We start from the raw sequence: 144,179 nt of genomic DNA on the forward strand, positions 1-144,179 counted from the left end.
TGCTGTGATTGAGGTCGTTAGGTAGCTTACTGCTGTGAATGAGGTCGTTAGGCACTAGTTTACTTCTGTGAATGAGGTCGTTAGGTAGCTTACTACTGTGAATGAGGTTGTTAGGTAGCTTACTACTGTGATTGAGGTCGTTAGGCAGCTTACTACTGTGAATGAAGTTGTTAGGTAGCTTACTGCTGTGATTGAGGTTGTTAGGTAGCTTACTGTGATTGAGGTCGTTAGGTAGCTTACTGCTGTGAATGAGGTTGTTAGGTAGCTTACTGTGATTGAGGTCGTTAGGTAGCTTACTGCTGTGAATGAGGTTGTTAGGTAGCTTACTGCTGTGAATGAGGTTGTTAGGTAGCTTACTGTGATTGAGGTCGTTAGGTAGCTTACTGCTGTGAATGAGGTTGTTAGGTAGCTTACTGCTGTGAATGAGGTCGTTAGGTAGCTTACCACCGTGAATGAGGTCATTAGGTAGCTTACTACTGTGAATGAGGTTGTTAGGCACTAGTTTACTACTGTGAATGAGGTCATTAGGTAGCTTACTATAAGTCCAAGTCAAGTGACTCGAGTCCACACTTCTGGAAACCAAGGCTGTTGAGTCTGCCGATAAGAATGTGGTGATTGACAGAGTCAAAAGCCTTGCCCAGATCGATGAATACAGCTGCACATTATTGTCTCTTATCGATGGCGGTTATGATATTGTTTAGGACCTTGAGCGTGGCTGAGGTGCACTCATGACCAGCTCGGAAACCAGATTGCATAGCGGAGAAAATACGGTGGGCTTCGAAATGGTCGGTGATCTGTTTGTTAACTTGGCTTTCAAAGACCTTAGAAAGGCAGGGTAGGATAGGTATAGGTCTGTAGCAGTTTGGGTCTAGAGTGTCTCCCCCTTTGAAGAGGGGGATGACCGCGGCAGCTTTCCAATCTTTGGGGATCTCAGACGATACGAAAGAGAGGTTGAACAGGCTGGTAATAGGGTTTGCAACAATTTCGGTGGTTAATTTTAGAAAGAGAGGGTCCAGATTGTCTAGCCCGGCTGATTTGTAGGGGACCAGATTTTGCAGCTCTTTCAGAACATCAGCTATCTGGATTTGGGTGAAGGAGAAATGGGGGAGGCTTGGGCAAGTAGCTGTGGGGGGTGCCGGGCTGTTGACTGGGGTAGGGGTAGCCAGGTGGAAAGCATGGCCAGCCATAGAAACATGCTTTTTGAAATTATCGCGGATTTATTGGTGGTGACAGTGTTTCCTAGCCTCAGTGCAATGGGCAGCTGGGAGGAGGTGCTCTTATTCTCCATGGACTTTACAGTGTCCCCAAACTTTTTGAAGTTTGTGCTACAGGATGCAAATTTCTGTTTGAAAAAGCTGGTCTGCTTTCCTAACTGCCTGTGTATATTGGTTCCTAACTTCCCTGAAAAGTTGCATATCGCGGGGGCTATTCGATGCTAATGCAGTACGCCACAGGATGTTTTTGTGCTGGTCAAGGGCAGTCAGGTCTGGAGTGAACCAAGGGCTATATCTGTTCCTGGTTCTACACTTTTTGAACGGGGCATGCTTATTTAATATGGTGAGGAAAGCACTTTTAAAGAATAACCAGGCGTCCTCTACTGATGGAATGAGGTCAACATCCTTCCAGGATACCCAGGCCAGGTCGATTAGAAAAGCCTGTGTCTACTACTATCGTCCAGTGTGTACTACTATTGTCCAGTGTGTACTACTATAGTCCAGTGTGTACTACTATAGCCCAGTGTGTACTACTATAGTCCAGTGTGTACTACTATAGCCCAGTGTGTAGTACTATAGCCCAGTGTGTACTACTATTGTCCAGTGTGTACTACTATAGCCCAGTGTGTACTACTATAGCCCAGTGTGTACTACTATAGTCCAGTGTCTACTACTATAGTCCAGTGTGTACTACTATAGCCCAGTGTCTACTACTATAGTCCAGTGTGTACTACTATTGTCCAGTGTGTACTACTATATTCCAGTGTGTAGTACTATAGCCCAGTGTGTACTACTATTGTCCAGTGTGTACTACTATTGTCCAGTGTCTACTACTATAGTCCAGTGTGTACTACTATAGCCCAGTGTGTACTACTATAGTCCAGTGTCTACTACTATAGTCCAGTGTGTACTACTATAGTCCAGTGTCTACTACTATAGTCCAGTGTGTACTACTATAGCCCAGTGTGTACTACTATAGCCCAGTGTCTACTACTATAGTCCAGTGTGTACTACTATAGCCCACTGTGTACTACTATAGCCCAGTGTGTACTACTATATCCCAGTGTGTACTACTATAGTCCAGTGTTTACTACTATAGCCCAGTGTGTACTACTATATCCCAGTGTGTACTACTATAGTCCAGTGTTTACTACTATGGTCCAGTGTGTACTACTATAGTCCAGCGTGTACTACTATAGTCCAATGTGTACTACTATAATCCAGTGTGTACTACTATAGTCCAATGTACTACTTTAGTCCAATGTACTACTTTAGTCCAATGTACTACTATAGCCCAGTGTCTACTACTATAGCCCAGTGTCTACTACTGTAGTTCAGTGTGTACTACTATAGCCCAGTGTGTACTACTATTGTCCAGTGTGTAGTACTATAGCGCAGTGTGTACTACTATAGCCCAGGGGGTACCGGTACAGAGTCGATGTGGAGGCTATATACAGGGGGTACTGGTACCGAGTGAATGTGGAGGCTATATACAGGGGGTACCGGTACAGAGTCAATGTGGAGGCTATATACAAGGGGTACCGGTACAGAGTGAATGTGGAGGCTATATACAGGGGGTACCGGTACAGAGTCTATGTGCAGGGGCACTGGCTAGTCTGGGCTCCCGAGTGGCGCAGAGGTCTAAGGCACTGCATCTCAGTGCAAGAGGCAGCACTACAGTCCATGGTTCATATCCAGGCTGTATCACATCCGACCATGATTGGGAGTCCCATAGGGCGGCGCACAATTGACCCAGCATCGTCCGTGTTTGGATGGGATAGGTTGTCATTGTAAATAAGAATTTGTTCTCAACTGACTTGCCTAGTTAAGTAAAAAATATTTGAGGTAATATGTAGGTGGAGTTAAAGTGACTATGCATATATATCATTAGCCCTTTGATTTTATTGTGACTCGATGACAATAACTTTATCTCAGCCATTGCCTAGTTGCACCAGCAGTGAAAGGGGACAGAGAATTATAATTTAGGGCTATTCTCAGTGCCTCCTCATCTTCCTCTCCTGACCTTACAGACATCAAAGCTCTTCCCAGCTTCCCCTGGAGTTGGGTGTGATACTTTAGAAGCAGATCATTGAATTGGACCAATTTAGTCTTCAGCTTTGGTGAATCATGAGTTATCAACTCCTTACACCTCCTCTCTGTGTGTCTGCAGCGCTCAGGGTCTCTCTCTACCTTGTACTGCAGGTTTTCAGTCATCTCCAGCCCACAGGCTAATGCACAGTCAAACTGTCAGAGGAACAGTTCAGATGGCACAGTCAAATTGTCAAAGGAACAGTCTTTTCTTCACTGGGCCCCAGCAGCTTGGGGAGAGACTTACAGATATCAGCTATGTCTTTGTAACCTGTTACCTCTCTCTCTGCCTCAAAATCGTTGAAGTACACGCAGAAGAAATAGAATTGGTAGAAATTAAGACATTTATCATTTTCAGGGGTTTCAGTCACTTCTGCGCAACGAAAGATCCTGCCCTTCACAACTTCAACGAGTGTTCTCCCATTCACAAAGTATTTGTCTGAAAGGCGAGGAAGACCTGAGCTCCGTTACAGCCATGACCACGTGTGTGGCTGTTTGTTACTGAATCACTTCAGGAAGAGTAACCTCTAACAGGGTAAGAGTCAACTGAAGCCTTTTGGTGGTTCGCCTATAGTGAAGAGTGACACGGCCATATATGTCCTTTGGACGGTGTGAATACACTGCAGCTCCTCCCACCTCCAGACAGAAAGCTGGCTCTGATTGGCTGATTCAGCCCCAGAGCTGTGAACCTATCTGTTTCTATTATGTGGGCCTTTGACAGAGACACTAGCGAGGACAAATAAGTATTCAGACCCTTTACTCAGTACTTTGTTAAAGCACCTTTGGCAGCGATTCCAGCCTCTAGTCTTCTTGGGTTTGATGCTACAAGCTTGGCACACCTGTATTTGGGGAGTTTCTCCCATTTTTCTCTGCAGATCCTTTCAAGCTCTATCAGGTTGGATGGGGAGCGTCGCTGCACAGCTATTTTCAGGTCTCTCCAGAGATATTCGATCGGGTTCAAGTCCGGGCTCTTGCTGGGCCACTCAAGGACATTCAGAGACTTGTCCCGAATCCACTCCTGCATTGTCTTGGCTGTGTGCTTAGGGTCGTTGTCCTGTTGGAAGGTGAACCTTCGCCCCAGTCTGAAGTCCTGACCGCTCTGGAGCAGGTTTTCATCAAGGATCTGTCTTTTGTCCTCAATCCTGACTAGTCTCCCAGTCCCTGCCTATGAAAAACATCCCCACAACATGATGCTGCCACCACCATGCTTCACCGTAGGGATGGTGCCAGGTTCCTCCAGACGTGACGCTTGGCATTCAGGCCAAAGTTTCAATCTTGATTTCATCAGACCAGATAATCTCGTTTCTCATGCTCTGAAAGTCTTTAGGTTCCTTTTGGAAAACTCCAAGTGGGCTGTCATGTGCCTTTTACTGAGGAGTGTATTCCGTCTGGCCACTCTACCATAATGTCCTGATTGGTGGAGTGCTGCAGAGATGATTGTCCTTCTGGAAGGTTCTCACATCTCCGGAATGGAACTTTGGAGCTCTGTCAGAGTAACCATCGGGTTCTTGGTCACCTCCCTGACCAAGGCCCTTCTCCCCCGATTGCTCAGTTTGGCCTGGCGGCCAGCTCTAGGAAGACTCTTGGTGGTTCTAATCTTCTTCCATTTAAGAATGATAGAGGCCACTGTGTTCCTGGGGACCTTCAATGCTGCAGACATTTTTTGGAACCCTTCCCCAGATCTGTGCCTCGACACAATCCTGTCTCGGAACTCTATGGACAATTCCTTCATGGCTTGGTTTTTGCTCTGACATGTACTGTCAACTGTAGGACCTTATATAGACAGGTGTGATTTCCAAATCATGTCCAATCAATTGAATTTTCCACAGGTGAAATCCAATCAAATTGTAGAAAGATCTCAAGGAGGATCATTTGAAACATGATACACCTGAGCTCAATTTCGAGTCTCATAGCAAATGGTCTGAATACTTATTTCAATGAGGTATTTCTGTTTTTATCTTTTTAATATATTTAAAAACCTGTTTTCGCTTTGTCATTATGAGGTATTGTGATGTCATTATGGGGTATTGTGATGTCAGGAATTGTGATGTCATTATGAGGTATTGTGTGTAGATTGATGAGGGGGAAAAAAATTATTGAATCGATTTTAGATTAAGGCTGTGACGTAACAAAATGTGGAGAAAGGGTTCTGAATACTTTCCGATTGCACTGTATGTTCTTCAGTTCAGAGATCTCTTGCTCCAGCTCACAGATTATCTTCCTCAGTTCAGAGATCTCTTGCTCCAGCTCACAGATTATGTTCTTCAGTTCAGAGATCTCTTGCTCCAGCTCACAGATTATCTTCCTCAGTTCAGAGATCTCTTGCTCCAGCTCACAGATTATGTTCCTCAGTTCAGAAAACCTCTCATCAGAATATTCTTCTTCATCTTTAACTTTTGTCATTTTAATGTTCATGTTTGAGGACACTCAGACGTTATAGCATCACCATTGTGATGTAATTTGAAAACTTTTAGTCAGACAGATTTTCTCTCTGACTTCTCACTCACCTCATGCTCATGACTTCAGGATCTTCCTCAGGCTCGATCTCTCTCTCTCTCTCTTTCTCTCTCTTTCTTTTACCTTACTTACTAAACTTGTGATCACAAACTTCAGGTAATTCAATTAGAACTGTTTCAGTGTCATCCTCCTTTTGGCATTTTTTGGAACTGGTGTACTGCTATTTAACTTTCAGGTTTATGTTAATCACTTAAAAGGGAAGTTCAGCATTTAGATGGTTCCTCACTGTAAAAAGTAGTGTATTGGCCAGGAGAAACTTTAATCCATGTTTTATGGTTCTTTAATTAAACAACCACTACAAACTTCAGATGAACTTTAGCCACTGTTATCTAAAAATCAATGGGAGTGATAGGGGCAACTCAATCATTTGGTTTGATGTTACCAGGGCCAGCTCTAGCCTTTTGAGGGCCCTAAGCGAGATTTGGACATTGGGGCGTAGAGAAAATGTTGCAGTTTTAAAGCAAGCTTTCTGGAATTCTACACATTTTGCATGGGGTGCAGAGAAAACGTAGCAATATTATAACAAATTTCCTGCAATTATACTCATTTTGCCATGGGGCAGAAAGAAAGAAAAAAATATCAGTTTTACAGCTAATTTCCTGCAATTCTAGCTATTTTGCCATAGCGTGGAGAGACATTTCTGCAGTTTTAAAGCAAATTTTCTGCAATTCTAACCATTTAGTAATGACTTATATGATATCTGAGTGAGAATGACTAACAAAGTCAATGGGGGCCACCTGGAGGTCAGGGTCCCTGGTCCCGGTCAATATACAAGTTTAAAAATCCCAAAATTGTTAGCCGACATGGCTTATTATTTTTTTTTTTGGGGGGGGCGGAACCGTTCCTGGATGTTACAGTAAAGATGATTTCAGCACTCATACTGAACTTCCCCTTTAAGAAGGGTAGGGCAGACAACAGGTATGCTGTTGTTCAGACAGGTATAGTGCCAGAGAAAAAAAAAGAAAAAAAAGAAAAAAAGGGTAAAGAAAAAAATAATTAAAAAATAAATGAAAATAAAAAAAATAAAAAATAAAAATACTAAAAATATTATAGTGCCAGAGATGGTAGGCCTATAGACAAAAACTATGTGAGCAGATTTTGATAAGTAACACATGCAACATGGAGCAGATTGCTTATTGTAGTACAACGGAACCATCTGGTGGCTAAAAGCTGAACTATTGAAAAATGATGTATGAAAGCTACTTACTATGCTAGGCTATCATCATCATCATCATCACTTTCATCATATTTTTTGACTGTGTACTTCAGTATCCAGCTCAATGAGAAAAACTATTATTGTGCAAGGTCAATGTACAGGAATGTGCGAGATCATTAGTGTGGCAGTGTAGGTGGCAACGTTGGCATTCATCATACAGCAATAGGAGGAATATATATGAGGGTCTATTTATTCAATGTACGCTTGGGTGGTGGGGGGATAACTAACACCACAGACCGGTGCATCACAGATGAGTGGAACATCTCTGGGTGCACCATGCCAACACAGACCAGTAGAACATCTTTGGGTGCACCATGCCAACACAGACCAGTAGAACATCTTTGGGTGCACCATGCCACCACAGACCAGTAGAACATCTTTGGGTGCACCATGCCACCACGGACCAGTAGAACATCCAAAGGCTGCTGACGCGAAGAGCATTAAGAACAAGAAAGACGTGGCCAACTCAAAGCAGACGAACCTGGACCAGAATGCGAACCAGAATGCTAAGCAGAACCAGACCAGACAAGACAAACAGAAAGGGACAGATGATCAGCAGAACCAGGATTCGAAGCAAACCACCGCTGGTAATAAGATGGTGTTTGGCTCTCAGAAGAAATCAGAGGTAATGTAGCTGCTTGACATTACAAAATACACTGAGGGTACAAAACATGCTCTTTCCATGACATAGACTGACCAGGTGAATCCATGTGAAAGCTATGATCCCTTATTGACTTCACTTGTTAAATCCACTTCAAGCCTTGAGACATGGATTGTGTATGTGTGCCATTCAGAGGGTGAATGGGCAAGACAAAATATTGAAGTGCCTTTGAACGGGGTATAGTAGTAGGTGCCAGGCGCATTGGTTTTGACTGTGTCAAGAACTGCAACGCTGCTGGACATTTTAACACCTTGTAGAGTCCATGCCCCAACAAATTGAGGCTGTTCTAAGGGCAAAAGGGGGTGCACAATATAAGGTATTCCTAATGCTTTGTACACTGGGCCAATCCTATGGGACTCCAGGCTGGTTGTGGCACAACCCGGAATATGAACCCAGGTCTGCGACGCAGTGCCTTAGACCGCTGCGCCACTCAGGGGAACCAGGTTTTCTTTTTCAATCAAATATATTTGTGTTGCTATGATACGGGCTAGTATTTATTTCCATAAGGTAACCCTAACTTAATATAGCCCCTATTATAAACCTGTATTATGGCAACATTTGCCACCATGTGTGCTAATTAACTAAATAAAATAAAAAAACTGCTTAGACTAGGTTATTATGGCTGATGTAGTTTGTTTTGTCTAAGGGTGTGGGGGGAGCTTGTTACCTTCCCTGACTTGGTGTGTGTTTGAGGTCATCTACATCCGGGCCTTCCCTGTGGCTCAGTTGGTAGAGCATGGTGTTTGCAACGCCAGGGTTGTGGGTTCGATTCCCACGGGGGGCCAGTACAAAACAAATGCATGAAATGAAATGTATGCATTCACTACTGTAAGTCGCTCTGGATAAGAGCGTCTGCTAAATGACTAAAATGTAATGTAAATGTAAACATTTTTGGGTGCACCATGCAAACAGAAAGAGTGCATCCTTCCCAACAACAGAGCAGACTTCGGTGATTGGACGAGACGAGAAAAAAAAATCACCCGGCTTGGGCACAAAGAACTGTGCGGTACTAATTATTGAGTAAAAATGGCGCTGTCGTCTGCAGGAGGAACAAAGAAGAAAGTTTGCTACTATTATGATGGTAAGATTTGATGTTATGTAGCTCAGTGTTTCTCCGGAGTATTATTTGTTGAATCGGCGAGGATTCGGTGGTCGAAAGGACTATGTCTCCTCTGGAGAGAAGTGCCGTAGGCGAGTTAGCAGCTAGCTAGCTAACTACCGAGTGGTTAGCTAACTATCATTAGCTAGCTAGTTACCTGGTTAGGAAGAAGACTTTAGTTAGCTTGCCAAAGCAACTTGAGAGTCGTTTTTAATTATTTTGTAATGTTGCAATCAGATGAATTGCCAATATCTAGCTAACTAGGAAGTTGGATATACTAATTTGTGGCAACTTGGTTAGCTAACGTTAGCTCGCTAGCTAAGTTAACTAACGTTAGTAGGCTTATAACCAACTGACTAGGTTTGCAAAACGAGCTAACGTTAGATAGCTAGATAAATGGTTAGTGTTACTAATAAGTATCCTTGAATAACCTCTTGATAATTAACTACATTTGTTTTTAGTAAAGTGTGGTTGTCAGTTAAACGTAGCTAGCGGTGTTTGATAGTCAACTTTGTGGGTAGTAGTGAATTGTGCGGGATGGGGGTGTTGAGCAAGTAATGCGCTGTGTCTGTGGTATGAAGATTTACACTTTACAGACGCTGATCATTTGATTCGTAATTAAAACTATTATAGATAAGTTGTTTCGTGCTTTGCAGTTATCTAGGCTGTATGCTTGATAGTGCTACCCCGCGATCAAAACGGCAGGATGCCTAGCAGTTAAGAGCGTTGGGCCAGTAACCGGATGGTCGCTGGTTCGAATCCCAGAACCAACGAGATGAAAAATATGCCGATGTTTCCTTGAGCAAGGCACTTAATCCTAATTGCTCCTGTAAATCGTTCTGGATAAGAGGGTCTGATAAATGACTAAAATGTAAAGCCCACAGCTACACTACATCAGGGTTAGGGGAAGGACATATGGTTTGTTGTTTCACTAGTTTGTCTAAAACTCTTTTGTTTCTTTTCCCCAGGCGACGTGGGTAATTATTACTATGGTCAGGGTCATCCCATGAAACCCCACAGGATCCGTATGACCCACAACCTGCTGCTCAACTATGGACTGTACAGGAAGATGGAGATATACGTGAGTACAACAGCCACAGTGGGCTTATATATATATATATATATATATGAGATTTTTCTTCGATAGATTAGTTCGATATTTATGGTATAAATAAATTTATTCAACAGCACTGTTGAATAATCGTTTCAGATTGGCTATAAATGGCATTGTAAATTGGCCCATTTATAGCCAGATAACGGGACAGTTGGAAAAGCTATCAAGGACGTCTTGCAATCATGATGCAGTATGCGCATACAAATGCAGACAGTACTTGCTACAAAGGTACAGAAAGCTAAACCAACAACCACATGAACTGAAATTAGATGCATAGTAAACGCAGGTCCAACAAGGGGGGGGGAACATAGCTAGCATTTATTTGTTTTTGCAGAGACACGTTTTTTTGGGGCTGTTATTCTGGCTGCAGAGGTTGCTTGTGTAGCCGTAACTAGTTTACTGAGCATGGCAGCTGCATGTAAAGAACGAACGATTAGGTCACGTCTGTAAATATCGAACAACAAACGACAACCCAAATATGAATGAACTTTTTAAAAATGGATGTCAACTCCCCCCAAAAAAATGTCTCTCTGTCGGTAAATGTGTGATTTCATATTGATTTATTTGGCAACTGTGGTATCAGCGAGATAAACACCTCCATTCTGTAACATTACATTACCTGGGTAAATTAACTCCACGAAGGGACTCGACTCCTCTTCATAACGCCACGTCTTCCATTATTTCCAAGGTGATGTACAGAATGTGGGCGTTTTTTATCACTTAGATATTGTATAGAACTGAAGCTGATAGGACTGGACTCATTCTTCAACACAGAACATGACTTTTCAACACGTCTGAAGTAACATTCTGTATAGTTGAGCTGTCCTCTAGACTTTTTTTAATAAAAGTCGAAATGGATAGTTGTGGACTACAAGTTTTCTGACCGTCCATATGTTTGGTTATTGAAAAATATATTATCAAAACTGAAATTAGGCAAATGTTTTAGCAACAAGGTAATGGAATGTTTTTTTGTATACATATTGCATCTTTTGCAAAACACTTTTCTTGACCTCTAGAGACCCCACAAGGCCAATGGAGAGGAGATGACCAAGTACCACAGTGACGACTACATCAAATTCCTGCGTTCCATCCGGTCAGACAACATGTCAGAACACAGCAAGCAGATGCAGAGATGTGAGTAACAGCCAGTATTTTCCCCTAGCGTTGCTCAGAAGGGGGGCATTGTTAAAGGGATATTTCACCCCCCCCCCCCGAAACCATAGATTAGCATACCTTGTAATACCTTATTTTGTCATGTTTTCATATGGGCTAATGTTGAGCTGAGTCTTGTCTATACTCCACACTCGCATCTGTTATGTAGGTTACAGCTTTATGCATTGGAACAAACCTGCAGGTCTCAATCAAACATATGAAATGAATGACTTTCATCCTTGCTGCTCTGAAAACAGTTAATGTGGGAGAGGACTGCCCAGTGTTTGACGGCCTGTTTGAGTTCTGTCAGCTCTCAACGGGAGGCTCTGTCGGTAAGTCTAGTCTCTTTCTCCGTCTGCCTTACTGTACCACTGACTTCGCTTGCCTATCTACCTCTCTCACTTCCTATATTGACTGTCTCGCTCTTCCCTCCTCCCTGTGTGTGTGTGTGTGTGTGTGTGTAGCGGGGGCAGTGAAGCTAAACAAGCAGCAGATGGACATCGCCATCAACTGGGCCGGAGGACTCCATCACGCCAAGAAGTCTGAGGCCTCTGGGTTCTGCTACGTCAACGACATAGTCCTCGCCATCCTGGAGCTGCTCAAGTAAGAGCCCTGTGTGTGGTCACTCCCCCGTCACCCCGGCGGGTCACCCCGGCGGGCCCCGCCAACTCCCGTCACCCCGGCGGGCCCGTCTTTCTCCTCCTCTTTCACTTCTGAGGAAAGACAGTAGAGGTCGACCGATTTATCATTTTTCAACTCCGATACCGATTTATTGGAGGACCATAAAAAGCCGATACCTATAAATCGGACGACTTTTTTTATTTTTTATATATATGTTTTTAATAATGACAATTACAACAATACTGAATGAACACTTATTTTAACTTAATATAATAAATAAATAACATCAATTTAGCCTCAAATAAATAATGAAACATGTTCAATTTGGTTTAAATAATGCAAAAACACAGTGTTGGAGAAGAAAGTAAAAGTGCAATATGTCCCATGTAAAAACAGCTAACGTTTAAGTTACTTGCTCAGAACATGAGAATATATGAAAGCTGGTGGTTCCTTTTAACATGAGTCTTCAATATTCCCAGGTAAGACGTTTTAGGTTGTAGTTATTATAGGAATTATGACGCGTCGACTATTTCTCTCTATACCATTTGTATTTCATACACCTTTGACTATTTGATGTTCTTATAGGCACTTTAGTATTGCCAGCCTAATCTCGGGAGTTGTTAGGCTTGAAGTCATAAACGGCGCTGTGAATCAAGCATTGCTAAGAGCTGCTGGGAGTAAAGTGCTGTTTGAATGAATGCTTACGAGCCTGCTGCCGCCTACCACCGCTCAGACTGCTCTAACAAATCATAGACTTAATTATAATAAACACACAGAAATACGAGCCTTAGGTCATTAATATGGTCAAATCAGGAAACTATCATTTCGAAAACTAAACGTTTATTCTTTGAGTAAAATACGGAACCGCTCTGTATTTTATCTAACGGGTGGCAACCCTAAGTTTAAATATTGCTGTTACATTGCACAACCTTCAATGTTATGTCATAATTAAGTAAAATTCAGGCAAATTAATTACAGTTTTTGTTAGGATGAAATGGTCTTCACACAGTTCACAGCGAGCCAGGCGACCCAAACTGCTGCATATACCCTGACTCTGCTTGCACAGAGCGCAAGAGAAGTGACACAATTTCCCTAGTTAATATTGCCTACTAACATGCATTTCTTTTAACTAAATATGCAGGTTTAAAAATATATACTTCTGTGTATTGATTTTAAGAAAGGCATTGATGTTTATGGTTCGGTACATTTGTGCAACGATTCTGCTTTTTTCGTGAACGTGCTTTTGTTAAATCATCCCCCGTTTGGCGATGTAGGATGTGATTCAATGATAAATTAACAGGCATCGCATTGATTATATGCAATGCAGGACAAACTAGTTAACCTAGTAATATCATCACTAGTTAACTAGTGATTATGTTAAGATAAGTTTAATGCTAGCTTCCAACTTACCTTGGCTCCTTGCTGCACTCGCATAACAGGTGTTCAGCCTGCCACGCAGTCTCCTCGGAGTGCAATATAATCGGCATCCAAAAAGGCCGATTACCGATTGTGATAAAAACTTGTAATCGGCCCTAATTAATCGGTCAGCCTCTAAAAGACAGAACAGAATGGTGACGTGTCCTTGGCTTGTCATGGTGTGTGTTTCTTGTTGAAATGAGTAGTCCCCAGGCTCTGATGAGAAACCTAGATATGAGTGTATTCATTTAGTTGTATTGTATGTCCTGTCAGGTAATATGAATCTAATGTAGATATTGTATGTAATGAGTTGCCTCGTCTGTCCTATCAGATACCACCAGAGGGTGTTGTACGTAGACATCGACATTCACCATGGAGACGGAGTGGAAGAAGCTTTCTTCACCACAGACCGGGTCATGACTGTCTCCTTCCACAAGTATGGAGAATACTTCCCTGGCACCGGAGACCTGAGGGTGAGTGTGTGTGTGTGCTCTGGGAGAATACTTCCCTGGCACCGGAGACCTGAGGGTGAGTGTGTGTGTGTGCTCTGGGAGAATACTTCCCTGGCACCGGAGACCTGAGGGTGAGTGTGTGTGTGTGCTCTGGGAGAATACTTCCCTGGCACCGGAGACCTGAGGGTGAGTGTGTGTGTGTGCTCTGGGAGAATACTTCCCTGGCACCGGAGACCTGAGGGTGAGTGTGTGTGTGTGCTCTGGGAGAATACTTCCCTGGCACCGGAGACCTGAGGGTGAGTGTGTGTGTGTGCTCTGGGAGAATACTTCCCTGGCACCGGAGACCTGAGGGTGAGTGTGTGTGGTGTGCTCTGGGAGAATACTTCCCTGGCACCGGAGACCTGAGGGTGAGTGTGTGTGGTGTGCTCTGGGAGAATACTTCCCTGGCACCGGAGACCTGAGGGTGAGTGTGTGTGGTGTGCTCTGGGAGAATACTTCCCTGGCACCGGAGACCTGAGGGTGAGTGTGTGTGGTGTGCTCTGGGAGAATACTTCCCTGGCACCGGAGACCTGAGGGTGAGTGTGTGTGTGTGCTCTGGGAGAATACTTCCCTGGCACCGGAGACCTGAGGGTGAGTCTGTGTGGAAGAAGGGGAGAGCAAAAAAAATAGGGGGGGATTCAGAAATAAGCAAAGTACATTTCATTGTGTGTGTTCTGATGTGTATGACTACACTCCCCTTTCAGTGTGTGTGTGACTACACTCCCCTTTCGGTGTGTGTGTGTGTGTGTGTGACTACACTCCCCCTTTCGGTGTGTGTGTGTGTGTGTGACTACACTCCCCCTTTCGGTGTGTGTGTGTGACTACACTCCCCTTTCGGTTTGTGTGTGTGTGACTACACTCCCCCTTTCGGTGTGTGTGTGTGTGTGACTACACTCCCCCTTTCGGTGTGTGTGTGTGTGTGTGTGTGACTACACTCCCCCTTTCGGTGTGTGTGTGTGACTACACTCCCCTTTCGGTGTGTGTGTGTGACTACACTCCCCCTTTCGGTGTGTGTGTGTGTGACTACACTCCCCCTTTCGGTGTGTGTGTGTGTGACTACACTCCCCCTTTCGGTGTGTGTGTGTGTGTGACTACACTCCCCCTTTCGGTGTGTGTGTGTGACTACACTCCCCCTTTCAGTGTGTGTGTGTTGGATTGTCAACCTACATTTGAGCAATTTTGTATTTCAGTATGTACAATGACGTGTGTGTGTGTGTGTGTGTGTGTGTGTGTGTGTGTGTGTGTGTGTGTGTTTAGGACATTGGAGCAGGGAAGGGGAAGTACTATGCTGTAAACTACCCTCTCAGAGACGGCATCGACGACGAGTCTTATGAAGCCATCTTCAAACCTGTAAGTCTCCTGCTTCTTTTCACTGCAAGTCATTCAGTGTTTTGGTTCTTTACAGGGGGGGGTCAAATGGATTTTACCTTTTTTTTTGTGTTTCTCACTTTTTATACATTTCTCTTTTTTATTTTTTGTGTGTGTGTTGCTAGGTGATGGCTAAAGTGATGGAGATGTTTCAGCCCAGCGCTGTAGTGTTACAGTGTGGAGCGGACTCTCTCTCTGGAGACAGACTGGGCTGCTTTAACCTGACCATCAAAGGTAACACACGCTGAAGGAGGGCTGCTTTTTAGAGGACTGTTTGTTGGTCAGCCAAATGCCGGAGCTAAGCACAGGCAACGTCTTAGAGGAAAACCTGGTTGTCTGCTGGGAGACATTGTACAGTGCATTAGGAAAGTATTCAGACCCGTTCACTTTTTCCACATTTTGTTACGTTACAGCTTTATTCTAAAATGGATTCAATTATTCCCCCCCCCCCCCCCCCCCCCCCAATCTACACACGATACCCCATGATGACATTTAACATTTACATTTAAGTCATTTAGCAGACGCTCTTATAATATCCAGTAGAACAACCACTTTACAATAGTGCATCTAAATCTTTTAAAGGGGGGGGGGGTTAGAAGGATTACTTTATCCTATCCCAGGTATTCCTTAAAGAGGTGGGGTTTCAGGTGTCTCCGGAAGGTGGTGATTGACTCCGCTGTCCTGGCATCGTGAGGGAGCTTGTTCCACCATTGGGGTGCCAGAGCAGCGAACAGTTTTGACTGGGCTGAGCGGGAACTGTGCTTCCTCAGAGGTAGGGAGGCGAGCAGGCCAGAGGTGGATGAACGCAGTGCCCTTGTTTGGGTGTAGGGCCTGATCAGAGCCTGAAGGTACGGAGGTGCCGTTCCCCTCACAGCTCCGTAGGCAAGCAGCATGGTCTTGTAGCGGATGCGAGCTTCAACTGGAAGCCAGTGGAGAGAGCGGAGGAGCGGGGTGACGTGAGAGAACTTGGGAAGGTTGAACACCAGACGGGCTGCGGCGTTCTGGATGAGTTGTAGGGGTTTGATGGCACAGGCAGGGAGCCCAGCCAACAGCGAGTTGCAGTAATCCAGACGGGAGATTACAAGTGCCTGGATTAGGACCTGCACCGCTTCCTGTGTGAGGCAGGGTCGTACTCTGCGAATGTTGTAGAGCATGACCAAACGAAAACAGGTTTTTATAAAAATTCTGCAAATGTATTAAAAATAAAAAACGGGTACCTTATTTCCTGAATGCGCTTTACCTTTCAGCAGGACAGTAACCTACAACACAAAGCCAAATATACACTGGAGTTACTTACCAAGACGACATTGAATGTTCCTGACTGGCTTAGTTACAGTTTTGACTGAAATCGGCTTGAAAGTCTATGGCTTAAATGGCTGTCTAGTAATGATCAACAATCAACTTGACAGAGCTTGAAGACTTAAAAAAAAAAAAAATATGTGCAGAAATTGTACAATCCAGGTGTGGAAAGCTCTTAGAGATTTACCCAGAATGACTGACAGCTGTAATCACTGCCAAAGGTGATTATAACATGTATTGACTGGGGTGGGAATACTTATGTAAATGAGATTTCATTTTCAGTACATTTGCAAACATGTTTTCACTTTGTTATGGGGTGTGTGTGTGTGTGTGTGTGTGGGGGGGTGGGGGGGGATGAGAAACGCAACAAAATGTGGACTAAGTCAAGGGGGTATGAATAATTTCTTAAGACGCTGTGTTTCAGGTCATGCTAAGTGTGTTGAGTACATGAAGAGTTTCAACCTGCCTCTGCTGATGTTGGGAGGTGGTGGTTATACCATCCGTAACGTGGCCCGCTGCTGGACCTACGAGACCGCCGTGGCTCTGGACAGCACCATACCTAACGGTACACACACACAGCACTATACAGAACTGTACCTAATGCTATAGACAAACAGTAAATAACAATCTATGTACTCTGACCTGAGAAGTAATTGTTACATGTTGTGAATTGTCCCGTGTGGTTCAGTTGGTAGAGCATGGTTTTGCAACGCCAAGGTTGTGGGTTCGATTCCCATGGGGGGCCAGTACGATAATTTTTTTTTTAATGAAATGTATGCATTCACTACTGTAAGTCGCTCTGGATAAGAGCATCTGCTAAATGACTAAAATGTAAATGTATGTAAATGTGAATTGACAAAGTCGTACAGAAAGATATATTTTGTTTTACTTGAAACAGTAGGTCAGACTTTGTTTAGTATGACGTTACACTTCTTGGTTTGACTTCTCGTCGTATTAAAGATCTTTGTTCATGTATTACTTTGATTTAACCTTTTTTTTTTTTTTTTTTTTACAACAACCTGACCATCTCTCTCGTCCTATCAGAGCTGCCATACAACGACTACTTTGAGTACTTTGGCCCTGACTTCAAGCTCCACATCAGTCCGTCTAACATGACCAACCAGAACACCAATGATTACCTGGAGAAGATCAAGTAAGTTACAAAGATATATATATATATATATATATATTACACAAGCCTTAGGCCATGAATATGGTCAATATATATACAGACAGACATACTGTGGTACACACACTAACGTCTCTCTCCCTCCCCAGACAGAGGTTGTTTGAGAACCTGCGTATGCTGCCTCACGCCCCGGGGGTCCAGATGCAGGCCATCCCTGAAGACGCTCCACACCCGGACTCTGGAGACGAGGAGGACGAGGACCCTGACAAACGCATCTCCAGTAAGTATTGTTTGTCGGGGGCCCATGATAAGAGGATGGTATTGTTTCAGTCAGGGGCTGATAAAGAATTTTGTTAAACTTTAATGAATCTACTCAGTCTGCAACCCAGAGTTTGTAAAGTTCTGGTTTAAATGAAACAGACAGAATTCACAGCTTACAATAGTCAAATCAATGTTTATTCACGAGAGCACTCTGAAGTTCATAATACAAAGACATCCATTTTATAGTTCACTCCTTACTTACGCACATACATCCACACGAACAGTAGATATCCTACGCACATACATACACACGAACAACAGATATCCTACGCACATACATACACACGAACAACAGATATCCTACGCACATACATACACACGAACAGTAGATATCCTACGCACATACATACACACGAACAGTAGATATCCTACGCACATACATACACACGAACAGTAGATATCCTACGCACATACATACACACGAACAGTAGATATCCTACGCACATACATACACACGAACAGTAGATATCCTACGCACATACATACACACGAACAGTAGATATCCTACGCACATACATACACACGAACAGTAGATATCCTACGCACATACATACACACGAACAGTAGATATCCTACGCACATACATACACACGAACAGTAGATATCCTACGCACATACATACACACGAACAGTAGGTGGGATGTATCCCCTCTCCAGAGTTGTCACCACTGTTTGTCACTACCCAGCGCTATCCGTTCCATTCCCCCGAGATTAAAGGAACCTTGAAAATGACTCCCTGTCCTATCATAAGTTTCTCAGAGTTCTAGCCATGTCGGGTCAAACACAGTTGAATTGTTCTCTGTATTTTCTTAGACACACACACATTTCTATCCCTCACAGGTCTCTTCTGAACCTTGTTGGACTTACGTTTAGTACTTTAATTATTCATTATACATGCTACATAAACAACTAATTACTAATTAGTTACGTTTCAGGGTGGAATTCTTTAATCATTACCTTTAAACATATCAGGGGCCCATGATAAAAGGATGGTATTGTGTTTCAGTCAGGGGCCCATGATAAGAGGATGGTATTGTGTTTCAGTCAGGGGCCCATGATGAGAGCATGGTATTGTGTTTCAGTCAGGGGCCCATGATGAGAGCATGGTGTTGTGTTTCAGTCAGGGGCCCATGATGAGAGCATGGTGTTGTGTTTCAGTCAGGGGCCCATGATGAGAGCATGGTGTTGTGTTTCAGTCAGGGGCCCATGATGAGAGCATGGTATTGTGTTTCAGTCAGGGGCCCATGATGAGAGCATGGTGTTGTGTTTCAGTCAGGGGCCCATGATGAGAGCATGGTGTTGTGTTTCAGTCAGGGGCCCATGATGAGAGCATGGTGTTGTGTTTCAGTCAGGGGCCCATGATGAGAGCATGGTATTGTGTTTCAGTCAGGGGCCCATGATGAGAGCATGGTGTTGTGTTTCAGTCAGGGCCCATGATAAGAGGATAGCCTGTGAAGAGGAGTTCTCTGACTCTGAGGATGAGGGACAGGGAGGAGGGGGAAGGAGGAACGCTGCCAACCACAAGAAGACAAAACGAGTCAAGACTGAGGAGGAGAAAGACGAGACAGAAGAGAAGAAAGGTAAAGTAAACCTCACACACCTCCGTGACTGGCCCAGGACACTGGGCGTAACGCCTCCGTGACTGGCCCAGGACACTGGGCGTAACGCCTCCGTGACTGGCCCGGGACACTGGGCGTAACGCCTCCGTGACTGGCCCGGGACACTGGGCGTAACACCTCCGTGACTGGCCCGGGACACTGGGCGTAACGCCTCCGTGACTGGCCCGGGACACTGGGCGTAACGCCTCCGTGACTGGCCCGGGACACTGGGCGTAACGCCTCCGTGACTGGCCCGGGACACTGGGCGTAACACCTCCGTGACTGGCCTGGGACACTGGGCGTAACGCCTCCGTGACTGGCCCGGTCAACATCCTTTTTGTTTTCCCCAGAAGTGAAAGAGGAGGATAAAGACGCAGAAGAGAAGATGGATACAACCGGGTGAGTAGTGACCACATCAAATATAACATCTAGGAATAGAATGTCGTGTGTATCCAGTCTTGTGTATCCAGTCTTGTGTATCCAGTCTTGTGTACCCAGTCTTAGCCCAGTCTTGTGTATCCAGGCTTAGCCCAGTCTTGTGTATCCAGTCTTAGCCCAGTCTTGTGTATCCAGTCTTGTGTATCCAGTCTTAGCCCAGTCTTGTGTATCCAGTCTTAGCCCAGTCTTGTGTATCCAGTCTTGTGTATCCAGTCTTAGCCCAGTCTTGTGTGTATCCAGTCTTAGCCCAGTCTTGTGTATCCAGTCTTAGCCCAGTCGTGTGTACCCAGTCTTGTGTATCCAGTCTTAGCCCAGTCTTGTGTATCCAGTCTTAGCCCAGTCTTGTGTATCCAGTCTTAGCCCAGTCTTGTGTATCCAGTCTTAGCCCAGTCTTGTGTATCCAGTCTTAGCCCAGTCTTGTGTATCCAGTCTTAGCCCAGTCGTGTGTACCCAGTCTTAGCCCAGTCTTGTGTATCCAGGCTTAGCCCAGTCTTGTGTATCCAGTCTTAGCCCAGTCTTGTGTATCCAGTCTTAGCCCAGTCGTGTGTGTATCCAGTCTTAGCCCAGTCGTGTGTATCCAGTCTTAGCCCAGTCTTGTGTATCCAGTCTTAGCCCAGTCTTGTGTATCCAGTCTTAGCCCAGTCTTGTGTATCCAGGCTTAGCCCAGTCTTGTGTATCCAGTCTTAGCCCAGTCTTGTGTATCCAGGCTTAGCCCAGTCTTGTGTATCCAGTCTTAGCCCAGTCTTGTGTATCCAGTCTTAGCCCAGTCTTGTGTATCCAGTCTTAGCCCAGTCGTGTGTGTGTATCCAGTCTTAGCCCAGTCGTGTGTGTATCCAGTCGTGTGTACCCAGTCTTGTCCCAGTCTTGTGTATCCAGTCTTAGCCCAGTCTTGTGTATCCAGTCTTAGCCCAGTCTTGTGTATCCAGTCTTAGCCCAGTCTTGTGTATCCAGTCTTAGCCCAGTCTTGTGTATCCAGTCTTAGCCCAGTCTTGTGTGTGTCCAGTCTTAGCCCAGTCTTGTGTGTCCAGTCTTAGCCCAGTCTTGTGTATCCAGTCTTAGCCCAGTCTTGTGTATCCAGTCTTAGCCCAGTCTTGTGTATCCAGTCTTATCCCAGTCTTGTGTATTCAGTCTTAGCCCAGTCTTGTGTATCCAGTCTTAGCCCAGTCGTGTGTACCCAGTCTTGTGTATCCAGTCTTAGCCCAGTCTTGTGTATCCAGTCTTAGCCCAGTCTTGTGTATCCAGTCTTAGCCCAGTCTTGTGTATTCAGTCTTAGCCCAGTCTTGTGTATCCAGTCTTAGCCCAGTCTTGTGTATCCAGTCTTAGCCCAGTCTTGTGTATCCAGTCTTAGCCCAGTCTTGTGTATCCAGTCTTAGCCCAGTTGTGTGTGTATCCAGTCTTAGCCCAGTCTTGTGTATTCAGTCTTAGCCCAGTCTTGTGTATCCAGTCTTAGCCCAGTCGTGTGTATCCAGTCTTAGCCCAGTCTTGTGTATCCAGTCTTAGCCCAGTCTTGTGTGTCCAGTCTTAGCCCAGTCTTGTGTATCCAGTCTTAGCCCAGTCGTGTGTATCCAGTCTTAGCCCAGTCTTGTGTGTCCAGTCTTAGCCCAGTCGTGTGTGTATCCAGTCTTGTGTGTCCAGTCTTAGCCCAGTCGTGTGTGTATCCAGTCTTGTGTGTATCCAGTCTTAGCCCAGTCTTGTGTATCCAGTCTTAGCCCAGTCTTGTGTATCCAGTCTTAGCCCAGTCTTGTGTGTGTATCCAGTCTTGTGTGTGTCCAGTCTTAGCCCAGTCGTGTGTGTATCCAGTCTTAGCCCAGTCTTGTGTATCCAGTCTTAGCCCAGTCGTGTGTGTATCCAGTCTTAGCCCAGTCTTGTGTATCCAGTCTTAGCCCAGTCTTGTGTATCCAGTCTTAGCCCAGTCTTGTGTGTATCCAGCCCATTCAACTGTTTCTTCATTTCACCACCAGGCCAAAAGAAGAAACTAAGACGTGTTGAAGCATCAGATATGCATGGGTTACCAGGTGCACGCAGCAGCAGCAGCAGCAGCAGCAGCAGCAGCAATGGACTGTCAATTATTCTCTTAATGCTGTTTTAGTATTTCCTCATATGCGGGAAAATCTTTTGGGCTTTGTCAGTGTTGAAATGCAACGTGTTTTAAAAAATATTTTTTACTCACATCTCTACCACATTCCTTTTTTTCCCCCTGAACCACGTGTTCCTGTCGTGGCACCTCAACACCACCTGAGAATCTGAAGCAGTAGGGACGTGTTCCTGTCGTGGAGCCTGCTTCAGATTCTCAGGTGGTGTTGAGGGGAAAGGGGGGTACCTAGTTGTACGAAAGGTTGCTGGATCGAATCCCCGAGCTGACAAGGTAAAAATCTGTCATTCTGCCCCCTGAGCACGGCAGTTAACCCATTGTTCCCCGGGCATCGAAGACATCGATTAAGGCAGCCCCCACCCTTCATTCAGAGGGGTTTGGGTTAAATGTGGAAGACACATTTCAGTTGAATACATTCAGTTGTACAACTGACTAGGTATCTCCCTTTCCCCTCAACATCACCTGAGAATGTGAAGCAGTAGGGACGTGTTTCTGTTACGGAGCTTCAACATCACCTCTAGTCTAAAAAGAGGGTGGTCAGGATTCAATCCAAGGCACGTTTATAGTGCACTGTTCTCTAGCGGTCTTTTTAAATGCTATTTACACTGGAGCTGATACTGTGAATGTGATCTCTCGGCCACTCTAGGGGAAAACATGTCTTTACAAAAGCTGCATTGTCTGATGCGCTGCTTTTTTTTTAACGCACCTTGGATTGAATCCCGGCCTCAGTTCCTCCATCTTCACTGACCTGAGGTAACATGACAAGTGAAAGCCAGTCCCCCTGATAAGACACCTGTCATTTCACCTATCCATCTGGACTGATCCAAGAACTCCAAGAGTTGTAAAGGAATCCACTTTCCACTGCAGACATTCATTCCCCTTTTGAACAATAGTCATTCACAAGTCCTCAGCCCTATTCTGCCATTAAGTTATTTTTGAATCATGGAGCAACATACACTGAGTGTACAAAACATTTTTAAAGCTGCTATATGTAACTCTTTGGGTGACCTGACCCAATTGAAATGTGTGTGTTTATAGATCTGTCATTCTTAATTGAAAGGAAGTAGATCTGTTTTGTCTTATTTCTATGCTTCCTTTTTTAATATATATATATTTTTTAAAGCACCATTTGTTTTTATAAATCAGCTTCAAACAGCTGACAATACAATTGTTTTTTTGTTATGGAAAAAAACGGTACAATATACATGTTTTTTCAAACTGAAATTAGGCAAACTATTCAAATTTTAGATTTTAGCAGCCAGGAAATGGTGGAGTGATTTCTGCATAGTGCAGCTTTTTTTAAGAACACTTTCCTAATATTGAGTTTCACCCACTGTCCTTTTGTCCTCAGAACAGCCTCAATTCATCAGGGCATGGACTCTACAAGGTGTTCGAAAGTGTTCCACAGGGATGCTGGTCCATGTTGACTCCAATGCTTCCCACACTTGTCAAGTTGGTTGGATGTGCTTTGTTTTGGTGGATGTTTCTTGATACATATAGGAAACAACCGCGCTGCAGTTCATGACTCAAACCGGTGCACCTGCTACCGTACCCCGTTCAAAGGCACTTGGATTGTGTGTGTGTGTGTGTGTGTGTGTGTGTGTGTGTGTGTGTGTGTGTGTGTGTGTGTGTGTGTGTGTGTGTGTGTGTGTGTGTGTGTGTGTGTGTGTGTGTGTGTGTGTGTGTGTGTGTGTGTGTGTGTGCTCCATTGAGGGTGAATGGGCAAGACAAAAGATTTTGTCTCGGTTTGAAAATCCTTCTCCCCTTCATCTATGCGGATTTAACAAGTGCCATCTTTTTTTATTTACTCTTTAACTAGGCAAGTCAGTTAAGAACAAATTCTTATTTACAATGACGGCCAAACCCTGACGACGCTGGGACAATTGTGCGCTGCCCAATCGCAGCCGAATCTGATACAGCCAGGAATCGAACCGGGGACTGTAGTGATGCCTCTTTCACTGAAATGCAGTGCCTAGCGCCATTTGGGAATCCAAATAAGGGATATGTTTCAGCTGTTTTCACCTGGTCAGTCTGTCATGATGTTTTGTATTCTATACATTCTGCTTTACTCTGTTCCCTGGGTTGGTTTCTCTCAGGACTGTACGCTCCACACTCCTGATCCTTACCGCGTTTTATATTTCTAAAAGGAAATGTTTTTTTTTTTTAAGTCATCGGGTATGTTGAACGTTCAAGGGTGAGGTTTCCCCTAAGTACAGCTCCAAGATCCGCTGTAGACGTTTTAGTAAGGAAAATACAGAACTGACCCAAGTGATCAGCGTGTCGGGGAAACTTCACCCTACACCTTTGGGAACAGGCTCATGTTTTAAGCCCTTGGTATTTTCTACTGTAATAGGTGAGAATATGTTGTTTTGGTTGTGATTACAAACGTGTGTAACTTGTTTTATAATGAAAAAATAATTGATTTTTGTGCTTGGTTGTTTTTCTTATTACATTTGAAATCTATTTTACAAGAACTTGTAAAGGCAATCATTTGGTTGTGTGTAGAGATTTGATTTCCAGGCTTCCTTCAGATTATGGCTATCCAAGTCTAGTGGGGGAACTGACTCCTCACTTGTTAGTTTACTACAGCGCATGTATTTACTGTCAATTTCACACTAGCTTGGTTTCCATCCAATTGGTGACCAGATTCTCATGCAACTATTCTGAAACCCGCTTAAAAACAATATGCGCACTTCCCCATAAATCTTGCGTGACGTCAGTGCACAACTTCAGAAGTTCAAATTCCCATGTACTGAATAAAAATAAATTGGTTTCGTCGTGAATCTGCCCACATTCTCTCTAAACAGGCTACCTACTGCTGAAGTCGGAAGTTTACATACACCTTAGCCAAATACATTTAAACAGTTTTTCACAATTCCTGACATTATAATCCTAGTAACAATTCCCTGTCTTAGGTCAATTAGATTCACCACTTTATTTTAAGAATGTGAAATGTCAGAATAATTGTTTCTTTCATCACATTCCCAGTGGGTCAGAAGTTTATATATAATCAATTAGTATTTGGTAGCATTGCCTTTAAATTGTTTAACTTGGGTCAAATGTTTCGGGTAGCCTTCCCCGAAAACCGTAGTCTGGCTATTTTATGACGGTTTTGGAGCAGTGGCTTCTTCCCTGCTGAGCGGCCTTTCAGGTTATGTTGATATAGGACTTGTTTTACTGTGGATATAGATACTTTTGTACCTGTTTCCTCCAGCATCTTCACAAGGTCCTTTGCTGTTGTTCTGGGATTGATTTGCACTTTTCGCACCAAAGTACATTCCTCTCTAGGAGACAGAACGCATCTCCTTCCTGAGCGGTATGACGGCTGCGTGGTCCCATGGTGTTTATATAGATGAATGTGGTACCTTCAGGCGTTTGGAAATTTCTCCCAAGGATGAACCAGACTTGTGGTCTACAATTATTTTTTATGATGTCTTGGGAAAATCAAAAGAAATCTGCCATGTCAAGCAGCCTATCAGAAGCTTCTAAAGCCATGACATTTTCTGGAATTTTCCAAGCTGTTTAAAGGAACAGTCAAATTAGTGTATGTGAACTTCTGAACCACTGGAATTGTGATACAGTGAATTAATCTGTGTGGGAAAATACTTGTGTCATGCAAAGTAGACTTACCAAAACTATAGTTTTTTTCCCACAAGAAATGTGTGGAGTGGTTGATAAACGAGTTTTAATGACTCACATACCTAAGTGTTTAAACTTCTCACTTCAACTGTACGTGAGATTACTATTATGGACAAGAGAATGTCAAACAGCAAGCATCGATAACATCATCAGAACAAGACCCTGGAAATTTATCGGAAAGGTGCATCGGTCTCATCGCTGCCCTGTCAAGGTCATAGGTTACATATTAAGTACAAGCTGGGAAAGCAGTTAGTGGGAGGACAACTTGATCAATATTCACCCATAAAGGTGTTTCCACTGCCATTTCTTACATAATTCTTAAAACGGATCCCACATTTGTCCAACTTCACGTGGATGGAAACCTGGTTTAATCGCCATTTCCCTGTAGCTCAGTTGGTAGAGCATGTTTGCAACACCAGGGTTGTGGGTTCGATTCCCACGGGGGGCCAGCACAGAAAAAAATGTATGATATGTATGAAATGTATGCATTCACTACTGTAAGTCGCTCTGGATAAGAGCATCTGCTAAATGACTAAAATGTAAAATGTAAAAATGTTTTGGGTACCGGTACAGAGTCAATGTGGATCCCTTTACATGTAATCAGATTCCACATTACACAGACAAACTAATCAATTTAGCTCAAAATCCATTTTATTTGTTAAATCAGTTTTAAATACACTGGAATAGTGGTGAGGGCAAAACCAAGGGTACATTTATTAGTGATGTCAGGATTATGATGACCAGCCAAAATAATTCTCAAAAGGCCTAAAGTCTCCTCTTCCTCACCACCACTAGGGGTGCATCTCAATTGTCTTCAGTGGCTTCTCTCCATCACAGATTTAAAACCACTGAACCAGTAACAAGCAATTCCTGGTAGTCATTCACCACCATTATTTCTGTTCTCAGATCAGGAGAGGAGGCTACTATAGAATATTGAGATGCGCCCCTGGTGTCATCAGTTTAAAAAAAAAAAAAAAAGAGAGAGTATCGCTGCTGGTCTTCTGTTTACGCCTCCAGCTCGAAGTCAAAGTATTGGGGGTCAAAGTGATGGATCCTGGTATAGCCGTCCTCTCCCCCACTGGAATAGCTAAAGAGGCAGAAACAGGTTTGTTTTCCAGAGACACTGGTCACAGTTAGCTGGTTTTAGTGTGACATTGCATGATTGAGTTCCAAAATGGACCCCAAAAACTGTAACTTGCATACAACGAGAGCTGAGAATGATCACCATTTAGGTAACGATAACCAAGTAAATATAGATTTGTCTATCATTAAGTATTATATGGCAAATAATTTCCATCACAATGCTTGCTTAGCAAGTACCACCCCCCCCCCCCCCGTTTCAGCTCATACCAAAGCTCCAACCCAGAACCTCTGCCCTGGAAACACACGACCGTCCCCACGAAGCGTCTTACCAAAAAGCTAGCTATTCAGCAGCGCTAGTGGGGACTCTTAGGTTGAGGACTGTGTTACACATCCCATCTGCTACACTTAGATGGATAATCAAGTTTCTATTCTTTAGTGCCTTTTGGACCTTACCTCTTGCCGTCCGGGTGGAACGCCACACAGTTAATGGGTCCGAAGTGACCCTTGACCCTGCCAAACTCCTCTTCGTAAGCTGCGTGGAAGAACCTGGCCTCGAACTTGCCGATCCTGGTGGAGGTGGTGGTGACCTCCATGGCCTCTTGACCTCCTCCCATCACCACCTACAATACACACAGGGGTTAAAGGTCAGCTCTGGGAATAAAGAGGTGCTGCAGAAATGTTCTCTGGGATAAGTGGTTGTCTTACGTGGTCCATGATGGGGGAGATGGCAGCAGAGTTGACAGGTCTCTCTGTCTTGAAGGACTTGATGTGATCTAGAGTTGTAGAGTCAAACAGCTGTGGGGCAGACAGAGACAGACCGGGAGAGAGAGACAGGCAGAGAGGCAGACAGAGAGAGACAGGCAGGCAGACCGGGAGAGAGAGACAGACAAGTCAGCCAGACAGTACTTATAGGCAGTCAGCTGTTGAACTCAACTAGTTAAGAAGCCCCAGTCCATCACTCTTCCTCTTGTCTTTAAACCTCCTCCTGTCTAACCCTCCACCTCTCATCCATCAACATCTCTCCACTCATCCCTGGATACCTTAGAGGAACAGTCTTTAGATGCTGTGATGACCATGGTCAGATCAACAGAGGTCTGGATGTCGTTGATCTGTTTGTTGTGTTCCTTCACCTTCTTCAGCACCTCTCCAGACTGCAACACACGTCAGAGACAATACTGTCAGTATAATGATGTACTACATTACCTACTTCTCTCCCGTCTTCAATAAATGCGTCAAATCAAACTATTCGTCACATGCGCCGAATACCGTGAAATTCTTACTTACAAGCCCTTAACCAACAGCGCAGTTCAAGAAGAGGTGAAAAAATAGTTACCAAATAAAGTAGCACAATAAAACAACAATAGCAGGGCTCTATACAGGGTGTTACGGTACAGAGTCAATGTGGAGGCTATATACAGGGGGTACCGGTACAGAGTCAATGTGGAGGCTATATACAGGGTGTTACGGTACAGAGTCAATGTGGAGGCTATATACAGGGGGTACCGGTACAGAGTCAATGTGGAGGCTATATACAGGGTGTTACGGTACAGAGTCAATGTGGAGGCTCTATACAGGGGGTACCGGTACAGAGTCAATATGGAGGCTATATACAGGGGGTACCGGTACAGAGTCAATGTGGAGGCTATATACAGGGGTTACCGGTACAGAGTCAATGTGGAGGCTATATACAGGGGGTACCAGTACAGAGTCAATGTGGAGGCTATATAGAGGGGGTACCGGTACCGAGTCAATGTGGAGGCTATATACAGGGGGTACCGGTACAGAGTCAATGTGGAGGCTATATACAGGGTGTTCCGGTACAGAGTCAATGTGGAGGCTCTATACAGGGTGTTATGGTACAGAGTCAATATGGAGGCTATATACAGGGGGTACCGGTACAGAGTCAATGTGGAGGCTATATACAGGGTGTTACGGTACAGAGTCAATGTGGAGGCTCTATACAGGGTGTTACGGTACAGAGTCAATATGGAGGCTATATACAGGGGGTACCGGTACAGAGTCAATGTGGAGGCTATATACAGGGTGTTCCGGTACAGAGTCAATGTGGAGGCTCTATACAGGGGGTACCGGTACAGAGTCAATGTGGAGGCTATATACAGGGTGTACTGGTACAGAGTCAATGTGGAGGCTATATACAGGGTGTTACGGTACAGAGTCAATGTGGAGGCTATATACAGGGGGTACCGGTACAGAGTCAATGTGGAGGCTATATACAGGGGGTACTGGTACAGAGACAAAATGAAGCCGGGGGGGGGGGGGGGGGGGGGGGGGGTCAACGTAAATAATCCGGTGGCCATTTGATTAATTGTTCAGCAGTCTTATGGCTTGGGGGTAGATGCTGTTAAGGAGCCTTTTGTCCCAGACTTGGCGCTCTGGTACCGCTTGGCATGCGGTAGCAGAGAAAACAGTCTGACTTGGGTGACTGGAGTCTCTGACAATCAGTACACATCCTGGTAATCTGTCTAGCCCCACGGCTTTGTGAATATTGACCTGTTTAAAGGTCTTGCTCACATCGACTACTGAGAGCGTTACCACACAGTCATCCAGAACAGCTGGTGCTCTCATGCATGCTTCAGTGTTGTGTGTCAGTGTGTGCACCTTGGCGCTGAACTGGTTGATCTCCCCGTTCTCATGACCAGCGATAACAAACTCTCCCAGAGGCCCCCACACAGCACTGGTGATCTTAGACTCAGCGCAGGGCACCGTCAGGTACGGCTGGTTGTCCTCTACAGAGAGAGTGAGAGACATGGACAGAGAGAGAGAGGGACAGAGAGAGAGAGGTAGGGAGACAGTGGGAAAGATAGGGAAAAACATCCTCAGACAACTGATGGCTGTGAAACCAGATATATACATTCTGATCTAAAGGACACCCCAGAAAGCCTAGTGGAAGGCAAGGGAAAGTTATCACAATGTTGCATTCACCTTTACCTGCAAACAGCAGTTTCTATCCTGTTTTAATACTAATCTGAAGTGTACACTACTTACCGATCTGCTGGGGGTCCCGTAGGTCGAAGTAGTTGAGGAAACACTGGTAGCCCATCTGCTTGTCTGTAGAGAACATGATGATGTTGCCACTGAAGTCAAAGCCACAGGTCCTCACAGCCGAGCTGGTGTTCAACATGGCTAGTTGTTTACCTGGGAGAGAGGAGGGGTCATATCACACACACACACAGTTGCATCACAAACCAGGAAGTTGTTCAACAAACCTCAGTCTTATACATCCACACGCTAACACACATACAGGTATCCCATCCAAGCACTAAAAGGACTTTCTCTTTTGTTTTCTCTCAAACACACACTTACGTACCAGTCTCACAGTCCCATAGCCTACAGCTGTTGTCTGCCGATCCTGTCAGCACGTTCTTGGTGTCCCCTGAGAACATAGTTAAGGACAACCAACAATCCTATTGCCTACCCCTTTGTAAATTCATGTTGCCCATAACAAGGAACCTAAACAAAATCCCTTACACTCAATGGGGCTCGCGCAGCGGTCTAAGGCACTACATCTCAATGCTAGAGGCGTCACTACAGACCCTGGTTCAATTCCAGGCTGTATCACAACTGGCCTTGATTGGGAGTCCCATAGGGCGGCGCACAATTGGCCCAGCGTTGGCCGGGTTTGGCCGGGGTGGGCTGTCATTGTAAATACGAATTTATTTTTAACTGACTTGTCTAGTAATAATAATAAAGGTTAAATAACAAGAAATTACAATTCTAGAAACATCATATAAACCCTAAACAAAACACCAACACTCAATGACCCTACTAGAAACATCATATACACCCTAAACAAAACACCAACACTCAATGACCCTACTAGAAACATAACACGTAGAATCACCTGGACCTTTATTTAAAGCTTTTTCATCAAACTGTCCCTTTTCGTTTGATGGTCCAGCACCATTCTCTGACAAATGTTTTAATTTTTTTGTGTGAAATTCTCATTTTTGGAAAGGGCTTCAAATAAAAGTTTAAGATCAAGGTCATTTGACATGATAGCCCAGACCACTTGGCCATAATAATGGTAAATTGCACCATGGTGTGCATGGCTGTTAGAGGTCTTCAGTAAAGGATACAGTCACAGTCCACACACCACAAAGCTCCAGTGTGTCCATTGTAAGTTCCAAGCCTCTCTCCGTTCACAGAGTACCACACGTTCGCTACCTGTGAATAAAACGCGCACACAATGTGAATTGTTCAACTTACTGGTGGATGAGTGATATATTTTCTACATACATGCCATTGTTCTGTGTTGTGTATAATTTCTCACCGTGTCTTTGGCCACAGAGAAGATCAGGTCTCCCTCTCTGTTGTATTTGATCTGTGTGATAGACCTCTCGTGGCCCTGTAGCAAGATGGGTTTCTGCAGGACATAAGAATAAGGCATGTTAGTTAACTTCACAGCCAGTTTAATATTGTCAGCTTTTTTTTACTAGTACTAGCAGCTTGCTAACTAAACCAGTATTTAAGAGACGAGACAGACATGAAGACGAAGATAGATGTTTATAGCTAGCTAGCTAGTATCTAAATCTTCTAAACTATAGAGAATGGGAGTCCCTTGCTACCTAGCTATGTGCTAACGGGTGGCTCATTGACAGTATGGAGAGGCAATCAAACATATGGGACAACCAAATAACTTTAACTTATTAGCATTGTGCATAACATCGACAATGTTGGGGATGACTAACGTCATAAAATGATCAACCAAAAAGGCGCCACATTTTCGATGTACTTGCCAGCTTGTATTATTATTACTAACATCAGCTAGCTAGACTGACAACGCATCATCCTTTTTTATGCTAGCGTGATGGTGGCTATCTGGTTAGCATAAACCGCGGACATTCTAGACAATTTCACTTAAGTTCAGCACATATGGCTAATCAAATTTAAACAGTTCTAATATGATATACTCACCATCGCCGAAGCTTTACACTGATCGCTTTATCCGTTGTAATCGTTATACGTGCCAACACAAAAAAAAAACGAGAAATGATGAGGACTCGTGTTGTACGGCGCCGGGGCGAAGGCGGAAAAGGAGCGATAGTACTTCCGTGTCAAGCAGTGACCCCTGAACGTTCTAAAAGGCGCATTTTGCTCAGGCTGAAAGTGTCCAGTTTAGATATTCACTTGGAAAAACTATTAAGGATGTAAAGAAAAGCATTGGAAATACTCACAGGTCATTGAAATAGTTGTGCAGCGGTAGACTGCAGTGAATTGTACATTGTTGCAAAGTTAAAAGGTATCGGCTCAGTGGTCTTAGGCACTACATCTCAGTGTCACTACAGACCCTGGTTCGATTCCAGGCTGTATCACAACCGGCTGTGATTGGGAGTCCCATAGGACAGCGCACAATTGGCCCAGCGTCGTCCGGGTTTGGCCGTCATTGTAAATAAGAATTTGTTCTTAACTGACTTGCCGAGTTAAAAGGTTAATTAAATATTTTTTTAAAAAGTCAAAGGTCTCATAGTACTTGCAAGGGGGTAGAAATAAAAGACCAATGATCACAACATGTACATATTTTAATTAGCAACACATTGAGTATACAGGGTAAGAAAAATACATGAAATAAAAAAAACGGGGAAAAACCCAAAATAAGAGAAACCATCTTGGGTTCTTAATCAACACGGATGAATCTCTAAAACCCAGTGGCGCTCAAGAAAGTTAGTCATTCTTTATTATTTTTTTATGTAATAAAGAAAAAGTATTGCATTCCTCAAGCGGTAGCCCCCAGAGACAGACCAACGCTACAAACTAAAACATGGAAGACATGTGACGCTAACATGGATACACTCTACAGAAATGATTAATGTACTTTCATTGGAATAAAGCCATCCTTCTTCCAACATAACTCTGACGGTGAAAATAAACTCAAGAACAAAAAAACAAAACAGAATGTCTTCCTTTTTCAAAGAGTATGGGGAACACTGGTTACACCACAGTATATACACGCACGTTGTGTCAACACTACACAGTACAGAGAAAATAAGCAGTTGTTGTGTGACACGGTTTATATAGAAGGAAGAATTTCGCAATTAACCACTGAGGTTCAGGTTCAACATGTAGCAAACAGTCTCACAACAGAACGTTTTTTTTTTTTTGCAACAACAAAAAAATATGAGTTTCTATTGGAGAAATTCAGGTTGGTCCCTCCCTGTTATATTCTGTTTGCTAACATTTGGTTCCTAGTGAACACACCCCAGGCCAGTGCACATCTAAGTGAGTTGATACTACATTCAATTAAGTGCTTCTCAAATCAAACTGACACAGAACTAGATAACAATGCGAAGGTTGCATAGAAATATCTGGTTTAAACGTGTTTTATTTGACCTGATTAAACCAAACTGTCCAAGTTGAGTTACAATCTTGTTGAGATATGTGTTCTCAAAAAACACACACAGAATAGAGAATGTATCATTGGTAGCCACCTTTGTCAGTACATTTCAATATCCGTTTGTGGAATGTTTACATCTTAACCATAAATGATCATGTTCTCAAAAGACAGCCAGCATGAAAATGTTAAAAACAACATTTTACATTGGATCCAATGTTGTAGAATGAAATTGAAAAAGCAAGTAATACGAGTGTGGAATGGATACTTGCATATTGTGGGAATGAGGAACATCAAATTGATATAAAGAAGCAACCCAAAACCAAACGAAAGAACAAGGCAATTTTGTCTAATCTTGAGGTGTATTCATTTGTACAAACCGTTAACAAAACATTTTTGCAGCGGAAAACATTTAGCAATGAAAACTATTTTCTTATTGGACAAATTCAGCAAGGTCCCTCCTCGTTTCGCCTCCATTTGCTTCCGGTTGGTTCCTAGTGAATAAACCCCTGGTCTAAGAGCATTTTTTTGTGGATCCAACGATTCTGCAAGATTCATAAAGAATATCTACACCATCCCTTTAAGTGTTTTGATGCTCTGGACCTAAACAAGGATGTCTAAAATGGAATGAAAGTGACCTTTTGCAAGATATCCCCAAACTAGATATATACACTCTGCTCTCTGTACCGAGGTAAAGGTCAGGTGATTCCTACATGCGCGCTGATGCGTTAACCATGTTTTCAGTGTGCTCAACATAAAAATAAAAAAAAAATAAAAAGGGACAAATCCTAAAATTCAAGTCCAACATTTGCAGATTCACTGTATCTTAACCTCTTTATGACTGACACACACACACACGAAAAAGAGGGACCGATGGAGACAAGCACACACACAAAATACTCATCTGTGCCAACATCTTTACTGTAGATCACACTTTGCCTGTGTCCCAAATACCACCCTATTCCAACAGGGCTCTGGTCAAAAGTAGTGCACTATATAGGGAATAGGTTGCCATTTGGGATGAAGCCTTTCTTTAGCTAGCTTTGCCTCGCATAAAAGCTGTGATTTCCATGAACATTGTGTACTAGAGTTCTCAAAGGAAAATTAAAAAAGACCAAAACAAAAAACACGCAGGATGAAGAACCTTCAATAATCTTCCCTGACTGACACCACCATCATCATCCCCACCTTCAACTCTCCAGGAGGTACCAGAGTAGGTAGAAGCTGCTAACTGACTACAGATCCAGGGTCAGATTTTCTTGCACCGCCCTATTGGTTTTTAGATGGACGTAAGGTAATCTGCTGATCCTAGATCTGTGGTTAGGGGACAACTTTATCTAACTCTGGGGGAAAAATCATACAGACCCACACTCTTAACTCCCACATTAATAGTGGCTTGGCTTGCAGGCTGGTAATCGGTTGGTGAAGGGGAGACTGAGCGGTGTTGCCCAGGTAAGAGGTCTCATTCCTGGGCAGTGAGGGTGGCTGCACAGGCCTGGTTCTCAGTGTCCAACTCTGGGCCGCAGTGGCAGCCGTGGGAGCAGGGTATTGGGGAGCTAGGAGTGGTGGTGTCGGGGTCTGGGCTGGGCTCCTGGGAGTCTGTGGGGGGTAGGGAAGGGGATTCAGCCCCTGGGACGTTGTCCCCGGGGCCGGTGCTCAGACCCTGAACCTTCTTGCTGAGTTCGTTGCGTTCGTTCTGCAGCGCCCGGCAAAGCTTTTCCAACTTCCCTACCTTCCCCTGGAGGCTGTCGAACTCACGGTCCTGCAGAGTTTTCTACAGAAGACACACAGATACACAAACTTACACTGAGAACACCTGCTCTCCCCATGACATTTCACCTGGATTCACCTGGTCAGTCTATGATCCCTTATTGATGTCACTTGTTAAATCCACTTCAATCAGTGTAGATGAAAGGGAGGAGAGGTTAAAGAAGGATTTTTAAGCCTTGAGACAATTGAGACATGGATTGTGTACATGTGTAATTCAGAGGGTGAATGAGCAAAACAAAATATTTAAGTGCTGGGTTATGGTAGGTGCCAGGCGCACCGGTTTGTGTCAAGAACTACAACGCTGCTGGGATTTTGGCGCTCAACAGTTTCCTGTGTGTAACAAGAATGGTCCTAATGTTTCGTACACTCAAGTGTAAATCTTGCACTTTTCCCAACAAAAACACACCAATAGAAAAGCCCCATTCAGTGATTAAAATCCAGCCTACCTCCTCAGCCATGTTCAGCAGGGCCTTGTTGCTGCTCTCCCACCTGGAGCGATACATGGTGGTCTCCTTCTCCAGCTTCTTGATCTTCTTCGTCATCTACGGACACACAAAACAGGTCACATGACCGTGGACTACAACCAAGACAGACCATCTCTTCTGAGATCTCTGCTAACGTGTGACAGACACTCACCTTCTCCATCTCCTGTTTGAAGGTGGTGAACACCTCATTGCTCTTGGACAGAGTAGTCTGGAACTCCTCAAACTTCTCTGTGTATAAGGACAGCTGGATGGGCAGACAGGAGAGGATGGAAGGAAACGGGGAAAGAGAGGAAGGTCAGTTCACCACATTAACTTCCCAGCTGGTTGTTTACCAGAGCTAGATGCATCCACTCTGTCCCTAGAGCGTTCTAGATAGATACCTGTTGTTTGAGATGGACTTCCTGCTGCTTCATCAGCTCACACATCCTCTGAGACTCGACCGCTTCCTTCAACAGCTGGAGAGAAGAGGACACCAAAATAAAGAGTTGTGGGTTTGATTTAAGCAATAAGGCACGAGGGGGCGTTGCGTCGTGGCTAAGAAAAGCCCTTAGCCGTGGTATATTGGCCAGACACCACAACCCCCCCCCCCCCCCGAGGTGCCTTATTGCTATGATAAACTGGTTACCAACATAATTAGAGCAGTAAAAGTAAATGTCACAACCGTGGTATACTTTCAGCCAATCAGCATTCAGGGCTCGAACCACCTAGTTTCTAATCCCACATGATATAGTTATTGAGTTGGAACATGTTGATGAGTGTGTTCACCAAACAACCATATTCTACTATTACTCACAAAGTCCTTCTCTCTGTGATGGCGGTCCTCTGACTCCAGGAGAAGTTCCTGAGCCTGTTGTAGCTTAGCATCCACCAGCTGTTGCTGCAGGTCCTTATGCTTGAACACCTTGTCAATGTGCTGAGAGAGGACAGGGGGGGTTAATACTCACATGTCCAGAAAATTGTTACACCTTTAATGCAGTTGCGCCTCCTGCATGCTTTAGTTATGCAAGTAAAATGTCCACGTCCTTCCTGGCACAGAGCTGCAGCCCTCCTGTCTGCGTCCCACTCTAAACCACACTCCAACCATTCTCCCCATTCCAAAACACACCTCCTCTCGTAGTTCATACTGTTGGATGAGTTTCTTGAGCTTCTCTGCCAGCTCAGAGTTCTCCAGCCTCAGACTGGCATTCCTCTCATTATGCTGCTCCATCTGGGCCTGGATGTCATTCAGAGTCACCTGGGCACACACACACACACTAGAAGATGTTACATCATGATAGACAACCAGGAAGTGTTTAATCCTTGGGTGAAAGTCAGAAGTATTCCCTTGATTCTTGGCCTACTTCTCAACACTCATTGGAGAAGATGGTGGCAATAAATCAAGGAAAGACTAGAGATCCATCCTTTCTTTACACACACAACGCTAGTGGCTCACCTGGAAGTGTGATGTCACCACCTTCCTCTTCTCCTCCTCCACACGTGCACGCTGTGTCCCGTCCTCCTGCAAGAGCAAGTTAGGTTAAAAATGCAAAGCTCCATTGTTGTTCACTTCATAAATCATAAAATAAATAAAAAATTAAAAAAAACATTTTGGTTCACAAAGATATGGTCCTAGCAATCAGGGAACGATAAGACTCATCTAGTGTAGGTGCGTTGGAGAAGATCACTTTTGTCAAGTCGTTGAGCGTCATTGGTTACCGCCTTTCAAGGGGTGTTGCATTACGGGGATAAAATTGTCAGACTTGCGCCTATAATGTCGACTGCATGAACTTGACAAATATCACGGTGATCAAAAGTCATTAAGTTCAGTGCAGTCGACAGATGCTCTTCGCCAACTTCATCCTGCAGCCAATCCCCTGCATAGTGGGAGGCGCTACAGTCAACCAATCAATAGGCTGATTCTTCGCTGTTGACGTTGAGACTGGTGTTTTAAGGGTACTATTTAATGAAGCTGCCAGTTGATGACTTGTGAGGCCTCTGTTTCTCAAACTAGACACTAATGTACTTGTCCTCTTGCTCAATTGTGCACCGGGGCCTCCCCCTTTCTATTCTGATTAGAGCCAGTTTGCTCTGTTCTGTGAAGAGTGTAGTACACAGCGTTGTACGAGATCTTCAGTTTCTTGGCAATTTCTCGCATGGAATAGCCTTCCTTTCTCAGAACAAGAATAGACTGACGAGTTTCAGAAGAAAGGGCTTTGTTTCTGGACATTTTGAGCCTGTAATCGAACCCACAAATGCTGATGCTCCAGATACTCAACTAGTCTAAAGGTCAGTTTTATTGCTTCTTTAATCAGAACAACAGTTTTCAGCTGTGCTAACATAATTGCAAAAGGGTTTTCTAATGATCAATTAGCCTTTTAAAATGATAAACTTGGATTAGCTAACACAACGTGCCATTGGAACACAGGAGTGATGGTTGCTGATAATGGGCCTCTGTACGACTATGTAGATATTCCATTAAAAATGTACCGTTTCCAGCTACAATAGTAATTTACAACATGAACAATGTCTACATTGTTTTTCTGATCAATTTGATGTCATTTTAAAATGGACAAAAAATGCTTTTCTTTCAAAAACAAGGACTTTTCTAGGTGACCAAACTTTTGAACGGAAGTGTAAATTAATGTGATATTTAAGGCTCTTTATCACTAATTGATTATACAATTTACAAACATGATTCCAGTTTGAGAGTCTATGATTTGGGGGTTGAAGACAAGTTTATTTTGACATTATCAAGAAAATATTTTTTAAGCAATGGCAACACTGCCATGTTGATCTGAGCCTTTTTGTTGGAAAACCACATTGGTGTCCAACTTTCGGCTGTCGCAAACGCACCTCCGCGACTTGTCTGCAGTCGGTTGCTTTAGACTTACCGCTCAAAGGAGGCTTATGTGAGCTCTGCCCTCTCTGTCTGAACTATGACTTACGCCACACTGTGCTGGCCTGAATACCGACTTACGCCACACTGTGCTGGCCCGTCCTTTCCAGCCGTGTTAGCGCAATAATGGTGGCCAGCACATTCAAGCTCGCCTTAGCTCAGCCCGGTTTGGCGCAGTAGTGTGAGAAAGGTACAGCTTCATCATACTTTACCTCAGGGATCATTACCCAGATTCAGCCAAGGGGCGAATCGGAACATAATTTGTTATAATTTGTAGACTGCAAATTGAATGAAAGAAGCCCAAACAGATATTTGACTAAAACATATATTCATACCTTGCTTATATTTGTATACGATCAGATATCTCTCTATTATACGTGGAAATAATTTCAAACAGATTTCCAAAATTAGAAACTTTGCTGGTGTTTTATGTTAAACAACAAAATGAAAACACTTTTTTTCAGCTCAGAAAACTTTGGGGGCCCAAATAATATCACGCGCGGCCAAATTCGACCTGTGGGCCCCCAGTTGGGGAATCCTGCCAACCTTGAGTGTGCGGTTGTGTCTCTGCAGCTCCCTACAGAGTGACTCCAGTTTACTGCGTGCCAGGATGGCCTTGCTGTGTTCCTTCTTTAGGTGGTCTGTCTCCTGCACCAGCTGAGACTGTTTCTTCTGCAGGACACGCATTTGCTTCTGACTGTTGCGCTGCTCCTCCAGCTGCACGCACACACAGAAATTAGAGTTTAATGCGTAAAAAAACTATTCAAATGTTCAACTAATAATAAAAAAATAAAAAAATGTATTAAAACTCCAGTACACTTAAATGAAAAGCTATTGATAAAATGGCTACAATGAGACTAATGATGGAAGGCTAGAGGGGAAACAAACAAGGCTGCCAAGGGAAGCTGGGTGTGTCAGCCATGTCCTTGTCCAGTAAAGACCCTCCATCAGCCAGCCTCTCTCCCCCTCTGGGCTGCCTCCCCTCCATCAGCCAGCCTCTCTCCCCCTCTGGGCTGCCTCCCCTCCATCAGCCAGCCTCTCTCCCCCTCTGGGCTCCCTCCCATCCATCAGCCACACCCAGAAAAGGACTAAAAAACATATAGGCCTGTCACACATACACCAGATTGATCAGTTACATACACGGCTGCAATCGGTCACATAATCACACCTCACATGTTATGGACACACAGGACAGACCTGCACTGCATCACACATTCATGAATCAGCAATAAATCCAGGACTCAATCCCACATGGAAGGTCAGCCTACGTTGAGCCGACCCTGCCCATGATGACCAGACAGACACAGACAGACAAAGGAGACAAACTACTACTGGCTGATACACAGATGGAGGCTAACTACTACTGGCTGATACACAGATGGAGGCTAACTACTACTGGCTGATACACAGATGGAGGCCAGATATAAAAGGGCTGCTAGCATGCTAAAGTGAAACAAATAAAAAAAAGTTAATTTACTAAACCAACAGCCTTTGAGCCACACCAGACCCAGAGTCTTTATTAGAGTCACTACTTACCAGATCAGCATACTTCTTACAGAGGCCTGTCAGTTTCTCCTCTGGTGTACTCAGAGTATTCAGGGTCTGCATCAGCAGGGTGATCTCTTTACCTGCAACACACAGGGGGGGGGCATTCAGCGCAACACCACCTCATCACAACAGGGACCCAACAACACACGGGGGGGGGGGGGCATTCAGTGCAACACCACCTCATCACAACAGGGACCCAACACACAAGGGGAAGCTGTCCAGTCCTAAACCCCTAGCCACCACCTGTATGGCTAAACAAATCTTATGGATGACAGCTAGATGTATTAGTGACCAATACGGATGGGTAAGAGCTCCATACTGTTCTTCAGGACCAGGGTTGGAGGTCACCGACCAACACCCAGATCAACGACAAGCACCTAGGAATATGTCCTAGGGGTTGATTTCAGACAGAGCAACAGAACCAGTCCTTACCCAGACCCTTCACCTTCTTCTTCTCCTGAGTCTTTACTTTCTCCTTCTCCGCCCCGCCGGCGTTCACTTTGACATCCTCTGGCTTCACGTCCAGCTCCTTCTCATTGGCCAGGCCGTTGAGCACAGGGCCGTGTGATTGGCCGTTGGGCAGGTTAACCCCGTCCTCCCCGTTGTCCTCCAGGCAGTAGGTGTTGAGGATGTCCTCCAGCTGGCGGCTCAGCTCCTCAGCCATGTCACACTGAGACGATACCCCCTCCGCTACAGTAGAGACTGGGACGGGTACATGGTCTGCCATAGTAGAGACTGGGACGAAAGCAGGCTCTTCTACAGGTGGGACCGCGGGGAGAGCTGCAGACTCTGCTGTGTTGGGAACGGCAGACACTTCAGCCACTAGATACAGAAGTGAAGGAAAAATATGTTATTACAACACTAGCTAAGGTGTACCGGCTGTATGGAAGCGTTAACTCATCACCGTCACAATATATGGCTATGCTGCTGCCACCGTTGTGATACTTTGCGGTCCTGCCTATGTGCTTATGTGTACTAGGGTTGAAGGGTGGGAACCCAGTTACTAAGATTTACCACCCAAAACCACTCCCTTTACCCAGGATAAATAACAGAATTATTTAAAATGAATAGCATGGCGTGAAATGGAACTGTTAAAATGATATGCAATGTCTAAATCTGGCTTCTTTACGGCCTCAGCATGATGACTCATCAACATTCCGGGTGGGGACAGACAGCCCATCTCCGGGTGGGGACAGACAGCCCATCTCCGGGTGGGGACAGACAGCCCATCTCCAGGTGGAGTGAGTTTGAAATGCATATAGACCGATCATGGTAACGTTTTCTTCTTGTGACAGGTAGGCCTACATTTGCTGCTGCATAGCCTATGCTACAGCAATATAAAGAACGCAGTATTTTCACTTTCGGATGAAATACGTGCCCATATTAAACTGCTTCCTACTCAAACTCAGAAGCTAGGATATGCATATTATTAGTAGATTTGGATAGATAACACTCTGAAGTTTATAAAACTGTTTGAATGATGTCTGAGTATAACATATGGCATGCAAAAACCTGAGAAAAATCCAACCAGGAAGTGGAAATCTGATGCTTGTAGTCTTTCCAAGTCATTGCCTATCTAACACACAGTGACTTAGGAAGTGCAAAATGAAACCTAAGGCTTCCACTAGATGTCAACAGTCTTTAGAACCTAGTTTCAACCTTTTGCAGTGAACAGAGAGCGAACAAGAAGACCGGGAAGTTGGTGACCCAGAAAATGACATGAGTTCATTGGCGCACATTCACATGAGGTAGCTGTGTTCCATAACGTTTAAGACATTGGAATATTCTGGTTGGAATATTATTGATGTTTTACGTTAAAAAGGCCCTAAAGATTGATGCTTTACAACATTTGGCATGTTTCAACGAACGTAAATATAACTTTTTTTTACTTTTCGTCGTGAAATTTTCCACGCACTTCCTACATTTGGAGTAGCTTACTGAACGCGCAAACAAAAAGGAGGTATTTGGACATAAATTATGGACTTTATCAAACAAAACAACATTTATTGTGGACCTGGGATTCCTGGAAGTGCCTTCTGATGAAGATCAAAGTGAATATTTCTAATGCTATTTATGATTTTAGATGACTCCAAAATGGCGGGCATCTGTATTGCCTAGTGTATTTTTCTGAGCGCCGTACTCAGATTATTGCAAAGTGTGCTTTCCCCGTGAAGCTTTTTTGAAATCTGTCACAGCGGTTTCATAAAGGAGATGTTCATCTATAATTCTTTGAATAACAGTTTAATATTTTATCAACATTTATGAGTATTTTTGTAAATTGTTGTGCTGATTCACCTGCAGTATTGGAGGCAAAATATTTTCTGAACATCACACGCCAATGTAAAATGCTGTTTTTGGATATAAATATTAACTTGATCAAACAAAAAAAATGCATGTATTGTGTAACATGATGTCATAGCAGTGTCATCTGATGAAGATCGTCAAAGGTTAGTGCATCATTTTAGCTGGTTTTCTGGTTTTTGTGACATCTCCTTGCTTGGAAAATGGCTGTGGTTATTTTTGTATATGTACTGTCCTAACATAATCTAATGTTTTGCTTTCGTTGTAAAGCCTTTTTAAAATCGGGCAACGTGGTTCGATTCAGAAGAAGTGTATCTTTAAGATGGTGTAAAATAGTCGTATGTTTGAGAAATTGAAATTATTACATTTGTGGTTTTGAATTTGGCGCTCCGATTTTTCACTGGCTATTGTCAAAATCAATCCCGGTGTCGTATGAAGTTAAAGCAGCATTCAAAATAGATAACAGATTTTTGTTAATTAAGATATATATCCTAGCCTACCTCTTTCAGGTAATAAATTCAATGCAGTATTAGCCTTATATTTAGTTAATTAATGATGGGTTATGCAAAATAAGCTTACAACTTAGCCTTTAGCCCCTGTTTCTTGAGCAATACACACACCTATGCTCCACTGGCCTCTCCTTAAAAAAACTTCCTTAGCTCTTGGGGTCTCATGCAGGAAAAGCTAGACTAGAATAGCTTGCTGGAAATCATTGTTTGTCCCGTTTCTTCTACCAAAACACTATTCGAAGAGGGACGGAAGCTCGTTTGCTGAATGTTAAATACAGCAGCCAACAGAACTCAAAGGTAGTTTGAAAGAAGACCAAACGCGCAATGGTGGTAGGCTATAGCAATTATTAATTCAGACCCATAACCATTCAGATGGCGGTGGTAGGCTATAGCAATAATTTATTCAGACCCATAACCATTCAATATTCGTGAAGAGAAGTGAAAACCTCCTGCATCTAATTCTGGTCCTATATTATTCAAGGATGTCATTAGAATGATGAAGATAAGGACAACGAAACACTTTCATTTAACATTTGAAAGTGAGGAAGGAAGCAACAACAGATAGAGAAACAAGTAGACTAATTAACAGGGGAACTATTATGAAAGATATATACACACACCACTCGAGTCAGCCTACAAATTATACAAATAGGCCCCATTATATTTCAACATGAAAAACAAATTCGCTAGCCTACACTAGTAACTTTGGGTGGCGCAGAAATTGGCCCAGCGCCATCCGGGTTAGGGGATTTTTTTTTAAACCTTTATTTAAAAACTAGGCAAGTCAGTAAAGAACAAATTCTTATTTACAATGATGGCCTACCCCGGCCAAACCTGGACGACGCTGGGCCAATTGTGCACCGCCCTACGGGACTCCCAATCACAGCCGGATGTGATGCAGCCTGGATTCGAACGAGATACTTGCCGGTTTGAAAATAAGAATTTGTTCTTAACTTCTTAAAGTGTAGGGGGCAGTATTTTCAAGGCCGGATGAAAAACGTACCCAAATTAAACTGCCTCCTACTCAAACGCAGAAGCTAGAATATGCATATTATTAGTAGATTTGGATAGAAAACACTCTGAAGTTTCTAAAACTGTTTAAATAAAGTCTGTGAGTATAACAGAACTCATATGGCAGGCAAAAACCAGAGAAAAATCCAACCAGGAAGTGGGAGATCTGAGAATTGTAGTTGTTCTTTTGAATCCCTATCAAAACCCAGAACGTGACCCCTCTGTGGGGGTCATGTTGCACTTCCTAAGGCTTCCATTGGCTGTCAAAAGCCTTCAGAAGGTTTTTCCATCATTCTCCTGTAACCGGGCAGAGAATAGGAGCTCAGTCAATGAGTGGACTGCCTGGGACCAGTGAGTTGTTTACTGCGCAGGCACGTTTGGCGCGCCCCTCCTTTTTCTCCTGGAATGAATACGCTATCGTCCGGTTGGAATATTATCGCATTTTTACGTTAAAAATACCATAAAGATTGATTGTAAACAACGTTTGACATGCTTCTACTAACGGTAATGGAACATTTAGACTTTTCGTGTCTCGAATTGCGCTCGCGCATAATGCTTTTGGATAGTGACCTGGTATTTGGACATAAAAATGGATTATTTCGAACAAAAACAACATTTCTTGTGGAAGTAGCAGTCCTGGGAGTGCATTCTGACGAAGATCAGCAAAGGTAAGAGAATATTTATAATACTAATTCTGAGTTTAGGTGACCCCAGAACTTGGCGGGTGTCTATATAGTTTGCTTTGATGGCGAGCTATGTACTCAGGATATAGAAAAATGTGCTTTCGCCGAAAAGCTATTTTAAAATCTGACACAGCGGTTGCATCAAGGAGTACTGTATCTATAATTCTTCAAATAATTCTTATGTATTTTGTCAACGTTTATGACGAGTATTTTTGTAAATTGATGTGCTCATTCACCGGATGTTTTGGTGGGAATACATTTTCTGAACATCATGCGCCAATGTAAAATGCTGTTTTTGGATATAAATATGAACTTTATCGAACAAAACATACATGTATTGTGTAACATGATGTCCTAGGAGTGTCATCTGATGATGATCATCAAAGGTTAGTGCTTCATTTAGCTGTGTTTTGGGTTTTTGTGACATATCTCCTTGCTTGGAAAATGACTGTGTGGTTATTTTTGTCTATGTACTCTCCTAGCATAATCTAATGTTTTGCTTTCGCTGTAAAGCCTTTTTAAAATCGGACAATGTGGTTACATTAAGGAGAAGTGTATCTTTAAAATGGTGTAAAATAGTCGTATGTTTGAGAAATTGAAATTATGATATTTTTGCTGTTTTGTATTTCGCGCCATGCTATTTCACTGGCTGTTGAATAGTGTGGGACAGTCACGTCCCACCTTGCCCAGAAAAGTTAACTGACTTGCCTAGTTAAATAAAGGTTAAATAAAAAAAAAACTTGTGTAGGCTGCATGTGCTGCACAAAAAGCAGGGAGAGAACATGATTCATCACAGTTGAAGGATGTGCGTAATTCCAGTCCCTACAATACAGTTCACACACAAAAAGATGAACCTACTGAAGCTCAGAAGTTTCATTTATTTACCCAAGACAGCTCAGAGCTAGCCACATCAATGGGCTTTCATGTTTTTCTGTATTGGATAACGGCACAATCATTTGGCCTTTTTTTTTTTAGCTTGGGCTCATGAAATGTCTAATGTAGGGCTGATAAAATGTATTTAATGTATGGCTCATCATGCTCAGCTAACGTCAGGCTTGAACTTTCAATCAGAAAAGTGATTTATTCTCAGGACGGAACATTTGTAAAATAGCGTGAAAATATTCAACCCTAAAGTGTAAATAGGAATTAAGTGTCATGAGGGTTGTTGAAGGTTCCTTAGCTCAATAGACGTGGAGTTAAATTCATTATTTTAATACTGCAAAACTTTACACGATGTGGCTGAAAGATGTGATAGCTACTCAAAACTATAGTGACAAATAGTCAAACCTTGTCAAAATATGTTCACCATAAACATTGAAAATTTGTGCATGTGACTAGTGTTATTATTTCCATAACATCAGTGACAACACAGTGCCAACTTTACCTGAACTTTCAGCCCCATCAATCTGTGATGGTCTATCTGGCTCTTTAGGGCTGACGGTGTCTATAACGTCTTTTGGACTACTGGTCTCTGTAACGTCTTTTGCCGCTGTGCTTCCCTCAATCTCTCCAGTGCCAGGTGGTGGAGCCGCGTCACTGCCCTGCGTGGCCGACTCTTCCGTGTCCTGTTTCTTCATGATGAAATGCCTGAAACATATTATAAAAAAAATGTTAGTCGATCATTGTTTGTTTAAGTAAAACTCTAACTGTGCCGTGTCTGTTACAGATCCGAATATTCAAATATTCGCTGGCTATTATAAAACACATGTTGCACCTGCACTTGAGAAAAGCAAGAAACGGAACTGCCAAACGTCAATGGGGATGTGTCACTGAAGTCTAGTTAAACCTTTAAGTTAGCTAACTTTCGGTCAGTTGGTCACCAGTAATCACGCTTATACGAATGTAAAATGAATCTGAAATGGCGAACGACAGCGAACTAACGTTAACTAGCTAAGTTACCAGCATAGCAACGAATAAATGTGGACGAAGTTACATTTTCAAGACGGCCAAACTCTAGCTAGCTATATGCTAGCTAGTAGAAGAGTTTACAATTTTGGAAAGTCATCAACTCACTAGTTTTGTCTAGCAAGTGAACCAACACCCCTTCTATTAGCAACCAAACACAACTTAGCTACTAGAAAGTGAAACTAGTTTAACAAATAACAGTGCCGCTTAGAAGAGTTCGTAAGCTAGCTAAGTTCGCTAGTTAGCATTTTGCTTTCTAGCTTGGCTCTACGCTAGGGAACAACCCAAAGAAACACGAAACCTCATATGGCACAGTCATTATTCATACTTGGAATAAGCCTTAGGTACTTTATTAGAAAATAAATATTACGGTTTACCTTCTTCCAACTCAATAAATACACGTCTCTGTTGCCTGCTGCTTTTCCTCCTACCAACCGAGACAGGAAATACACAATGCACAACGGAAGTGCGTATATAAAATTTGCGGGAAAGTGGAATATGTCGTTCAAACGCCCGACTCAGAACTACAAAAACTTTTATTCACGGTTTCTATACTGAACAAAAATATAAACGCAAGATGCAACAATTTTAACAACTTTACTGAGTTACAGTTCATATAAGGAAATCAGTTAATTTAAATAAATGTATAAATCCCTTATCTATGGATTTCACATGACTGGGCAGAGGTGCAGCCATGGGTGGGCCAGGGAGGGCATAAGCCCACCCACTTGGGAGCCAGCCCAGACAATCTGAATGAGTTTTTCCCCACATAAAGGCTTTATTACAGACAGAAATACTCCTCCGTTTCATCAGCTGTCCAGGTGGCTGGTCTCAGATGATACCCCAGTTGAAGAAGCCAGATGTGGAGGTCCTGGGCTGGCGTGGTTTCACGTAGTCTGCGGTTGAGGCCGGTTGGACGTACTGTCAAATTCTCTAAAATGACATTAGAGGTGGCTTATCGTAGAGAAATTAACATTACATTCTCTCACAACAGCTATGGTGGACATTTGCACAGTCAGCATGCCAATTGCACTCTCCCTCAAAACTTGAGACATCTGTGGCATTGTGTTGTGTGACAAAACTGCACATTTTAGAGAGGCCTTTTGTCCCCAGTACAATGTGCACCCATGTAATGATCATGCTGTTTAATCCGCTTCATGACATGCCACACCTGTCAGGTGGATCGATTATTTTTAGCAAAGGAGAAACGCTCACTAACAGGGATGTAAACAAATTTGTGCACAAAATTTGAGAGAAGTAAGATTTTCATGCACATGGAACATTTCTGGGATATTTTATTTCAGCTCGTGAAACACGGGACCAAAACTTTACATGTTGCGTTTATATTTTTGTTCAGTAAAGTTTCTTCTCACACAAACAGCAGTAAAATGCATTCACGTTTTGGTATCTTTTTTTGTCATTCAAAACATGTTCAAGCAAAGGAAAAAAAATCAACAGACATTGAAAGGGTTGCAACATTTGTTTTAATATATATATTTGACAGTTTCCACTTGTATACATTTCCAATATTTGTTAATGCATTTTTTTTTGTTTATGTATTCCTGTTTGTGTCATGTTCCGTTGAAGTGTATCAGTTTCTCGTCACTCATTCATATCGTCGGTAAAGTCAAGTCAAGTCACAGTATAAGATGGGTAATCGTAAGCACAAAAAAAACAATTGTTTTAAAAATAAATACATTGCGAAAGATAAATGAGAGGATCAAAAGAGTATACATCAAGACTGGTCAGTTATGACATATGAAAAATACTTTACAAACATTTCGCATTGTAAACAATTGTAGAATAGATAGCATTATTTATTTGATAAAGCTGAGCACTAAAGGCGTGGCTTGGGATTTTCGAAGATATACACATTTACAGGATCTAGGACGGACGACAAGAAAAGTCCCATTTAAATGTTATCTTCATTCTTTTTCAAATCTTTGCCTAGGGGTAGGAGTTATTTCGGACCATAGGGCCTGACAGGCCTATAGGAAATAACTACAACCCAGTAGGCCCTCCCAAATGGCACCCTATTTCATATATAGTGCACTACTTTTGACCATGGCCAATAGGTTTCTGGTCAAAAGTTGTGGATTATATAGGGGCCTCAAACTCAACTCTGGCCCTTGAAGCCAGTTTCACTGCACTATTTCATTGTTCCCTTCTAATCAGGGACTGATTTAGACCTGGGACATCAGATGTGTGCAATTCATTATCAAGTATAAAAGAAAATACCCCTGCTATAGGGAATATAGTGCCATTTGGGACACCGTAATTTTAGTAAATAAATACTTTAACACCTTTTTTCCCCCTTCTTAAAACTGGTTAAGGGCTTGTAAGCATTTCACTGTAAGATCTACACCTGGTGTACTGGACGCATGTGACAAATAACATTTGATTTTCTCCTGGTCAGGAAAAACCTCCTGGCCCTCTACTATTGCCATATGAAGCATTTCAGCACTTTGCAGAAATCATTACACATGTGTATGATTCATTAAGCTCTGTTAATTGCACTGAAGAGAGAGGGGGAAGGAAGGAAGGAAAATTCTGTCCCAAATGACAAGTCTATTCCCTATGTAACACACTACTTTTCACCAGAGCCCCATGGACCCCTGTTCTAAAAGTAGTACATTAGATATGCACTTTGGGAAGCAGTCTTAAATGAATCCCTGGGGATGGCTGACTTCTAGAGAATATTCTATTGCAGCTCTGGTTGGTTGGTAGGTTGTTCATTCTCAGCCAAGGATGTAGCTTCTGATTCGCTGTGCTAAATCAAGACATAGCTCAAAGTTGTCTCTGGACAAGTGATTGGTTGATTGAGTGACTGGGTCTGGACAGCCAATAATAATTATATACCCTCCATATCCAAGTCAATATACATACAACGGCAAAGCACCACAAAGTAAAAAAAAAAAAAAAAGTCTCCATTTTGAATTAGCTGTTAGTTGTTTGTGGGTAGATGGGTTACTCATTGTGTGGCTGTTAGTTGTTTGTGGGTAGATGGGTCGTGCCAACATGGAAGTTCCAGTTGAGCAGACCGTTCAGCAGGGCACAACAGTTTGGAACATTAAGATAGAAATATTTCTATGTAGAACAAACATGCCTCTAAAATGTAGAATAATGAATCACGGTGGCTCCATTTGTGGCTTCTCCATCTGCAATGTTTGAAAATGTTTTGCTACTGAACATGGCCCTGCCTGCTATAACTGACCTGAACCTGGGCCCGGAGCTTTTCTAGAGCATGTTACCTAACTAAGGAAAAACTCAGGGACCTAATGTGCAGTGCAGTCTGTCTCAGCCTAAAATTACACTTGATGGCTCTGCCTTTTTCTAATCAAACCCATGTCTGGACTGGCGGTCCTGCAGTTGCATCAGCTTGAGGTCTGAACAGTGAAAACACATTCAAATGGAAGAAAAGAGCATCGTTATTCACTTAGACGGATCACCATGATAGAATAAAATAAGTTTTTTTTTTTTTGCCGATTAAATTATTCCTCTGTTCTGACCCAATCCCACAGTTTTTTTTGTGCAAAAAGCAGTAAAGAATGCCACTTGTTTAGAGAAACCACGGCAAGTCATGGAACTAGAAGATAAGGAAAATACAGCAACAGTATTGTGCACTACAAACGTACACATTCAAGAAAAAAAAAAGAAAAGATTATGATCACTAAATCAAGAGACATTTAAATCAACCTCAAGTCTTTAGTTGGTCAAGATTGGCACTTCAGTGAATAGGAGTGCATTTTCCTTTTTTAACAATTAGAAATATATATTTGATCCACTGATTTGTTTAATATCTTACTATTCTGGTAGTCTTTGTTGATAGACTGCACACAAAAGTAGACATGAAAAAAAAAACCAAAACAAATAAGCCTACTAATATATAAAATGCTGCTTCACATGTTAGTGATGTAGAGAAAGTTATTTAGCTAATGTTTCATTCTTTTCTAGATGTATTTAGTCTCAGATGTCTGTTTGGAGATCACTTGTTCTGTGGACAACCATTTCCCCTTTTAGAGAACCATGGTGCATACTGCTCTCTGTCAGATCAATGCCAAGCTTTGTCTCTTAACAAATTTGAATACATTTTGCATGTCAACCAAAGCACATGTCCCAAACCATTGCAGACCACAAATCATCCTCATCATTGCAGACCGCGAATCATCCTCATCATTGCAGACCGCGAATCATCCTCATCATTGCAGACCGCGAATCATCCTCATCACTACAGACCGCGAATCATCCTCATCACTACAGACCGCGAATCATCCTCATCACTACAGACCGCGAATCATCCTCATCACTACAGACCGCGAATCATCCTCATCACTACAGACCGCGAATCATCCTCATCACTACAGACCGCGAATCATCCTCATCACTACAGACCGCGAATCATCCTCATCACTACAGACCGCGAATCATCCTCATCACTACAGACCGCGAATCATCCTCATCACTACAGACCGCGAATCATCCTCATCACTACAGACCGCGAATGATCCTCATCATTGCAGACCACGAATCATCCTCATCATTGCAGACCATAACATATAATAGGGTAAGACATTGCATAAAGCCATGGCCCTCAACCTACCGAGACATCACATCAGGTAGGACAATATAACCATAAGGGAATGACTTGCTATATAAACAGGTGCAAAGGCAAGGGTCCTCTCATAGCTAGCATATGAAGTCACCCCCCCCAAAATGAGGAAATCCTGCTGCGTTACATATATCCTTCCAAAAAAGACACTTCAGACTTTGTGAAAAGTTTGAAATAAAACATACAGCTTTTAACCCCACATTGTCCACATTCACTTTTTTTTTGCTACCAAACAATCCAAAAATGCTACTATTCCGATGTTGTTTAGCTCAACCCAGTCGGTTCAAGGGGAAATGGGGGGATGCACAGAACAAGTTGCTACCAGACTCCGATGGGAACATAATCATTGAACATATGTCTCTTCCCTCACACAACTGCAGTCAGTGAAAAAGGTCACACACTACCAGACTTTGGATCCATAAGCTCCACTCAACCCATAGACACTGATCTGAGTTCAGCTTTAACGCCCCCCCCCCCCCAAATTTATATTTAAGGTTATGATTGAGGTTAAGCCGATCCTAGATCTGTGTCTAAGGGCATAACATCAAACCATCTTCAGTCAATGTAGCAGAGAAGGGAGAAAATAGGTTTCCCTAATATCAAGAATTACACCATGCACTTCCTCAAGAAAATAACAGAATCTCTGATATTCTTTAAAAGGGAGGTATGAAATGTTGCTGTGAATGTGATTGTTTCACTTTAATAATCCGTTGTGTCATTACCTTCCATCTCCAGTATTAATCTAATCTTTTCAAAAAGCATCGCACTGTGGGTGGGTGCATTATTTAATAAAACATGTTTTCTAAGTGCATAACTTCAAAAGTGCCTAAAAAAAGGAAGTGGCAAAAACGATGCAAGAAAACCTTGAATGAACATACTGCATCGAAAACCAAACCTGTGGAAATAAGAACACAGAAAGAAAAAGAAAACCCATGGATCATTCAAAAAAAATTAAATTAAAAAAGGGGATTATGGAAGTTGTATCTCCTTGTTGTGTAACACTCGTCCGTGTGTACAGTGTACTGTCTGCTGGTGTTGTATGCATGAAGTGTGTGTGCAAATACATCTTCTTTACTAGAATATCTGCGGTTAGGTTCGTCACGGTCTAAATTAAAAAGACGTATCCCTTGCCAAACCCTGGTTGTCGTTAGATCTATGTTTTCATCTCAAATGACACCCTGTCTGATATAGAGGCTCCCTAGGTGGCTCCTGTCAAAACGAGTGTACGAAGAGGAATACAGTGCCATTTAAAATGCACCCTATGAGAGGGACAGAGAATAACACACATCGATACCTAGTACTTATCCCCATGATACCTAGTACATATCCCCATCACAATGATACCTAGTACATATCCCCATCACAATGATACCTAGTACTTATCCCCATGATACCTAGAACTTCTCCCCATCACAATGATACCTAGTACTTATCCCCATGATACCTAGTACATATCCCCATCACAATGATACCTAGTACTTATCCCCATGATACCTAGTACATATCCCCATCACAATGATAGCTAGTACTTATCCCCATGATACCTAGTACATATCCCCATCACAATGATAGCTAGTACTTATCCCCATGATACCTAGTACATATCCCCATCACAATGATAGCTAGTACTTATCCCCATGATACCTAGTACATATCCCCATCACAATGATAGCTAGTACTTATCCCCATGATACCTAGTACATATCCCCATCACAATAATACCTAGTACATATCCCCATCACAATGATACCTAGTACTTATCCCCATGATACCTAGAACTTCTCCCCATCACAATGATACCTAGTACTTATCCCCATAATACCTAGTACATATCCCCATCACAATGATACCTAGTACTTATCCCCATGATACCTAGTACATATCCCCATCACCATAATACTGAGTACTTATCCCCATGATGACTAGTACTTATCCCCATGATGACTAGTACTTATCCCCATGATAGCTAGTACTTATCCCCATCACTTATCCCCACGATGCCTAGTACTTATCCCCACGATGCCTAGTACTTATCCCCACGATGCCTAGTACTTATCCCCACGATGCCTAGTACTTATCCCCACGATGCCTAGTACTTATCCCCACGATGCCTAGTACTTATCACCATCGCAACGATGCCTAGTACTTATCACCATCGCAATGATGCCTAGTACTTATCACCATCGCAACGATACCTAGTACTTATCACCATGATACATAGTACTTATCCCCATCACAATGACCCATGCAACGTTACAAGTTGTCATTTCCATTTCTTTCCAACACGGCAGAGTTGCAAAATTACGTTTACTTTTCTCAAATTCCCGTTTTACAGAAATCCTGGTTGGAGGATTCAACAGTAGAACGCAAAAACAACAACAGATATCAGATGTAACCCTACACACAATCACCACACTATTACCTCACCGCCAACTAGACAATAGATGGTATTACCTCACCATCAACTAGACAATAGATGGTATTACCTCACCATCAACTAGACAATAGATGGTATTACCTCACCACCAACTAGACAATAGATGGTATTACCTCACCATCAACTAGACAATAGATGGTATTACCTCACCATCAACTAGACAATAGATGGTATTACCTCACCATCAACTAGACAATAGATGGTATTACCTCACCATCAACTAGACAATAGATGGTATTACCTCACCATCAACTAGACAATAGATGGTATTACCTCACCATCAACTAGACAATAGATGGTATTACCTCACCATCAACTAGACAATAGATGGTATTACCTCACCATCAACTAGACAATAGATGGTATTACCTCACCATCAACTAGACAATAGATGGTATTACCTCACCACCACTAATATGTGATAACTGTCCCCTGAACTATACCATCTAATACATGATAAGCTCTGTCCCCTGTACTTTCTCTTCTCAATGGGACATTAAATTCTTATATATTGTTAGATTTTCTAAGACCTAAATTACGGCACTCTCTCCCGCTCCCCCTCTTCCTCCACTCCCCCTCCTCCTCCTCCTCCTCCTCCTCCTCTCTCCCGCCCCCCCTGCCTCTCTCCCACGCCTCTCTCAAACGAGAGGTGCGTACTACCAGGGTGCGTACTACCAGGGTGCGTACTACCAGGGTGCGTACTACCAGGGTGCGTACTACCAGGGTGCGTACTACCAGGGTGCGTACTACCAGGGTGCGTACTACCAGGGTGCGTACTACCAGGGTGCGTACTACCAGGTGTTTGGCAAAGGGATACTCCATGACAGTAGGTAAGGCAATAGAAACACCATGCAAATCCTACCACAGACACACCGGGGGGGGGGGGGGGGCAGCAACACCTCATCACATTCCAGGGCCTAGTACAACTCAGCCAGCACAAAGATATTTACACCAGGGCCAAGTCCCAAATGGCACACTATATATATTACACAGCTTTTGGCCAGAGCCCATAGGGTCAGAAGTAGTGCACTATATAGGGAATAGTGTGCCATATGGAACGCATACCAGGGGTCAGAGAAATCCAAAAGAAAAAAAACGAAAAAAGGCCAAATCCTAACCGGACATGCAAGTGAGTAACTTAAATATTTTTTGCATAAATCTGATGTTGCCATCTGACTAAGGTTTGACTGAGTTACGCGTGTTTTTCAAGTAAGGAATCATCCCTAATCCCTATATAAAAGAGCAACAATCCCTTGAAAGCCAAATGGAGATCTGACAGTGTCTGTCTGTCTATTTATATATAAAAATAATTTTTGGTTTGGATAATCACATATTCTCGTGCTGTGGCGAGCGTAGGCCCCGTCACCTCCCCCCAGCGGTGTGCTGTTTAAACAGTTAGAATCACTTCATAATTCAAACGTATCGTTATTAAGAACACGGCACACAACAAATATTATATTGCTAGTTATATCAAGCTCGGATCAAGCTAGTAACCTAGGTAACTTTATATATCTTTCAATATCCCCACACACCTATACTCCCTTCCCCCTCGCAGCCCCTTAGCCCAGACGTTTACCTGATTTTACGATTCAGATCCCCAAACATGCTCCTCCACAAGCACAAAACTAAAAGTAGCTAAAAGTTCAACAAAAGACATTGTAGAGAAAGGACTCAGTTAGTTCAAGAAGGGGAGAATCTTGGCTCTACACTTCAAACCATAGTTCTAGAATTCCTAAGAATCCCCAGAATTGCTTAGTGGAACCCTGTATGTCCTATATAGACAGAAACCAATATGAATGAGGGTTTTGGCCTCTGAGTTGAGAATATATCCAGATTGTTTTATTGTTAACAGTAAAGAGGCCATTCTTCTTTCTTGGGACACTTCAGTCTTCAGGTGGTGCATGTAGATACAGTACGTTTTAGAACAGGCCAGGGAGAAAAACAAGGCTGACAAAAGCTAAAACGAGGGGAAACAGATAAGGACGAGGAAGATAATTGTCGTAAAGGAAAAAGGGTAAAAATTAAATAACACACCTCTCCCACTGGTCAGGTTTGACCTATCAAACCCCTACATCCCAAAGAAGGACATCCCTATGGGCAGACAGGAAGCACTAATAACCAAACCAAATCAAACCACCGTTACGGTCAGAAGAATCAGGGTATCAACAGTACTGGCGGTGTATCTGTTATTTTATCTGTGCATTTCAAACCTGGACTGGACCAAACCTTGGCCTTGGTTGTGTGATCACTGATCAGGAAGAGCTTTGTTTTTAATCATCAGGTCAAGTGGGTTGAGTTCAGCTCTCCTATTGGCTCTACAGCCGAGACTTGGCATTCCGTTAGAAGTGTCTGATCTGTTAGGGTAGGTAAAGCCAGCTCAAAGATTGGGAATATAGGTTGGATAGTTAAACCTGTAAGCCTGTTAAACCTGTCACCTTCATCTGTTGGGGCTAAAACTAGCCAGGCTGGGTATAGAGGATCGGGCAATGGTTGGACATGGAGGGTGGAGGGGACTGATTATACCCCAAATTCCTCCATGGGGTGAGGATAAGGGGGTGGATCTTTATCTGAAACTCCTCCATGGGCTCCATGGCTATGAGTGACAGTTGTTTAAGATGAACCAGATGAGACGCAGAGGACAGGGAGGGCGTTATAGCTGAAAGCCCTCCATGGGTGCCTCCTGCTGGGGGAAGAGGAACTGCTGATTGGCCTGGTCCACCGGAGGAGCCAGGCTCTGGTCCTCCTCCTCCACTCCAAAGTAGTGCTCTATCAGATCAAAGGCCTTCTGGTAGATCTCTTGATTCTCATGACTCTGAAGGAACTCTATCTTATCCAGACCTGGAGATGGAGAGACATGATCTATTCATACACATGGTAGATTATGCAAGTGTGTGTCCTGTATGTATGTCCTGTGTGTGTGTCCGTCTGTGTGTGTCCTGTATGTAAACTCAGCAAACAAAAAAGAAAGAAACATTCCCTTTTTAGGACCCTGTCTTTCAAAGATAATTCGAAAAAATCCAAATAACTTCACAGATCTTCATTGTAAAGGGTTTAAACACTGTTTCCCATGCTTGTTCAATGACCCATGAACAATTGATGAACATGCACCTGTGGAACGGTCGTTAAGACACAGACTGTAGGCAATTAAGGTCACAGTTGTGAAAACTTAGGCTCCTAAAGAGGCCTTTCTACTGACTCTGAAAAACACCAAAAGAAAGATGCCCAGGGTCTCTGCTCATCTGTGTGAACGTGCCTTAGGCATGCTGCAAGGAGGCATGAGGACTGCAGATGTGGCCAGGGCAACAAATTGCAATGTCCGTACTGTGAGACGCCTAAGACAGCGCTACAGGGAGACAGGACAGACAGCTGATCATCCTCGCAGTGGCAGCCCACGTGTAACACCTGCACAGGCTCGGTACATCCGAACATCACACCTGCGGGACAGGTACAGGATGGCAACAACAACTGCCCGAGTTACACCAGGAACGCACAATCCCTCCATCAGTGCTCAGACTGTCCGCAATAGGCTGAGAGAGGCTGGACTGAGGGCTTGTAGGCCTGTTGTATGGCAGGTCCTCACCAGACATCACCGGCAACAATGTCGCCTATGGGCACAAACTCACCGTCGCAGGACCAGACAGGACTGGCAAAAAGTGCTCTTCACTGACGAGTCGACTCTTCCTAGAGCTGGCCGCCCGGACAAACCGAGCCGCCCGGACAAACTGAGCAATCGGGGAGAAAGGCCTTGGTCAGGGAGGTGACCAAGAACCCAATGGTTACTCTGACAGAGCTCCGGAGTTCCATTCCGGAGATGGGAGAACCTTCTACAAGGACAACCATCTCTGCAGCACTCCACCAATCAGGCCTTTATGGTAGAGTGGCCAGACGGAAGCCACTCCTCAGTAAAAGGCATGACAGCCCACTTGGAGTTTGCCAAAAGGCACCTAAATGACTTTCAGACCATTAGAAACAAGATTCTCTGGTCTGATGAAACCAAGACTGAACTCTGGCCTGAATGCCAAGCATCACGTCTGGAGGAAACCTGGCACCATTCCTACGGTGAAGCATGGTGGTGGCAGCATCATGCTGTGGGGATGTTTTTCAGCGGCAGGGACTGGGAGACTAGTCAGGATCGAGGGAAAGATGAACAAAGCAAAGAACAGAGAACCTTGATGAAAACCTGCACCAAAGTGCTCAGTACCTCAGACTAGGACAAAGGTTCACCTTCCAACAGGACGACCCTAAGCACACAGCCAAAACAACACAGGAGTGGCTTCGGGACAAGTCTCTGGATGTCCTTAAGTGGCCCAGCCAGAGCCTGGACTTGAACACGATCTAACATCTCTAGAGAGACCTGAAAATAGCTGTGCAGCATCGCTCCCCATCCAACCTGACAGAGCTTGAGAGGGTCTGCTGAGAAGAATGGGAGAAACTCCCCAAATCAGGTGTGCCATGCTTGTAGTGTAATATGCAAGAAGACTAAAGGCTGTAATCGCTGCCAAAGGTGCTTCAACAAAGTAGAGTGATCGGTCTGAATACTTATATAAATGTGATATTTCAGTAAAAAAATATATTTTATATAATTTGCAAAAATGTCTAAACTGTTTTTTTGCTTTGTCATTATGGGGTACTGTGTGTGTGTGTAGATTGAGGGGTAAAAAAGTCAAGGGGTCTGAATACTTTCCAAATGCACTGTACGTACTATAGGCCTCTAAGAGAGAGCAGTAGGGGTTGATGTTTGCATATACATACCATAGGCCTCCTCTATGAGAGAGCAGTAGGGGTTGATGCCGGTACCACTGGGTCCTGCATCCTGCTTGGCCTCTTGGTCTCCCAGTCTCAGAATGTTCTCCAGACCGTTCAGAGACACCTGGACTATCTTACTGTCCATCACTGTCAACAAGTCACACAGAGGCTTGATACAGCCCAGGTTCACCAGGTACCTAGAGAGAGAGGGGAATAGAAAGAAAATACAGATTTAAAAAACAAAGAGAGAGAGAAGGAGAGATGCATTGAACCTCAAAGAAAAATAGGGAAGAGAAAGTGTGTCGTCGAAGAAAGAGAAAGGGAGAAAGAGAGAGAAAGAGAAACCTAAGTAATAAATATGGAACGTGTTTGGTACAATCCAGACGCTTGCCAAATGCCGCGGCCTTGAGACAGGAGTGTTATTGTCTCGTGACATTCCAGGGAAAAAGAACTGCAAAGACACTCAATATGGACAAACAGCTCCCAACCAGGCCTCAGACACACGCAAGTTCACCAAATGTAGCTCCTGTCTGATATCACCGGCACAACGCAGGAATTTAAGGATGCACACCATGGAAAAACACCAATCCACCTCTTCTAGACCCCTCTCCCTTTCCTATTCCGACATGACAGGATTCTTGACCCCTCCCCCTTTTCTATTCCGACATGACAGGGTTCTTGACCCCTCCCCCTTTTCTATTCCGACATGACTAGGGTTCTTGACCCCTCCCTCTTTTCTATTCCGACATGACTAGGGTTCTTGACCCCTCCCATGGTCAATCTCTGATCTGAAAGGACAATAGGTGAAAGCAATAACAGGTAATACCAAAACAACAACTCCAGCCACCCCTTTCCTGGTTCTACCCTTCTATCTATACTATAATTACACCTGCTGTCCTGGTGAGAGGTACGGGTCATATCTCCTCTGTCCTGGTGAGAGGTGCGGGTCATAGCACACCTGTCCTGGTGAGAGGTACGGGTCATATCTCCTCTGTCCTGGTGAGAGGTACGGGTCATATCTCCTCTGTCCTGGTGAGAGGTACGGGTCATATCTCCTCTGTCCTGGTGAGAGGTACGGGTCATATCTCCTCTGTCCTGGTGAGAGGTACGGGTCATATCTCCTCTGTCCTGGTGAGAGGTACGGGTCATATCTCCTCTGTCCTGGTGAGAGGTACGGGTCATATCTCCTCTGTCCTGGTGAGAGGTACGGGTCATATCTCCTCTGTCCTGGTGAGAGGTGCGGGTCATATCTCCTCTGTCCTGGTGAGAGGTGCGGGTCATAGCACACCTGTCCTGGTGAGAGGTGCGGGTCATAGCACACCTGTCCTGGTGAGAGGTGCGGGTCATAGCCCACCTGTCCTGGTGAGAGGTGCGGGTCATAGCCCACCTGTCCTGGTGAGAGGTGCGGGTCATAGCCCACCTGTCCTGGTGAGAGGTGCGGGTCATAGCCCACCTGTCCTGGTGAGAGGTGCGGGTCATAGCCCACCTGTCCTGGTGAGAGGTGCGGGTCATAGCCCACCTGTCCTGGTGAGAGGTGCGGGTCATAGCCCACCTGTCCTGGTGAGAGGTGCGGGTCATAGCCCACCTGTCCTGGTGAGAGGTGCGGGTCATAGCCCACCTGTCCTGGTGAGAGGTGCGGGTCATAGCCCACCTGTCCTGGTGAGAGGTACGGGTCATAGCCCACCTGTCCTGGTGAGCGGTACGGGTCATAGCCCACCTGTCCTGGTGAGAGGTGCGGGTCATAGCCCACCTGTCCTGGTGAGAGGTGCGGGTCATAGCCCACCTGTCCTGGTGAGAGGTGCGGGTCATAGCTCACCTGTCCTGGTGAGAGGTGCGGGTCATAGCCCACCTGTCCTGGTGAGAAGTGCGGGTCATAGCCCACCTGTCCTGGTGAAAGGTGCGGGTCATAGCCCACCTGTCCTGGTGAAAGGTGCGGGTCATATCGCCTCTGTCCTGGTGAGAGGTGCGGGTCATATCTCCTATGTCCTGGTGAGAGGTGCGGGTCATATCTCCTCTGTCCTGGTGAGAGGTGCGGGTCATAGCCCACCTGTCCTGGTGAAAGGTGCGGGTCATAGCACACCTGTCCTGGTGAAAGGTGCGGGTCATATCGCCTCTGTCCTGGTGAGAGGTGCGGGTCATATCTCCTATGTCCTGGTGAGAGGTGCGGGTCATATCTCCTCTGTCCTGGTGAGAGGTGCGGGTCATAGCCCACCTGTCCTGGTGAGAGGTGCGGGTCATAGCCCACCTGTCCTGGTGAGAGGTGCGGGTCATAGCACACCTGTCCTGGTGAGAGGTGCGGGTCATAGCACACCTGTCCTGGTGAGAGGTGCGGGTCATAGCACACCTGTCCTGGTGAGAGGTGCGGGTCATAGCACACCTGTCCTGGTGAGAGGTGCAGGTCATAGCTCACCTGTCCTGGTGAGAGGTGCAGGTCATAGCCCACCTGTCCTGGTGAGAGGTGCAGGTCATAGCACACCTGTCCTGGTGAGAGGTGCAGGTCATAGCACACCTGTCCTGGTGAGAGGTGTGTCATATCTCATCTGTCCTGGTGAGGTGGGTGTGGCTTTATACCTGATCTGTTCAGGCATTCCTCCGGAGGTGGCGTTAGTGATGGCCCAGGCTGCTTCCTTCCTGGTTCTAAACTCTGCCTTCTGCAGGATGTCGATCAGCACAGGGAAGATGTTGGCATCAATCACCGTCTAGTAGAGGAGGAGGGGAGGAACACGAGGAGGGGGAGGAACACGAGGAGGGGGAGGAACACGAGGAGGGGGAGGAACACGAGGAGGGGGAGGAACAAGAGGAGGAGGAGGCACACGAGGAGGAGGAGGCACACGAGGTACACGAGGAGGAGGAGGTACACGAGGAGGAGGAGGTACACGAGGAGGAGGAGGTACACGAGGAGGAGGAGGCACACGAGGAGGAGGAGGCACACGAGGAGGGGGAGGCACACGAGGAGGGGGAGGAACACGAGGAGGGGGAGGAACACGAGGAGGGGGAGGAACACGAGGAGGGGGAGGAACACGAGGAGGGGGAGGAACACGAGGAGGGGGAGGAACACGAGGAGGGGGAGGAACACGAGGAGGGGGAGGAACACGAGAGGACGAAGAGAGAAAAGTAGTTGATAGAAAGATAAGAGATGTCTTACTAAACTGGAGAGCAGCACAAACCATTTCCTTTATTCAAACAAAAAAACTAAAGAAAATACCTAGTACCTGGGTCTTGAAGATCTCTTTGGATCTCTATAGTCTCTAAACTGTACCAGTCTGTGTTAAGCATCTGTAGAGAACTGTAGCTGTATGTGGACACCTGCTCGTTGGACATCTGTACAACATGTTGTCGCTAGCTAACGTGTGTCTGAGATGTCTCACGCTCTACACCACGCTGCTACAGCAGGAATACTCACGGTACACAACCATTTGCCTCGAATGTCTAATAGCGTTTGTGCGACTGCTCGGCGCCATGGAAAACCATTTCATGAAGCTCCCGACCAAACAGTTCTTGTGCAGACGCTGCTTCAAGCGGCAGTTTGGAACTCAGTAGTGAGTGTTGCAACCGAGGACAGAATTTTTTTTATACGCTACACGCTTCAGTGGTCCCATTCTGTGAGCTTGTGTGGCCTACCACCTCGCGACTAAGCCGTTGTTGCTCCTAGACGTTTCCACTTCACAATAACAGCACTTACAGTTGACCGGGGCAGCTCTAGCAGGGCAGAAATGTTATGAAATGACTTGTTGGAAAGGTGGCATCCTATGACTGCGACACGCTAAAAGTCACTGAACTTTGTGCTCGATTTTATACACCTGTAAAACAACGGGTGTGGCTGAAATAGCCGAATCCACTAATATGAAGGAGCATCCCCATACTTTTGCCAATGTCATGTACAACTATCATAAACATGTCTGTTTATTTGTATGGTACCGGTAGAGTCCGTATGTCTGTCTGTGTGTAAAGTCTGGACCACACCTGTATCTGAGCCCTGTTGCCAGCTGTGATGTTGGAGACGGTCCAGCAGGCTTCTTTCCGGATGGACTCTTTAGGACTACTCAGCAGGTGGAGCAGACAGGGCAGGGCTGAACAGTTCAACACCACCTGTGTCTGGATGTCATCTCCAGTAACGATGTTCCCCACTGCTCTCAGAGCAGGAGACGCCACTTTGTAGTCTGTGTGCCTGAGAGAGAGAACATTCAAAAAAAAAAAAGTTACTACGCTGAGGCCCCTGAAGTCTACGCACACACACACACACACACACACACACACACACACACACACACACACACACACCAGCAGCTCAACGAGGCGCCTGCAGACACACTTACATGAGCAGCTCTACGAGGCGCCTGCAGACACACTTACATGAGCAGCTCAAGGAGGCGCCTGCAGACACACATGAGCAGCTCTACGAGGCGCCTGCAGACACACTTACATGAGCAGCTCTACGAGGCGCCTGCAGACACACTTACATGAGCAGCTCAACGAGGCGCCTGCAGACACACTTACATGAGCAGCTCTACGAGGCGCCTGCAGACACCGGAGTCGATGACAGCCTGGATCTTCTCGTTGGGTCCATCAGAGAGGTAGGACAGAGCCCAGCAGGCGTCTGCTAACAGATCGGAATCACTGCTGAACAACAGTCTAGACAGGACTTGCAGACAGGGGGACACCTGGGGGACAGAGGACAGACAGGGGGACATTTAGTGTATTCTATCAGAGAGGTAGGAAAGAGCCCAGCAGGCTCCTGCCAACAGATCGGAATCACTGCGGAACAACAGTCTAGACAGGACCTGCTAACAGGGAGACACCTGGGGGACAGCCAGGCAGGGGGACAGCCAAGCAGGGGGACAGCCAGGCAGGGGGACAGCCAGGCAGGCAGGGGGACACCTGAGGGACCCAGACACCAGGGGCACAGACAGTGGGACTACCCTTTTGTAGGCCCAATTTCTACATTTGGTTGTGCATCAGCAGTCACTCAATTAGCCCATGGCAGCAATTTTTGGGAGGAGGATAGTCGACATGCTCTCTAGCGGCTAATCTAAACTTGTAGTAAGCGTGGTCAAACTACCAACCGCGGTGGGGCCAATTGATGCTCAGTTATATTAAAAACAGCAAACATTTGCCTCAACCCCATGGCAAAATGTGTAGAACTGCAGCTGACTTGCTTTAAAACAGAAACATTTTCTCTGCGCCCCATGGGAAATGGGCAGAACTGCAGGAAATTAACGTAATAACATTTTTAAAAAACATTGCTATCACGAGGGGGGGCCGCTAAAATGTTTTGCTCGCGGTGGGAGGGGGGGGGGGGGGGCTCCAGAGCACTCAGGACCTCAGACTGGGACACCTTCCAACAGGACAATGACCCTAAGCACACAGCCAAGACAACAGAGGAGTGGCTTCGGGACAAGTCTCTGGATGTCCTTGAGTGGCCCAGCCAGAGCCTGGACTTGAACCCGATCAAACATCTCTGGAGAGATCTGAAAATAGCTGTGAAGTGAAGCTCCCCATCCAACCTGACAGAGATTGAGAGGATCTGCAGAGAAGAATGGGAGAAACTCCCCAAATACAGGTGTGCCAAGCTTATAGCGTCATACCCAAGAAGACTTGAGGCTGTAATCGCTGCCAAAGGTGCTTCAACAAAGTACTGAGTAAAGAGACTGAATACTTATGTAAATGTGATATCAGTAAATTTTTTATATACATTTGCAAATCTGTTTTTGCTTTGTCATTTCGGAGTTTTGTGTAGATTGATGAGGGAAATAAACAATTGAATCAATTTCAGAATGAGGCTGTAACGTAACAAATTGTGGAAAAAGTCAAGGGGTCTGAATACTTTCCGAATGCACTGTATGTATTTATTCTGAGTACGTTAATGTTGTGTCAACAGGAAAATGCGACAGATCCTCTCCAACATGACATTTCTTAATTTGTTGATTAATATTTCTAAGTAATATCCTAAAAAAATAATTAAATGCCAGGATAATAACAAAGTATAAATGGCATGTTTCAAACAGGTTTAATTAAAAAGCATAGCCATGTAAACAAGTGTACAAACAGAATTGTGACCTCCCCTCACGCTCTAAAATCAGATATTCTCATGACATCACACCTCTGAAATCTGATCTTCTCATTCTGATATGACATCACACCTCTGAACTCTGATATCCTCATTCTGATATGACATCACGAGTTGCACTCAGATATTCCCTTTGTAAAATGCATAGGGATGCATTCTGTGCTAAGTCAATGATTTCGATAAGAGAAACCGATATTCGAACACGCCCTCTCTCCTTTAGCACTACTGATAGGGCTGAATACTCTGCCCTCTCTAACCCTGTAACATCCCATTACTGTAAGGGAAAGGTGACAAAGGAACCATCTAAGTGTATTGGGACACAGCCAAGAGCAGGTCCTTCACCTTGAGTGAATCTGAAGTAGTTTAAAAAAAAATGGCTTCCTGTCCTTCTATTAATGCCAATAGAGAAACAGAGTTGAAGAGAACGATAACACTTTAGCCGATTGACAGAGTGAGAGAAACTCCTGCCTCGTCACGTACCGTCCCCTGGTCACATGCTCAGTCTCTGAGTCACTGGGGCTTTTGTTTGTTCTGGCTGGCCAGAGTCACTAGCAGATAAAACCCATCAGCTAGCTAACAGACGGGCATAACACAGCATTACAGACAAGTTCCATTCAACCCAGACCGAGTCAAATGAGACCTCATCACCTACATCAGTGCACCACTTGTGATCAGGGACTATAGGCGTCCGGATGCCAAAAGACTGACTTCATCTAGCTAGCGGTTAAGGTTCAGATTCAGAACTCAATGAGCCACTTGCTTTCAACTCCAAGCTGTTAACCTACATATTTATTTGAGCTAGCTGTTACCGTTTAGATTCAAGGAGATGTGAATGTAGCAGCATACACACCAAATAGAGGTTAAATATTGCTTTTTTGTGTGTTGTTTAAAAAAAAGAAACAAGAGTGGTTGTGGTTATGGGAGCACACACCAAACAGAGGTATTCATATTACTAAGCAGACATACGAAATTGTTTTAAGATGGTGCTTACATACGGAATTGTTTTAAGATGGTGCTTACATACGAAATTGTTTTAAGATGGTGCTTACATGCGGAATTGTTTTAAGATGGTGCTTACATGCGGAATTGTTTTAAGATGGTGCTTACATGCGGAATTGTTTTAAGATGGTGCTTACATGCGGAATTGTTTTAAGATGGTGCTTACATGCGGAATTGTTTTAAGATGGTGCTTACATATGGAATTGTTTTAAGATGACCATACCATGGATCATTTAGCCATTTGATTTAGAATTTTAGGACCCCTTTAGACAAGTGCCGTGACACTTGTTTGGGGGGGGGGGGGGGTCGTAGTGCAAAACGGAAAACATCATCGTGTTCGTGACAATCTCCCCTTTCCACATAAGTTTGTAGTGGTTCGGACAGCGTCTCAGAGATCTGGGGCCTTATTAATACAGCGTCTCAGATACCTGGGGCCTTATTCATACAGCGTCTCAGATACCTGGGGCCTTATTCATACAGCGTCTCAGATACCTGGGGCCTTATTCATACAGCGTCTCAGATACCTGGGGCCTTATCCATACAGCGTCTCAGAGGACCAGTATTCAGAGTCGTCGAGTAGGAATGCTGATCTAGGATCAGGTCCCCCCCCCCGTCCATGTAATCTAAAAGGACCAGTATTCAGAGTCATAGAGTAGGAATGCTGATCTAGAATCAGGTCCCCCCCCCCCGTCCATGTAATCGTATTAATTACGATCGAAATGGCAACATTGATCTTAGAGAAGCACTCCTACCGTGAGACGTTAAATTAATATAGGGTTGGGTTTTACCTTCTCAAATACAGGTGGGGGGCTCTTCCCCCTGCACAGGTTAGACAGAGCCCACACTGCATTCCTGGTCATGGTCAGTCTGGTTGATTTAGTCAGAAGCCTGGAGAGGAACCGGGGAGAGGAACCGGGGAGAGGAACCATGAGCTCTCTTTTTATATGGAGTAGTAGATAACATCAGAGGACACAAGACATAAACAGTAGTGTGTGTTTGTGTGCTCTCACATTAATAGTGGTGGCAGGATGTTACAGTTGAGTACGTAGTCTCTGCACACTGGACTGTCCCCTGCTATGTTACCCAAAGCCCACACCGCCTGGGAGAGAGAACGCAGAGAGAGAAACTAGGTATAAATTATAGATGGTCTTGTAATACATTTTTTCCATGACTGTTTAGATCTACATGGGTCGGCCTTTACCTGTTCCTGAACATCTTCAAAGTCCGAGTTGAGTAGTTCTATAAAGATGGGTACTGCTCCTGCCTCGATTACTATGTTAGTCTGCATGGACGTACCTGATGCTATGTTGGTCAGGGCCCAGGCTGCCTCAAACTACACACAGACACACACACACACACACACTTTATTAATGACACATTGGTATTGATAATAAAACTTGATGATACAAAAAAACAAAAAAAACATACAATGACAGAAATATTATTAGAAATCGCAATAATTAAATAGATATCCACAATGAATTACTAGTCATTCAAGCCTGACCATCATCCATTTTTCCAGTCTGGGTTAACTTTTATATATTTTACCAATAAAAACTGTTTTCCTAATATTATTTCCAAAGGTCTCACCTGTAATGTGCAGTTGACGCTCCTCTTCAGGAACTCTACAAACCTCTCTACAATGCCTGGGGTGTTGATGACCTCATCAATAGGCGGATTGGGTTCTGGAACAGATCAGACAAATCAAATCAAATGTATTTATATAGCCCTTCTTACATCAGCTGATGTCTCAAAGTGCTGTACAGAAACCTAGCCTAAAACCCCCAAAGAGCAAGCAATGCAGGTGTAGAAGCACGGTGGCTAGGATAAACTCCCTAGAAAGGCCAAAAACTAGGAAGAAACCTAGAGAGGAACCAGGCTATGAGGGGTGGCCAGTCCTCTTCTGGCTGTGCCGGGTGGAGATTATAACAGAACATGGCCAAGATGTTCAAATGTTCATAAATGACCAGCATTGTCAAATATAAGAGAATATATGAGTAATAGTGTAACAATTTAGCACCATAGACTCAATCTTTACCACCCTAGAGGGAGGTAGCTGAATCATTTGAGTTAGTGCTGGGCTTGGAGCAAAAGCCTAGCAGACCGAGGGTCCTGAGGGTCCCCAGGAGGGCCAGCGGCCTGAGGGTCCCCAGGAGGGCCAGCGGCCTGAGGGTCCCCAGGAGGGCCAGCGGGTCCCCAGGAGGGCCAGCAGGACTAGGGGTGCACAGCCATACGCAGACAGGTTACATAATAACCTGATGATATTCACTGAACAGCCTGGTACCTTTGGACAGTAGTTTCCTGAATGACTGTGTTGTAGTGAGTTGGAGCTCTGGGTCCTCTGAGAAGAGCATCTCCACCAGGTCTTTAGTTAGGACTCCTTCCTCTGTGGCTGTAGAGGTGACATACGTGTCGACCAGTGGACTCTCAAACATGACTCCTTCCTCGTTTAACATGTCAACGTTTCTCCTCTTGAACAGCTGCCAAATACAGGAGAGAAACACAGCAGTGTGTTCGCTGTGGCCCTAGGCCGTTTTATGTTGCTATAGATTCTGCTTCCTGAGCTAGGTGCCCTCCTCTCTCCTGTTTAGACACTAGCAGTGGGCTAGGTGTTATAGGGTAGGTGTTATAGGCTAGGTGTTATAGGCTAGGTGTTATAGGCTAGGTGTTATGTTGTGTACCTGTCTTCTGTTTAGACACTAGCAGTGGGCTAGGTGTTATAGGCTAGGTGTTATAGGCTAGGCGTTATACAGGTGGGTTATGGTGTGTACCTGTATCCTGTTTAGACATAAGCAGTGGGCTAGGCGCTATAGGCTAGGCGCTATAGGCTAGGCGCTATAGGCTAGGCGCTATAGGCTAGGCGCTATAGGCTAGGCGCTATAGGCTAGGCGCTATAGGCTAGGCGCTATAGGCTAGGCGCTATAGGCTAGGCGTTATACAGGTGGGTTATGTTGTGTACCTGTATCCTGTTTAGACATAAGCAGTGGGCTAGGTGTTGTAGGCTAGGTGTTATAGGCTAGGTCCTATACAGGTGGGTTATGTTGTATACCTGTATCCTGTTTAGACACTAGCAGTGGGCTAGGCGCTATAGGCTAGGCGCTATAGGCTAGGTCCTATACAGGTGGGTTATGTTGTGTACCTGTATCCTGTTTAGACACTAGCAGTGGGCTAGGCGCTATAGGCTAGGCGCTATAGGCTAGGCGCTATAGGCTAGGCGCTATAGGCTAGGCGCTATAGGCTAGGCGCTATAGGCTAGGCACTATACAGGTGGGTTATGTTGTATACCTGTATCCTGTTTAGACACTAGCAGTGGGCTAGGCGCTATAGGCTAGGTCCTATACAGGTGGGTTAGTTTCTCTACCTGTTGCTCTCGTTTCTGCTTCCTCAGCTGGATACCCTCCTCCTCTCTCCTGCGTCTCATCTCCTCCACATTCAGGGCTTTGTTCTTGTAACTGTTCATCCTGTGGTTATCCTTCGCTGGACTGGCTGACGGCTCTGAAAACACACACAATCTTCATTACAAATCATCTCTACTAATCCAATCTTTTACAGTACTTTTTACAAAGTTAGTCATAGAACGGTTAGGCATTTAACAAAATGAAGTTTAGCAACAGATGGCAGGAAAATCACTGCCAAGAGAAGGAACACAATTTCCAAGGAAGCAGACTCTTCCAGGGATGTCAGTGTGTGTGTGTGTGTGTGTGTGTGTGTGTGTGTGTGTCAGATCCCAGGGAGTAATACCGCTTGGTTAAGCCCCAGTATAACAAGCTCCAGGACACAGTTAAAAATACACTGGAGCATATGCTGTGCAGTACACACACACACACACACACACACACAGTTATGCAAACTCAGTCTTACATGCAGCCTAAGTTACTGTCTCTGACTATCCACTCACAAACCTAATAAGCACCCAGCAAAAACACACACAGAAAAAAACAAACGCCCGCATAAACGCGCACACACACTTATCACAGACAAAGCTCTACTCTCCAGCAGTGAGCTGTCAGACAGAACAAACACATTTATTCAGGTGATTTAATTGCAGAGTTAGCAGGAAGCGCCTGAACTGCCAGCCGCCTGACAGCTGGCCAAACTTCCCCGACTCAGCATTTGTGCAATCATGGCACGCAAAGCAGCCAGACTGGGAACCAGACCCACGTCACCAGAACCAGCCAGACTGGGCACCAGACCCACCTCACCAGAACCAGCCAGACTGGGCACCAGACCAGAGTCACCAGAACCAGCCAGACTGGGCACCAGACCCACGTCACCAGAACCAGCCAGACTGGGCTTCAGACCCACGTCACCAGAACCAGCCAGACTGGGCACCAGACCCACGTCACCAGAACCAGCCAGACGGGGCACCAGACCAGAGTCACCAGAACCAGCCAGACAGGGCACCAGACCAGAGTCACCAGAACCAGCCAGACTGGGCACCAGACCAGAGTCACCAGAACCAGCCAGACTGGGCACCAGACCAGAGTCACCAGAACCAGCCAGGCTGACCCACGTCACCAGAACCAGCCAGGCTGACCCACGTCACCAGAACCAGCCAGGCTGACCCACGTCACCAGAACCAGCCAGGCTGACCCACGTCACCAGAACCAGCCAGGCTGACCCACGTCACCAGAACCAGCCAGGCTGACACACGTCACCAGAACCAGCCAGACTGGGCACCAGACCAGAGTCACCAGAACCAGCCAAACTGGGCACCAAACCCACGTCACCAGAACCAGCCAGACTGGGCACCAGACCAGACTCACCAGAACCAGCCAGGCTGACCCGAGTCACCAGAACCAGCCAGACTAGGCACCATGGAGTGTGATTGTAACGTCACAGGCGAAGTGCATGGCCTTATTTCTATTACAGCATATTGGATGACTGTCATTCATATTCCGTTCACCCAGTTCAATGTGACATCAATAGGTTTAGGCTATAATTTTCCCTACACCCATCATGAGGTGGCAACAACCTAGCCTATAAATGAAAGTTTACAACTTAAGTGCACACAGGTTGAGAGAAAAATGTGAGTAATCAAGTGGGACAGACAGACACGTTCAATAACACCTTGCACACTATTGCCTGCGTTAACAGTTGAAGTTGGAAGTTTACATACACGTTAGCCAAAAACAGTTTTTCACAATCCCTGACATTTAATTCTAGTAAAAATTCCCTGTCTTAAGTCAGTTAGGATCACCACTTTATTTTAAGAAAGTGAAATGTCAAACTAATAGTATAGAGAATGATTTATGTCAGCTTTTATTTCTTTCATCACATTCCCAGTGGGTCTGAAGTTTACATACACTCAATTAGTATTGGGTAGCATTGCCTTTAAATTGTTTAACATTTGACCCAAGTTTCGGGTAGCCTTCCACAAGCTTCCCACAATAAGTTGGATGAATTTTGTCCCATTCCTCCTAACAGAGCTAGTGTAACTGAGTCAGGTTTGTAAGCCTCCTTATTTGCACACGCCTTTTCAGTTCTGCCCACATTTATGGGATTGAGGTCAGGGCTTTGTGATGGCCACTCCAATAGCTTGCCTTTGTTGTCCTTAAGCCATTTTGCCACAACTTTGTAAGTATGCTTGGGGTCATTGTCCATTTGGAAGACCCATTTGCGACCAAGCTTTAACTTCCTGACTGATGTCTTGAGATATTGCTTGAATATATCCACATCATTTTCCCTCCTCATGATGCCATCTATTTTGTGAAGTGCACCAGTCCCTTCTGCAGCAAAGCACCCCCACAACATGCTGCCACCCCCGTGCTTCACGGTTGGGATGGTGTTTTTCGGCTTGCAAGCCTGGGTCTAGGCTGATTTATTTTGATTTTCCCATGATGTCAAGCAAAGAGGCCCTGAGTTTGAAGGTAGGCCTCGAAATACATCCACATGTATACCAATTGACTCAAATTATGTAAATTAGCCTATATGAAGCTTCTAAAGCCATGACGTCATTTTCTGGAATTTTCCAAGCTGTTTAAAGGCACAGTCAACTTAGTGTATGTAAACTTCAGTAGTAGCCTACAGCAAAGTGTGATTAAATCATTTTAAACTAGGTAACAATTTCTGCTAGTTAGTTTTTGCTACCACGTGGGGTTTAGCTTGCTTGAGCCTGCTAACTGACTTGTGTTAATTCACCTGTTTCCATACACGTTTCATTTTAAAACATTTATCTTACAAAGGAGTTGTTTAATCTAACTGCTTAACGATTTATCTGTACATGGAATTGTATTTGGGCTTTTTTTTACTCATTTTTTCCTCATCTTTACAGGAAAATGCCACAGGCACTATCTGATGTGTGGAGACATTTCACTGCAGCTAATGTAGAAGATGTACATTTGCAAATAATGTGCCAAATCATATGTGAAGCATGTAACAAAGATGCAGAATCATCTGGCCAAGTGCATAAAGTTCCCTCAGCGCTCACAACAAGCAACCTCTGACAAAAGTCCCTCTACTTCTATTTGAGGTGAAAATGATGAATCAGACACCTTATCGATAGCAACAGCTCATGGTCCTCCTGGAATCAATTATTTTTTTGACTCAATGGAAGAACGAACGTAATCAGAGAAATGCTGATGAATGTCTTGCTCGAGCTGTGTATGCAACTGGTTCACCTCTGATGCTCACAGGCAATGTGTATTGGAAGAGATTTCTGAATGTTCTTCGCCCAGCATACACCCCTCCAACCAGACATGCTTCATCTACTCATTTCCTGGATGCAGAGTTCAAGAGTTCAAGTGAAGGTCAAGCAAATCATAGAGAAAGCAGACTGTATTGCAATCATCTCTAATAGGTAGTCGAATGTTCGTGGGCAAGGAATAATTAACTGCATCTCCACCCCTCAACCAGTATTCTACAAGAGCACAGACACGAGGGACAACAGACACATCGGTCTCTACATTGCAGATGAGCTGAAGGTAGTCATCAATGACCTTGGACCACAGAAGGTAGTTTCACTGTTGACAGACAATGCTGTGAACATGAAGGCTGCTTGGTCTAAAGTGGAGGAGTCCTACCCTCACATCACACCCATTGGCTGTGCTGCTCATGCATTGAATCTGCTCCTCAAGAACATCATGGCACTGAAAACAATGGACACACTCCACAAGAGAACCAAGGAAATGGTTAGGTATGTTAAGGGTCATCAAGTTATAGCAGCAATCTACCTCACCAAGCAAAGTGAGAAGAATAAGTGCACGTTGCAGTGGTGTTGTCATCATGTTTGACAGTCTCCTGGAGGGGAAGGACTCTCTCCAAGAAATGGCCATATCACAGTCTGCCGATATAGACAGCCCCATCAAGAGGATCCTCCTGGATGATGTATTTTGGGAGAGTGGTAAACAGCCTTAAACTCCTGAAACCTATAGCAGTAGCCATTGCACGGATTGAGGGAGACAAATGCCATCCTGTCTGATGTTCAGACTCTGCTTGCAGATGTAAGAGAAGAAATCCGTACCGCCCTGCCCACTTCACTGTTACTCCAAGCAGAGGAAACTGCAGTTCTGAAATACATCAAAAAGCGTGAAGACTTCTGCCTGAAGCCCATACATGCTGCAGCGTACATGTTGGACCCCAAGTACGCTGGCAAGAGCATCCTGTCTGGTGCAGATATCAACAAGACCTATGGTGTCATCGCTACTGTGTCTCGCCACCTTGACCTGGATGAGGGAAAGGTTCTTATAGGTCTGGCGAAGTACATTTCCAAGCAAGGGCTTTGGGATGGAGATGCAATATGGCAGTCGTGCCAACATATCTCATCAGCCACCTGGTGGAAGGGACTTTGTGGATCTGAGGCTCTTTCCCCTGTTGCCTCCATCATCCTCCAAATCCCACCAACATCAGCCGCCTCAGAGAGCAACTGGTCCTTGTTTGGGAACACACACACACACCAAAGCACACAACAGGCTGACCAATACAAGGGTTGAAAAATTGGTGGCAAATTTGAGGCATTTTGAGCTTGACAACGAGCCATCCTCAACAAGGTTGGAAAGTGACAGTGAAGATTGAGGCCTCAGAGTCTGATGTTCAAGAGGTGGACATTGAGGAGGTCCAGGGAGAAGACATGGAAGCCTGAGAGGAAGACAACCAAAGCTTTAGTTTCTAGACTATAATTTTACAGAGATGCGATGGATCATTGGGGATCATTCAATAATCCCTTCCCTTTGTTTTTCAGTGAAATCATCCCATGTGAAGAGTCAACTCATGTAAGTAAAGTTCAATTCGCAAACACATTTTTTTTTTAAATGTTTATTTCTATTGGAAGGACTTAATAATTTGCAATTATGTCTACTTATGATAAGGTAAAGGGTTTATGTTTCTGTCTCCATATGATATGGTAACTATATCCAATGTATAAAAAAAAACATCTACATTTAAAATGGTATTAATTTGCATATATTTCCGTTAATTCCCATATATATCTTCCCTTTAATTCCCACAGAAAGTTACCACCTCTGAATATTCCCCAAAATGTGCAACCCTACCCAAGGCTGAAAAATGGCAAAAGAGCTGAAAAATGGCAAAAGAACATTGGCTAAGCTGAAACACTAGTGTGAGCCAATAGCAAATGAATGGAATGGAACGTTCGCAGAGCCTATTTTGATTGGAGTGAAGCTTAGAATTCCATTTCGCCTAAAATGGCACCAAGAAAAATGTATCCCTTCTTTGGACGAAATGTAAAAATAATTTGTGTAGAAAGTAAACATCAGCATCTCAATGGTGTCAAGTTTGCTTATGTCTGCATAATGATGAAGTAGGAGAAAATTGTTAAATGTTTCACTATTTCTGGTCTAGCGATCGATGACATCAGAGTACGCTGCCCAACCTTACGTAATTCGAAAGAGGAGATTATCCTGATTAAAATGGTGTCCGACTTGGGAAAAAAATCTAAATATAAACATTGCGAGATATTTGGCGAAATACACCAGCATGCTTCTCCATAGGAAAACAATGGGGAGAGCTCAGCGTTCCAAGGGCAAAAGGTATTTCGGGGCTAGCGTTTGACAACAGAGTACGCTACCCAGCCTTACATAATTAGAAAGAGGAGATTCTCAAGTTTAAAATGGTGTCCAATTTGAAAAAAAAAATCTAAATATACACATCGTGAGATATTTGGCAAAATAGACAGACATACCTATACTCCCCTACAGTAAACAATGGGACGACCTTATTTGTTGTCGTTTACATTTGAACCTGTTAGGGCTAGGGGGCAGTATTTACACGGCCGGATAAAAAAACGTACCTGATTTAATCTGGTTACTACTCCTGCCCAGTAACTAGAATATGCATATAATTATTGGCTATGGATAGAAAACACCCTAAAGTTTCTAAAACTGTTTGAATGGTGTCTGTGAGTATAACAGAACTTATATGGCAGGCAAAAACCTGAGAAGATTTCATGCAGGAAGTGGCCTGTCTGACAAGGTGTTGTTGTTCTTGCCTTTGTTTATTGAAGACTGAGGATCTTAGCTGTAACGTGACACTTCCTACGGCTCCCATAGGCTCTCAGAGCCCGGGAAAAAGCTGAACGATATCGAGGTAGCCTCTGGCTGAAACACATTATCGCCTTTGCCAAGTGGCCGATCAGAGGACAAAGGGCTTAGGCGCGTGCCCGAGTCGACCCAGTGATTTATTTTCTTTCGTCTGTTTACCTAATTGCAGATTCCCGGTCGGAATATTATCGCTTTTTTATGAGAAAAATGGCATAAAAATTTATTTTAAACAGCGGTTGACATGCTTCGAAGTACGGTAATGAAATATTTAGAAATCTTTTGTCACGAAATGCGCCGTGCGCATGACCCTTATTTACCATTCGGATATGTCTTGAACGCACGAACAAAACGCCGCTGTTGGAACATAACTATGGATTATTTGGGACCAAACCAACATTTGTTATTGAAGTAGAAGTCCTGGGAGTGCATTCTGACGAAGAACACCAAAGGTAATCAAACTTTTCTAATAGTAAATCGGAGTTTGGTGAAGGCTAAACTTGCTGGGTGTCTAAATAGCTAGCCCTGTGATGCCGGGCTATCTACTTAGAATATTGCAAAATGTGCTTTCACCGAAAAGCTATTTTAAAATCAGACATATCGAGTGCATAGAGGAGTAATGTATCTATAATTCTTAAAATAATTGTTATGCTTTTTGTGAACGTTTATCATGAGTAATTTAGTAAATTGTTAGTAAATTCGCCGGAAGTTTGCGGGGAGTATGCTAGTTCTGAACGTCACATGCTAATGTAAAAAGCTGGTTTTTGATATAAATATGAACTTGATTGAACAAAACATGCATGTATTGTATAACATAATGTCCTAGGTGTGTCATCTGATGAAGATCATCAAAGGTTAGTGCTGCATTTAGCTGTCTTCTGGGTTTTTGTGACATTATATGCTAGCTTGAAAATGGGGTGTCTGATTATTTCTGGCTGGGTACTCTGCTGACATAATCTAATGTTTTGCTTTCGTTGTAAAGCCTTTTTGAAATCGGACAGTGTGGTTAGATTAACGAGAGTCTTGTCTTTAAAATGCTGTAAAATAGTCATATGTTTGAGAAATTGAAGTAATAGCATTTCTAAGGTATTTGAATATCGCGCCACAGGATTCAACTGGCTGTTACGTAGGTGGGACGATTTGGTGCCACCTGCCCTAGAGAGGTTAACTACCAGCAACGTGGGCAGGTCTCATTGCCATCAATAGCAAAGCAGGCATTGTGACGTAGAACAATAAAATGAGAAAAGAACATCCGGAACACAATAGAACTAAGAGGAGCTGGCAGGGTGAAAAACACCCTAAAATAACGCCTGTTTTCCGTGATTACTTCAAAACTATCAGCTGGGACATATGGTAATATTATGAAACTGGGCTCCAAAGCAGATGCAATGAACTAGTTTTTATGAGAGAGAGAAAAAAAAAAGCATTGTTAAAAATATCATGTGCCCAGCCTACCCAGAGGAGGATGGACACTAGCCGTCCTCCAGCTACACCATGGTCCTACCCTAAAGAGTGCTTTTGAAGCTACTGTAGCCCTTCATTGCAAAACAGTGTGTTTTAATTAATGATTTGTTGACAAATATATTTACTATAGTTTTATCTAAAAAAAAAAAAAGTGTAACTTTAATGTTTCACTATTTTTATGAAATTCACTGAGGAGTATGGTCCTCCCCTGAGGAGCCTCCGCTGCTTAATGAGCATTCCCAGTAGGCGGTAATACAGTCAGAAATTCAACAGAGTATGATAGCTTTTGCTAACGATAAGTTAGTTCAGTTATGAACCTCAAGTTGTAGCAACGTTAAAGGCTTAGATAGCTAGCGTAACGCTAACAAGTTAGCCAACTTAACTTGTCAACAAAACAATGTTTTATGTGACCCGCCCTAGTTAACTCTCAGTAGGTATCAATATGAAAGTAACATGGATATGACTGGTTGCTCATTTCACTAAGTAACTCGCCAACTAGTTAAATTGACCGGCGTTAACATGTTTTGCTAGTTATCTAACAACCTGCGTACTACTTGCTTCCATATTAACCTGGTAAGACAGCAAAAAGCTAACTACCAAACGTTAGCAGGCGATGCAACGTTAGTTGGCGTTCGCTTCTGAAATTGCCAACTCATGTCATTTGTAGACTTTCTTGAAGGACACGTCGCCTAAACAACCAAGATAATACTGTACCAGTGAAAGGTTGCAAATGTGTAGGTGAAAACAATAACAATAGCTTGTTAGCTTTGACAATCATGTATTCGACCACGCAGTATTCTCTAGTCCCGTGTATGAACCATACGGTCTACAAACACAACATCATAACTCACCCATTTTATCTTAAATGACAGATACTTCTTGTGTTTAGAGATAAATCAATTGTAATCCTCTTTCTCGGTTTGCTTTTCAGAATTTACTCCTCACAAACAATATGTCGTCGGAGAAATACGGAAGGCGAGAGATGTCAAATTTAATACCACAGTTTCCCACGGACGCTAGTGGGCGCAAATACGGCGCTAATGAAATGATTGCGCAATACATTGTCACAAATTATATCAGTGGAATGTTCTTCTGATATAATTTGATAAAGATGTCCACTCACTGTTTTCATGAATTTTTAATTATGAAAAAATGTATAAACATATTTCAATATCCACCTCTCTCTCTCTCTCTCTCTCTCTCAGTTCAGTTCAAGGGGCTTTATTGACATGGGAAACATATGTTTCAATTCAATTCTATTGGCTTTAGTGACATGGGAAACATATGTTTACATTGTCAAAGCAAGTGAAATAGATAATAAACAAAAGTGAAATAAACAATATAAAATAAAATATATACAGTGTTGTAACGATGTGCAAATAGAGTCTCTCTCTCTCTCTCTCTCTCTCTCTCTCTCTCTCTCTCTCTCTCTCTCTCTCTCTCTCTCTCTCTCTCTCTCTCTCTCTCTCTCTCTCTCTCTCTCTCTCTCTCTCTCTCAATTCAGTTCAAAGGAACTTCATCGGCATAGGAAACGAGTGTTTACATTGCCAAAGGAAGTGAAATAAACAATAAACAAAAGAGAGAAGACACAAAACATCAACAAAAACATCACTCTCTCTTTGGCCTTGAAAGCTCTCTCTCTCAATTTCAATTCAATTCAGTAGACTTTATTGACATGGCAAGTTACATTTCTTACATTCTCGAAGTAGACATATAACAAAACAAATGGTGTGACCAACAGCAATAAGGCATCAATAATTATAGTAGTAGTGGAAATGTGATTACCATTAACAGCAACTACAACAACAATATTAACGACAATAGTAATACATTAAAGCAATAGTAGTTGACCAGTCTCAACCTGACAGAGAAGCCACATGGTATGTGGTATGACACAGTCTCTCTCGCTCTGTCTCTTTTTCCCCGAACAAATTGTGGTAAATTACTGTTCTCTTTTGTCCTACGATGTCCTGCTTGGGCCTCCACAGAGAGGCGCAGTACATAAAACCACCCGCAGGGGGCAGTGTAGCATAAGCAGTGAACTAACAGGATGGACAATTAGCTGATTCTTTGATCAAATCCAGGGCTACAGTTGACATGCTTGTCTTCACTGTGAGTAAGGTGAAAGCCCATGTGACCGATAAGGTGAATGACAGCTGGATCCAATCAGATTGCTATATCATGTGATGTGGTTAGCTGATGTTTTAAAATACCTACTGTATTCAGGCATCGTGAGAGTTGGATTGCGTCTGCAATGTAGTAAAACCGAACGTTTTTGGAAAAGTAGACCCCTGCCTTTTGGCTGATCCATTTGTGGTTTCAGGGTGGGTGAAAACAGAGTTGGGGGGCTGTGGAATCGGTGAGGGTAACCAGAAGAGGTCTTGTGATAATTGTTTGTTTTTCTGCTGGTCAGAGGCAGCAGGCAATGGGGGTGTAACAGTGTAGGTTCCGTCCCTCTCTTCGCCCCAACCCGGGCTCGAACCAGGGACCCTTGCACACGTCAACAGCTGACACCCCACGAAGCATCGTTACCCATCGCGCCACAAAAGCCTCGGCCCTCGCAACGCAAGGGGAAACCCTACTTCAAGTCTTAGAGTGAGTGACGTCGCCGATTGAAACACTTTTAGCGCGCACCACCGCCAACTAACTAGCCATTTCACATCGGTTACAGGGGCAAGAGATGTAAATTGTTTTGCTCTCAAGAAAAAGGCATCATTTAAAGGAGTGATTACTGGGGTAGTGGTAAATGTGAAAGGAGTGATTACTGGGGTAGTGGTAAATGTGAAAGGAGTGATTCCTGGGGTAGTGGTAAATGTGAAAGGAGTGATTACTGGGGTAGTGGTAAATGTGAAAGGAGTGATTACTGGGGTAGTGTTAAATATAGAAGGAGTGATTACTGGGGTAGTGGTAAATATAGAAGGAGTGATTACTGGGGTAGTGGTAAATATAGAAGGAGTGATTACTGGGGTAGTGTTAAATGTAGAAGGAGTGATTACTGGGGTAGTGGTAAATATAGAAGGAGTGATTACTGGGGTAGTGGTAAATATAGAAGGAGTGATTACTGGGGTAGTGGTAAATGTAGAAGGAGTGATTACTGGGGTAGTGGTAAATGTAGAAGGAGTGATTACTGGGGTAGTGGTAAATGTAGAAGGAGTGATTACTGGGGTAGTGGTAAATATAGAAGGAGTGATTACTGGGGTAGTGGTAAATATAGAAGGAGTGATTACTGGGGTAGTGGTAAATGTAGAAGGAGTGATTACTGGGGTAGTGGTAAATGTGAAAGGAGTGATTACTGGGGTAGTGGTAAATGTAGAAGGAGTGATTACTGGGGTAGTGGTAAATGTAGAAGGAGTGATTACTGGGGTAGTGGTAAATGTAGAAGGAGTGATTACTGGGGTAGTGTTAAATATAGAAGGAGTGATTACTGGGGTAGTGGTAAATGTGAAAGGAGTGATTACTGGGGTAGTGGTAAATATAGAAGGAGTGATTACTGGGGTAGTGGTAAATGTGAAAGGAGTGATTACTGGGGTAGTGGTAAATATAGAAGGAGTGATTACTGGGGTAGTGGTAAATATAGAAGGAGTGATTACTGGGGTAGTGGTAAATGTGAAAACTGACCAACTGAAGGGGAAGATTCCCGGTGTTTGTGATGCTTGTCGTTTGGTGCGATGCAGACAGGGGGACGTGAGCAGTGAAACAGAAGAGTTGTTGTCTGTTTTTTTTGCCAGACAAAGTGATGTTAGGATATATAAGTTATCCTGTACGAGCTTTTGTGCCGAATAAATGTACGTTGTTACAGGTGTCAAGTTTATAGGCATGTGGCAGTGTGTAGGGGGGAGGTTCCTAGGTGTGAGAAGTCTGCAGAAGGGCATGAGACAAAGGAATGTGTAGCATTGGGCGAAAGTAGTGGTAATTGTGGGGGTACCCATGGGGATGTGGATCAGAAATGTCCCGTGCGAGAGAGGCAGGTTGAGGCTCTCAGGGTTAGAGTAGAAGTAGTTGTCATATGCTGAGGCAGTGAATAAAGTAGAGGAAGATGGGTCAAGGGGAGGGATCCTGAGAGGAGTGGTGTGTGTGTGTAGTAGATCTGTACCAGTACAGAGGGATAGGGCAACAAGTGATATATGTTTCAGTAAGATTGGATTTTTAGCATTTATAGCAATGGTTATCAACTGTACTGGGACGGCAGGTAGCCTAGTGGTTAGAGTGTTGGGCCAGTAATTGAAAGGTTGCTATATCGAATCCCTGAGCTCACAAGATAAAAATCTGTCGTTCTGCCCCTGAACAAGGCAGTTAACCCACAGTTCCTAGGCTGTCACTGTAAATAAAAAATGTGTTCTTAACTGACTTGCCTAGTTAAATTTTTTTTAAATACTGCAGGGATGGAACGTCAGTCGCAGAAAATAGAGGTCGTGCTGGCGGCTGCAGAGAGGTATTTGGGTGTGTGAGATTTGACATCAGAAGAGTTACAGGGTGTATTAAGTGTTGGTATCCCATCCTTTCAGACTGTTGGCCTGAAGTTGGACTAAGTAGATGGAAATTGTCGAGTATGCTGTTTATTATTATTTTTATATATATATATTTCTTTAGTGAGTGTAGTGTTAGGTGATGTGGGTTTTTTTGTGTTTTTTTTTAATCCAACAAAGTATGAGGTAGTTATACTCCAGTTTAGTAGGTGGCGGTAATGCAACATTTATTGGATGCCAACCGCCGTTAAACCGTTAAATCGAAGAAGAAGATGATGCATAACTATGTGAACGTCACCAACTCGCGGTTGGCTAGGCCTACTGGTAAGCGATACAAAAGCTGAATTTCAAACTCAAAGTAGACAGCCTTCGGGACCTAAACCCTCTCTTGAATTACGTTTTACATCGTCACATCCGAGTATACCTTAAAATGTCCTTTGACCAAGTGAGGGAGAGTAATGATCGGAGAGGCAATGTTCTTGGTGGAAATCTTGAAGTTGAGCTTAAAAACAACCAACTTAAAGCTATTATTAATGTAAAGTTACCTGGTAAGCTAACGTATCTAGCTAGCACTTCTGTCAGGTAGCTAGCTACAGTTACTCATAGCTGTCTAGCTAGTTTTATAGTTTTGGTAATTTATTCCAATACATTTCAGAATTACAAAACACATGTTTATGAATCTAGCAACGTTTTATAGGCTCCTCACAACAAGACTAAGCCAATTTGCCAACGCTAAAATCAATGTATATACACTACCGTTCAAAAGTTTGGGGTCACTTAGAAAGGTCCTTGTTTTTGAAAGAAAAGCACCTTTATTGTCCATTAAAATAACATAAATTTGATCAGAAATATAGTGTAGACATTGTTAATGTTGTAAATGACTATTGTAGCTGGAAACAGCTGATTTTTAATGGTTATCAGCAACCATCACTCCTGTGTTCCAATGGCACGTTGTGTTAGCTAATCCAAGTTGATCATTTTAAAAGGCTAATTGATCATTAGAAAACCCTTTTGCAATTATGTTAGCACAGCTGAAAACTGTTGTTCTTATTAAAGAAGCAATAAAACTCTCCTTCTTTAGACTAGTTGAGTATCTGGAGCATCAGCATTACTGGGTTCGATTTCAGGCTCAAAATGGCCAGAAACAAAGCCCTTTCTTCTGAAACTCGTCAGTCTATTCTTGTTCTGAGAAATGAAGGCTATTCCATGTGAGAAATTGCCAAGAAACTGAAGATCTCGCTGTGTACTACTCCCTTCACAGAACAGCGCAAACTAGCTAACCAGAACAGAAAGAGGAGTTGGAGGCCCCGGTGCACAAGAAAACCCCAGCCGTTTCCAGGTACAATAGTCATTTACAACATTAACAATGTCTGCACTGTATTTCTGATCAATTTGATGTTATTTTAATGGACAAAAAATTGTCTTTCCTTTAAAAAACAAGGACCCCAAACTTTTGAACAGTATTGTATATATTTGTTTTAGCAAGCTAGCTTCATACTTTTTTCTGACATGCTGAAAATGCAGCCTTTTTGATAAAATTTGACACTTCGCAGCCACCGGAGTTTGACATGTGACTACAATTTGCATAGAATTGCGAGTCAAATCAACCCTGCAAATGACCAAAGTTGTTCACTCGCTCCCTCGAGCGTCAGTAAATTTGACCTCCACTTAAGATGGCAATCAAACTGCATCAGGTTTCGTGGCTAGGGCAAGGGCTGAGGGGGTAAGTGGCTAGGGCAAGGGCTAAGGTGGTAAAAATAAAGTGTTTGGACTGCAGCCTAACTTAACTTTAAATAAAAAATATTTTTTGTTGGTTCTGTTCCTACCAGGAAAACCCCCAAAATACAGTTCATATTGTACCTTTCTGTTCCTTTGAAAACCTGAAATTGTAAAAAAAAAATTGTAACCGTGTAACCAATAGAGAGTCAATGTCCCGAGTGTGTGAACAAACACAGTCTGTCCCACGGTCGGGTAAACAAGCAAGTTCATAGTCAACAAAGCACACAGGAGTCATGAGGCAAATAGCATAAAGCACAAGAAAAAATATAATGACTTGGGGCTAGCCATTAAAGGGTCAAAGAGTCACTCGCCCCAACAAGATAACTTGAAGGAATAGCTCTCTCAGTCTAGTAGGCTATAAAAGTATAAGATTAAATAGTAGGCCTATACTAGTTAATTAACTTCTTCGGGATCGGTGTCCTTTCCACGGGACGGTTGAGCTAACGTAGGCTAATGCGATGAGCATGAGGTTGTAAGTAACAAGAACATTTCCCAGGACATAGACATATCTGATATTGTCAGAAAGCTTAAATTCTTGTTAATCTAACTGCACTGTCCAATTTTCAGTAGCTATTACAGTGAGATAATACCATGCTATTGTTTGAGGAGAGTGCACCATTTTGAACATGAAAAGTTATTAATAAACAAATTAGGCACATTTGGGAAGTCTTGACACAAAATGTTGAACAGAAATGCAATGGTTAATTGGATCAGTCTACTTTGCACATACACCGCTGCCATCTAGTGGCCAAACTCTAAATTGCACTTGTGATGGAATAATACATTATGGCCTTTCTTTGCATTTCAAAGATGATGGTACAAAAGAATGTTTGGTTTTTTTCTTTGTATTACCTTTTACCAGATCTATTGTGTTATATTCTCCTACATTCCTTTCACATTTCCACAAACGTCAAAGTGTTTCCTTTCAAATGGTACCAATAATATGCATATCCTTGCTTCAGGGCCTGAGCTACAGGCAGTTAGATTTGGGTGTGTCATTTTAGGCGAAAATTGAAAAAAGGGGGTGGATCCTCAGTGTTTCTGAGTAAGCTCATATAATAAACTTCACGTTAATTAGCATACCTAAAATTCCAATCAGTCCAAAGTCTGCAGTGTGGGCTGGAGGTGAGTGAAAGCTCGGAAGAGAGAGGGGAGTGTGGTGGGGGTACCTGTCCCAGACAGGGGGAGATAGGCCAGGGCAAACAGTGAACAGATAGTCATGTGGAATCCAAGCAGTAGTGCAGCAGGCAATGGGAGTATTTGTCAGACCCGCTTGGGAGAAGCTTTTTTCGGGAGGCAGATTCCTTGTAGACTCCGCTAGCTACGTTAGCTAGCTAGCTGGGACTTTCTATGTCCACGGTTTTTTTCCAAGTGCAAAAGTAGATTGTTATCTAGCTATATCTCTTCAGATTTGGCAAATGGTCCTTTACGATGTCCAAACAAAGTTGTCCTGTGGCTGTTGTGTTTGTATAAAACATTCACCTGATGTTGCACAAAAAAAACATTCCTAGAACACATTTAATGTTGTCAGAATGTTTTAATTAGGTTGTGGGAACAGTCTGGTGAGAACAAGAAGACATTGTTCCCAAAACACTGAACTGTCCAGTTGTGCGGATGCAAAAAAACATTCACCTGATGTTTACAAGAACATTCTCAGAACACATTTCATCTGTTCTTTTAAAGGTCCTCTGAATTTTCTTTTAGGTTGTGGGAACTTTGTAGGGATATGACAAGATATTCCCAAAACACTAAAACTTTCCAGTTGTGCTGACATTCAGATAATGTTTGTATCAGGGTGCACAAAAGATTCCTTTGATGTTGCAAGAATGTTGACTGAACAGCCTGTCTGAATTCTTTAAAGGTTCCCAGAACATTTATTAGGTTGTGGGGATTAGGTTCCTAAAACACCAAATATGCTTAGTTGTGATAACATTCCTATGACGTTGACAGAATGTTGACACAACACCTGGTCTTAGTTCTTCAAAGGCTGTCAGAACATGTCATTAGGTTATGGGAGTTGTCTGGGATGTTGCAAAAGTATTCTTGTGTTATTCACATAGGCACAATTTCCAATAAAGTCTGTTTTTATGATGTTCGTAGCATATTTGTTTTAGGTTTTACATAATATTCCATTGATGTTCACGCAAACTACATTTTACCTTGTCATGGAGGTCCTCAGAACATGTCAAGAACATGTTATATTTAAGTTTTACCTAATATTACCACAACAATGTCAGCATGCACATTTGTAGCTCCTTAATTTAATTCATAGGACATTTGAACAGCAAGTAATCATACAAACACAACCATATATTTTTTTTTTTTTTACACTTCATATGTTGACAATCTGCACATGTGGGGTTTAGAATCTACAACGTGTGGTTCCCAAGCCAGGGCTTTTATTCGCTGGCCCACCAGGGAAGCTCTCTTATCTTGTGACCATACTGCCATGGCTAATCAGGAAATCCACGCTTCCTTTTTATTCCTCTTAGACATAACTAATCCATATTTATAAGGTATCCAAGACTATGACTGCTGATCTAGTATAACTATTTCTGCTGATCTAGTATAACTATTTCAAGCATCTCAAAGTAGGAATTATATGGGGTGATAAAAAAAAAAGTTCAGCATTTCTGCCTATTTTATACATTTGGACGAAATAAAGACATCCTCTCTTTTAGTAGATTAGAACTGAGCCTCAACTATTTGGGATTGAACCTGCAATCTTCAGCTCTGCAGTCATTAACCCTCTGCACCACCAGGAGATAATTGTGATATTGCATTATATATGTATTTTCTTTTTCTCTAATATGGTCAATTAGGACACAGAACACAATTTCTGAGTTATTTTTCAATGTTCCCATCCTCTTCATATTTTATTTAACCAGGAAAAGCCCATTGAGATCCAGAGTCTCTTTTTCAAGGGAGACCTGGCCAAGAAGGCAGCAACAATCAATACATTACAGAGTTAAAACATACAACATGATCCAAAGCATTTACACTCCTCTGTAACAGTCTCCCATCAATATTTGAAATTCATTCAGTGGCACTAACTTATCTAGATGAGGCATGGATTGTAGACTATTTCAAGCCTCTGGTTCAAGAGAAGAGAAGGCAGTCTTGCCTAATACTGTGAATGTCCTGGGGACTTTAAGTAGCAACCACCTAGCAGACCGGGTATGGTAACATAGCAACCACCTAGCAGACCGGGTATGGTAACATAGCAACCACCTAGCAGACCGGGTATGGTAACTTAGCAACCACCTAGCAGACCAGGTATGGTAACATAGCAACCGCCTAGCAGACCGGGTATGGTAACATAGCAACCACCTAGCAGACCGGGTATGGTAACTTAGCAACCACCTAGCAGACCGGGTATGGTAACTTAGCAACCACCTAGCAGACCGGGTATGGTAACTTAGCAACCACCTAGCAGACCGGGTATGGTAACATAGCAACCACCTAGCAGACCGGGTATGGTAACTTAGCTACCACCTAGCAGACCGGTTATGGTAACTTAGCAACCACCTAGCAGACCAGGTATGGTAACTTAGCAACCACCTAGCAGACCGGGTATGGTAACTTAGCAACCACCTAGCAGACCGGGTATGGTAACTTAGCAACCACCTAGCAGACCGGGTATTGTAACTTAGCAACCACCTAGCAGACCGGGTATGGTAACTTAGCAACCACTTAGCAGACCGGGTATGGTAACTTAGCAACCACCTAGCAGACCGGGTATGGTAACATAGCAACCACCTAGCAGACCGGGTATGGTAACATAGCAACCACCTAGCAGACCGGGTATGGTAACATAGCAACCACCTAGCAGACCGGGTATGGTAACATAGCAACCACCTAGCAGACCGGGTATGGTAACATAGCAACCACCTAGCAGACCGGGTATGGTAACATAGCAACCACCTAGCAGACCGGGTATGGTAACATAGCAACCACCTAGCAGACCGGGTATGGTAACATAGCAACCACCTAGCAGACCGGGTATGGTAACATAGCAACCACCTAGCAGACCAGGTATGGTAACTTAGTAACCACCTAGCAGACCGGGTATGGTAACTGCTGGTGGGGAAGGAGACCAGACTACAGAGGTAAAGAGGGAGTTTACCCAAAAGGGCTTTGTAGATGAACACATACAAATGTAGCTTTCTGTGCATTTACTAGTGAAGTCCAACCTACCATTTGGTACAATGTGCAATGGTGGGTCAGTGACTTGGCATTTGTAATAAAGCGCAAGGTTGCATGATAAACAGAGTCCAGTCTCTGTAAGATGGAGGAGGCTGCATGCATATACAACAAGTCACAATCAATTCCAGAGAGAAAAGTGGCCTGAACAAGCTTCTTTCTAGTATTACGAAAATAAAAACCCAATTTCAATTTAAGCTTCGTCACAAGATTATCCATATGAACTTTAAAGGACAACTTGTCATCCAACCACAAACCTAAGTATTTGTAGGATGACACTTTGTCAATGGATAAGCCACCAGATGTGACAATGCTAACCTTCTCTGGCAGAGTTCGAGCTCTGGTAAAGGTCATGAATTTTGTTTTTTGTACATTCAAGGCCAGTTTGAGTCCATAAATGGAGGCCTGCAGTGACTGAAAAGCAGTCTGGGAGCTCTTCAACATCCTGAACCAGAGAAGGAGCACATGAATATGTGACTGTATCGTCTGCAGATAGATGTAACTTTGCTGGTTGCATCACATTTCCCAAATCATTAATAAAAATTGAGAACAACACAGGACCTAAAATGGAACCCTGGGGCATACCTTTATTAACCCATTTAATCCCAAATTTTTCCAAGACATGAAAATATCCAAATCGTGTGTCATTAGTAACCTTTTGAAATAATCAATCGTTATTTTTTTTCGAAATTTTCATGGTAAAAAGTAGGTGGAAAAAGTTTGTTTTATGGTCGGTCACAATTGTGACAGGTGGGATAATGTGATGTATACTGAATTAACATTTTTCTGCTATGCAGTCATCAAAATTCTTATATATCCTAGCCCAGTTATTAACATATTTAACACTCTTTAACTGGCAGTCCCCAGCATTGCCACTAGAATGCCCCATCACATTCTAGTGTGACTATTTTCCATATCAAAAAGCCTTTATACGACACCGATATGAATACTGAGATCAAAGACAACAACCATCAACGTATTTCAACATTGTTACTTTAGTGTAACATACATGGTAACATTGTTACTTTAGTGTAACATACATGGTAACATTGTTACTTTAGTGTAACATACATGGTAACATTGTTACTTTAGTGTAACATACATGGTAACATTGTTACTTTAGTGTAACATACATGGTAACATTGTTACTTTAGTGTAACATACATGGTAACATTGTTACTTTAGTGTAACATACATGGTAACATTGTTACTTTAGTGTAACATACATGGTAACATTGTTACTTTAGTGTAACATACATGGTAACATTGTTACTTTAGTGTAACATACATGGTAACATTGTTACTTTAGTGTAACATGTACTGAAACATTGTCATTGTGACATTTTAGTGCAACATTCACTAACAACTGTATAGCAGTCATGTGATTCATTCACATTGAAAATAAAGGTAACATGTAGGATTGTGGTAGCCTGTAGAATATGCATTCAAGTAGAGGCCTACAGTGAACAAAATAATTTATATATATATATAGATATATATATATCTATATATATATATATATAGTTTAAGTCGGAAGTTTACACTCACCTTAGCCAAATAAATTTAAACTCAGTTTTTCACAATTCCTGACATTTAATCCTAGTACAAATTCCCTGTTTTAGGTCAGTTAGGATCACCACTTTATTTTAAGAATGTGAAATGTCAGAATAATAGTAGAGAGAATTATACATTTCAGCTTTTATTTCTTTCATCACATTCCCAGTGGGTCACTCAATTAGTATTTGGTAGCATTGCCTTTAAATTGTTGAACTTGGGTCAAACATTTCGGATAGCCTTCCACAAGCTTCCCACAATAAGTTGGGTGAATTTTGGCCCATTCCTCCTGACAAAACTGGTGTAACTGAGTCAGGTTTGTAGGCCTCCTTGCTCACACACGCTTTTTCAGTTCTGCCCACACATTTTCTATAGGATTGAGGTTAGGGCTTGTGATGGCCACTCCAATACCTTGTTTTTGTTGTCCTTAAGCCATTTTGCCACAACTTTGGAAGTATGCTTGGGGTCATTGTGCATTTGGAAGACCCATTTGCGACCAAGCTTTAACTACCTGACTGATGTCTTAAGATGTTGCTTCAATATATCCACATAATTTTCCTTCCTCATGATGCCATCTATTTTGTGAAGGGCACCAGTCCCCCCTGCAGCAAAGCACCGCCACAACATGCTGCCACCCCCAAGCTTCACGGTTGGGATGGTGTTCATTGGCTTGCAAGCCCCCCCTTTTTCCTCCAAACATAACAATGGTCAGTATGGCCAAACAGTTCTATTTTTGTTTCATCAGACCAGAGGACATTTCTCCAAAAATTACGATCTTTGTCCCCATGTGCAGTTGCAAACAATAGTGTGGCTTTTTTATGGTGGTTTTGGAGCAGTGGCTTCTTCCGTGCTGAGTGGCCCGTTAGGTTATGTCGATATAGGACTCGTTTTACTGTGGATAGATACTTTTGTACCTGTTTCCTGCAGCATCTTCACAAGGTCCTTTGCTTTTGTTCTGGGATTGATTTGCACTTTTCGCACCAAAGTACGTTCATCTCTAGGAGACAGAACGTGTCTCCTTCCTGAGCGGTATGATGGATGCGTGGTCCCATGGTGTTTATACTTGCGTACTATTGTTTGTACAGATGAATGTGGTACCTTCAGGCATTTGGAAATTGCTCCCAAGGATGAACCAGACTTGTGGAGGTCTACAATTTTTTTTCTGAGGTCTTGGCTGATTTCATTTGATTTTCCCATGATGTCAAGCAAAGAGGCACTGAGTTTGAAGGTAGGCCTTGAAATACATCCACCGGTACACCTCCAATTGACTCAAATGATGTCAATTAGCCTATCAGAAGCTTCTAAAGCCATGACATCCTTTTCTGGAATTTTCCAAGCCGTTTAAAGGCACATTCAACTTAGTGTTTGTAAACTTCTGACCCACTGGAATTGTGATACAGTGAATTATAAGTGAAATAATCTGTCTGTAAACAATTGTTGTAAAAATTACTTGTCATGCACAAAGTAGATGTCCTAACCGACTTGCCAAAACTATAGTTTGTCAACAAGAAATGTGTGAAGTGGTTGAAAAATGAGTTTTAATGACTCCAACCTAAATGTATGTAAACTTCCGACTTCAACTGTATGTGTATAACTGTGTGTATACCTAGATCCATTGTGTTATAACGCCGGTCACTATTGTTGCCGTCAACATGTTTACTCATTCTATGACCACACTGAACAAAGGTAAGTAATTGCAAATGCATATATCAATACTAGACACCTTAAAGATGATGTGTACCAAAGATCTTTGTCCTACCTTTATGTTAACATACTTTACCAACCTTTTGTTTGGGAGCAGCCATCCTCTTTTCATGGTGCAACCAGGAAGTAAACAGCTCTGGTCATGTGACAATTTACACTGAACATGTGACAACTGCACATATTTCATTGAGACCCTTTACTATTTCAATATTTGCTGGAAATGCATTACATCATTCAGTAACATTTTTACAGCCTTATAACTGAAAAGGTTTTTTTTACAGTCACTATTGTGACTGATGGGATTGAAATAATGAATCTCAAAAAAGCTAGACCTGTGATTGTCTGCATATAACATATTGTGTTCTGTCAGAAAGATAGTTCCTAAACCAATTTAGTGCCCCTTCACTGAGACCAATGTTACTGAGTCTAGCTAGCAACAATTAATGGTCAACTGAATCAAATGCCTTTGATAAATACACAAACAAAGCAGCACAATGTTGCTTTCTAACAAGTGCATTAATGATGTCATTTGCCACTGCCATAGCTGCAGTTGTGGTGCTGTTCCCCGATCTAAAGCCAGACTGAACCCCCACTAAGAATGTTATTTTCAATCAAGACGTATTTTAACTGCGAGTTTACTAGGGATTCATAGACTTTGTCCAGGATAGGGAGTTTGGAGATAGGACGATAGTTATTAGTATCTGAGGGATCTCCACCCTTTAGCAGTGGGAGGACATAAGCTGATTTCCAAATGCTGGGTATGGAATTGGTCAAGGGACTCAAGTTGAAAATGTGAGCCACAGGTTCAGTAATAATACCAGCTGCTATCTTTAAGAGGTAGGGGATCCAGGTTGTCTGGACCTGCAGACTTTTTAGTGTCTATAGCCTTTAGTGCTTTATAGACCCCCAGTTTAAGAAACAGGCTCAAAGTTAAGATGGTTTACATAAGGGCCTATATTATAGTTGACTGTAACAGACATGACATTAGAGGCCTGGCCCCCACCATTATCAAAAACTGACCCAGCAGATATAAAGTGCTTGTTAAAAACCCCTACAATATCAGTTTTATCCTTCACTTCATTAGAATCCATCGTTAAATGGTCCGGAAGGCCAGAGGATACATTAGAACCTGACACTGATTTGATAAGCTTCCAGAACATGGTAGGTTGTTTAGGTTCTCTGTGACTGCATTTAAATAGTTATCTGATTTGATTAGCTTCCAGAACATGGTAGGGTTGTTTAGGTTCTCTGTGACTGCATTTAACCTGTTGGGGATAAGGGGCAGTATTTGCACGGCCGGATAAAAAAACGTACCCGATTTAATCTGGTTACTACTCCTGCCCAGTAACTAGAATATGCATAGAATTATTGGCTTTGGATAGAAAACACCCTAACGTTTCTAAAACTGTTTGAATGGTGTCTGTGAGTATAACAGAACTCATATGGCAGGCAAAAACCTGAGAAGATTCCTTACCGGAAGTAGCCTGTCTGACCATTCCTTGAGCTTCTTGACTCTGTTTATTGAAGACTGAGGATCTTTGCTGTAACGTGACACTTTCTACGGCTCCCATAGGCTCTCAGAAGGCGGGAAAAAGCTGAATGATGTAATTCCAGCCCCAGGCTGAAACACATTAGCGCTTTTGGCAAGTGCTCTATCAGAGGGCAATGGGCTGAGGCGCGTGCACAAGTCGACCCCATGTTTTTATTTTCTATCGTCTTTGAACCTAAACACAGATTCCGGTCGGAATATTATCGCTTTTTTACGAGAAAAATGGCATAAAAATGTATTTTAAACAGCGGTTGACATGCTTCGAAGTACGGTAATGGAATATTTAGAATTTTTTTGTCACGAAATGTGTCGTGCGCGTAACCCTTATTTACCCTTTCGGATAGTGTCTTGAACGCACGAACAAAACACCGCTATTTGGATATAACTATGGATTATTTGGGACCAAACCAACATTTGTTATTGAAGTAGAAGTCCTGGGAGTGCATTCTGACGAAGAACACCAAAGGTAATAACATTTTTCTTATAGTAAATCTGACTTTGGTGAGTGCTAAGCTTGCTGGGTGTCTAAATAGCTAGCCCTGTGATGCCGGGCTATCTACTTAGAATATTGCAAAATGTGCTTTCACTGAAAAGCTATTTTAAAATCGGACATATCGAGTGCATAGAGGAGTTCTGTATCTATAATTCTTAAAATAATTGTTATGCTTTTTGTGAACGTTTATCGTGAGTAATTTAGTAAATGTTTAGTAAATTCACCGGAAGTTTGCGGGGGGTATACTAGTTCTGAACGTCACATGCTAATGTAAAAAGCTGGTTTTTGATATAAATATGAACTTGATTGAACAAAACATGCATGTATTGTATAACATAATGTCCTAGGTGTGTCATCTGATGAAGATCATCAAAGGTTAGTGCTGCATTTAGCTGTGGTTTGGGTTTATGTGACATTATATGCTAGCTTGAAAAATGGGTGTCTGATTATTTCTGGCTGGGTACTCTGCTGACATAATCTAACATAATCTAATGTTTTGCTTTAGTTGTAAAGCCTTTTTGAAATCGGACAGTGTGGTTAGATTAACGAGAGTCTTGTCTTTAAAATGGTGTAAAATAGTCATATGTATACCTGGGATAGGATAAAGTAATCCTTCTAACCCCCCCTCCCTTAAAAGATTTAGATGCACTATTGTAAAGTGGTTGTTCCACTGGATATCATAAGGTGAATGCACCAATTTGTAAGTCGCTCTGGATAAGAGCGTCTGCTAAATGACTTAAATGTAAATGAAATATGTTTGAGAAATTGAAGTAATAGCATTTCTAAGGTATTTGAATAACGCGCCACAGGATTCCACTGGCTGTTACGTAGGTGGGACGATTTCGTCCCGCCGACCCTAGAGAGGTTAAATAGTTATCTGATTTTATTAGCTTCCAGAACTTGGTAGGGTTGTTTAGGTTCTCTGTGACTGTATTTAAATAGTTATCTGATTTGATTAGCTTCCAGAACTTGGTAGGGTTGTTTAGGTTCTCTGTGACTGCATTTAAATAGTTATCTGATTTGGACTCCCTGATCAATCCTGTGAATTTGTTTCTTAAAACTTCTTTGGGATAGCCTCCTTTTTTCCAATATTCGCCTAAATTACATACCCAAATCTAACTGCCTGTAGCTCAGGCCCTGAAGCAAGTATGTGTATATTCTTGGTACCATTTGAAAGGAAACACTTTGCAGTTTGTGGAAATGTCATTTGAATGTAGGAGAATATAACACAATAGATCTGGTAGAAGAAAAAACAAAGAAAAAAACAACCATTTTTTTCTACCACCATCTTTGAAATGCCAGAGAAAGGTCCCAGTTCTAGCCATCACTCTGTTTGTAATTCCGATGGTGTCCACAAGGAGGCAGCAGTGTATTTGCAAAGTTTCAGACGGATAACTTGAGCGAGCTAGTATGAGAGAGCTACATGACATTTAGTGTGAAGTCACCCAAGTACATTTGGGCAAATAGTCAAGGAGACATTTGCATTCATATTACATTTTTCTGCAAGAATATTGTCAAATCTGTATACTTTGACTTTGATTTAGCTTTTCAAGTATTAGTAGCCATATTATAAGTTCAACATTTCCAAAACAAACAACCAGTTTTCATAACTTCATAACTCGGAATATTCTTATTTTTTGTCCAAAAGGAAAAGGCATGCTATCGTACAAGGTTAGTAGCTACATTTTATGACATATACAGGGTTTCCAGATACTCCTGTAAAGTCCAGCTCATTGGCTATCTAGCTAGCTTTGTTTGACCCCGATTGGTGCTTATTTGACAAAGTTAGAGTCGTTCAAGTGAATCGGCGTGCCATGAAGGCGTCGCTCTCTGACCAAATATGGAGTCCTATAGGATATACTACACCCCTAATGATATAGTGAAGTCTGGTTACGTTCTAGGATCTCTGAGGAATACATAGAAATGTGATTTAGCTGTTTGAAACAATGTTTAAGGTTAGATTTTAACAGGTTATTTTCTTTGCAAATTGAACGAGTGGAAATACAAAATCGATCGTGCATGCTATATGGACTTTTTTAGGATATGAAAAAGGATTTTATCTAACAAAACGACACTTCATGTTATCTCTGGGACCCTTTGAATGATACGTTCTGAAATCTTGCTCTGATTTTAAGTACATATTTCACCTTCAGAGGTGAATTTATCAAACCTATCGCGGTGAAAAAAGTGTTTTGTTGTTAGGAGCTCTTCTCAAACAATAGCATGCCAATTTTTTGCAGTAATAGCAACTGTAAATTGGACAGTTCCGTTATATTAACAAGAATTTAAGCTTTCAGCCGATATAAGACACTTATATGTACAAACATTTGTTGTTTCTCTAAAATCTGCGATCATGACGCAAGGCGCTGCATGATTTACAACTGTCCTGTTGACGGGAGGCCTAACTTTAAACATCAGTTATCTGAGTAGCTAACCGATCGCTGCAGCTGTACATAGTCCATCTGTAAATAGCCCACCCAATCTACCTACCTCATCCCCATATTGTTTTTATTTACTTTTCTGCTCTTTTGCACACCAGTATTTCTACTTGCACATCACCATCTGCTCATCTATCACTCCAGTGTTAATTTGCTAAATTGTTATTACTTCGCTACTATGGCCTATTTATTGCCTTACCTCCTCACGCCAATTTGCACACACTGTATATAGACTTTCTTCTTTTTCTTTCTATTGTGTTATTGACTGTGCGCTTGTTTATTCCATGTGTAACTCTGTGTTGTTGTTTGTCGCACTGCTTTGCTTTATCTTGGCCAGATCGCAGTTGTAAATAAGAACTTGTTCTCAACTAGCCTACCTGGTTAAATAAAGGTGAAATAAATAAAAAATAAAAAAAAATAAAAAAGCCCTAATTAACGCTCTGAAGGAGGCACAGTCAACAGGAGAATTTGTATGTCTAGCTTTAGGACTGTATTAAATGAGGACTATATTAAATGTTCCCCTCCTCTTCATATGCTGTGTACTGGTAACACTGTATTAAATGTTCCCCTCTTCATATGCTGTGTACTGGTAACACTGTATTAAATGTTCCCGTCCCCTTCATACAATGTGTACTTTTAAATAATCAATTTTTCAGCGGAGATCTAGTCCAACAGCAGCAGGGGGAACAAAATTTCAGACAAAACAACTTACATACACTAACACAACATTGAACAAAACTATAGACACAAACAGTACAACATAGATTTTAGTGATGTCCCCCACATTGTTCTCACCAGACTCGTCCCACAACCCAATGAAACATTCTGAGAACCTTTAAATAACACATTACATTCTAGGAAGATTCTTGCAACATCAAGCAAACGTTTTATACAAACATTCTAAAATCATCACAATGACTGAACAGTTTTTGTTTGTGTTATGAGAACATTTGCTGCAACCTAACGAATATTACGCGAAACTTCAAAGAACCCCGATGTTGGTTTGCTGTGTAGTTACCGTAGTAGCTTACAGTAAGTCTGCAATGGTGGTCTGATATGGAGGGAAAAGAGAATAGCGATAACAGCCTATTTTATTTCAAAATGTCGGCTTATAGTGTGACAAGCAGGCATGTGGTTGTTTTCTGTAGTGTGACACTGTAGCTAAAGCCACAGCATGCACAGTAATACACAGAATATTAAATTGCATCTCGTTAAAAGGTGTCAAGTCTTTCCCAAACCTTTTGATTGTGGGAGAAAAAAACACTTCCAGGGCTGTGGAAAGGTTTGAATGACTTTATTGTTTATTGTGTTGCATACCCATCTTGAAGAGTAGCATAATACAACTCTGTTCTGTTTTTATATCCAGCCTCAACCCCCCCCCCCCCCCCAACCCCCGGGGTAAATACCACAACGAAAACTCCCCCATGTACTTAAATCATGATTTTAAGCGATTGGTGAAATCTCCTCGACCAAAAACAAAACTAATCACGTTACATATTGGTTAATCTCGTTAAGAAGAAAAACGAATCAACTGCTTCATACAGGATAATTGCACAATTATGAACGCTCTAAAACATTTTGAATGGTGGTGCGTTCTTGAACACAGCCCGTGGTATAATCTCCTAATTCAATTACACCCAGTATGCTAATAGGACTACTTTGCTGAAATGCATCTTGGGGAACGAACGGCTCATATGCAGGAGAGGGAGAGAATATCTGAAAGGTTCCGCTCAGATCGCTTTGTGTGCCTTTAAAAAAGGAAGAGAGAGATAAAAGGCCATGGGGAGGGAGGGTGTGTGAGGTGTGTGGGGGGAGGGTGTGTGAGGTGTGTGGGGGGAGGGTGTGTGAGGTGTGTGGGGGGAGGGTGTGTGAGGTGTGTGGGGGGAGGGTGTGTGAGGTGTGTGGGGGGAGGGTGTGTGTGAGGTAGGTGTGGTTGGGGAGGTGAGAGGTAGGTGTGGGGGGGTGTGAGGTAGATGTGGGGTGTGTGAGGTAGGTGTGTGGGGAGGGGTGTGTGTGAGGTAGGTGTGGGGGGAAGGGGGGGGTGAGGTAGGTGTGGGGAGGGGGGGTAGGTGTGGGGGAAGGGGGTGTGTGAGGTAGGTGTGGGGGGAAGGGGGTGTGTGAGGTAGGTGTGGGGGGAAGGGGGTGTGGGAGGAAGGGGGGGTGAGGGGGGTAGGTGTGGGGGCTTCTGAACAGCTTCTATCCCCATTTTATAAGACTGCTAACAAGATGGCTACATGGACTGAGTTGACCTTTGTATTTTACTTACGTTTTATTATCTCTATGGACACTCACAGAGCCCTACACACTATTCCCACTGATACTCCAACACACATACTGGCACACTGACTCTACACACACCCACAATCTCAGTCATATACGCTGCTGCTACTCTGTTTATCATATGTGACCGACCGCCTTGATTCGGTCTTATGTCGCTAAATTTGAAATTGTGTTTTTTACATTGAATAAAAGCAGAGACACAGAGCTACAAAATGGTATATCATACACTGCATTTGAGGAACAATGGGGAAAGTAACTCTGCTTTGAAAGTTGATAAGCTTGTTACCCCACTTTTAAGAAAATGGCCCTTGAATGTTTTGGTACACCTACTGGAGAGCTCTGATTTGTCTACACCCATTCAGCATCGTTCACACCCTGTTAAACCAGCCCCACACATCTCTTTAAGGATTCACATGTGAGGTCATGTGCTAAACAGTGAGTCGTGTACTAAAGATTAAGACTAAAAGTAACAGAAGGGAAAATTCCAGGTCCAGATAAAAAATATATTTTTTAAAATATTAAATAACGCTTACGGTGACACACTTGTCTAAACTGATGGGTCATGTGAAAGAAATGCTATAACCCCCAGCCACATCTTGCTAAGTGGATGGGTCTCTACAGAAGGTGTAAACAGTACAGTGAAATGGTTACTTGCATAGTATCAATATCAAAAATAGATCAATATAAAGAACAAGTGTCAATGTCAGTAGAGAAAGAACAAAATAATATACAGTATGTACAAGAACAATATCAATAACCATATCAGTGATATTGGTGGTAGATGAGGTAGTTGTATGACTACAATCAGGGGTAAAGTGGCTGAGCAGCAGGCTAAAAAAAAATCTAAAATAGTAGCAGCAACGTATGGTCTGTGTTAGGAGATAGTTATGTGAATAGAGGCACTGCGGATGGTGATGACGACTGGGACCCCCCCCCCCCCCCCAGTGATGAACTGGTCCATCCGAACCACGCATAAACAAGTGAATCTGTAGTCGGAGAGCCTGTTTCTGTCCTGCCCTTGACTTTGGTGCAGGGCATGTGATGTCCATAGCAAAACTGATCTTCTCAAAAAGATAAGTTTATCTAGCTGTGTCCAGTCCAGGTGGTGCTTGTACAGGTAGACCATCTATGGGAGGAAGGATGTCAGCATTGTGCAGCAGCTGAAACCTGGTCCAGACTGATTCCGAATGCTCCTTGGCGACAACAGCGCTAGGCTCCAGAGCATCGAAGCTGTAAAACAGAAAATAACAACAACAAAAAATGAGAAGACATTACAACCTTGCTTAACATCAATTCCCCTCCCAAGTTTAGATAAGAAGAATAACCTCATACAATGCAATGAAAATGATGTTCACCTGAAGTGCTGGTACTGCTTGATCTGTGGCAGCAGCCTGAAGTACGGAGTCAGGTGTTGTTGCCGCCCATAACTTTCTACCAGCAGCGTACCATCCTCCAGTCCAACCAGCTGTGGGATGTTGACCCCTGTCACAGTGCTGTCCTTCACAACACCAGGAATCTCAGACAGTGTTCACTCTAGTCTTTCTGAAGTGCTGCTTGATGAGGCCGAAGCACCAGTCGGGGGCAAACTTGGTGTGGCCTGTGATTAGGAAGTGAAGGTCCAGACTGTGGTGGAGCATGTGCATGGTCTGCCAGGCACAAACTTGTTCTTGTTTTGGCCACTGCAGCTATCACAAATCAGGTCCACACGTGTTTCCCCAACTCCTTAGTTGGTGAAGAAATGGTAGTTGATGATTTTCTACATTGTAGAATAATAGTAAAGACATCAAAACTATGAAATAACACACATGGAATCTTAGTAACCAAAAAGGTGTTAAACATGTCAAAATATATTTTATATTTGAGATTCTTCAAAGTAGCCACCCTTTGCCTTGATGACAGCTTTGCACACTCTTGGCATTCTCTCAACCAGCTTCATGAGGTAGTTACCTGGAAGGCATTTCAATTAATAGGTGTGCCTTGTTAAAAGTTAATTTGTGGAGTGTATTTCCTTCTTAATGTATTTGAGCCACTCAGTTGTGTTGTGAATAGGTAGGGGTGGTATACACTCTGATTTGGTAAAAGACCAAGTCCATATTATGTCAAGAACAGCTCAAATAAGCAAAGAGAAATGACAGTCCATCATTGCTTTAAGACATGAAGGTCAGTCAATCCGGAAACTTTCCAGAACTTTTAAAGTTTCTTCAAGTGCAGTCGCAAAAACCATCAAGCGCTATGATGAACACATCTCAACATCAAATGTTCAGAGGAGACTGCGTGAATCAGGCCTTCATGGTCGAATTGCTGCGAAGAAACCACTAAAGGACACCAATAAGGAAAAGAGACTTGCTTAGGCCAAGAAACACGAGCAATGGACATTAGACCGGTGGAAATCTGTCCTTTGGTCTGATGAGTCCAAATTGGAGATTTTTGGTTCAAACCGCCGTGTCTTTGTCAGACGCAGAGTAGGTGAACGAATGATCTCTGCATATGTAGTTTCTGCTTGCATAGTTCCCACAGTGAAGCATGGAGGAGGAGGTGTGATGGTGTGGGGGTGCTTTGCTGACAGTCAGTGATTTCTTTAGAATTCAAGGCATACTTAACCAGCATGGCTACCAGGGCATTCTGCAGCGATACGCCATCCCATCTGGTTTGCGGTTAGTGGGACTATCATTTGTTTTTCAACAGGACAATGACCCAGGCTGTGTTAGGGCTATTTGACCAAGAAGGAGAGTGATGGAGTGCTGCATCACATGACCTGGCCTCCACAATCACCTGACCTCAACCCAATTGAGATGGTTTGGGATGAGTTGGACCACAGAGTGAAGGAAAAACAGTCAACCACTTTCATTAAATAAGATGTCCTGTGTCGTTTCCATTTTGTTTGTACAGCTTGCTTGGCCCGTTGTCAAGTAACTCTGGTTCACATTGTCTGATTCATTGTCAGGGTGGTACGATCGTCCTCATGATAGTATGATATGACAACAACCAGCATAGTCAGTAATGACCTGGCAGTATGATATGACAACAACCAGCATAGTCAGTAATGACCTGGCAGTATGATATGACAACAACCAGCATAGTCAGTAATGACCTGGCAGTATGATATGACAACAACCAGCATAGTCAGTAATGACCTGGCAGTATGGTATGACAACAACCAGCATAGTTAGTAATGTCCTGGCAGTATGATATGACAACAACCAGCATAGTTAGTAATGTCCTGGCAGTATGGTATGACAACAACCAGCATAGTTAGTAATGTCCTGGCAGTATGATATGACATTCAGACATCCCATTTCCTCTTGGTGTATATGAAATGGCTTATAGACAGCAAGCTGTGGTGGTGACTGTAATCCTCAACATACAAACTCTTTCATGTGGCTTTATATTTACAGCCTGTCATCCTAACAGCTTATCAAATCCATAAAGCCCTTCAGCGGTAGACATGTGCTCCATAAAGGGCCCTCAAATTCAAATCTGGACCTCGAAGCCAGTTCCACTGCTTCCCCCCCATTCTTCCCCTCTAACAAGGGACTGATTGAAACACCAAGTGGGTGCAGTTATTTCTCAGGTAGAATACAGCAGTACTTTGGACCTCGTAGGGTCTGGTTTGAATACCCCTGATATAGGGTAATCACTCACAACCAAATGGTTACCGGCACCATGCTTCATAACCAACAGTGCTAAATTAAAATTGAACATGTATCTCGAATGGCACCCTATTACCTATATAGTGCACTACTTTTGACCAGAGTCCATAGAGTTCTGGTCAAAAGGTAGTGCACTATGTAGGGAATAGGGTGCCATTTGGGTCACAGCCATAATCTTGGGTCATATTTCATACAGGAGTTTCACATTAACACCGGATCCTGATTATGATTGAAGGACAGCAGTGATGGAGGTGGGCATCAATTCTTACCACTGGATCCAGAATATGGTGTCCTCCCAGTCGGGTTGTTGTTTTCCCCTTCCTCGGTGCTATCGGAAAGAGCACTAGCTTATGTTCCCATTACCAATGTTGGTTACTCTGATGTTTGGCTGATCAGCCGCAGGGTTATAGCTACTGTACAAATGTCTCAAAGAATCATTGAGAATGACTCCCGAGTAGTTTCTTTAGATTGTGGCTAACACGAGTGTACAGGCTTAGTTTCTTCTCCGGTAGCCAGCCCCAGTGAAAAGCCAGTGTTTGACTATCCTCCCTTTTCAGGGGCTGGATAGGGCAGAGCAGCTATAAGCCAAAGCCCTGTTAGACAAATATAGCACAACTGATGTTGGGTGTACAAATTTGATTACCCATGAGACTCCCCTGCTAGATGAGGCTCCCAGTATGGCAGCCCTACCGCCATATCAACCCATCGCTGTATGAGGCTCCCAGTACGGCAGCCCTACCGCCGTATCCACCCATCGCTGTATGAGGCTCCCAGTACGGCAGCCCTACCGCCATATCCACCCATCGCTGTATGAGGCTCCCAGTACGGCAGCCCTACTGCCGTATCCACCCATCGCTGTATGAGGCTCCCAGTACAGCAGCCCTACCGCCATATCCACCCATCGCTGTATGAGGCTCCCAGTACGGCAGCCCTACCGCCGTATCCAACCCATCGCTGTATGAGGCTCCCAGTAAAGATACCCTACCACAGTATCCAACCCTCCCAGTTATAGTTGGCCCACATCAAAAACAGTTATTGGAGAGTCAAGTCATCCGGTAGACCTTACTTGTCTCCTATCGTACTTGTGCTGAAGAAAGATGGATGTCTAAGGATGTGTGTTGACTGTCGACAAGTGAATGCAAAGACGAGGAAAGATACTTTTCCCCTGCCAGGAATTTAAGAATCGTTGGACTGAGTGGTTCTCAACTCATGATTTGGCATGTGGAAATAGTCATGTAGAGATGACCCAAAAAGGACAAGGTCAAGACTGCCTTTTGAATACTGTTTGGCCTATTTGAATTCAATCGGATGCCGTTTGGAATACGCAATGCCTCAAGTACATTCCAGCGCCTCATGGAGCTTGTGTTCAGAGACTGTTATTTTCAATCTGTTCTTTTGTATCTCGATGATGTGATTGTGTTCTCGTTCTCAGTGCGGCAACACCTGGAGAGGCTGGAGGAAGTGTTCTCCCGGGTTGCAACAGCAAGGTGCTGGAGATTAAACTGTCAAAGTGTAATTCCTTTCTGAAGCAGGGTGAAGTACCACGGACATGTTGTCTCAGCGGAACGTGTTGCCCCTTGACCTAGATAAAGCTGATCTTCGCTCCTTTCTGGGGTTTGCCAGCTACTGCCGAAGATTCATAGCAGATTTTACCAAGATAGCAGCACACTTCCATTGAATGGTGGCCCAGCTGAGCAGCAGTGGGCCTCCCAGCTGGCCTCTTTTGACCTCATTCTTAAGTATTGCCTTGGATCTAGGAACGGGAATGCTGATTTCCTGTCCTGCCAGTACACAGCAAATAATGGAAAGTCATTACAGTAATTATTATTTGACTCGAAAAAGCAGATTTAACTATTTTTGGAATTAAGTGACTGTTACCGCTAGAGTCTGAGGTGAAACAGAGTTGATTCTAATAGAGTGTTTTATAAGTATTGCTAGTCAATGTGATCCCGCCCACAGATTAGTAGTTAAATTTAGATTTTTCTGCCATAGATATTTTCTTCCTTGCATTCACCTCAGGCTGGCACTGACATAAGTGGTCTTTGCATTCAGGTAAGTAATATGGTTTTGAAATTCATATTTGGCCTAAGTCAACCATTTAGACTGGCAACAGTGGCATATCCTTATCACTTATCATTAGCTAGTTCCAAGCCAAATATTTATTATTACCTAGCAGTCGATTGGTATAGCCTTTTTTTTTTAACCAAGCCAGGCTTGGCGCCATTCTCAAAACATAGCTATCGTTACATAGCTAATCATTTTAGCTCAGTTTGACAGAATGAACATAAAAAGGTAGGTACTTGAAGAGGCTAAATGTATTTTTTATTTTATCACCACAGTTGAACACCACCAAATGTTTTGTAATGTTACTCTAGCAAATAGCTAACAGGAACTTTAGCTACCAGGGTAACTTAGCTAGCTACAGCAGTTAGCTAATGTTACCTAGCTAGCTTACAGCTAATGTTAGCTAGCTTGGCCATCTACAGTAGTTAGCTAAAGTTTGCAAACTTTATTTTATTTTTATTTCACCTTTGTTTATCCAAGTAGGCCAGTTGAGAACAAGTTCTCATTTACAACCGCCTCGTGTTTACTAGCTACGGAATCTATAGTCAAACGTGGTGCGTGCCTCATGTTTTAGGCGAACATTGAAAAAAAAGGGGCGGATCCTTAAGAGCTTAATAGCTACAGAATTTAGAGTCAAACGTGGTACGTGCCTCATGTACTAGCTAGCTACGGAATCTAGAGTCAAACATTTTGATCCCAGGCTGTGTCACAACCGGCTGTAACCAGGAGTCCCATAGTGTGGCACACAATTGACCCAGCGTCATCTGGGTTAGGGGAGGGTTTGCCCGGGGGGGGGCTTTACTTGGCTCATCGCGCTCTAGCAACTCCTTGTTGCGGGCCAGGTGCCTGCAGGCTGACCTCGGTTGTCAGTTGAACTGTGTTTCCTCCGACACATTGGTGTAGCTGGCTTCTGGGTTAAGCGGGCGGGTGTTAACGAGCGCGGTTTGGTGGGTCATGTTTCAGAAAACGCATGACTCGACCTTTGCCTCTCCCGGGCCAGTTGGGATTTGCAGCAATGAGACGATCGGCAATTGGATATCACGAATTTGGGGAGCTAAAAAAAAATACTTTCAGGTGAGAGTTTTGGTTCCCCCCAGAGGACAGGGAACGGTGCACATCCCTGTTCATGCCGTTGGCTGTGTTGATAAGCTAACTTCTGTGTCTTTCTCTGGAAATATTTTACCACTTATTCTCATAAACGACAGCCATGTAAGACAATGATTTGTGTTTCAGTGACGTGTTTTATGCAGTTTGGAAGAGGCGTTCAACGCTGTCACAGACTCGGCATTGATTCCATAATGGATGTGTAGGCCGGGAAAGAGTACGGCTTACCAACCGTAATTGGAATTAAATCTATTTGATGATGTTGTGCATTTTAAGTTTAAAAGTTTTGATATCATTGTGTAAATGAACCATGGTTATAATTATGCTGGTGTTTTTCAGATACATTTGAAGAGGCCTTTCGCTGCTCTTACTGTAGCTTTAGTTGGTGTCCCTTACGTTAGGCAGGTAGGGCACGGTTGTTTTGTCTAGTCCGCCCTAGCAACTGAGCTGGTACACAGGCAAAATATTTGGGGTTGCCTTGGCGGGCGGACTAGTTTATTTTTCTGTGTTTGTTTGTATTATTTGTCTTATTTCGTCACCACTTCCCCAGACAGACCTCCAGGGCCGTCTGTCGTTTTGGAGGGGCTATTTTGAATAGAAAGCAGGAGCCAGTCTTATGAATTCACGTGTGCTTTCGCATGCTAAATACCACACGTGTTATCATCTTTCCGACAATGTTTCATCTTGAGTGTATCATCTTACAAAGTGTTTTCGCCACCTGTTTTATCCTAAGGAGTGTTTAATCCCAAGTGTGCTATTTAACGAGCGTGAATTTGCTTTGCATGTTTTCTCCTACAAGTTATTCAACCTCCCTGTAGCTCAGTTGGTAGAGCATGGTGTTTGCAACGCCAGGGTTGTGGGTTCGATTCCCACGGGGGGGCCAGCACAGAAAAAAAAATGAATGTATGCATTCACTACTGTAAGTCGCTCTGGATAAGAGTGTCTGCTAAATGACTAAAATGTAAAAATGTAAGTGCTCTACATGCCAGGCTTACATCCTGTGTTCTTATTCATATTATGGCCCTGTTGCAGATTCATTGTTTGTGCTCTCTAGGCCCTAGTCCTTGCAGACACTCTTAGGGTGAAGTGCTCTGCTGAAGGGCACATCGACAGATTTACGGTTACTGGCCCAACCTCTTAACCGCTAGGCTGCCTGCCACTGTTAAGAGTGGTTATAAAATGGGTTGTTTGGATCCTGGATGCTGATTGGACGAGCGGTGTTTCAAGTGGTATGGTATTGGCCGTCACAGGCACACTACTGTATGCCTGCTTAGCAGTTCCATCTGAATTATAATTCCGCCTTTATAAGAATATCATCGTGTTCATGTTGCTGTACAAATCATCTCAACACATTATTTCCCCTTGCTTCTTACTTACAATTGGCGCAGCGGTCTAAGGCACTGCATCTCATTGCTAGATGAGTTACTACAGACCCTTGTTCAATCCCGGGCGGCTGTATTGCCACCGGCTGAGATTGTGAGTCCCATAGGGTGGCGCACAATTGGTACAGCGTGGTATGGGTTAGGGGAGGGTTTGGTCAGGGTAGGCCATAAAATAAGAATTTGTTCTTAACTGATTTGCCTAGTTAAATATATATATATTTTTTTTTGTTCGGTACAGCGAGGGCTAATATACACCTAGCATTTGGTTTGGTACAGCGGGGGCTAATATACACCTAGCATTTGATTTGGTACAGCGGGGGCTAATATACACCTAGCATTTGGTTTGGTACAGCGGGGCCTAATATACACCTAGCATTTGCTTTGGTACAGCGGGGGCTAATATACACCTAGCATTTGGTTTGGTACAGTGGGGGCTAATATACACCTAGCATTTGGTTTGGTACAGCGGGGGCTAATATACACCTAGCATTTGGTTTGGTACAGCGGGGGCTAATATACAACTAGCATTTGGTTTGGTACAGCAGGGGGCTAATATACACCTAGCATTTGGTTTGGTACAGCAGGGGCCTAATATACACCTAGCATTTGGTTTGGTACAGCGGGGGCTAATATACACCTAGCATTTGGTTTGGTACAGCAGGGGGCTAATATACACCTAGCATTTGGTTTGGTATAGCGAGGGCTAATATACACCTAGCATTTGGTTTGGTACAGCGGGGGCTAATATACACCTAGCATTTGGTTTGGTATAGCGAGGGCTAATATACACCTAGCATTTGGTTTGGTACAGCGGGGGCTAATATACACCTAGCATTTGGTTTGGTACAGCGAGGGCTAATATACACCTAGCATTTGGTTTGGTACAGCGAGGGCTAATATACACCTAGCATTTGGTTTGGTACAGCGGGGGCTAATATACACCTAGCATTTGGTTTGGTACAGCGGGGGCTAATATACACCTAGCATTTGGTTTGGTACAGCGGGGGCTAATATACACCTAGCATTTGGTTTGGTACAGCGGGGCCTAATATACACCTAGCATTTGGTTTGGTACAGCAGGGGCTAATATACACCTAGCATTTGGTTTGGTACAGCGGGGGCTAATATACACCTAGCATTTGGTTTGGTATAGCGAGGGCTAATATACACCTAGCATTTGGTTTGGTACAGCGGGGGCTAATATACACCTAGCATTTGGTTTGGTACAGCGAGGGCTAATATACACCTAGCATTTGGTTTGGTACAGCGAGGGCTAATATACACCTAGCATTTGGTTTGGTACAGCAGGGGCTAATATACACCTGGCATTTGGTTTGGTACAGCAGGGGGCTAATATACACCTAGCATTTGGTTTGGTACAGCAGGGGGCTAATATACACCTAGCATTTGGTTTGGTACAGCGAGGGCTAATATACACCTGGCATTTGGTTTGGTACAGTGGGGGGCTAATATACACCTAGCATTTGGTTTGGTACAGCGGGGGCTAATATACACCTTGCTTTCTGCCTATCCAACCTCAGAAACAATGTTTCACTTTTGAATTTCAATGTACAGTATGTACCATACGTAGAGAGTGAACAGTGCCCAGACGAGACAACTTTTTCTGAGCCAGGCGAAATCACGCATCAGTGTCATTATCATGGCTATATCCAAGTACATGCCAATAGAAAAAAATCTAAAACTAACTAAAATGCTAGTGTACTGTCATTCCTGGTGGAATGTTTCACGTGACTGACTGAGCCCAAGTTGGTTAGCTAGCAAGTGAAAAGAACGTTATTCAGCCTGCATAGCAACAAATATGATGGATATACTGACATGATACAGTACATGTCTTTCCACCCTAACAATGGGAGTCATTGTCCATAAAGGGCATGGCGGGCTGTCTAGCTCCCGTCTATCCTTTTATTTGGATTTTTCTATACATCTCATTATTGTCAATTAAAAAATTCAGCATAGCACTGATTTCAATGGATGGCACTCTTATAATAGGGCAAAATCCGTCTCCGATTGCAGTTCCTAGGGCTTCCACTAGATGTCAACAGTCTTTAGAAAGAGTTTCAGGCTGGTTTTTGGAAAAATGAGGGAGAAGTTGTAGTTTTTCTAAGTGGCTCCCATTTTGGCTGTAGTGTTTCCAAGCGCATGGCCGAGAGAGCGCGTTCTTTTTGTTTATCTCCGGTAAAGACAATAATGATTCTCCGTCTTAAATTTTATCGTTTATTTGCGTATTAGGGTACCAAAGGATTGATTATAAACGTTGATAGACTTGTTTGGCTAAGTTAATTGGTAACGTTTGGGATTAATTTTGTATGCATTTTGAAGGAGGGAAACCGATTGGATTATTGACTGAAGCGCACCAGCTATACTGAGTTTTTATGGATATAAAGAACGACTTTATCGAACAAAAGGACCATTTGTAATGTAACTGGGACCTTTTGGAGTGCATTGAAAATAAGGGAGAGCCGCACACTCTAGGAGCTCAGATGCAAAAATGTAATATCCAACGTTTCGACAGCCAAGCTGTCTTCATCAGGGTATCATCACAAACACTGTGAGATGACTCATTTATATAGTGTCAGAAGACACACAGGTGTCTGTAATCATGGCCAAATGTGGCCTAATATCATTGGTTGACTCTGAAACATAAAAATGGCATATGCTTATGCTAAAAAAGCCTTGTTAGTGCATGGGTCAAATTAGCTTTTGAATTTCATGTTTTTTTTTTCTCTCTGCTTTAGACAAAAGATAATATTTCACTTAAAACATATTTATATTAATACAAAAGAACTATAACAAAAGTGATTTGGTAAAATGTAAAGGAGTAAAAAGTACGTTACTTCCTTCAGAAATGAGAACAAGTACAGCTCACAGAGAGTTACTAGAACAGTACTAGTCCCTCCAGACAGTAACTAGTAACTAGAACAGTACTAGTCCCTCCAGACAGTAACTAGTAACTAGAACAGTACTAGTTCCTCCAGACAGTAACTAGTAACTAGAACAGTACTAGTTCCTCCAGACAGTAACTAGTAACTAGAACAGTACTAGTCCCTCCAGACAGTAACTAGAACAGTACTAGTCCCTCCAGACAGTAACTAGAACAGTACTAGTTCCTCCAGACAGTATAGCCCACAGAGTAAATAAAAAATAGTAGTTGCTTCGGACAGTACAGCCCACAGAGAGTAAATGAAAAATACTAGTTCCTCCCAAAATGTACCTAAATTACTTACAGCACGTAACTACCCACCTCTGGAACCAATGTACAATACCGGTGTGTAATTGACTGAGCCTGTAAAGAAAAAAGTATGCACTGATTGCAGTCATAGTAGTACCAAACCCTTTTGTTATTCTGTAGCTAGGTAATATTCTGCCTTCTCTCCTTGTTTGTTATTCCAACAATCAATATATTGACATCTATCAAGAACAACAATGTCTTTGCAATAGATTGAAAAAGAACAAAATGCAGAAACTCAACATAGTTCTAGCCAGGCTGCGGTCGACAGAGTCGTAGCCTGGCTGCGGTCGGCTTTAGAAAATGTCCTTCCTCTCATACAACCATTCTCACAGCCAACAGTTAAACGTTTATTACATATTTTTACTCTAAAAAGTGTTGTTTCATTCTGACCTTTTAAAATAATTGGGGTGATATAAACTAAATTGGCTGCTGCTGAATAATGAAGCGTAAATTGTGTTTATAATTAATTAGTTAGAAGAACGGCTGCATCCCAAACGGCACTTCTTCTCCATTTACCTGTCATTATGTAAACACGGCAGTCGGCACACAAGATTTATCTATCTTCTTCAGCCTATTAATTGTTTCTGTTATCTGCAGTGTGCATGTATGCGTGTAATAGTGTGTGTGTGTGTGTGTGTGTGTGTCTGTGAGTGCGCGTGTGCCTGCATGCGCTTGCGTTGCTGTGTATGCAGGCTGTGTGTGTGTGTGTGTGTGTGTGTGTGTGTGTGTGTGTGTGTGTGTGTGTGTGTGTGTGTGTGTGTGTGTGTGTGTGTGTGTGTGTGTGTGTGTGTGTGTGTGTGTGTAACATTTACCGTTCCTGCTCTGGGTGATTCAGCCTGATAATTGCTTCTGATAACAACAAGTGAAACACTTTCTGTTCATGTTTTTGGGTTATTTTCCCAAACTAACAAGCTAATCAATGGGGAGGTGTCTAGAGCAAGCTTTATTTATACTCATTGATTAAAAAATGAACATTGTGCAGAATATTGCCAGACGGACCAATATAACAAGTTTTTAACCCAAAATGTGTTTCTGATTTCTCTGAAGAGTAACAGAGAATTTGTTGGGTATGGATTTGGATTCTACCTGTAAGAGTGGTGCCAAAGTCAAAACACCAGACTGTGGGCCATCACCAATCAATACCTAGTTTCCATGCAATGTTGTTGTTGCTTTTTTAAAAATTGTATAAGGCAAATCAGTTAAAGAACAAGTTCTTATTTACAATGACAGCCTCTCAGGTATCAGTGGGTTAACTGTATTGTTCAGGGGTAGAATGACAGATTTTTACCTTGTCAGCTCAGGGATTTGAACCAGCAACCTTTTGGGTACTGGCCTAATGCTCTAACCACTAGGCTACCAGTTTCCAGACTGAAAGAAAACACAATGTCCTTCCCTATATTTCTGACAATACTGACCATTATCCCAGCAGCATGGGGTAAGCCAGTTTGTGTCTCAGGTCCCAATAGGAAGGAAGGAATCCTAGATGCAGTAAAGGGGGTCAATGGAACGCAGACCATGGGGGATAGAAGGATGCCGGATTGGTGCACATTCAACAAATCTGATCTAACTAAGTGGATATTTGTGAAATCCGTCACGATTGATGTTTTGTAACAGGCACATAATGTGGTTACAAAAGTCTGGATTTGTGTAAATATCTGGCTCTTTTCATTGCATGACATTTAGATGTTGCCCCTTTTTCATGTTTAGAATAAGTTACTGCTAAATGCTAACTCCTGTTCGTATAAACTGGTAGCATAGCTAGCGTACAGAACTCAGTGGTGATAGTCACAGTCGTTTTTAACTGTTATGCAGTTAATTGGTGACGATGACATGGACACGTATTGGGGTTGACATCCATACAAGCATTATAGACGTCAGATCTTAACTCGATCACTCTTTTGTTGCAGAGAATTTTCCTGATGCGTCGGGAAATTCAAATGAGCCTTGAGAGGGGTTAAACAGTTGTAATTCTCTTTTTCTCCATGCGAAGGCAGTCGAGTCATTGTTATCTAAGATAATGTTCTCTCGCACTCGCTGAAATGCTAGGCCTACGTCCTATTACTGCAACAATCAAATGTGCAAAAATATATCTGAAATCCAGCCGTGCACATCAACAACCGTTGTTTTATATAGCTCAATAACACAAGATAGCCTAGTGAAGACCAATATCTATCTTAATTGAGTTCAATCGTGGGCTGCACTCAGAGCGTAGAAGTCGGACTACCGTGTCGGCATGGGTTTGACTCCGGCCCCTGCCATTCTGGCACAATAACTCAATCTCCCCGATTTGATTTGATGGAGTTACACATTTCAAATATGGACAGTCCAGGGTTATGTTTTCTCCCATTCTTGATATCAAATGATCATACCAGACACTTTTGAATAACATAAATAGGACAGTAATAAAATAAGTCAGTAGGCTGCACCATTCATACAACGTGTTGCGTAGATTTCCTGTGGAAAACGAGCACATACTTTATATCTATTGTCAAATAGATAAATGGCTATTAGTCTGTTCAAAAAACGACTATGTTGTTCCAATAACAATACCAAACAGAGAGCGAACATACACTACATGGCCAAAGGTATGTGGGTCCAGACCACTGTGGCTGATACTGTGACTAGCTCAACAGGCCCTGGGTCCAGAACACTGTGGCTGATACTGTGACTAGTTCAACAGGCCCTTGGTCCAGACCACTGTGGCTGAAACTGTGACTAGATCAACAGGCCCTGGGTCCAGACCACTTTGGCTGATACTGTGACTAGTTCAACAGGCCCTGGGCTCAGACCACTGTGGCTGATCATTAATCATGGTTCATCACTGGGCTGCTGTGAGCAAACCTCTAATCACTGACTTCTCGTCACTACCATCCTGACTCCTGCGTCATACTGTATCTTGAAAGACTTTGGTTGCAAGCACGATTTAAGGCGGAGAGGAAGAGGCGAAGCGAGAGAGCTCACTCTCACCAAAATAAATCGAGAATAAACCCAATGCATTTTATGGGCTTAATATGCAGACCTAAGCTTGTCGCCTGCCTTCCTGCTGTAAGAATATGTCGAAGATAAATGCACAACGCAGAGGATGAGATGACTAGAATTAACGATCAATGGAAAGTTGTTTTTAAGTTCAACATCTGTTTAGAATCTTATGTCAGTCCTGAACTAGATACGTGTGCTATGTTTTCATTGGTGTGAGTCTGAAATAGGATACTTGTTATTTGGCCATTGGCCCAGTTTTATTGCAAGGAATTCTAATTGGCCAACCACAGGCTAGGGCTGGGTTATAAAACTACAACTTGTCCCTTTATTCTGTGGAGAGAATCATTGGACAGGGGTGCGTGAACATCTACCTCCCTGTATGATTTGTTCTCTTTGAATAAACCTATTTTCCTCCCCCTGATTTGCTTTGTGGTCTGTGTTATTGAATAATATTTATTTATTTATTTATTTAACTAGGCAAGTCAGTTAAGAACAAATTCTTGTTTACAATGACAGTCTATCAGGGAACAATGGGTTAACTGTCTTGTTCAGGAGTAGAACAACAGATTTTTACCTTGTCAGCTCGGGATTTGATCCAGCAACCTTTCGGTTAATAGCCCAAAGCTTTAACCACTAATTACCTGCCACACCAACATCAGCTGTTAACACTGCCTTTGGGACGACTCCCATTGTTTGGGTGGAGACATGAGCATCTCATCATTATATAAAGATCTCTGACTAAGTTAACACCAACGTAATATTTTAGGGAGCGGTAGAGGTGACCAATAATGGTTGCAATAGAGTTCAGGGGCCTCATTTATAAACATTGCGTAGGCACAAAAGAAGGCATATGCCACTTTCTAAGCAAACTTTGGGATTTAAAAAAAAAAAAAGTGACGGGAGAATGTGCGGTCCTCCACGGACACTTTGACCCATATGTACGCAAATAAAATGGAGAAATGAGCAACTGTGACTCCGATGGCTCGAGAAACACTTTGAACTTAATACCAGTGTGTAAAATAAATCTAAATATTACCTCTCACATATTATATATGAAGAGTTCCCTGGAGTGCACACAAAAAAACACACAAAACACTTGATTTAGGATAATAAATACAAAAGAACCCCTCAAATGTTGTGCAGTTTAATCGGGAATCATATTTAATTGGATCTGTAATTATTAAACAATACTTGCATGTTATGAAATGTATTCTCATAAATAACAAGGTAAACAGTAGAACAAATTACGTTTAACCCCTGTGTTGTCTTAAGGGTCAAAAATGACCCGCCGCTATGTTTAACAGCAGAGAAAACCCCCTAAATTATATTTTTTCAACTTGAAATTTAATCACTTTTCCTAGTGACCCCAACATTAGAAAAAGCGAAACATCGCCTTTGTTCATTTCACCATAAACGCTGTACATGACCAGTGTACAAAGATTGTCTTAGGGTCATTTTTGACCCGGCAGTTATAAAAATAATTTACACACCACAAAGACACACACACACACACACACACACACACACACACAATGAGAAATGGAGATTATGTGTGCTACTGATTGAACTCAGCCAGCAGTTCCTGAAGAGGAAGATCACCATGGTTGGCAAAGTTAGAAAAGAACAAGCCTGAGCTCCCCCCTGCACTCCTCGCAACAAGGGGGAGAGAGGCCTTCTCATCAAAGTTTGCCTCCACCCCCACCACCACTCTAGTTTCTTACCTCCCAAAGAGGAACAAGAATGTGGTCCTCCTGCGCACACTGCACAAAACGGCTGAGATCAGTGATTGTGAGGACAGGAAGCCAGCCATCATCCTGGACTACAACCACAACAAAGGAGGTGTGGACAACATGGACAAGGTGATTGGAACTTACAGCTGCAGGAGGATGACTGCCCGCTGGCCCCTGGTCATCTTCCATAACATCATTGATGTGTCCTCATACAATGCCTTCGTGATATGGAACAAGATCAACCCTACCTGGATGCCTGATAAGCGGAACAAGAGGACGGTGTTCCTGGAGCAGCTGGGAAAGGCTCTTGTAACCCCACACATTCAAAGAAGGGGGCTGCCTCTGCAGCGCTTGTGAAAGCTGTTCAGGGGGCTGAATCTTGTCCTGAACCACCTGAGGCTGTAGCCTGCATCCCCAAAGAAGGACTGTAAAACAAATACTATGAGCTGCACATGTGAGAAATACATCTGTAAAGTCCATGCACACACACTTGCATACTGTCCTACATGTGCTAATTAGAGTTGATTGATTTATGTTCTTCATGTTTTTGTATCTATTATATTTTTATTCTTATTTATTGTTGTTTATACACCTTGTGGGTGGGGGCAATGGTTCAAAAAATGTGAGAAGGCTAGTATTTTGTAGTTGATTTCCTCATTGTACAGTATATAACAATATATCACTGTTGCTAAAAAAGTTAGACTGTTATTCATTCAAAAATACTTTCTTCACATTTCTGCAACTTTCCTGGGCTATACAAGTGCTATCTCTTGCTAAAAATGTTATGTTTACACCTAAGTAGTACATTTAGCAATAATAATAATAAACCTCTACTTTAGTAAAGAAAACAATTATGACAGGTGTGTTGTAATAAAAACGAGTGGTGTCCCCTGATTAAATGCAGTCTTTCTGCATTTGTGTAGAGGGAAAAAACAGATTCACAGTTTGTGATGAATGACAGGTTGTTTCTTCATGCAAAATGGATTTGGGGTTTAAAATTCATTTAAGCTGCTTTTTTATTTTAGGGATTTAGTGAAGGCGAGTCATCTTTGACCCTTAGGACAAGGGGAGTATACAGAAAGTTAAGACTACACAAGGGTTAAACTGATGCTGCTTTCGATGCCTCAGTTGGGCAGATACGAGTGCATAGTTTCATATATTGTTATCACATGTTCGTTGCGACGAATTGTCAACGTGATAATGGCCCTGTCATTGTCAGTTACAATCAGAATCAGGGTAATTACCACACCTGAAGGTGTTACGCAATTGGGTAGCTTTGACAATCAAATGGGTGGGTATAAAAAGGCGTGCAATTACAATGCATAATGACGCACAATGGCTGCTTTGGCACTGTTGGAAGATTTGGCGAAAGGAAGAATTCGGAGAGAGCGAATTTTCAGAGACCAGCAAGATTTACTGGCCAATGATGATGAGTGGCTAATGAGCCGGTTCTGATTACCAAGAGCTGTTCTCTTGGATCCTTGTGCTGTATAGTTGGCCCAGCTTTACAGAGAAGCACCCGCAGAAACCAAACTGTGCCTATCCCACTTCAAGTCCTGACAACCCTTGGATTTCTGGCAACCGGCACTTTTGAAAGGTAATTGGCTCAGCCAACCTCAAAGGGATCTCTCAGCCAACCTTTTGCCGCATTATGCCAGACGTGTTAGGAGTTATAATTGGATTGACGCACCTCTACATAAGTTTCATTACACGGTGGGTGAACAGGCAAATAAACAAAAATGCAATTTGCAGCAATGTCCGGTTTCCCAAATGTAATCGGTGCTATTGACTGCACTTGTGTTGCTATAAGGGCACCGAGTGAGAATGAATTTTCTTTCATGAATCGAAAGCATTATCATTCCATTAATGTTCAAATCATATGTGATGCGGACATGGTACTGACTAGCGTAGTGGCCCGTGACTCATTCATGTGGAGAAAGGATTACTTTATCCTATCCCAGGTATTCCTTAAAGAGGTGGGGTTTCAGGTGTCTCCGGAAGGTGGTGATTGACTCCGCTGTCCTGGCATCGTGAGGGAGCTTGTTCCACCATTGGGGTGCCAGAGCAGCGAACAGTTTTGACTGATTTATAAATCAATTGCAATTTCTCTACTGCAGTGCCTAACCCATTCACTAACCTTACAGGCGACAGTGGATATCCCCTCAAGCGATGGCTACTCACCAACCCACAGAACGCAGAGGAGAGGAACTACAATGTGCGCCATTGTCAGGTATGCGCTGTTGTGGAGCGCACCAAAGGGCTTCTGAAGGGCAGATGGAGCTGTCTCGATTCCTCAGGTGGGAAACCTTTTATGCAAGCCTGAAAAGGTCTGCGACATTGTGAGGGCGTGTGCTGTGCTACATATAGTGGCACAGCTAAGGAATGTGGCTTTACCCCGTGACGCTGTTGGTTGTGTTGGCCCCGATCCCGACCCCTATCCCCAGGCGTTTGAACTAAATGCAGCTGCCGTGCGCCAGTGTGTGGATGTGATGCATCGCTTGTAAGAACGCAAGGTATGGAAACAAATAACACTATTTATTGAGAAATTCTTTCAATGTACAGCTTATGTCACACACAACGTTTCTAATTTCCTGCAACTCCTTGGCAACCTTGTTAATAGCGTCGATGGTGTCTCTTTGCGTTTGCAGGACACAGCCACTGGAGGGTTGTGACGCACGAGATGTAGTGGAGACGGCTGGGCGCAAAAGGAGATGATTGTGGACTACAGGGGAAAAAGTACAGAGCACGCCCCCATTCTCATCGACGGGGCTGTAGTGGAGCAGGTTGAGAGCTTCAAGTTCCTTGGTGTCCACATCACCAACAAACTAGAATGGTCCAAACACACCAAGACAGTCGTGAAGAGGGCACAACAAAACCTATTCCCCCTCAGGAGACTGAAAAGATTTGGCTTGGGTCCTCAGATCCTCGAAAGGTTCTACAGCTGCAACATCACTGCCTGGTACGGCAACTGCGAGGCCTCTGACTGCGAGGCACTACAGAGGGTAGTGCGTACGGTCCAGTACATCACTGGGGCTAAACTGCCTGCCATCCAGGACCTCTATACCAGGCGGTGTCAGAGGAAGGCCCTGAAAATTGTCAAAGACCCCAGCCACCCCAGTCATAGACTGTTCTCTCTGCTACCGCATGGCAAGCGGTACCGGAGCGCCAAGTCTAGGACCAAAAGGCTTCTCATCAGCTTCTACCCCAAAGCCATAAGACTCCTGAACAGGTAATCAAATGGCTACCCTTGACTATTTGCCTTGTGCCCCGCCAACCCCTCTTTTACGCTGCTGCTTCTCTCTAGATATCATCTATGCATATGATAGTCTTCCCTGTGGCTCAGTAGGTAGAGCATGGTGTGGGTTGTTGGTTCAATTCCCACGGGGGGCCAGTACAAAAAAAAAATGCATGAAATGTATGCATTCACTACTGTAAGTTGCTCTGGATAAGAGCGTCTGCTAAATGACTAAAATGTAAATGTAGTCACTTTAACTATACATTCACATACATATTAACTCGACTAACCGGTGCCCCGCACATTGACTGTACCGGTACCACCTGTATATAGCCGTGCTACTGTTATTTTCACTGTTTTCTTTTTTCTTTTGTATTTCTTTACTTATCTATTGTTTACCTAATAGCTATTTTTTTACTTAAATATTGCACTGTTGGTTAGGGCTTGTAAGTAAGTAAGCATTCCGTTGTAAGGTCTACACCTGTTGTATTCTGCGCACATGACAAATAAACTTTGATTTGACTCAGTTCCTGCTCAGCTGCAACACGCTGGAACACGCAGCGACTAAACACAATAGAAAATGTCACATTTGTTTGTGTAAATAAATGTTTAAACACAACTTGAATGCATTTGGTTTACTCTTTTCAAACGAAGGAATACCAATTACATACCTGGATCATCCGGTGCGTCTTGCATGTCCGTTTACCCCTCCACCTCCGTCACTACTCCACTCAGGAGGGATTCCTCTATAATACGGCAAGTCGCTCATCAAGGGGGTAGAACTCCGGTGTCCCCTTTCCCCGCCCGTGGCACAAACACTGTCTGTGTAAGGCTACTGACGCCTTTTGGCCTCAACTTTTATGTCGGACCACTTTTTAATTTTTTTCTGAGGGTCCAACCTGAGCCAGCAGCATTCACAGCGTCTGCCACATGCTACCACTCTAACTCTAACGCCTTTTTGGCATTTGTAATGCCCACACTGTCCACCAAACAATATATTCCTTATTGCTTCAACCTCCCAATAAGAACTTCCATTTCACACTGGGTGAAATTTCTTTTTTAGCCTTTCTGTCGGAATATGCCGTCATTGTCGGCATGCAGTCAGTATGGATGAATATTAATTAGGAGCGTTTCACTGACTATTTATAGGCAACTATGGGCGTTAAAAGGGTGGGACAAGACGCTTGCTCACGTGCGCCAAATATCGAGTTGATTGTGATTTATAAAGGGAAATCGGCGTGGGACATGCGTTGCCACTGCGTTATAAATCAGAATATTTTTTGTGCGTAAGCACATTCTGTGTTTTGTCCATATGCCGCCTTTTGACATGAATCCTCCGCACTGTTTTATAAATGAGACCCCAGCTGTGCAGGTGAATTTTGCGCATATTGATGGTTTAACGAGAAATCAGCTTTGGATAATCTAGTGCCATCGATGGTTGCAATAAGCCCCTTTGTTTTTTGATTACATTCCAATAGGCTGCATTTGGTAGGCTACCCGTTAGCCTATCGATTGTCACATAATAAAAAGGTATGAAAACCCATTATAGGCTACAGGTTTGTGTTTCGCTGACTGAGTTGATTAGGCCGACTGTAGAACAATCAACTTTCCTCCAGTGTGGATGCTTCCCCATGTTTAATAGTTAGGCTATGTATAATTTGCAGAAGTGGGTAGTTACTGAAAATCTGTACTTAAGTAGAAGTGCTGTTACTTATCTAGAGTTACTTATCTAGAGTTACTTATCTAGAGTTACTTTTCTAGAGTTACTTATCTAGAGTTACTTATCTAGAGTTACTTATCTAGAGTTACTTTTCTATAGCTACTTATCTACAGTTACTTATCTACAGTTACTTATCTAGATTGTCATTTACTCAAGTAAAAGTATCCCTCATAAGAAACAACTCAAGTAAAAGTACAAAGTATCCGTCAGAAAACTACTTAAGAACTAGTTTTCAAATTTTGTTAGGTAATTTTTACATCTCATGGTAAACTGAAACAGCAAAACAAAAAAGGACAGCAACTTACTACAAATGATTTGACAATAATGTATTAATAATGTATTAAGCCTGCCAGCACTATCTTGCAGATGTCTTCCAGCACAGGTAGTCTGCATCGAAGACAAATCAAACAAAGTCTGCAGGCTGTACTGTCGCCAGCACCATCCTGTCCTCCAGCACAGGTAGTCTGCAGGCTGTACTGTTGCAATTACGGCCAATCACAGGTGACTTAATATCTATCAATATGCTCAATTTCATAAAAAGGTTAAATGGAACACGAGACATTGGAATAATAATGAAAATGTCACAATATAATTTGAAGTACATGTGAATGTGAACAAAAGGTTTACACCAAGTGTGATTTTTCACACTTGTTTTTTTGTTGTTGAAATTTTTCACTCAGAATGAAATATCAAGGAGGGTCATGTAAGTGATACAACAGTCAAACAACAATCGATATCTACATTTCACTATCATGTTACTACTATGCAAATCAGACACATTTCAGCATGGAATTAAACATCAATGTAGGTTTTCAGATAAGAATAATGTAAGTAATAAATAATCAAACAGTGCAGATATCAATTGCCATAGTCAACTCAATCATCTTTTTCCTGCCAAGGTATGATTTATCAGTCATGTCTAGATGGTATACAGCTTTTGTCAATTTACATCATTTTAGCTTACCCTTTACTTAACTTTAACCTGCTCCTCCTAACCTGCTATGTTAATTATCCTAACCTGCTATGTTAATGATGCTAACCTGCTATGTTAATGATGCTAACCTGCTATGTTAATTATCCTAACCTGCTATGTTAATGATGCTAACCTGCTATGTTAATGATGCTAACCTGCTATGTTAATTATCCTAACCTGCTATGTTAATGATGCTAACCTGCTATGTTAATGATGCTAACCTGCTATGTTAATTATCCTAACCTGCTATGTTAATGATGCTAACCTGCTATGTTAATGATGCTAACCTGCTATGTTAATTATCCTAACCTGCTATGTTAATGATGCTAACCTGCTATGTTAATGATGCTAACCTGCTATGTTAATGATGCTAACCAGCTATGTTAATTATCCTAACCTGCTATGTTAATGATGCTAACCTGCTATGTTAATGATGCTAACCAGCTATGTTAATTATCCTAACCTGCTATGTTAATGATGCTAACCTGCTATGTTAATTATCCTAACCTGCTATGTTAATTATCCTAACCTGCTATGTTAATTATCCTAACCTGCTATGTTAATTATCCTAACCTGCTATGTTAATGATGCTAACCTGCTATGTTAATGATGCTAACCTGCTATGTTAATGATGCTAACCAGCTATGTTAATTATCCTAACCTGCTATGTTAATGATGCTAACCTGCTATGTTAATTATCCTAACCTGCTATGTTAATGATCCTAACCTGCTATGTTAATGATGCTAACCTGCTATGTTAATTATCCTAACCTGCTATGTTAATGATGCTAACCTGCTATGTTAATTATCCTAATCTGCTATGTTAATTATCCTAACCTGCTATGTTAATGATGCTAACCTGCTATGTTAATTATCCTAACCTGCTATGTTAATGATGCTAACCTGCTATGTTAATTATCCTAACCTGCTATGTTAATTATCCTAACCTGCTATGTTAATTACGCTAACCTGCTATGTTAATGATGCTAACCTGCTATGTTAATTATCCTAACCTGCTATGTTAATTATCCAAACCAACTATATTTACTATCCTAACCTGCTATGTTAATGATGCTAACCTGCTATGTTAATGATGCTAACCTGCTATGTTAATGATGCTAACCTGCTATGTTAATTATCCTAACCTGCTATGTTAATGATGCTAACCTGCTATGTTAATGATGCTAACCTGCTATGTTAATGATGCTAACCTGCTATGTTAATGGTGCTAACCTGCTATGTTAATTATCCCAACCTGCTCCGTAAATTATCCTAACCTGCCATGAAAAGTAAATTTTTTGACAAAAGATGTACCCCTTCTAGACTACACCGTATTTACCCTCCAGCCTCGTCCTCTACTTGTCATGTCCTGACCAGTAAAGGGGTCATTTGTCATTGTAGTATAGTCAGGGCGTGGCAGGGGGTGTTGTTTTTGTGTGTTTTGGGGTTGGTTTATTTAGAGGGGAGTTGCTCTAGTTTTCATTTTCTAGGTTCGTTTTCTATGTGTGGCCGAGTATGGTTTACAATCAGAGGCAGGTGTCTTTCGTTGTCTCTGATTGGAAGCCATACTTAGGCAGCCCTTTTCTCCTTTGGGTTTTGTGGATGGTTGTTTTCTGTATAGCCTGTGTGCCTTACGGAACTGTTTGGTCGTTTGTTTATTTTGTTTGAGTGTTCTCTCTAAATAAAGAAAGAAGATGAGCACTATACCCGCTGCGCCTTGGTCTGTCCCTTATGACACTACTGAACCTCTCCTTTCCACTCTGAAGGGAATTTCCTTTTCTTCGCTGGCCCTTTTCTCCTCCCCCTCGGTCGTGACACTACAAGCTGTAAATAAAAAGACACAAAAACTTGATTTTGGTACAAACACCTTAGTGAGATGATACACTGGCTGTATGACAGATCTGCTTATACAGGCCTTGTCATGAAAACAGAATTCCATTTACACACACACACACACACACATACTTCTGGCCCCTCTTTGGACACTGTGTTAACTAACCTCCGGGTGAGCTTCAATGCCATACAACTCTCCTTCCGTGGCCTCCAACTGCTCTTAAATGCAGGTAAAACTAAATGCATGCTATTCAATCGATCACTGCCCGCCCGTCCAGCATCACTACTCTGGACGGCTCTGACTTAGAATACGTGGACAACTACAAATACCTGGGTGTCTGGTTAGACTGTAAACTCTCCTTCCAGACTCACATTAAGAATCTCCAATCCAAAATTAAATCTAGAATCGGCTTCCTATATCGCAACAAAGCATCCTTCACCCATGCTGCCAAACATACCCTCGTAAAACTGACCATCCTACCGATCCTCGACTTCGGTGATGTCATCTATAAAATAGCCTCCAACACTCTACTCAACAAACTGGATGCAGTCTATCAGCCTTCCCTGTAGCTCAGTTGGTGGAGCATGTTGTTTGCAACGCCAGGGTTGTGGGTTCGATTCCCACGGGTGGGCCAACACAGAAAAAAACAAAAAATAAATGTATGAAATGTATGCATTCACTACTGTAAGTCGCTCTGGATAAGAGCGTCTGCTAAATCACTAAAATGTAAATCTATCAGAGTGCCATCCATTTTGTCACCATTGCGACCTGTACGCTCTCGTTGGTTGGCCCTCGCTTCATACTTGTCGCCAAACCCACTGGCTACAGGTCGGCTACAGGTCATCTACAAGTCTCTTCTAGGTAAAGCCCTGCCTTATCTCAGCTCACTGGTCACCATAGCAGCACCCACTCGTAGCATACGCTTCAGCAGGTATATCTCACTGGTCACCCCCAAAGCCAATTCCTCCTTTGGACACCTTTCCTTCCAGTTCTCTGCTACCAATGACTGGAACGAACTGCAAAAATCTCTGAAGCTGGACACTCATATCTCCCTCACTAGGTTTAAGCACCAGATGTCAGAGCAGCTCACAGATCACTGCACCTGTACATAGCCCATCTGTAAGCAGTCCATCTATCTACCTACCTCATCCCCATACTGTATTTATTTATTTATCTTGCTCCTTTGCACCCCAGTATCTCTACTTGCACATTCATCTTCTGCACATCTACCATTCCAGTGTTTAATTGCTATATTGCAATTACTTCGCCACTATGGCCTATTTATTGCCTTAACTTACCTCATTTGCACTCACTGTATATAGACTTTTTGTTTTCTTTTGTTCTACTGTATTATTGACTGTATGTTTTGTTTATTCCATGTGTAACTCTGTGTTGTTGTATGTGTCGAATTGCTATGCTTTATCTTGGCCAGGTCGCAGTTGCAAATGAGAACTTGTTCTCAACTAGCCTACCTGGATAAATAAAGGTGAATTAAACACACACACACACAATGCGTGGGAGGATGCTGTGGTGGACTGACCTGTTGATCTAGCTACATGGTTGACACTGCAGCTAGCTAGCTAGCTTAGCCAGTTGATCTGTTCATTCTTTATGCCATAAGGTGGCTAGTTAGCCAACAAACTAAAAACTAAACTAAAAACAGGAGATTAAAGCCATTTGATTTGCACTCGCCCTCAAAACACAATTTCAACAGCAGAATTATATCTTTGAAATACTTATCTTACTGCAGAAATATGTAATATTACAAAGGCAAAAGGTAATTAAAGTGCAACTTAACTCTAATTGTGTCTGGCAAAGAACCCAAGAACAAAAATATCGTCAGGAGTGAAGACATGCGCTTAACTTCAAGAGACAAGGTGAAGATACAGGGTTTGTCGGACCACTCTGAGAGCCAATGGACTTAAGAGCTTTGATGTCAAGCTCTTTTGAATACATTTCATTGGTCAAGGGGTTGTGAAACGTACATACAGACATAAAGGGGAACCAACCATTAATGTAAAAAATTATGTGGCGGTAGGTTTTCATCCATTCCATCAGCGATGATGTAATAATATAAATATATGTAACTGAAGTGATTTGGTAAAATGTAACAGAGTAAAAAGTATGTTACAGCAGGTAGTCGGTAGCCTAGTGGATCAAGTGTTGGGCCAGTAACCGAAAGGTTGCTAGATTGAATCCCTGAGCTGACAAGGTAAAAACCTGTTGTTCTGTCCCAGAATAAGGCAGTTAACCCACTGTTCCTAGTCTGTCAGTGTAAAAAAAAAGCTCTTCTTAACTGACGTACCTACATTAAGAAAAAATATATATACTTCTTCAGAAATGACTTGAGTAACTAGAACAGTACTAGTTCTTCCAGACAGTAACTAGTAACTAGAACAGTACTAGTCCCTCCAGACAGTAACTAGTAACTAGAACAGTACTAGTCCCTCCAGACAGTAACTAGTAACTAGAACAGTACTAGTTCCTCCAGACAGTAACTAGTAACTAGAACAGTACTAGTTCCTCCAGACAGTAACTAGTAACTAGAACAGTACTAGTTCCTCCAGACAGTAACTAGAACAGTACTAGTTCCTCCAGACAGTAACTAGTAACTAGAACAGTACTAGTTCCTCCAGACAGTAACTAGTAACTAGAACAGTACTAGTCCCTCCAGACAGTAACTAGAACAGTACTAGTCCCTCCAGACAGTAACTAGTAACTAGAACAGTACTAGTCCCTCCAGACAGTAACTAGTAACTAGAACAGTACTAGTCCCTCCAGACAGTAACTAGTAACTAGAACAGTACTAGTCCCTCCAGACAGTAACTAGTAACTAGAACAGTACTAGTCCCTCCAGACAGTAACTAGTAACTAGAACAGTACTAGTCCCTCCAGACAGTAACTAGTAACTAGAACAGTACTAGTTCCTCCAGACAGTAACTAGAACAGTACTAGTTCCTCCAGACAGTAACTAATAACTAGAACAGTACTAGTCCCTCCAGACAGTAACTAGTAACTAGAACAGTACTAGTCCCTCCAGACAGTAACTAGAACAGCTTCCAGCTGCCCCCTGGTGGAGATTGGAAATATTATTATTTAATATTTATTTTATTTCACCTTTATTTAACCAGGTAGGCAAGTTGAGAACAAGTTCTCATTTACAACTGCGATCTGGCCAAGATAAATCAAAGCAGTGCGACAAAAACAACAACAGAGTTACACGTGGGATAAACAAACAGAGTCAATAACACAATAGAAAAATCTGTATACAGTGTGTGCAAATGAAGTAAGGCAATAAATAGGCCATAGTGGCAAAGTAATTACAATTTAGCAATTAACACTGGAGTGATAAATGTGCAGATGAGGATGTGCAAGTAGAAATACTGGTGTGCAAAAGAGCAGAAAAACAAAAACAAATATGGGAGGAGGTAGGTAGTTGGTTGGATGGGCTATTTACAGATGGGCTGTGTAGAGCTGCAGCGATCAGTAAGCTGCTCTGACAGCTGATGCTTAAAGTTAGAGAGGGAGATATAAGACTCCAGTTTCAGTGATTTTTGCAATTCGTTCCGGTCGTTGGCAGCAGAGAAATGGAAGGAAAGGCGGCCAAATGAGGAGTTGGTTTTGGGGATGACCAGTGAGCTATACCTGCTGGAGCGTATGCTACGGGTGGGTGCTGCTATGGTGACCAGTGAGCTGAGATAAGGCGGAGCTTTACCTAGCAAAGACTTATAGATGACCTGGAGCCAGTGGGTTTGGCGACGAATATGTAGCGAGGGCCAGCCAACGAGAGCATACAGGTTGCAGTGGTGGGTGGTATATGGGGCTTTGGTGACAAAACGGATGGCACTGTGATAGACTGCATCCAGTTGGCTGAGTAGAGTGTTGGAGGCCATTTTGTAAATGACATCGCCGAAGTCAAGGATCGGAAGGGTAGTCAATTTTACGAGGGTGTGTTTGGCAGCATGAGTGAAGGAGGCTTTGTTGCAAAATAGGAAGCCAATTCTAGATTTAATTTTGGATTGGAGATGCTTAATGTGAGTCTGGAAGGAGAATTTACAGTCTAACCAGACACCTAGGTATTTGTAGTTGTCCACGTATTCTAAGTCAGAAACATCCAGAGTAGTGATGCTGGACGGGCGGGCAGGTGCGGGCAGCGATCGGTTGAAGGGCATGCATTTAGTTTTACTTGCATTTAAGAGCAGTTGGAGGCCATGGAAGGAGAGTTGTATGTCATTGAAGCTCGTCTGGAGGTTAGTTAACACTGTGTCCAAAGAAGGGCCAGAAGTATACAGAATGGTGTCGTCTGCGTAGAGGTGGATCAGAGAATCACCAGCAGCAAGAGCGACATCACTGATGTATACAGAGAAGAGAGTCGGCCCGAGAATTGAACCCTGTGGCACCCCCATAGAGACTGCCAGAGGTCCGAACAACAGGCCCTCCAATTTGAAACACTGAACTCTATCTGAGAAGTAGTTAGTGAACCAGGCGAAGCAGTCATTTGAAAAACCAAGTCTGTTGAGTCTGCCGATAAGGATACAAATATTAAATATCCATTGAAATCCTCCTGCTGCAGGATTATTTTCCTGCTGTCACGAAATGGGTCATATTAAGATCCAACATCTGTATACTCTGATTTTTGCCTCAACATAGTGTGAAATACACATATAAACAGTATCCTAAATGTAGGCTAATTTTGCTGAGGGGGGCAATAAGGAGATTCGGGATTTTTCCCAAACACGGGATTTTTCACACACGCATTTCAATTGTTTCGGTCGAGTTCAATTGACCTCTTTACCTCATGTATGGGTAGGCCTATTACTATAGCAACATTGCAGACATAAAGTAGGCCTAACACTGTATTTTGGGTAGAGAAAGGCTTCATGTGGTGGCAGGTAGCCTAGTTGGTTAGAGCGTTGGGCCAGCAACTGAAAGGTTGCTGAATTGAATCCCTGAGGGACAAGGTAAAAATCTGTCATTCTGCCCCTGAACAAGGCAGTTAACCCACTGTTCCCCGGTAGGCCGTCATCTTAAATAAGAATTTATTGTTTTCTGACTTGCCTCGGTAAATACAGGTTAACTTTAAATGTGGCCTACTTGTTGTGTGTGTGTCACTGATTTAATGTACACACACACTACATGTTAACGTATGTAAATTCTAAAGTCTTATCTGTAATGTATTTTTTCATTATATGTTTGACCCCAGTAAGACTAGCTGTTGCCATTGGCGTCGGCTAATGGGCATCCTAATAAATCAAATTCACATATCACATGTATTGTGCCCCTGACAAGGCAAATCACAGCTCAACCCAATGGATGCTGGGTGATATGACTGACTGAGTATTCACTGCATTTAACATCTCTACTCAGGAGAAAATTAGTCTGCTATTGAATTATGCTTCTCAAGATGTTAGACATTACTGTGTCCTGAAAATAATATACACTGCTCAAAAAAATAAAGGGAACACTTAAACAACACAATGTAACTCTAAGCCAATCACACTTCTGTGAAATCAAACTGTCCACTTAGGAAGCAACACTGATTGACAATAAATGTCACATGCTGTTGTGCAAATGGAATAGACAACAGGTGGAAATTATAGGCAATTAGCAAGTCACCCCCAATAAAGGAGTGGTTCTGCAGGTGGTGACCACAGACCACTTCTCAGTTCCTATGCTTCCTGGCTGATGTTTTGGTCACTTTTGAATGCTGGCGGTGCTTTCACTCTAGTGGTAGCATGAGACGGAGTCTAAAACCCACACAAGTGGCTCAGGTAGTGCAGCTCATCCAGGATGGCACATCAATGCGAGCTGTGTCAAGAAGGTTTGCTGTGTCTGTCAGCATAGTTTCCAGAGCATGGAGGCGCTACCAGGAGACAGGCCAGTACATCAGGAGACGTGGAGGAGGCAGTAGGAGGGCAACAACCCAGCAGCAGGACCGCTACCTCCGCCTTTGTGCAAGGAGGAGCAGGAGGAGCACTGCCAGAGCCCTGCAAAATGACCTCCAGCAGGCCACAAATGTGCATGTGTCTGCTCAAACGGTCAGAAACAGACTCCATGAGGGTGGTATGAGGGCCCGACGTCCACAGGTGGGGGTTGTGCTTACAGCCCAACACCGCGCAGGACGTTTGGCATTTGCCAGAGAACACCAAGATTGGCAAATTCGCCACTGGCGCCCTGTGCTCTTCACAGATGAAAGCAGGTTCACACTGAGCACATGTGACAGACGTGACAGAGTCTGGAGACGCGGTGGAGAACGTTCTGCTGCCTGCAACATCCTCCAGCATGACCGGTTTGGCGATATGGTCAGTCATGGTGTGGAGTGGCATTTCTTCGGGGGGCCGCACAGCCCTCCATGTGCTCGCCAGAGGTAGCCTGACTGCCATTAGGTACCGAGATGAGATCCTCAGACCCCTTGTGAGACCATATGCTGGTGCGGTTAGCCCTGGGTTCCTCCTAATGCAAGACAATGCTAGACCTCATGTGGCTGGAGTGTGTCAGCAGTTCCTGCAAGAGGAAGGCATTGATGCTATGGACTGGCCTGCCTGTTCCCCAGACCTGAATCCAATTGAGCACATCTGGGACATCATGTCTCGCTCCATCCACCAACGCCACGTTGCACCACAGACTGTCCAGGAGTTGGCAGATGCTTTAGTCCAGGTCTGGGAGGAGATCCCTCAGGAGACCATCCGCCACCTCATCAGGGGCATGCCCAGGCGTTGTAGGGAGGTCATACAGGCACGTGGAGGCCACACACACTACTGAGCCTCATTTTGACTTGTTTTAAGGACATTACATCAAAGTTGGATCAGCCTGTAGTGTGGTTTTCCACTTTAATTTTGAGTGTGACTCCAAATCCAGACCTCCATGGGTTGATAAATTGGATTTCCATTGATTATTTGTGTGTGATTTTGATGTCAGCACATTCAACTATGTAAAGAAAAAAGTATTTAATAAGATTTTGAGCAGTGTATTTTAGCTTCCACTTTTCAGAGCAAGTCTGTTTTGGGTAAGAGTTGAGCTATACAGTACTTGAGAAAAAGTTATCTTCTTTCTAAGCCATCTTGTACTCACTCTCTCACACACACACACACACACACACACACCCACACACACACACACACACACACACACACACACACACACACACACACCAAACGAGGAGCTACATCCTAGAGAATTGAGGGGGACTGGGGAGCAATTACATTCAGCTGGAGACTTTTTAATGCTCTCTCTCTCATGCTTTCCTCCTGCATGTTCTCCTCCATAAACCCTCCTGGAAGATTAATCTCATAGTCAAATAGAAGAACTGCAGTCATTAAGGGCAGTTTGGTGGAACATGGACCAGACAAGGGGACACCAGGCATAACCAGCCATGCTTGAAAGGATTGGAAATATGCTACACTCAGACTACAAACCACAAAATAGGATTTTGACCAATAATTGTTACGCTATCTTAACACTTACCCTAATGGTTGGTTTGCCCACTAACTGTTATGCTATCTTAACACTTACCCTAATGGTTGGTTAGTCCACTAACTGTTATGCTATCTTAACACTTACCCTAATGGTTGGTTTTTCCACTAACTGTTATGCTATCTTAACACTTACCCTAATGGTTGGTTTGCCCACTAACTGTTATGCTATCTTAACACTTACCCTAATGGTTGGTTTGTCCACTAACTGTTATGCTATCTTAACCGTCAGCCTAATGGTTGGTTAGTCCACTAACTGTTATGCTATCTTAACCGTCACCCTGAGGGTTGGTTTGCCCACTAACTGTTATGCTATCTTAACCGTCACCCTGAGGGTTGGTTTGTCCACTAACTGTTATGCTATCTTAACCGTCACCCTGAGGGTTGGTTTGTCCACTAACTGTTATGCTATCTTAACCGTCACCCTGAGGGTTGGTTTGCCCACTAACTGTTATGCTATCTTAACCGTCACCCTGAGGGTTGGTTTGCCCACTAACTGTTATGCTATCTTAACCGTCACCCTGAGGGTTGGTTAGTCCACTAACTGTTATGCTATCTTAACCGTCACCCTGAGGGTTGGTTTGTCCACTAACTGTTATGCTATCTTAACCGTCACCTTGAGGGTTGGTTTGTCCACTAACTGTTATGCTATCTTAACCTCTTAGGGCTAGGGGGCAGTATTTACACGGCCGGATAAAAAACGTACCCGATTTAATCTGGTTACTACTCCTACCCAGTAACTAGAATATGCATATACTTATTATATATGGATAGAAAACACCCTAAAGTTTCTAAAACTGTTTGAATGGTGTCTGTGAGTATAACAGAACTCATATGGCAGGCAAAAACCTGAGAGATTCCTTTACAGGAAGTGGCCTGTCTGACCATTTATTGACTTTCTTTGACATCTCTTTCCAAAACAAAGGATCTCTGCGGTAACGTGACACTTCCCACGGCTCCCATAGGCTCTCAGATTCCGGGAAAAAGCTGAATGTCGTCATTGCAGCCCCAGGCTGAAACACATTATCGCCTTTGTCAAGTGGCCGATCAGTAGACAATGGGCATTAGGCGCGTGCACTGGTCGCCCCCGTCTTTCTTTTTTTCCCTCTATTTAGCTAAACGCATATTCCCGGTCGGAATATTATCGTTTTTTTACGAGATAAATTGCATAAAAATTGATTTTAAACAGCGGTTGACATGCTTCGAAGTACGGTAATGGAATATTTAGAATTTTTTTGTCACGAAATGCGCCATGCTCGTGACCCTTATTTACCATTTCGGATAGTTTCGTGAACGCACGAACAAAACGCCGCTGTTTGGATATAACGATGGATTATTTGGGACCAAACCAACATTTGTTATTGAAGTAGAAGTCCTGGGAGTGCATTCTAACGAAGAACAGGAAAGGTAATAACATTTTTGTTATAGTAAATCTGATTTTGGTGAAGGCTAAACTTGCTGGGTGTCTAAATAGCTAGCCCGTGATGGCTGGGCTATGTACTTAGAATATTGCAAAATGTGCTTTCACCAAAAAGCTATTTTAAAATCGGACATATCGAGTGCATAGAGGAGTTCTGTATCTATAATTCTTAAAATAATTGTTATGTTTTTTGTGAACGTTTATCGTGAGTAATTTAGTAAATTCACCGGAGGTTTGCGGGTGGTATGCTAGTTCTGAACATCACATGCTAACGTAAAAAAGCTGTTTTTTTTATATAAATATGAACTTGATTGAACAAAACATGCATGTATTGTATAACATAATGTCCTAGGTGTGTCATCTGATGAAGATCATCAAAGGTTAGTGCTGCCAGCTGTCTTCTGGGTTTTTGTGACATTATATGCTAGCTTGAAAAATGGGTGTCTGATTATTTCTGGCTGGGTACTCTGCTGACATAATCTAATGTTTTGCTTTCGTTGTAAAGCCTTTTTGAAATCGGACAGTGTGGTTAGATTAACGAGAGTCTTGTCTTTAAATAGCTGTAAAATAGTCATATGTTTGAGAAATTGAAGTAATAGCATTTCTAAGGTATTTGAAAATCGCGCCACAGGATTCAACTGGCTGTTACGTAGGTGGGACGATTTGGTGCCACCTGCCCTAGAGGGGTTAATAGTTTTTTTGTTATCTTGCTTGCTAGTTATCTAGCTGTGACTATCTGGATAGGATCAACAAAGGGCTGTCTAATACAATAGCAACATTAGCGCAGCTAGCTAGCGTGACTAGACCATAAAGTAACACACACAGATATGCATTGCCAAAACAACGCTACTGCCACCTTCTGGTTTGGAGTATTTTAACAAGGCTGAGTGGCTGACGGCTTCAAGGTCTTTGCTGTGTGAACACAAGTATGGTTGGCAGGCAAATGTTTGACAATCCTAACGCTCTGTCTGAGCTTTAACTCTAACCCTAATTGTATCCCTAAATCAAACCCCTCATCCTAAAGTAGCCTTTTTCCTTGTGGGTACCAGTGAAATGTCCACACTAATAAGAATTTTCCTTGTTTTACTATCCTTGTGAGGACTTCTGGTCCCCACACAGATAGTAAAACCAAATACACACACCCTGTTTTGACACCCATTTTGGTTATTTCCCATCATTCTTTTAAATCTTATTTTACCAGGTAAGTTGACTGAGAACACATTCTCATTTACATCAACAACTTGGAGAATAGTTACAGGGGAGAGGAGGGGGGATAAATAAACCAATTGGAAGCTGGAGGATGTTTAGGTGGCCATGATGGTATGAGGGCCAGATCAGGAATTTAACCAGGACACCGTGGGGTTAACACCCACTACTCTTACGGTAAGCGCCATGGGAACCTTAGTGACCACAGAGAGGCAGGACAACCGTTTAACGTCCCATCTGAAAGACGGTAAAACGTCAGAAGGTGAGCTCAACTGCATTGAAGAAATGCTGAATGTGTCTTTCTGTATGCACGGAGAGGTAGCTTATGTATTGCAACCAAAACAGTAGCTCTCCTCTCTCTCTCTCCATGGACCAAAAATTAAATGTAGTGCTATGCCTTCCCTTCTCTCTGCATGCATTACTCTGTGTCTCTATGTGCATGTCTTTCTCTGTGCGTGTCCTTGTGTTCCTTTTATATATATGTGTGTGTCCTGGCTGTAGGACCCAGTGTGAGGTCCAGACAGACACAGCCTCGCCTGGATGAACAACCTCTTACACTCCATGTCAAAAAAATAATTCTCTCTCTCTCTCTCTCTCTCTCTCTCTCTCTCTCTCTCTCTCTCTCTCTCTCTCTCTCTCTCTCTCTCTCTCTCTCTCTCTCTCTCTCTCTCTCTCTCTCTCTCTCTCTCTCTCTCTCTCTCTCTCTCTCTCTCTCTCTCTCTCTCTCTCTCTCTCTCTCTCAGCAAAGGGAACTAGACAGAAGAAACAATAGGCCATTATAGACTGGACAGGAACAACCCTGAGCTACTGTATCTTTCCATTCAACCCTGAGCTACTGTATCTATCCATTCCATTACCATGGAGGAGAGGAAAACGCATTGGGTTAAATGTGGAAGATGCATTCAGTTGTACAACTGACTAGGTATCCCCATTCCCTACTTGAGGAGTTACTGCCTAGCTACAAGTGGCAAGCTTAGCTAACGATCTAGCTATATTTGGTCGCGGCGTGCATGACCAGAATGAAACATCGATAAGCCATCAAAGGTACACCACATTTATGTTTAAAAATGGAGAACAATCTTTCGTGCCCAAAAGTCGACCATTAAATCAAATTTCCTGCCATTCTACACATTTTACCAGCTTATGATGTGATCATAGGCTATCTGGGGGGCCCATGAGATTTTGTTTAATGTTTACATATTAATGAAATTATTGGGGGGGACGACTAATGGACCTGCTCTGAATAATGGGGGGGGGGGGGTCCCCCCATCCCCTGTGGCAATTTCACCTATGCCACACACACACACACACACACACACACACACACACACACACACACACCACACACATACACACACCAGAGTGATGAGAAAGTCAAGGTTGATGAAGCCTCCAGAAAAAGGTTTGCCATGCCGCTTCAGAGATGGGCCTGGCCGCAATCATGTCCTGCTTTCTAAGAAGGCCGTTCACACTTCCTGAGAGACAGGAAGCCAGAGAGGGAAATGAAAAGCTATAGAGAGGAAGATAGAAAGATGAATCTGGAGCAGTTCCTTTACTGATATCTCTAGCTATATGGAACATCATCAACATCTGGTGCAATCACTCCATCTCTCCACTTTTCCCCGTTTCCACGTCTTCTCCCTCTCATCCTACCCTTTCATCTCTCGATTTGTCTCACTGTCACTCTATCTCACGCTCTCTTCGATGTTTTCTCTCTGTCTATTTCAGTCTCCTCTTCCTATTGTTCTCCATCCTCCTTTCCCTCCCCCTTTTTTTACTTCCCTCGTTCCTTCCTTTAATCTGACCCACCGGTTTCTTGTTTTAGAGGTGTCCCTCCCTCCCCTCCTCCTTCCATCCCTCTCTCTCTCTCTCCCTCCATCACTGCTGTGATCTGGGTGACATTTCCTCAGTCACGCTACACAGAGGGTAGCTGCATACTCCAGGGGCAGGGGTCTCATTAGTGTGTGTGTGTGTGTGTGTGTGTGTGTGTGTGTGTGTGTGTGTGTGTGTGTGTGTGTGTGTGTGTGTGTGTATCAAAGAGCGAGTGTGTGTGTGTGTGTGCATGTTCAGATCACATTAATGCACAAACCTTCACAGAGAAGAACTCTACTCCACATCGATGCGAAGAGGGTGTGTGTGTGTGTGAAACAAATCGAGTTACACAACAGACTTAATGTCGAGATCCTTTTTATTGAAAAAGGTCTCCCTTACAATGTAACCTTTTAACAACCCCCTTCTATTCATATATTCCTCCCCTCTCTTCTCCCTCTCCCCTCCTTCTATTCCCCTCTTCCTCCTTCTCCCCCTCTTCTCTCTCTTCTCTCTCCCCCTCTCTTCTCTCTCTTCCTCCTCCTCCCCCTCTTCTCTCTCTCCTTCTATTCCCCTCTTTCTCCCTCTCTATCCTCTCCTCTTCCTCTGTCTTTCTCCCCTTGATCTTATCTCTCTATTTCCCTCTTCCCTCCTCCCTCCTCTCTCTTCTTTCTCCCCCTCTATCTTCTCCCTCTCCTCTGTCTCCCATTCTATCTTCTCTGTCTCCCTCTCCTCTGTCTCCCGTCCTCTGTCTCCCTCTCCTCTGTCTCCCCTTCTATCTTCTCCCTCTCCTCTGTCTCCCCTCTCCTCTGTCTCCCCTTCTATATACTCCCTCTCTATCTTCACCCTCTCCTCTCTCTCCCCCTTTATCTTCTCCCTTTCTTCTGTCTCCCTCTTGTCTGTCTCCCTCTCTTCTGTCTCCCTCTCTTCTGTCTCCCTCTCCTCTGTCTCCCTCTCCTCTCTCTCCCTGTCTATCTTCTCCCTCCCCTCCTTGTCTACCTCTAAATGATCTCTTTCCTCTGGTGACGGCTCCAGGGCAGCCATGGCAGGAGGGGAGGAAGGATGATGTCTCAGCCCCCCTGGGGTGTCTGATTCTGGGGCAGGCCTCTCTGGCCCCTGGTCTCTCCAGGCCAATAGTCGACTGTCTGACAGTGTTATGTTAACCGAGAGAATGGGACTAAGCCTGCTGTGGATGGATACAGAGGAGAATGTGCGTGTGTGTGTGTGTGTGTGCATGTACGTTGAGTTAGTGTGTGATTGTGTGTCTGTATGTCTGTCTCTGTGTGACGATGTGTGTGTGTGTGTGTGTGTGTGTGTGTGTGTGTGTGTGTGTGTGTGTGTGTGTGTGTGTGTGTGTGTGGCCAGCACAGGGAGAGTAACTAATATAGTCTGGAACTGGCTACGTACTGTAGATATTGTAGGTATTGTAGGTACTGTAGTTATTGTAGATACCAGCAAGGTATTGTAGATACTGTAGATATTGTAGGTACTGTAGGTATTGTAGATACTGTAGATACCAGCAAGGTATTGTAGATACTGTAGGTACTGTAGGTACTGGCTAGATACTGTAGGTACTGTAAATACTGTAGATACTGTAGGTACTGTAGATACTGTAAATACTGTAGATACTGTAGGTACTGGCTAGGTACTGTAGATACTGTAGATACTGTAGGTACTGTAGGTACTGTAGATACTGTAGATACTGTAGATACTGTAGGTACTGGCTAGGTATTGTAGATACTGTAGGTACTGTAGGTACTGGCTAGATACTGTAGGTACTGTAGATACTGTAGATACTGTAGGTACTGTAGATACTGTAGGTACTGGCTAGGTACTGTAGATACTGTAGGTACTGTAGATACTGTAGATACTGTAGGTACTGGCTAGGTACTGGCTAGGTACTGTAGGTACTGTAGATACTGTAGGTACTGGCTAGGTACTGTAGATACTGTAGGTACTGTAGGTACTGTAGATACTGTAGATACTGTAGATACTGTAGGTACTGGCTAGGTACTGTAGATACTGTAGGTACTGGCTAGGTACTGTAGGTACTGTAGATACTGTAGGTACTGGCTAGGTACTGTAGGTACTGTAGATACTGTAGGTACTGTAGATACTGTAGATACTGGCTAGGTACTGTAGATACTGTAGGTACTGGCTAGGTACTGTAGGTACTGTAGATACTGTAGGTACTGTAGATACTGTAGATACTGGCTAGGTACTGTAGATACTGTAGGTACTGGCTAGGTACTGTAGGTACTGGCTAGGTACTGTAGATACTGTAGGTACTGTAGGTACTGTAGATACTGTAGATACTGTAGATACTGTAGGTACTGTAGGTATTGTAGGTACTGTAGATACTGTAGGTACTGTAGATACTGGCTAGGTACTGTAGGTACTGTAGATACTGGCTAGGTACTGTAGATACTGTAGATACTGTAGGTACTGTAGGTACTGTAGATACTGTAGATACTGTAGATACTGTAGGTACTGTAGGTACTGTAGGTACTGTAGATACTGTAGGTACTGTAGGTACTGTAGGTACTGTAGGTACTGGCTAGGTACTGTAGATACTGTAGGTACTATAGATACTGTAGGTACTGTAGATACTGTAGGTACTATAGATACTGTAGGTACTGTAGATACTGTAGATACTGTAGGTACTATAGATACTGTAGATACTGTAGGTACTGTAGGTACTGTAGGTACTGTAGGTACTATAGATACTGTAGATACTGTAGGTACAGTAGGTACTGTAGGTACTGTAGATACTGTAGATACTGTAGGTACTGTAGATACTGTAGGTATTATAGATACTGTAGATACTGTAGATACTGTAGATACTGTAGATACTGGCTAGGTACTGTAAGTACTGTAGATACTGTAGATACTGTAGTTACTGGCTAGGTACTGTAGATACTGTAGGTACTGTAGATACTGTAGGTACTGTAGGTACTGTAGATACTGTAGGTACTGGCTAGGTACTGTAGATACTGTAGGTACTGTAGATACTGTAGATACTGTAGGTACTGTAGATACTGTAGGTACTGTAGATACTGTAGGTACTGTAGGTACTGGCTAGGTACTGTAGGTACTGGCTAGGTACTGTAGGTACTGTAGATACTCTAGATACTGTAGATACTGTAGGTACTGTAGATACTGTAGATACTGTAGGTACTGTAGATACTGTAGATACTGTAGGTACTGTAGATACTGTAGGTACTGTAGATACTGTAGGTACTGGCTAGGTACTGTAGATACTGTAGATACTGTAGTTACTGGCTAGGTACTGTAGATACTGTAGATACTGTAGGTACTGTAGATACTGTAGGTACTGTAGATACTGTAGGTACTGTAGGTACTGTAGGTACTGTAGGTACTATAGATACTGTAGGTACTATAGATACTGTAGGTACTGGCTAGGTACTGTAGATACTGTAGGTACTGTAGATACTGTAGGTACTGGCTAGGTACTGTAGATACTGTAGGTACTATAGATACTGTAGGTACTATAGATACTGTAGATACTGTAGGTACTGTAGGTACTGTAGATACTGTAGATACTGGCTAGGTACTGTAGGTACTGTAGATACTGTAGATACTGTAGGTACTGTAGGTACTGTAGGTACTGGCTAGGTACTGTAGATACTGTAGGTACTATAGATACTGTAGGTACTGTAGATACTGTAGGTACTATAGATACTGTAGGTACTGTAGATACTGTAGATACTGTAGATACTGTAGGTACTATAGATACTGTAGATACTGTAGGTACTGTAGGTACTGTAGGTACTATAGATACTGTAGATACTGTAGGTACTGTAGGTACTGTAGGTACTGTAGATACTGTAGATACTGTAGGTACTGTAGATACTGTAGGTATTATAGATACTGTAGATACTGTAGATACTGTAGATACTGTAGATACTGGCTAGGTACTGTAAGTACTGTAGATACTGTAGATACTGTAGGTACTGGCTAGGTACTGTAAGTACTGTAGATACTGTAGATACTGTAGTTACTGGCTAGGTACTGTAGATACTGTAGGTACTGTAGATACTGTAGATACTGTAGGTACTGTAGATACTGTAGGTACTGTAGGTACTGGCTAGGTACTGTAGGTACTGGCTAGGTACTGTAGGTACTGTAGATACTCTAGATACTGTAGATACTGTAGGTACTGTAGATACTCTAGATACTGTAGGTACTGTAGATACTGTAGATACTGTAGGTACTGTAGATACTGTAGGTACTGTAGATACTGTAGGTACTGGCTAGGTACTTTAGATACTGTAGATACTGTTTTTACTGGCTAGGTACTGTAGATACTGTAGATACTGTAGATACTGTAGGTACTGGCTAGGTACTGTAGATACTGTAGGTACTGTAGATACTGTAGGTACTGTAGGTACTGGCTAGGTACTGTAGGTACTGTAGATACTGTAGGTACTGTAGGTACTGTAGATACTGTAGGTACTGTAGGTACTGTAGATACTCTAGATACTGTAGATACTGTAGGTACTGTAGATACTGTAGATACTGTAGGTACTGTAGATACTGTAGGTACTGTAGGTACTGTAGATATTGTAGGTACTGTAGGTACTGTAGATACTGTAGGTACTGTAGGTACTGTAGATACTGTAGGTACTGTAGATACTGTAGATACTGTAGGTACTGTAGATACTGTAGGTACTGTAGGTGTTATAGATACTGTAGGTACTGTAGGTACTGGCTAGGTACTGGCTAGGTACTGTAGGTACTGTAGATACTGTAGATACTGTAGATACTGGCTAGGTACTGTAGGTACTGTAGGTACTGGCTAGGTACTGTAGGTACTGTAGGTACTGGCTAGGTACTGTAGGTACTGTAGATACTGTAGATACTGTACGTACTGGCTAGGTACTGTAGGTACTGTAGGTACTGTAGATACTGTAGATACTGTAGGTACTGTAGGTACTGTAGATACTGTAGGTACTGTAGGTACTGTAGATATTGTAGGTACTGTAGATACTGTAGATACTGTAGGTACTGTAGGTATTGTAGGTACTGTAGATACTGTAGATACTGTAGATACTGTAGGTACTATAGATACTGTAGATACTGTAGATACTGTAGGTACTGGCTAGGTACTGTAGATACTGTAGATATTGTAGATACTGTAGATACTGGCTAGGTACTGTAGGTATTGTAGATACTAGCAAGGTATTGTAGGTACTGTAGATATTGTAGGTACTGTAGATACTGTAGGTACTGGCTAGGTACTGTAGGTACTGTAGATACTAGCAAGGTATTGTAGGTACTGTAGATATTGTAGATAATGTAGGTACTGTAGATACTGTAGGTGTTCCTCTTTACTATAGCCACTGTCCAAGCCTGAAGCGGGGTTGTTTCGTACGCATACAGTCCACACTCAAGGTTTCCAAACGGCCAAAACATTCAATGAGATCCAGGGATATGGTGCAACAAGGTACTGGCTAGGTACTGTAGGTACTGTAGATACTGTAGATATTGTAGGTACTGTAGATACTGTAGATACTGTAGGTACTGGCTAGGTACTGTAGGTACTGTAGGTACTGTAGATACTGTAGGTATTGTAGGTACTGTAGATACTGTAAGTACTGTAGGTACTGTAGGTACTGTAGATACTGTAGGTACTGTAGATACTGTAGATACTGTAGGTACTGTAGATACTGTAGGTACTATAGATACTGTAGGTAGAGTAGGTACTGTAGATACTGTAGATACTGTAGGTACTGTAGATACTGTAGGTACTATAGATACTGTAGGTAGAGTAGGTACTGTAGATACTGTAGATACTGTAGGTACTGTAGATACTGTAGATACTGTAGATACTGTAGATACTGTAGGTATTATAGATACTGTAGGTACTGTAGGTACTGTAGATACTGTAGATACTGTAGGTACTGTAGGTACTGTAGATACTGTAGGTACTGTAGGTACTGGCTAGGTACTGTAGGTACTGTAGGTACTAGCAAGGTACTGTAGGTACTGGCTAGGTACTGTAGGTACTGTAGATACTGTAGATACTGTAGGTACTGGCTAGGTACTGTAGATACTGTAAATACTGTAGATACTGTAGGTACTGGCTAGGTACTGTAGGTACTGTAGGTACTGTAGATACTGTAGGTACTGTAGGTACTGGCTAGGTACTGTAGGTACTGTAGGTACTGGCTAGGTACTGTAGGTACTTTAGGTACTGTAGGTACTGTAGATACTGTAGGTACTGGCTAGGTGCTGTAGGTACTGTAGGTATTGTAGATACTGTAGGTACTGTAGGTACTGTAGATACTGTAGGTACTGTAGATACTGTAGGTACTATAGATACTGTAGATACTGTAGGTACTGTAGATACTGTAGATACTGTAGGTACTGGCTAGGTACTGTAGGTACTGTAGGTATTGTAGATACTGTAGGTACTGTAGGTACTGTAGATACTGTAGGTACTGTAGGTACTGGCTAGGTACTGTAGGTACTGTAGGTATTGTAGATACTGTAGATACTGTAGGTACTGTAGATACTGTAGATACTGTAGGTACTGGCTAGGTACTGTAGGTACTGTAGGTATTGTAGATACTGTAGGTACTTTAGGTACTGTAGATACTGTAGATACTGTAGGTACTGGCTAGGTACTGTAGGTACTGTAGGTATTGTAGATACTGTAGGTACTGTAGGTACTGTAGATACTGTAGGTACTGTAGATACTGTAGGTACTATAGATACTGTAGATACTGTAGGTACTGTAGATACTGTAGATACTGTAGGTACTGTAGATACTGTAGGTACTATAGATAGTGTAGATACTGTAGGTACTGTAGATACTGTAGGTACTATAGATACTGTAGATACTGTAGGTACTGTAGATACTGTAGGTACTGTAGGTACTGTAGATACTGTAGATACTGTAGGTATTATAGATACTGTATATACTGTAGATAATGTAGGTACTGTAGATACTGTAGGTACTGTAGGTACTGTAGGTACTGGCAAGGTACTGTAGGTACTGGCTAGGTACTGTAGGTACTGTAGATACTGTAGATATTGTAGGTACTGTAAATACTGTAGATACTGGCTAGGTACTGTAGGTACTGTAGGTACTGTAGATACTGTAGGTACTGGCTAGGTACTGTAGGTACTGTAGGTACTGTAGATACTGTAGGTACTGTAGGTATTGTAGATACTAGCAAGGTACTGTAAGTACTGTAGATATTGTAGGTACTGTAGATACTGTAGGTACTGTAGGTACTGTAGATACTGTAGGTACTGTAGGTACTGTAGATACTGTAGGTACTGTAGGTACTGGCTAGGTACTGTAGGTACTGTAGGTACTGGCTAGGTACTGTAGGTACTGTAGGTATTGTAGATACTGTAGGTACTGTAGGTACTGTAGATACTGTAGGTACTGTAGATACTGTAGGTACTATAGATACTGTAGATACTGTAGGTACTGTAGATACTGTAGATACTGTAGGTACTGGCTAGGTACTGTAGGTACTGTAGGTATTGTAGATACTGTAGGTACTGTAGGTACTGTAGATACTGTAGGTACTGTAGGTACTGGCTAGGTACTGTAGGTACTGTAGGTATTGTAGATACTGTAGATACTGTAGGTACTGTAGATACTGTAGATACTGTAGGTACTGGCTAGGTACTGTAGGTACTGTAGGTATTGTAGATACTGTAGGTACTTTAGGTACTGTAGATACTGTAGATACTGTAGGTACTGGCTAGGTACTGTAGGTACTGTAGGTATTGTAGATACTGTAGGTACTGGCTAGGTACTGTAGGTACTGTAGGTACTGTAGATACTGTAGGTACTGTAGGTATTGTAGATACTAGCAAGGTACTGTAAGTACTGTAGATATTGTAGGTACTGTAGATACTGTAGGTACTGTAGGTACTGTAGATACTGTAGGTACTGTAGGTACTGTAGATACTGTAGGTACTGGCTAGGTACTGTAGGTACTGTAGATACTGTAGGTACTGGCTAGGTACTGTAGGTATTGTAGATACTGTAGCTACTGGCTAGGTACTGTAGGTACTGTAGATACTGTAGGTACTGTAGATACTGTAGGTACTGTAGGTATTGTAGATACTGTAGATACTGTAGATACTGTAGGTACTGTAGATACTGTAGATACTGTAGGTACTTTAGGTACTGTAGATACTGTAGATACTGTAGGTACTGTAGGTACTGGCTAGGTACTGTAGGTACTATAGGTACTAGCAAGGTACTGTAGGTACTGTAGATATTGTAGGTACTGGCTAGGTACTGTAGGTACTGTAGGTATTGGCTAGGTACTGTAGGTACTGTAGATACTGTAGGTACTGTAGGTACTGCAGATATTGTAGGTACTGTAGATACTGTAGTTACTGGCTAGGTACTGTAGGTATTGTAGATACTAGCAAGGTATTGTAGGTACTGTAGATATTGTAGGTACTGTAGATACTGTTGGTACTGGCTAGGTACTGTAGGTACTGTAGATACTAGCAAGGTATTGTAGGTACTGTAGATATTGTAGATAATGTAGGTACTGTAGATACTGTAGGTGTTCCTCTTTACTATAGCCACTGTCCAAGCCTGAAGCGGGGTTGTTTCGTACGCATACAGTCCACACTCAAGGTTTCCAAACGGCCAAAACATTCAATGAGATCCAGGGATATGGTGCAACAAAAAGGTTTATTCTTCTTATATCTAACAAAAAAAAATATTCTCCAATCAACTTAAAGCATATATTACTTGATATGGAAAATATATAATATGACCTGTCTGTCTGTCTGTCTGTCTGTCTGTCTGTCTGTCTGTCTGTCTGTCTGTCTGTCTGTCTGTACGGTCAAAAACTATACCGCTCCCGTGTCTATCTAGGACTCCTCCCCCCGAAGGCCCAACTTCCTGCCTTTATCCTAACACACTTAGCACAGTACAATGAATGGGCAAGAGGGGGGGTCCAAAAACTAAGTTGCACTAACAACAAATTAATACATCTAAATCACGTAAATATAAATCATAAAGGTACCTAATATTTCATCATATACATTAATATTTAATATATTTACAGAAATGTACATGGAGCTCTGTATGTTCTGTCTTCTTTACAAATATGTCCAAATCGGCTCTAACATACCGGCCCCTAATTGTTGACTGCACTGAATGCACAACAATGACTTAATATTCAGACGTAGAGCCAATACACAAAACATTCTATACCAGAGCACTGTTACAGTTCATAGCTATACAGAAATATACAATGTCCCATATCGGAAAATATTCCATAGATCTCAGTCTGAGTTGAAGTGTTCAGGTGTTCAACTTCCAAAATGTCAAGAGTTTGACGTCCAAAAAATGTATGACTATGACATCAAAGAATGTAAGAGTACCACATCAGCGAATCAGATGTGCACGTGATTCAAAGATGGAGCACTGTGTCTGTATCTCACTCCGCCGCCTCCAGGAGCAGACAGAGTTTATTGATAGGTCTCTGTAAGATATTGGTCTCAGTCTTAACCATGACCTTTGGCCCCTTGCAAAGCCTCCACCACACGCCCCATTAGCCAAGAGTTCCTAGGGGCGGTGTCGTCGACGATGACAACAAGGTCACCAGGACTGAAGTTTCTCTTAGTTTTTGTTCCACTTGTTCCACTCCTACATAAGTGGAATATACTCCCTGATCCATCTCTTCCAGAAGAGGTCAGTAATATATTGTACTTGCTTCCATCTCCTTTGTGAGTATAGATCTCCTCTCTGGAATAGTCCTGGTGGCAGGACTGGCTTTGCATTCAGATGACGCAGATGGTTTGGAGTCAAGGGTTCTAGATCATTAGGGTCATTTGTTACAGTTGTGATTGGTCTGTCGTTCATAATCGCCTCAACTTCACACAAGGCTGTCTGCAAAGCCTCATCATCCAGTACTTGCTCTTTAAGGGACTGAATAGAGGATCTTTTTCACCAGTCGGATCAACCTTTCCCATACCCCCCCATGTTGGGCTCCAGAGGGAGGAAAGAATGACCATGTCACTCCTTCCTTCAGTAATCCGTTTTGAAACTTGTTGTGATCCAGCTCTTTCAGAGCTTCTCCTAGCTCTCTGTGTGTTCCAACAAAGTTGATGCCATTTTCTGTTCTGATACTTGTTACTGGGCCCCTTTGACAGACGAACCTGCGCAGGGAATTGATGCAGGAATCAGTATCCAGATAACTAGAAACTTCTATACGGACAGCTCGACTCACAAGGCAAGTAAAGATCACACCATACCGCTTCACATGAATATGGCCTCGCTTCACCTCTATGGGGCCGAAGTAATCTATGCCCACATGGGTGAAAGCCGGCAAATCAGGTGACACCCGATCTTGTGAAAGGTCGGCCATCTTCTGTTCTCCAGCTCTAGCTTGCATCCGCCTGCAGAAGACACAGCTCTTAAGGATCTTCCTTACTAAGGAGTTGGCACTGGGTATCCAATATCGCTGGCGAAGTCTCGAAAGCATGTGACCTCTCCCAGAGTGGCCAACCTGCTCATGGATGTGGAGTAAGATCAGTCTGGAGTTGTAGGAGTCTTTGGGCAGGATCATAGGATTCTTTAGTTCTGTAGGCATAGCAGCTTTGCTTAACTTTCCTCCCACCCTCAGAATGCCATTGTCAAAAATTGGATCAAGCTTACAGATTGAGCCGCTTCTCTTGGCACATTGTTTTCCTTTCACAACTAGTGCAATTTCTTGTTTAAAGTGCTGTCGTTGCTCAAATTGAATGATGACCTTTTCTGCTTCATCTAGGTCATCCACAGACAGACTTTCTTTTCCAAACGTCAGTTTGAACTTGTCAATTTGTTCCTTCAGTGAGTTTGTTAGACTCTGATCTGATCCTGGATCAGTTTGTGTGAGAACTTTCCTTTTCTGTCTTAACTGTCGAAGAAGTCTCTTCATTTTCAGCATCCAGGCAACTGCTTTCTTCAAGCTGTTCCATGTTGAATAGTACTCAATCAGTTTCCTGGTCGGACTCTTTTCTTCCACACTTGTACTGTTTACGATGATGTCTTTTCTCACCTCTGGATCATTCGGAGGGATGGAGCCAAGCTCCTCGGGGACTTTTGGCCATTGCATTTCTGGTTTCTCCAGGAATTCTGGTCCTTTGCGCCATCTCTTTGAGTTCAGGAAAGTTTCAACATGTAATCCTCTTGAGGAATCATCGGCTGGGTTGTGTTTGGAGTTCAAATACCTCCACTGTTTTGCTTTTGATAGGTCATGGATCATAGCAACCCTATTAGCCACAAAGGTATGGAATCTCTTGGTATTGTTGTGGATGTATTTTAGCACAGACTGACTGTCTGTCCAGAAAGTTGACTCCTCAAGTTCAATCCAACCTTAACATCCTGTCCACTCGCACCTCCAATGTTGCTGCGGCAAGTTCCAGTCTGGGGATCGTCATCTGCATGAGTGTAGTCACTCTTGATTTCCCAAGTATGAATGGGATGTGGACCTTTTCCATACCATTTGTGAACCTAAGGTAGCTTACCGTTCCATAACCTTGTTCACTTGCGTCACCGAAGTGATGCAGCTGTGCGGTCTTGACTTGACCAAAGTTCTCAGGCATCATACACCTGTCAATCTGGAATCTGGACAGCTGGTCCAGCTCTGAGAGCCATCTCTTCCATGAAATAGTGTTCTTCGGCGATGACTTCATCCCATCCACACTTTAGCTTGCAGAGCGCTTGGAGAATTTGCTTTGCCTTTAAAACAAATGGGGCGAGGAAACCTAATGGATCATAAATAGAGCTGACAGTTGAGAGAATAGCTCTTCTTGTAAGGGGTCTGTTCTTGACAGTGACTCGGAAGGTAAACACATCACTTTCAATGGTCCATCGGATTCGAAGTGCTCTTTCAACAGGCAGCTTTTCTCTGTCCAGGTCCAGTTCTTTTATCTGCTTGGCCTTGTGTTCATCGGGGATAGAAGCCAGCACAGCGCGGCTGTTGCTGACCCACTTGGTCAATTTCAATCTACCCTGAGAGCACACATCCCTGAGGTTTTTTGTGAGATCTATGGCTTGTTCTTCTGTGGCCACTGACTTG

The 144,179-nt window shown here is 43.1% G+C and overlaps 5 protein-coding genes and 1 long non-coding RNA gene across 6 annotated transcripts; 1 reads left to right on the plus strand and 5 right to left on the minus strand.

Moving 5' to 3' along the window:
- The first annotated feature begins 8,575 nt into the window (after positions 1-8,575).
- Positions 8,576-21,913, plus strand: LOC115174133 (probable histone deacetylase 1-B). Its single transcript, XM_029732826.1, has 14 exons — positions 8,576-8,777; positions 9,764-9,876; positions 10,926-11,043; positions 11,319-11,393; positions 11,526-11,664; positions 13,430-13,571; positions 14,847-14,939; positions 15,083-15,191; positions 16,681-16,821; positions 17,301-17,409; positions 17,535-17,665; positions 19,131-19,286; positions 19,655-19,703; positions 21,704-21,913. Exons 1-14 carry the CDS (start codon positions 8,723-8,725, stop codon positions 21,729-21,731), a joined length of 1,458 nt encoding a protein of 485 aa, XP_029588686.1. The 5' UTR covers positions 8,576-8,722; the 3' UTR covers positions 21,732-21,913.
- A 4,193-nt stretch (positions 21,914-26,106) lies between these two features.
- Positions 26,107-31,635, minus strand: eif3i (eukaryotic translation initiation factor 3, subunit I). Its single transcript, XM_029732829.1, has 10 exons — positions 31,492-31,635; positions 30,848-30,940; positions 30,654-30,741; positions 29,885-29,950; positions 29,563-29,712; positions 29,176-29,303; positions 27,597-27,707; positions 27,262-27,351; positions 27,010-27,176; positions 26,107-26,560 (listed from the first exon to the last, which is right to left on the minus strand). Exons 1-10 carry the CDS (start codon positions 31,492-31,494, stop codon positions 26,479-26,481), a joined length of 978 nt encoding a protein of 325 aa, XP_029588689.1. The 5' UTR covers positions 31,495-31,635; the 3' UTR covers positions 26,107-26,478.
- A 443-nt stretch (positions 31,636-32,078) lies between these two features.
- On the minus strand, positions 32,079-46,450 carry txlna (taxilin alpha). Its single transcript, XM_029732828.1, has 12 exons — positions 46,370-46,450; positions 45,472-45,674; positions 40,016-40,405; positions 39,572-39,663; positions 38,582-38,752; positions 36,593-36,658; positions 36,266-36,394; positions 35,954-36,073; positions 35,541-35,615; positions 35,312-35,404; positions 35,122-35,217; positions 32,079-34,679 (listed from the first exon to the last, which is right to left on the minus strand). The coding sequence occupies exons 2-12, from the start codon at positions 45,662-45,664 to the stop codon at positions 34,368-34,370; spliced, it is 1,737 nt and encodes a 578-aa protein (XP_029588688.1). The 5' UTR covers positions 45,665-45,674; positions 46,370-46,450; the 3' UTR covers positions 32,079-34,367.
- Positions 46,451-47,454: 1,004 nt separating this feature from the next.
- LOC115174139 (uncharacterized) lies at positions 47,455-53,630 on the minus strand. The gene is made up of 2 exons (XR_003871735.1): positions 52,424-53,630; positions 47,455-52,073 (listed from the first exon to the last, which is right to left on the minus strand). It is a non-coding gene; the product is annotated as an uncharacterized LOC115174139 (long non-coding RNA).
- A 553-nt stretch (positions 53,631-54,183) lies between these two features.
- kpna6 (karyopherin alpha 6 (importin alpha 7)) lies at positions 54,184-76,793 on the minus strand. The gene is made up of 12 exons (XM_029732830.1): positions 76,660-76,793; positions 68,212-68,345; positions 67,135-67,330; positions 66,441-66,535; positions 66,052-66,183; positions 65,861-65,949; positions 65,639-65,738; positions 62,282-62,445; positions 61,748-61,952; positions 60,356-60,483; positions 57,791-57,981; positions 54,184-55,876 (listed from the first exon to the last, which is right to left on the minus strand). Exons 1-12 carry the CDS (start codon positions 76,661-76,663, stop codon positions 55,689-55,691), a joined length of 1,626 nt encoding a protein of 541 aa, XP_029588690.1. The 5' UTR covers positions 76,664-76,793; the 3' UTR covers positions 54,184-55,688.
- LOC115174137 (calcium-binding protein P-like) lies at positions 58,518-60,349 on the minus strand. Its single transcript, XM_029732831.1, has 2 exons — positions 58,743-60,349; positions 58,518-58,676 (listed from the first exon to the last, which is right to left on the minus strand). The coding sequence occupies exons 1-2, from the start codon at positions 60,315-60,317 to the stop codon at positions 58,668-58,670; spliced, it is 1,584 nt and encodes a 527-aa protein (XP_029588691.1). The 5' UTR covers positions 60,318-60,349; the 3' UTR covers positions 58,518-58,667.
- Positions 76,794-144,179: the final 67,386 nt, after the last annotated feature.

The sequence above is a fragment of the Salmo trutta genome, chromosome 34 (genome assembly GCF_901001165.1).
Source record: "Salmo trutta chromosome 34, fSalTru1.1, whole genome shotgun sequence".
Lineage (NCBI taxonomy): Eukaryota > Metazoa > Chordata > Actinopteri > Salmoniformes > Salmonidae > Salmo > Salmo trutta.

Excerpts from the sequence above, each read along its gene's own strand:
- LOC115174133 (XM_029732826.1), top strand. The coding sequence starts at position 8,723 with ATGGCGCTGTCGTCTGCAGGAGGAACAAAGAAGAAAGTTTGCTACTAT. Across the intron at positions 8,778-9,763 it reads AGTTTGCTACTATTATGATG|GCGACGTGGGTAATTATTAC; the intron begins GTAAGATTTGAT and ends TCTTTTCCCCAG. Across the intron at positions 17,410-17,534 it reads GATTACCTGGAGAAGATCAA|ACAGAGGTTGTTTGAGAACC; the intron begins GTAAGTTACAAA and ends CTCCCTCCCCAG.
- eif3i (XM_029732829.1), bottom strand. Across the intron at positions 27,352-27,596 it reads CTAAAGACTGTTCCTCTAAG|CTGTTTGACTCTACAACTCT; the intron begins GTATCCAGGGAT and ends TCTGCCCCACAG. Across the intron at positions 27,177-27,261 it reads TCTCCCCCATCATGGACCAC|GTGGTGATGGGAGGAGGTCA; the intron begins GTAAGACAACCA and ends TGTGTATTGTAG.
- txlna (XM_029732828.1), bottom strand. The coding sequence starts at position 45,664 with ATGAAGAAACAGGACACGGAAGAGTCGGCCACGCAGGGCAGTGACGCG. Across the intron at positions 40,406-45,471 it reads TGATGGGGCTGAAAGTTCAG|TGGCTGAAGTGTCTGCCGTT; the intron begins GTAAAGTTGGCA and ends TTCTGTATCTAG. Across the intron at positions 36,659-38,581 it reads GACACAACCGCACACTCAAG|GAGGACGGGACACAGCGTGC; the intron begins GTTGGCAGGATT and ends TTGCTCTTGCAG.
- LOC115174137 (XM_029732831.1), bottom strand. The coding sequence starts at position 60,317 with ATGACACACCTCTCACCAGGACAGGTGTGCTATGACCTGCACCTCTCA.
- kpna6 (XM_029732830.1), bottom strand. Across the intron at positions 67,331-68,211 it reads AGCAGAAACGAGAGCAACAG|CTGTTCAAGAGGAGAAACGT; the intron begins GTAGAGAAACTA and ends TGTATTTGGCAG. Across the intron at positions 60,484-61,747 it reads GCAACAGGGCTCAGATACAG|ACGGTGATTGATGCCAACAT; the intron begins GTGTGGTCCAGA and ends CTCCTCTACTAG.